This window comes from Panthera leo, chromosome B4 (genome assembly GCF_018350215.1).
Source record: "Panthera leo isolate Ple1 chromosome B4, P.leo_Ple1_pat1.1, whole genome shotgun sequence".
Taxonomy (NCBI): domain Eukaryota; kingdom Metazoa; phylum Chordata; class Mammalia; order Carnivora; family Felidae; genus Panthera; species Panthera leo.
Window position 1 is genome coordinate 5,280,781 of NC_056685.1, and position 141,867 is coordinate 5,422,647.

Consider the following 141,867-nt stretch of genomic DNA (forward strand, 5'->3'; position numbering starts at 1 on the left):
CTGTGACCGTCCACATGCTGTCCTCCTCTGTAGTCGCTAAGTGCCCTGGGCCTGAGGACGCTCTGCACCCCAGAGCAGGACACCATTAGAAACTCATTCCCTAATTCTGGAAGCAGCAAAGGCCTTCTGAGAGCCGAAAAGCTCTTCTCGGGTCCCATCTAGAAACTCCCCAGCAGCAGATGTACAATTTAGCTTTCTTTTTAGTTGTAAACATGTTATTGCAAAAATAACCCACAGTTCAGAAGGTCTGGAAAATCTTTATTATGTTGGATATTTTTTGCTGTCCCAATCAGGGTCTTTCTGGTCAATAAGTAACCTTAGTCAGTGCCTTGGGACAGGAGCCCTGACTTGCTGATATGACATAACTGTTTCTTCAGAGTCTTTTTCTTTTAACTGTGGAAAAGTTTCTATTTAAGCAGAGGAATATGAAGCAAATTAAACCCAAACTTTTGATATTTTGGGGTTAAGTTTAGGTGACCAGTATCTCTTTGGCACCTTGAGAACTTGTAATTTTAAGAGGATGTGGCAAATTTGAGTATCCAATGGACAGGCCTTGTGATCCCAGTTTAAAAAAAAATTTTTTTTTTTTTTTTTTTTGAGAGAAAGAGAGAGAGAGAGCACGAGCGAGCACACGTGTGAGCCAAGGAGGGACAGAGAGACAATCTTAAGCAGGTTCCACACTCAGCACAGAGCCCAACTCGGGGCTCAATCTCACGACTCTGAGGTCATGACCTGAGCTTTAAGCTAAAACGTGCAATGCAATTTTATTAAGATTGTCAGCAGTATGGGAACATTTAATAAAAGAACTGAAGATTCGCCATATTTAGTTGGTTATTTGGCAAGGCTTGTGAGCAAACCAAAGTGTTCTGAAGTATAAAGTATTTCATAAATGCAGGTTTTAATTGATAAGGCAGTTTAAGTAGCTGGATTTCTACATGGGACCAGTCATCAAATTCCCCTGAACAATGACTGTTAAGTTTTACTATATTTTATATGATAAGGTTATAAGTAGAATAATGCAGCTTTGAGTTAAGTCTAAGAACTTAAGGAAAACCTAAAATTTTGAATTTGGATAAAATGTACATTGAAAAATAGAAATATCTCGAAGCAGTCTTTCGTATAATGTAGAAAAGCCACCCTCAAGTGCAGTAAAAATATATGTTCCTCCAACATTAGAAATTCTGCGTTTTCGGGGCGCCTGGGTGGCTCAATCAGTTAATCTTCTGACTTAGGCCCCGGTCACGATCTTGCAGTTTGTGGGTTCGAGCCCTGCACCCAGTTTTTTGCTGTCAGCGTAGAGCCCACTTTGGATCCTCTGTCTCCCTCTCTCTCTGCCCCTCCCCTGCTTGCAGTGTCTCTCTCTCTCTCTCTCTCTCTCAAAAATAAACATTAAAAAAAAAGAGAGAAATCCTGCTTCTCTTTTAAGCAGTCATTCGGTGCTCACATCGGGCCAACAACTAATATTCTCTGCATTTTACAGATGGGGACACAGAGGCAGAGGAGGGAAGAAATGGCCCGGGGCGTGGAAGGGAGGGCCAGTTCTGGAGCTGGTCACACATCTTCCACCACGTAGCTTCCACGATGCCGTCCAGTTTGCCTCCAAGTTGTTCTGATCACGGGTTAAGTGAGAGCCCCCTTCGAAGACTTGCTTTTTCTCTGGAAGTGACAATGTGACTCATTTGAATCACAAAGACTCTTCATTTTCCTCTTCAGAAGGGCAGCATCATCTTCTAGGACTATAATGGGAGTGGAAAGCCACCGCTTGGCCAGAGCAGTTGTGCCTGACTTCTGGGAAAGAGGCAGTCTGGCTTCTCAGCCGTAAATAGGTTATTAAGACTAAATACACTGAGGTCAGATGGGCCTGGGTTCCCAGCTCAGCCAAGCCCTCTGAGGACTGTGATGCCCCGCCCGGAGGACAACGACTGACTGGAGAGAACACAGCTCCCCGGAGAGAGGGTGTGGCACGGTGAGGACAGTGGCATCGGTTGAGAGGCCCAGCTGGAGGTCTCTGCTCCGTCTTTGTGGCCAGGCGCCCAGGGCAGGCCACTTCCCTTAGCCGCAGCTTTGTCAGTAGCGAGTGGGGGGAATGCTCGCCCCTGCTTGAAGCAGGAGTTTGTCAGAGTGCTGAGAAAAAAGGACACGCTCGTTGCGACGACGACAAAAAGCCTGGTCATCTGCTGGCACAGGAGCGAGCTTCACAAGAGCAGCTTGGTGACATTCTGGAGTCCTTTAGGGCTCTGATGTTTTCAGTGATTCCATCCTCAATGCAAGCCCGGCCCTGGGCTCGGTGGGCTTCAAAGGCCCAACTTAAACCCCGTTCGCTGCAGCCACTCTTTCCTTGTGAAGAAAGGGACAACTGTCCCCGACTGGCAGGGAACCGGGCAGCCCCAGGGCGTGCACTCCCAGCTGCTGGTGCCTCCGGAGCTGCTGCTGAGCACTAAACACAATGCTACTCTCCTTCCATCCGGGACAGCGAGGGTGTGGATAGCGTCTGTCCCCTAGAGACTGAATCCTGATTTCTGAAACTCCGCGACTGGAAAGAGAAGAGATGATAATTAATTTCATTCCAACACGGTCAGGGCTGTACTTAGGAACCGGTTGAAACGGGAGGATTAGTAGGAAAGAAGGAGACTCTCTCTGAGCCAGGTCAGACTGATCTGGTGGGCACCGGGGAGCCCACATCCTCAGAGCAGGTAGGCCGTGCCCCCCACCGTCCACAAACCTGTTGCCCGTTTATATCCATTTATTTGGTTTAAGAAACTACCCTGCGGCAGGCAGGACTCCCACGTGGCCCCAGGATTCCTGGCCCTCATGTACACAAACCTTCCCCAGTTACTCAAACACTAACCCAGTATTGCCGTGAATTTGCAGACAAAAGTGGGATCCCAAATCAGCTGGGCTTACGATACGGAAACTATCTGCAAGGGCCTGTGTCCTTCCTTAAGGCAGGGAGTTTCCTCGGCTGGTCCCAGAGGAAGGGGTCAGAGTTCAAAGCCCGAGAAGCCATCCACCTGCCTCCGCTGACCTGAAGACAGGAGGCGGCCACGTGGCAAGGATGCGGGCAGCCCCTGGGAACAGAGTGCTGGCGGCTGGCAGCTGGCGGCCGGCAGGAAGTGAGGACTTTACTCCTGAACTACAGGAACTGAATTCTGCCCTGGGAATGAGCTTGCAAGGCGGTTTTTCTCCAGTCTCCGGTTGGGAACTCCCCCGCTCACAGTGATTTCGGCCTCCCGAGACCCTGAGCAGAGACCCCAGTCTTGCCGTGTGACTTCTGACCTACAGAATCGGGAGAGAATACATGGGTGGTATTTTAAGCCACTAAGTTTGTGGTAAAAGCTCCTCCTCACGGTGCTGCCTGGAAATTAGGCAGTTCCCATCATTAATGGTAATTAGTAGCTGATTACACAGCCAGATCAGTTTGGGAGTTGTCTCATTTAGCGAGTTCTGCAGTCTCTATGATTACCCTTTACTTTTTTTTTAACTTTTTATTCTGAATTTTTAAACTTACAAACATTTTGCAAACAGTCTAAAGAAGTCTCAAACACCCCTCCCCCCATTCTCCAGATGTTGCATAAACACAGTACAGTTACCCAAATCCGGAAATTAATATTGGTACAGTACTATTCCTGTTTCACCAGCTGTCCTACTAATGTCCCTTCCGTGGTTCAGGAAGCCATCCAGGATCCCGTGTTCCATTTAGTCTTCATGGCTCATTAGCTGCCTGTAAAGCAAGAACACTTCCTCAGTCTATCTTTGTCTTTCACGATTTCGACATTTTTGAAGAACTGTTTGCTAGTTATTTTTGTAATGTCCTTTATTTTAGGTGTCTCATGTCTCCTCACGATCAGATTCAGGTTATGCATTTTTGCGCAAGAATACTGCCCATGTGATGTGTCCTTCTCAGTGCATTGTATCAAGAGGCACCTGATGCTGATTTGGTCCATTACTGGTGACGTTGACTTTGATTAGGTGGTGGAGGTGGCTTCCAGTTTTTTCTACCGCAAAGCCACCACCTTCCCCTTTGCAACTAATGCTTGCCTTGTAGGAGGTACTTTGAGACTGTTAATATCCTGAGTCTCACTGCATTATTGCTGCTTGCTAATTTTAGCCTCCCCGGAGGGTTCTTCTGTGAAACAATTATTTCTGTGCTATTTGCCAAATGGTGACTTTTCTAGCGCCATGATTCCTTCTCCATCTATGAGCTAGGATTCTAGTCATTTCTGTGAGGTCTAGGATTTGTGAGGAAGAGCTCTCCCTCCTCCCCTATGTATCTATTCACTTTCCTATTTATTTATGCCAGTGTGGACTCATGGCTTCTCACTTTGTTCTCTGGGTCACAATCCATTGCTGCCATGACTGTTTTGGAGGAGCCCTTTCACGTTGGACCCTGTGTGTTTTGGACGCGTCCCCGTCGTTTGTCGGCAGGTCTGCAAAATGATTACTTATTTTTCTGGCACAACAAGATGTTCCAGGCTCATCCTGTGCTTAGCCGCTCAAACCCTCCGGGGGCTCTTGGCTCCTTCAGTCGGAGACTGGTGTTGAGGAACCAACAGCCGTGAGTTAGATGTGTCCTTATAGCTACCCTTAGTATTTATAGTTTTCTCTGATACTGTGAATCATTGATTCTTTCATAGTTCCATAATTAGGTGTGCACAGGTGAACACGTGCATGCGTGCACGCACACACACACGCACATGCGCACACACACACATTTTGGTAATGGATAGTTGCTCATCCCCCAGCAGCTGGATTTCCCTCGGCCCCCTCGACCCCAAGGAAGCTCAGCCCCAACATTCCTGGGCCAGCCCACGTGCTCCTGCCCCACGCCCTCCCCTCCCCCATGCTCCCCATCGCTTCTCTCTTCTTCTGGGACCCTTCCCTCTCACTACCCCAGGGCCCCTGCTTCCAGCTCTACTACTGCTAATGTTACTCATAATGGCAGCTGCCTTTCACTGAGCACATGTGCTCCAGGCAAATACGATTTCACGCGATCCTTACAGCAACCTGTAAAGAATGCATTATGCCCATTTTATAGGCAAAATACTGAAGCTCGAAGAGGGTCTATCATACAGCCTTGGGAAGCCATGGCAGAGATTCTCAGCCAGTGTCTTCTCCTCACCCCTTGCTTGCGTCTTGCACGCACCCACGCCAGGGCTGGCTGGCCGGAGGTCTGCCTTTTGGCAGGACCCAGGGGCCCAGAAGCTTGAGGCGGCAGCAGCTTTAAACCACCCGGACCGTATCAATGGGGGGTGGCCCGCAGTGGGGACAGCCGCTGGACTCTCTACTCTGGGGAGTCTGGTGGAGGTGGGGGTGGGGCCCTCAAGTACTTTATGGGCCCTGCTGGTCCCTGTCCCCAGGCACGCCCCTTCCTCCCTCCCTTCCTTCCTTCCTTCCTTCCTTCCTTCCTTCAACACACTCTTCTTTACCAGTGTTCCCTGACCCCGATCAAATATTCCCTCTTCCTATGACCTCAGTTCCTTCACTGGAGACCAAACCTCACATCCTACAGCTAGAGAGGAAAGGCTTGTGGGTAGAGATGAATTTCCGGGGTGGAACGTGTTAGATCTCTGAGTGTTACCCTCACTTTGGAGAGAGCATGAAAGCCTTCAGTTTGGCCTACAAACTGGAAAAGAAATCTGGGAAGGGGGGCCCTTTTCTTCTTGCAGTAAGAAAACCAGAGGCCATGGCTCTGGCACTTTCTGCCCCAAGAGCCTGGGCCGGGAGGCGCCCCGCGGAGCACCGCACCGGGACCAGAGGAGAAGGGGGGCTGGTGCCCTGGGTGGGAGGAGCCCTGATTCTGCTCCAGATCCTGCAGGACCCCTCCTAGCCCGGTCCCACTCCCCCTCTTGGGTGTCTGAGCACAGCCCTACACAAGGAGGGCCGGCTGCACCCTTACCACCTGGGAAGCTTCAGGCCCCGCCCCAGGCTTACTAAATCAGAAACCACCCCTGGGGCCCAGCCAGCTGTCACAAATCCAGTCCTGCAGCTTGCTCCCTGCCCTTGGGCTGGAGCAGCTCTGTCCTCAGGCCCCCCGATGACCGGCTGGTGCTAGTGATGGTGGCCATTCTAGCACGATGACAGCTGGGGCCCTGGAGGAAGACCGGAACCCGCCTGACAACTCTTGCAATTTCCGCAAGGTTCCAGCCACTAGGCTCCACTCTAGACGGCAGTGTGCTGTGCTCAGAGCTCCTCAGAAGAGTACTGTTCCGTCCATAGGTCATCAGACCCAGAAGAGAAACGTCGGCGGACACAACGGGGAGTTTGGGGAATAATGATGCGATTCCTTCACTCTGCGACTCACACTATATTGTGGGAAGTGCCTCGGAATATACTCTCCACTTAAGATCTCTTCAAATCCTGCCTCCACGCCGAAAACCAGAGGGCTGTGAACCACTACCCCAGCCCATACTGGGTACTGGCCACAGTGAGGTAGTAGTTCTTGAGCAAATCCAATTTTTCAGGCCACTCGTTTCTCTCCTGTGTGAACTTGCCTAGGCTGTTGCCTCCCTTGTGCCAAGGACAAGCAGAGACACTCGTGCGGTTATGAAATGTCCACGGCAACCCTTGTTGGCAGGTTCTGATCGAAAGAACAGACGTCCCCAGGGATGATGAACAACAAGACCCAACATCAGAGAGGGCTGCTCTCGGAAATGATGGGAATAAGACAGCCACGAGCCCCCTGTTGTTCCTATAGGGGATTATGCTCAAGAGTGGAGAGATGGGGTTCCGGTTCCCCCGTGGGGAACCGGTTTTCCTGCATCACTTCTGATTCCGCATGGGGGGACTTTCCACACCTATGAGCCCTTCTCCCAAGTGTCCTGCAATTGGATCCAGTCCCACACTAACTCCCTGCGCTTGGCATGGACCCCACAGGGCAACAAGGGGCTCAGCCCCACAACACTGCCCCCCACTTCAGATGCCAGTGCAACTACTGGGTGCCCAGGAACCCGCTCTTCTGTCTGACGTGGCCACAAAGTCTGGGGTCTCCGCGACTTTCGCTTTCAGGTTTGATAATTTGCTAGCGCTGCTCACGGAACCCAGAGAAGTGCTTTACTTGGTGTTATCAGTTTATTGCCATGTATCAGTTTATACAACTCAGGAACAGCCAAACGGGAGAGGAGCGTAGGACGAGGTGAGCGGGTAGAGGTGCGTGGAGCCTCCCGGTCCTATCGGAACCTGCCACCTTCAGCCTGGAAACTCTCCGAACCCGTCATTTAGGGGTTTTTATCCAGGCTTCACTACGTGCGCATGACTGACCACTGGTGATCCGACCCAATTGCCAGCCCCTCTCCCCTCCCTGGGTAGGGGTGGGGGGATAGAGCTGAGAGTTCCAACCCTCTAAGCATGATGTGGTCTTTCTGGCCACCAGCCCTTATCCTGAAGCTACCTAAGTGTCCCAGGCACCAGTCATTTCATGAACACGCAAAAACCCTCTTTTCGCCCTGGAGATTCCGAGGTTTTTAAGCGCCAGGTGCCAGGAACTGGGAACAAAGACCAAATACGCATGTCTTACTGTATCACAATCAGCCGCCTGAGTCCACAAGGCAGTAAAGGCACCAGCTACAAGGAAGAGGTCCCCCCCCCCCCCCCCCCAGCGTGCAGGTCCTCTGGCTTCACGGTGATTCGTCGCCGCACAAATCCGAGATGTGCAGGCTTGCATTTATCTGGCCTTAGATAAAATTTGCCTTCCGGCAAGTGAGTCCATGGAGTAAAGTGCAGGTCCGCTGGGTGTTATGGTTGTGGCAGCCGAAAGGGCAGAGGGCGTTGGCGATCTCTCTCAGTGTCAGATCTCCCCCCCCCCCCCACTTCCTGTTCCTCTTACACAGACTGACACCCACACTCAGGAGCTGAAGTCGGAGAGCTCAGGAACCCAAATGACAATACCTTGTCTGAACCAACGCTGGCTGCCTTCTCCCAGACATGGGCTCCCTTGGAATGTGGGGGTGGAGTCTGGACCACCACCCATAAAGGGTAGCAGCCCAAGGAACTGCACCCCCCCCCTCCCATCACGAAATGATTAAAAACCCACGAACACCCCACTGGCTCTGACTTTTCAGTTCACCTGGATTTTTTTTTTTTTTCCACTACGTAGAAAGTGGGGAATCGCATAGATACCTTAAATATTAGATCTGGAGACTGTTCCCAACACCATTTCTTCAAACTGTAACAGAAAATAGCACTTTTTCACAGGAACTAACTCTCACCTGGACGGACAGATGACCTCTGCCTTTGAGAAATTTGATCCCACCAAGTAGTTAAGCATTTTTCGGGTGCTGGCCTTCACACAAAATGTTTAGTGATGTGAGGAATGGTCTCCCTTCTCCATTTCTCGAGGTTATGGTTCCTGAAAGTCCCATTATTATTATCATTTTAAAATTATTTTTGACATATGTATTGATCAGGATGTGAGGTGCTGTTCTAGGTCCCCGGGGAAACAGCGATGCGCAAGGGAGGGAGAGACGCACAGTTTGCCGGAGGCGATCACTGCCGGGGTGGGGTAGGGGTGGGGGGTGGAAGAGCGCGGGGCGGGAGCCCAGGAGCTGGAAGGATTTTCAACGAGGGCGGCCAGAGATGCGCTTTGCGGGGATTACTCCCTCCGGCCTTCATTTAATTTCCGTCCACGCCGGCCAGCCGTTGGAGCCGCCCCCCCCCCGTGCCGGTGCCGGTGCCGGTGCCGGTACCGAGCGCCCGAGGGCAGAAGATCAGCGCGGGAGGCGGTCCTCCGAGGCCCCGCCCGGAAGGTGTGCCCGCGGCGTGGGGAGGGGCGCGCAGCGGCGCCGGGCGCGCAGGGGTTAAGCGCTTTCCGCCGGGCCCGCCCCGGAGGCCGCGCCGCCCGCCTCGCCGCGGTCCCACCCTCCGGCGGTGACGCGCCCCGCTCTGTCCAAATATGTCCCTTTTCCCCCTCCCTCGCCCGGCGCCCGCAGGCGCCCCCGAGCCGCGAGGCTGGCACTCGGACGTCGCCCGGCTTCGGTATCCCGGGCCGGCCCCGCGGGGCGCACCCCTCCGCGATGCCCTTCAGGAAAGGTAGGCGCCCTCCCCGCGCGCGGCCGCCGGGGACGCAGCCCCGAGAGCCCAGCCCGCGTGGTCTCCCCCTCCCCCCCCCCCCCCCCCGGGCGCGCGCCGCTCCCCGCGCGACCCCCCGTCGTCCCCGCGCGGCCCCCCCCGCCCGGCCCTGCCGTGCCCGCCACCCCCACCCACCCCGGGCCCCGCGCCGCCCGCCACCCCCCGCGCTGCCGGGCACTGCCCGGCCCTCCGCACCGCCCCCCGCGCCGGCTCTGCCCTCGGCCCTGCCCGCCCCCGGTCCCGCGCGGCCCTCGGACCCCGCGCTGCCGCGGCCGCCCCCGCCCCCGCCGCACGTGTCCCGGCCGGTGCGCCGCGCGGGCTGCCCAGGGCCTGCGCCACTCGCGCGACTTTGAACGAACCCCCCCGTCGCGCCTCATTAAGTTGGAGGTCGCGCGCGACCGGCGGGCTGGGGGCCCTCGGTGGCGGGGGCTTGGCCGCGTGGGATTCCCCGCTGCGCACTCGGTGGCAGGCTGAGTCCGGGGGGAGGGACCGCCGGGACACGCGGGTGGGAGAGGCAGGTCTGTGTGCGAGTCCTGCCGCCGCCCTTCTCTACCCTCCGACTCCTGGGACGTCATGTAAACCACCCGGAACCTCAGTTCTTCGGCAAAATGGGGGACTGGGGACGGCTGTGTGGGACCGGTGGGACAACGCACCGAAAGGCAGATACCGACCGGAGGTGAGGTCGGCCTGGCCTAGGAAGGTGCCCTCGGGCAAGACCTCCTCCCCCCCCCCTCCCCGCCCCCTCCGCCCCGCGCCTGGCACGGAGACACCCACCTGGCCCACCTGCAGGCCTGGCATTTAAGCTTGTTCACTGGGCCCTCCCCCTCTGCAGCGGGTGTGTGTGTGTGGGGGGGGGGGCGGTGCACAAGCCCTGTCCGCGAGCCTCAGATCCTCCTGTGGCCCCCTGCCCCGGAAGGGGGATCCCACTGTATTTGGCCTCAGTTGGCTAGCCGGGTGATGGAGGCCGTGTCACTGCAGAGCTCCGCTCGGATCCGGATCCTGGGGGCTGCCGGTCAGCTCGGAGCCCAGGATAGAGAGGGAGATTCAGTTTTACTTCCCAGTCGGAGCTGTCTGACTCCTTCCCCTTTTCTCTTCGTGTGGGGAGGGGCTTGGGCTCTGGTGACCCACCCCTACCTGGGTACCCTGGCCGGGTGAGGAGTAACTAAGAGGAAGCCTCCAACCCGCCCCCCCGGGGGGGGGGGGGGCGGGGTGCGGCTGGGACTGAGCCTGGTGGCCCTCTGCCTGTCTTCTTGCCGGCTCTTCCTTCCCTTATAACTCAGATTCTAGGCCAATGCTCTGGTTGCACTTGAAGCCCTGTTGGCCTTTGTCCTTTTTACAAAGGTTGCCGGATAGAGCTCCTGGTTGTGAACGGGACTGGTGAGAAGGAAGGCGGCTGCTTCTAAGAGCAGGCGGGGTGTGTGGGGGGGTGGTGAGAAGGAAGGCCTCTGCTTCTAGGAGCAGGGAGAAAGCTGTCTTCGGTCCTCTGTCAGCTCACGACGTCCCGCCCCTCAGTCACTGTCCTCAGTGTCTCCATTACTCCACTTACAACATGGCGGCCTTGCCTGGACGGTCCCTCAGGCTCTCACCTGACCTCATTTAACTGCAGCGTGAACAGTCGCAGGTCTGCTGACTTTACCACTTCTCCGCTCGCTCATTTCCTTGTGGTCTCTGCGGGGGAGCTCCCAGAAGGCCTGTCCCAGCACTTGTTGGTGGGGGCCGGGGAGGGGGTGGCGAGCATCCACATCAAGGATGAAATACCTGCGCAGCTAAATGATCTTGCACGTGTGACGATTTCCCTTGATGACAGTATTAATAGCTCACACAGGACAAAACGTTTGCAAACTGCTAAAGGTTAAGGCTTTGTCATTGCTGCACGAAGGGGACACTACCATTCGTCTGTTCTGTGGATGCTAATTCGTGAAGGTCCTAGGATGGGAGGAACAGTAGTTGCTGGGTTTTGGAAGCTTTGGTGGTGAGCCAGCCAGGGCTGGGACTCTGGAGGGCTTGGAGCCCGAGCCAGAACTCCCCCACTTGATTGAGTCGTGATCTCCTACCTAGAAGTAAGCCCAAGTGGAAATTGCAGGGGGACCTGGTTTGTTCGGTATCGTGATAGGATGTCATTTGGGGCTGCGCAAGGCAGAAAGGTCGGCCGTGGGGTGGGGCTCAGCACCGTGTCCCTGGAACTGTCCAGATGGGGGACACTTAAGTGCATATGTTTTACTTATCTATATATTTGGATTTTGAGCCATCTGACTATATTAACAATTCAAAAAAATAATTTAAAAATTAGGAAATGAAAAGCCTTTCCTGCTCCCCCCCCCCACCCCCAAGATGAAAAGAAGCCCGATGGAGAAGGACTTCCTCCTAGCTAACCTCTTGAAAGTTGCTTGACTACTAATTCCCTTCCCATGCTGTGTTTTTGGGGCTTGACAGGTAGGACTTTGGGATCAGCTCGGTCAGAGGCCCAGTGAGAACACCAGGTGTGCTCGCTCATAGGGGGCAAGCTGAGCAAAGTTCAATAAGGGGACTGTTAGAGCATCTGGGTGGGGTGTGCGAAAAGCGCAAAAGAGAGGCCCAAAGGGCTGAGGAGCCTGATCGGGGCTGAGCCAGCTTACGATCCAGGCAGCTCGTAGTCCCAAGGAGAGCGGAGAGCAGACTGGGAGAGTCAGCAGCAAGGTCACGCTCCTCCCTCCCTCTGACCTCAAGGCCCGGGCAGCCTGCCGGCCGGAGCCCCTCGATTCCACGCAGGCTGGCCCGCTGGGACGCAGAGCTGGGTGGGCTCACCTTTGGTGGAGGGCGGATCTGCTGAGACAAACAGGTGACCTGCCCAGGATCTTAGGTCCTGTGCCTTGAGTGTGGGATGAACAAGCTGATTGATGTCTCCCGAATGCAGAGTTCCGTGACTGCATGCTACGTCATTCTTTGTTTTGTTCACTCGTTCATTCATTCATTCATTCATTCTCTGGATCGAGTGCGTGCTATGCACCAGGGTCACGCACCGTGCTGGCCCAGTGAGGTTTGGCAGCTCCCTCCCTGGACTGACACCTCCAGTCCGGCCCATGGTGCTCCCGTATGGCCAGGCAGAAACCACCGAGCGTGGACGGATGAACGAAGCTGGCCGAGATCGGCCCGGGCAGCAGCTGCCGGCGACCTTCCCCACGGGCAGGTGGGGATGACGGTGGCCACGGTGGGGAACAGAGCTGGGTCCTCTGCCATGTGGCTGGAAGAAGTAGGCTTCGAGATTGGTCTGGGTCAGGAGGAGGCAGCACTCTCCGAAGCGGGCAGGAAGAGCTTGGGCCAACACCAGGAGAAGGCGGTGGTGGGCGGGGGAGGCCGTGGTGGGGGGTGAAGGCTGGAGCCCCGCTGTGAAGGGAGGGGGTGGCTCTTCTCAGAGGGCTTTACAGATAGGAGACGGGGTGACTGTTCCTGAGATTTAGGTGCGGCTCTGTCCGAGCCTGGGGTCTCCACTACCTTCTCGAGGTCCCCTTCTGGTTGAGAAGTAAAACTGTCTTAGGGAACGAGGTCGCAAGGATTCTGGCACAGTCCCACCTTTCAGGGGGGACAAGGGGAACAGTGAATGACAGTAAGAAACCCAACTAGCTTCACAGAGCATCCTCCACACGCCTTCTCCAAGTGCCTTCTGTGTGCTCACCGGTTCTCCCCACCTGCTGATGTGAGTGGCATCATTTCCCTGTAAAGATAAAGGACACGCGGCTTACAGGGACAATGCAGCTTGTCTGAATTCCCTCGCTAAGTTGTGTGCTCCGCAGGGCTGGGACTTAGGCCTCTGCATTCTTCCTTTCCGGCACGGCCGGTGATGGCCCAGGTTAGGAGATGACGTAGGATATGATCGCCATCAGGCAGAGAAACCGTACAGTATGAGAAGTCTGCCGTGTGAACCAGCAATTTCTTTCACATCAGAAAGGCGCAGAGGGACAGACGGGGTTGCCTGACGCGTCTGGGTCTTTGAGAGACGGATGCAGGCGGACGCGGGTGGGCCCGCACAGGACAATACCGGCCTTCTGCCTCTCTTCAGGTGGCCCCAGGACACTGCCGTCATAAGTGCCGATCCCCGTGTCGCGGAGCTGATGACAGGCCGCAGCTGCTTGGGGAGCTGACCGGTGCCTGCTGGGCACAGGGTTTCCGGGGATGCTGAGGGAACTAAGGGAAAAACAAATACCATGACAAGGGATGCGACACAGTTGGAATTCCTGCAACTCAGCCACTTGCAACAGGAAATCAGTTACATTTGTTTCAATTTTGCTGACTGGGGTCAGCATTTTGGGACTGTAAACCCAGGACCTGTCCTTCCTTTCTCTCCCCAGGGGAAGTGCGAAGATCAGATCCTGAAAAGACCTTCTCCAGGAGGGGCTGGGCTCTCCTTCCTTCCTGTCCCGGGGGCCTCCCTGCACTCTGGGTGTCTGTGATGGTGGGCTGTGTTCTGGGGTGCGCTCTCCTCCCCCAGGGCCTAGCAGCTTCCTGGATGAGGCCGGGGCTCCCTGGCCATTTCAGAGCCGTATCCCAGATGTGCCTGCGGCGTGCTCCCCAAGGAAGGAGACCCAGCGGTGCTGTGTACGGACAGGTCCTGGTGTCGGGGGGAACAGTCTGGCGGGGGAGCTCGGAGACCAGGTAGTGACAGGGCGACTGGGGTCAGTTACTGGCTGGATTATCTCAAGTCACTTAAGAGCACTTGGCCTCAGTTTACCAGTCTGGGAAAGGAGCGTGAGCTAAGATTCCCTCCAGATCTGACTCCGTGCCCTCTAATCATTTGTCTCACACACACGGAGTCTCCCACGCGTCTTGGGCAAGCTGTCTGCAGGAGGTGGAAGGGATCGTCTCTGTGCCTTTGTCCCCAAAGACTGTCCTGGGCATGCTAGACTGCTGTCTCCTGGTGTCTTCAGGAGAGAAACTAAGTTTCAGGCAAGTGGCACATGACAAAGTCATGGCCCTGCGTTCTCTGGTCTCCGTGATCCTTCAGCTTTGACCTCAGGACTGAAATTTATGCCCAAGGAAGTTGGTATCGGAGTCCAATTTCTTTCTTTCTTTCTTTTTAATGTTTATTTATTTATTTTTGAGGAGAGCGAGCACAAGCGGGGGAGGGGCAGAGAGAGGGAGGGAGACACGGAATCCGAAGCCGGCTCCAGGCTCCGAGCTGTCAGCACAGAGCCCGACGCGGGGCTCGAACCCACGAACCGTGAGGTCGTGACCTGAGCCGAAGCTGGACGCGTCATCAGCTGAGCCACCCACACGCCCCTCAGAGTCCAGTCTCCTGAATGTGCGTTATACCTTCCTGTCCTATGGAGTCTGGAAGTCTGTGTGTCCGATGTCAGGCCATCATATTCATGGGTCTGGCAGTTCCATCAGGTAGCTCCAGGGCTGAGAACGTTTTGCTCATCTTCCCAGAGTCTAAAGTAATCATAAGTAGCAGGCCCTCCCGTGTGGAACTTTATAGGTAAGAGTGACTGTGCCCACACCATGCTGACAGTCAATTTGTCAGAAAGAGAGCCTCCCTCTTCCCCGCGTCTGTGGCCCGATGAAAACAAGCGGGTGTTCCAGAAGTGTGGGCCCTTCACCTGGCTTTCCTCTCTTGATGTGCAGGGAGCTGAGCTGGGCTGATGCTTTTTGAGGAAACTACTGTGTTCTTCCTTAGGGCCAAACTGCTTTGGTGTTTTTACCTTTTCCTTGACGTATTGAACCCCAGCAATGGATTGGATTCAGAAAGCCCTCCCCTCGAGGCTGTGGAAGTCATCAGGAGGCTTGGGGACCTGGCTTGGTCCAGTCACGGGCAGAGCAAAGTTTCATCGGTCAGTGGGGGCAGACAGGAGCTCAGAGAGGTACCCCAGAGAAGTGTGGGCTTCGGGGCAGGAAGAAAGAAAGAGAACGAACCTGTCAGGAGAGAGATGCGTTTTGACGCAGACAGACCCTGGAAAGCCTGGCCCCCAGCACCATGGCCGCATGACTGTTCGTGTGGCCAGATGCTGCCTGGGAAGAGTGGGTGCAGAAAGTCCCCTTCTGTAGGGAAATGTCCAGACCCTGTGGGCCTTATTCCTGGCCACACATTTGGATTAACCGGAGAGCTTTTAAAAAAGTCTGATGCACTAGAAATTCTGATGGGATAGTTTTGGGCCGATGCTCGGGCAGAAAGTTTCGTGAGCCAGTACCGATCCCAGAGTGTATGGCACGCTGTGATATTTTGCAGTCTCTTCTGTCTCATTGAAAAGGATTCTGGCGTGCTTCCAGCAAATCGATTTCAAGGCCACTAGTGGGGAGGAGCCCACAATCTTGAAAACACTGTTCTGGCGTGATAGCTCGTGCTGCAGAGGCTGGGGGCTGAAAACTGCATTTCCCAGCTCTCCCCTGCAGCTGGGGTGCCGAGCGTGACTTAGGGTTTTCACCAAGGTCCGAGTGGTCCTGCTTCAAGGATTCTGGCAGGTACAGCTGTGGAGGCGTCCAGCCTCTCAGCGGGGGGCTTTCTGAACCAGGCAGCCTCGGCAAGAAGCGGGGAACATGGATAAAAGGTTAGAGTCCCCCCCGTTCGGTCAGCCATCCGCAAAGGCCCCATTTCTCTGGGGACATGCACAAAATAACCATTTGGGGAACACTGAGAAAGGGAGGGTCGTAGACTCACTCAGTAGTTGAGGACATTGACATAGAACGGGCAAGAGGGGCGCCTGGGTGGCTCAGTCGGTTAAGGGTTCGACTCTCGGTGTCGGCTCAAGTCATGATCTCACGGTTTGTGGGATCGAGCCCCGTGTCAGCCTCTGCACTGAGTGTGGAGCCTGCTTAAGATTCTCTCTCTCTTTCTCTCCGCCCCTCCCCCCGCTCCTGCTCCCACTTGCACTCTCTCTCTCTCTCCCTTAAAATAAATAAATAAACCTAAAAAAAAGAAAAGCAAGAAACACAACTGGATGCCAGCTGGCTGCCTCTGCCCACAGTACCTACCTGTGCTGTTACTTCAGTCATTTCCATACGCTCTTCAATCATCTGGCAAAGATCTATCTGTTCGGCACCAAACAAACCCCACAGCACCTGCTTTACCTGCGGGGTAAAGAGCTGAGGATACAGCAGTGACCAGTGTAGACAAAACTGCCTGCCTTCATGGGACTGACTTTCTAATGGGGGTAGACAGGCAATAAACAGATAGGTAAATATAGAGAGTGCCCAATGGACCTAATGGCTATGGAGAGGAGGAAGGAGAGTAGGGATGGGGGGCAGGCCTCTGTTTTAAGTAGGATGGTCACCCCAGGGTGACATTTGGGTAGAGACTGAAGGGAGTGAGGAGTGGACGGTGCAGTATGTTAGGAGAGTGTTCTCACAGGGGGAAGTGCAAGTGCAAAGGTCCTGTGGCCACAGTGGGCTGAGTTTGGGAGGAAATATGCAAGCCAGTGAGGCCACCTTTAGAAAGGTAGCAGGGCAGGTGCTATAGATCAAGGCTACTCTAGGGCCTGGGCCTCTGACTCCGAGTGGGATGGGAAGCCCTTGGAGGGTTTCAGCCGAGGCGTGGCAGAAATGAACTTGGCTGTTATAAGCCATGAGTGCAGGATGTGGCTGCCTTCCTGAGAACAGGCTGTAGGGTGACGAGGGTGAATCAGGGAGACCAGGTGGGAGCCTGTTGGTGAGCAGTGACATTGGCTTAGGTCAGGCTGGGGGAGGGGCAGGTGGTCCAAAGTGGTTGGATTCTGAGTATATTTAGGAGACGAAGACTGCAGGGTTTGTGACGGATTGGATGTAGGGGAAGAGGAAGGGTGAGTCACGGGTGACTCCCTAGCTGCCTTGTGGGAGGGATGCCGAGGGCCCTGGTGGTTATGGTCGCGGCCGCGCCACCAGCCGAGGCGCCACCAATCCCGGGGAGTTCGTTGGCGCTCTGTAACTGTGCTGTTGACCTCCAAGAGGAGCGGGCCTCCCCAAGCAGCGGTTCGGCTTGTATCCGTGGTTCGGGAGGGTTGGGACTCAGCAAGGAGCCTTCCAGAAAGACCGATTATGCTCTGAGCCAAGTGTCAGACAGACACCTCCTTTAAGAAAAACCTGGCTTTCAAAACCAGGATTGATTATTATTGCCACACATGAGGGATTCTTAAAGTTCGGGTGTGTTTTACATAATGGACACATGGCCGAGCGTGGGTAGTTTCCCAGCCGGGAGAGAAGCGTGTGCTGGGGTTTTCACGTTGCCAGTGTTTCTGTGTCCGTAGTACCCGATTGCCAGACAATTTCTGTCCATCCTTCAGTTTCCTTAGACCACGAAGGCCTCCATTGTCGGAGAGGGGAAAGCTCCAGGCCAGAGAGCCGTCCCGAACAAACTCAGCCCAGCCACCAGCTGACCATGTTGGCCTCCAAACAGGGTGACCGGCTCGACCAGGATTGCCCGGGATGTCCCCCTCCTTAGTGCGGGAAACCAGGAGACAAGGCCACCTCCTGAGTGCCGGGCACACCAGGACGCTGGGTCACCCCACTTGCCTCCAGCCAGCCCTGGCCCCCCGGCTTGATGGCCTCATTTAGAGGAATAGGTTTTAAAACCTCATTAACATTTGAATAACAAAAGGAAAGGATCCAAGCTAACCTCACTGTCCCGCAGACTTGAAGACTCAGGAAGATGTGTTTCCTTGCGGTTCTGCCAAGGGGCGTGGAAGGAAATCAAAGCAAGAATTGTCGGCCACTCGCTGCCTCCTGCTCACAGTAAAGGAATCCGAATCTGCAGATTGGCTGGTGTCTGTGTGAAAACTCTGCAACTTGAATGTCATGCTTTTAGGATAAAGTGAGTCGGTTGGCATCCACTTCACCATGAATCATGTCTGCTGCAGATACATCATTTCCCAGATATACGTGGAGAACAAAAAGTGGAGCCCACTTCAAGCCAAATCATGTTTTGGGCAAATCCTGGATTATGTAAAAGCTTTTCATTTGAAGTCATTTGAATGAAGCAAAAGGTCCTGTTGTCACTGCTGCTGCTTTAAGGAAATTTATTATTTCTTAAGCGTATAAGACTTCGAAAAATTCATTTTGTAATGCACGCCAGTAAGTAACAGACGGCATGACGGTAAAATCACGATCCGTGCTACCGAGCAGTGAGACGGGCCTTTTTCCTCTGTGGCTACGTTCCTTCCCCTGGCTTCGGTGAGAAAGAACCCAACGGTTCGTAACACCTGTCCGTCACCAGGTATGTCGGTCGTGGGCATGTCACGGAGAGAAGCTTCTGCACCGGTGATGTTCAGTCTAAAAGGAACAGCTTTCAGCGGCTAGATGCACACGTACAGGAGACGAATAAATGACCTTTCGGGGTAGTCGTGCCATGCAATGTTACACTGCGGTCTGGGTGAGCCACGCGCTCTGATAGACGGTTGTATTCGATATTGTCATGACTTTAAAAAATTGCAAAACGTTAGGTGCAGTGAAATACTTAAAAAAATTTTTTTTTAACGTTTAATTTTTGAGAGAGAGCGAGAGCAAGCTGGGAAGAAGGGGCAGAGAGAGAGGGAGAGAGAACCCAACGCAGGGCTCTATCCCACGAACCGTGAGATCATGACCTGAACTCAAGTCAAGAGTCTTAACCAACTGAGCCACTCAGGGGCTCTGTAAAATATTTTTTTATAAAACACCTGAAACTAAACAATATTGCTTTTAAGCAATACTTACATAACAAAACAATATTTCTTTTTATTGTTATTTTTTTTTAATGTTTATTTATGGAGAGAGAGAGTACGCAAGCAGGGGAGGGGCAGAGAGAGAGAGGGAGACAAATCCGAAGCAGGCTCCAGGCTCCGAGCTGTCAGCACAGAGCCCGATGCGGGACTCGAACTCATGAACCGCGTGATCATGACCTAAGCTGAAGTCGGACGCTTAATCAACTGAGCCACCCAGGTGCCCCAAAAACAATATTTCTTTTGTAAAATTCAGTATAATGGCTACTTCCGTCTGGAGGGAGACAGGAGCAGGGATGGGGGAACATGTATAGAGAGTGAAAAGCTCAGCTATCAATTGGCTGATGGGTTTCTGCTGGTCTGTTATGTCACTTCAATAGTATAAAAGGGGGCCGTTCAAAGATCAATGAGGAGTGCATGAGATGAACCAAGGATTATGAACCCAAACCTCTGTGCCTGGGGCCCCCAAATCAAGAAAGAATGAAGAATTTTTCCTCCTACTTGTTAAGGAGATCAGCAGTTTCCAAAGCTGTGTTTTCATGGTTCATGAAATAATTGTCAGGCAAGTTGAGTGCCCTTTGTGTCTACAGTCATGATTGTTTTCTAGACAAATGGACAAGAAAGAAGAGTGTGTAAGAAGAGTGTGGTAAATCGATGGGGCGCCTGGGTGGCTCAGTCGGTTGAGCGTCCGACTTCGGCTCAGGTCATGATCTCTTGGTCCGTGAGTTCGAGCCCCGCGTCGGGCTCTGTGCTGACAGCTCAGAGCCTGCAGCCTGCTTCGGATTCTGTGTCTCCCCTCTCTCAGCCCTTCCCCTGCGCACACTCTCTGTCTCAAAAATAAATAAACATTAAAAAAAATTAAAAAGAAGAGTGTGGTAAATCTAAACACTGAGTGTGGTACTTCTTCAAAACAGGACATAAAATTGTATTTTTAAATTTTAATTGTTCGTTTCTATTACTACCAATTATATTTAAGTTTTTTTTAAAGTCTATTTGTTTATTTTGGGAGAGACAGAGATAGAGAAAGTGGAGGAGGGGCAGAGAGAGAGAGAGAGAGAGAGAGAGAGAGAGAATTCCAAGCAGGTTCTGCACTGTCAATGCAGAGCCTGACATGGGGCTCAAACCCATGAAGCCATGAGATGACCTGAGCCAAAACCAAGAGTCAGACGCTTTACCCACTGAGGCATCCAGGTGCCCCTATGTTTAAGTTTTAACAGGGAAACGGAATTATTTAGAGAGTCCATTTCAAGTAGTAGGTACTTGTAAGTATTAGGTCCTTAAAGATAGGGACCCAGATATGTGTATGTGTGTGTGTGTGTGTGTGAGAGAGGGAGAGGGAGAGGGAGAGGGAGAGGGAGAGGGAGAGAAAGAATGATACAATAAATACAGTACATGAGCCTGGACTAGGGCCTGGGCATTATCATGGCATTTGGCCAGATGCATTTGGAGTCCTTATTGTATTCGAGTTAATCTGCTTTTAATGGTTATATTGTAGTTATACGTGTAGGAAAGCATCTCTGCCTTTAGGTAATACACTCTGAAGTATTAAGAAGAAATGGGGCATGTTTTGTCTTCATGGTTCAGAAAAAAATATGCATGAATTTTTTAATTTAAAAAATATTGCGTATGTGCTATTTTGTCTATATAAAATATATATTTAAAAAATGTAATTACATAGAGGATGATAAAGCAGATGTGGCAAAGTATTAACAATTGGTGAGTCTGGGTGAAGGATGCGTGGAAATTCTCTGTGCTACTTGACATTTTTCTGTAAGGCCGAAATTATGTCAAAAGGAGAAGTTAAAACGGGAATGAGAAATGCTCGGTCACTTCTCCAGCCACATTGCCTAATCCCGTACCTTTTGCCCCATCCTTCCGTCCTTCGGTGTGGCCTGGGGCCATGTTCACCCTGCCTGGAATATTCCTCCCTCAGAGCTTGGCGTGAACCCTGCAAAGCATCAACTGATTCTCGTCTCCTCATGGAGGCCTTCCCTGACCACCCCTCTAAGAGCCCCCCGCCCTTCCCATCACTCATTTCTTGGCTTTTCATTTCTGAGGGTACAGGCAAGGGCACTTTTTATACAGATTCACCGACTGTATGACCCAGCAATCCCGTTCCTAGGTGTAAACCCAAGAGAAATGAAAACAGTTGCCCACAGAAAGGTATACATGAACTGTCAGAGCAGAGTTAGTCATAATACCCCCGAAGTACCAGCAACCCAGTGTCCACCAACTGATTGATGAACACACGAGGTATACCTACCCATACACTGGAATCCAGCACTAAAAAGGAATTGCGTATCTACAGAGCAGAGGGGTCTTGAAAAACATGCTAAGTGAAAAAGCTATTCACAGAAGATTGTGTGATTTCATTCATATTTAATGTCCAAAAAGGCCCATCTGTAGACATAAAAAGTGGATCATGGCTGCCTGCAGGTTAAAGGAGGAGAAAATGGGGGTGTGACAGCTCATGGGTTTTTTCGGGGTAATAGAATGGTCCCAAAATTGCGATGTTCACACAAGTTTGTGAATATAGAAAATGCACTGGATTGTGTAGCTTTATTTATTTTTAATATTTATTTTCAAGAGAGATTGAGAGTGTGAGTTGGGGAGGGGGCAGAGAGAGACAGGGAGACACAGAATCCGAAGATCCAAACCAGGCTCCAGGCTCTGAGCTGTCAGCACAGAGCCTGACGTGGGGCTCAAACTCAGACTGTGAGATCATGACCTGAGCTGAAGTTGGACGCTCAACCAACTGAGCCACCCAAGCGCCCATGGATTGCACAGTTTTAAATGGGCAACTTCTATCTCAGTAAAGCTGTTCCAAAAAGCAAACCAACAAACAGATTTCATCATCCTCCACGGAAGCTGGTTTCTCACCCTTCGAGAAGCAACTCTTATCCCCATTTCTGGATAAGCAGAAAGGTACCAAGATTTTTCAAACTTTGTCAAGGTGAATGGAGGACCAGGAGGAGTGGCTGAGGCTGGGTCCTGGGTTCCAGGCTCCCTCATCTTCTGCCTGGACCATCATGTCCTTGTTCTTCCCGGGGGGCCTAGCCTTGGGGCAGTGAGGACAGTGGTTCCTGACCTGAGCTCTGCCCTATAGCAGCATGGAGACCTCAGAGAACATAGAGAGGTACTGGGCAGAGACCTGTTTTCTTGTCCTGTGATGGCTCTATTTGTCATGTGGCTTCTGATTGGCCACCTCACCCCTCTGGACCTTCCTTCTCGCGTCTATAAAGTCAAAGGGTTACCCGGATTATCTCTTCCGGCTCTTATATGCTACGATTCTGGAGATTCTCTTTCATCTGTCATAGTGTAATTATTGGTTTTTACAACCTACATTTGGTTTTTAGCCCCAAGATGGGTATAGTAATGGTATTTAACTTGTGACGCATGTCCTATTTTAATCTCAATGTGTATCAGGAAGGTCTTAAAAAATGAAGTTTAATTAGTAGCCTTCTTCATCCCCTGCACAAAACGTGTGTCAGACTGGACTCTGGAAGAACATACATAGCCACCTTGAACACATCAGGACGAGCCAGTCCCCTACCATAAAATGGCATATCCCTGTCATACTCTGGGGTCAGTAAATCTTTTGTCCTTCGCACGTCCAGAAAAATGGTTCACAGCATGCCCTACGTCACTTTTTTGTTGTTGCTATTCGCTTACATTTTACCTCTCTTTAAAGCTGAGGTATAACATGTATACGGTAAGTGTGCAAATGTACATACGTGTACATCCGTGCAACCAACACCTGATCAAGCTGTAGAACATTTCCAGTAACCCCCAGAAGGCTCCTTCCCATCCTTGCCATTGAGAAAGCTTCTCAGCAGAAACCACTCACTGTTCTTTTGACTTCTCTCATTATGTATGTTTGCTTGTTCTTGAAATTCACATAGAAGGAATTCTACCTTATATATCTTTTGAATGTGGCTTTTTTCCCCCAACATCCTAACTGGATTTTTCTGTGTTGTTGTGTGTAGAAATCCTTAGTTCATCTTCATTGCTATATAGTATTGTATAGACTACGGTTTGCCCCTTCCATTGTATTCATTCATTCATTCATTCATTCATTCATTTGTATTTAATTAAAAAAATTCTCTTAATGTTTATTTTTGAGAGAGACAGGAACAGAGTGTGAGTGGGGAAGAAGCAGAGAGAAAGGGGGACACAGAACCTGAAGCAGGCTCCAGGCTCCAGCTGTCAGCACAGAGCCCAACGTGGGGCTCGAACCCACAAACTTCAGATCATGACTCGAGCCAAAGTCAGATGTTTAACCGACTGAGCCACCCAGCACCCCCCGTTTTTTTTTTTATTAAAAAATTTTTAATTCCGGTATAGTTAACATACGGCATTATATTATTTTCAGGTGTATGAGATAGTGATTCAACAAATTCATACATGACTCATCGTGTCCCTTCAGTTGTTGTTGTTGGACCTTTGGGTTGTTTCTGGTTTGGGGTCGTTATGTTCAGAGCCACCATGAACACTCTGTTGTACCTGTCTTTTGGTTGATAAAAGCATCCACTTCGTGGTCTTCCTGGGTCAGAGTGGAGGTGTAAGTTTAGCTCCTAAATCCCTTGGTCTGGATGATTTTCTCCTCTGTAAATTCGAGACTGGGTTATCTATCTGATCTAGAGGAAAGGTACTATCTTCCTCAGGAAAAGTTTACCTTCTCAAGATTTTATTCCCCTTACATCTTCCTTACTGTGTCTTTGCCCCTGAAAACATTGTTTTCCCATTCTTTTTTTAATGTTTATTTATTTATTTTAAGAGAGAGAGAGAGAGAGAGAGAAAGAGAGGGAGTGAATGAGCAGGAGGGAGGGGCAGAGGGAGAGAGAGAGAGAATCCCAAGCAGGGTCCGTGCTGTGAGCTCGAACCCACAGACCGTGAGATCATGACCTCAGCCAAAACCAAGACTCGGATGCTTAACCGACTGGGCCGTCCAGGCGCTCCTCCTGTTCTTCGCGTTAACAGCCTCAGGGCCTGCCTTTCCTTGGGCACACCCCCCTCTCTCCCAGCTCTGCCTTTTCTCAATAGCTCCCTCCTTTGGTGTGTTTGCTCCCCATTTGCAAGGCCTCACTCTTGAAGCCACCCTCTGCCTTACAGTCTCACAGTCTCACAGCTGGAGGTAATCATGGTTCTTGTGCTATCATTTGTGTTCATTCCGTCTCCCCAACTTGACTGTAAACTCCCTGGGCAGTGCTCCTCCTGTCCAGCCGAGGGCCTGGCAGATGATCGAAAACTGTGTTGGGGGAATTCATTTATGGGAACGCTAATACTCCGGTACCCGTAAGATTCCTCAAAGAATGTCATTCTCTGACTCGAGATTCTTTAATTCTCCATTCATGATTAAAATTTCAAAGTGCATCAGAATCTTGTTGTGCTTCCTTACAAGGATCGCGTGAAGGGGGTGGTCAGGGGAGGCTGATGTGCTGAGTGAGGGAGGAATAGAAGGAATAGAAGCCCGGAAGGCCTGCAGCTTTCCCGAAGTCCTTTGCGGCTGACTGGTTCATGGAACTCCCAGCCTTTACGTCTTTATGTGTAGTTGAACCTGTAAAATCGTTCAGGTGACTTATTTTGGGGTGTTTCACTTCATCGTCTTCTCCGTCGCACCTTTCCCTCATCCCCCCACCCCCCGGGCCCGCCCCCAACAAGCCACATACTTATTTTTCAGAGGGAGACCGCGTTGGGTTCCACGCTGCTTGCTGTACGTTGCTTCGATCGTGTCCTGTTATCCTAGCTGGGAATACCCTCCTCCGTCCCAATGACCTAGAGCGTCAGGTGGACATTAAAAAGGGAATGGAGCCTCGGGAGAGGGTGGCCCTGCGCTATGCAAGGCGACAAAGATGAGCGGTAGCGGGTCTCCCCTAGAAGGCGTGAGGACCACACAGGCTTTGCCGGCCTCCCGTAACAGAGGAGACGCTGGCTGCTTAAGCGACAGCCAGAGAGGCATCAGGGCAGAACTGGCCAAAAGGAGGCTGAGATGTCAGGAGACCTCTCTGACCCACTTGGCCTCCTAATAACCCATGTCCGTGGTGTTCTTTGTTTTGAAACAGAAATTGCAGAATCCGCCCCCTCCCTGAGTCACTTGACTCTCCCCGACACTCAGTGTGTGTTTGTACACTGGCCTCCGGAAGAGGGAAGGGCCGCCCTGCTCGGGAGAGATGGCTCGTAAGCAGACGGGAAGGATTCCTCTGTGTCAAACACTGCATAAAACACCTGGGACTTAGTGACTCACTTGCCAGAGACTTGTCCCGTTAATTTCATACGTATTGTATTTGTGTTTCTACACAAACATACCAACTTCGACTTGTAGGTGTTTGATGACTCAGAAATACAGTTTCCTGGCCCGCCGAGCCTTGATTGCGTGTTAGGAAAGTCAAGGCGTGTGAAGGCAAGGGACTGTTGGCCTGGGGAAATTTTCATTTCTGTCTCTTTCTGCTCTAAAAAATGTCCAGCCTTCCGCAAAGTTTCAAGAATGGCATAGAGAATGACCTGTATCACCGAGATTCACCCGCTGTTGCATTTTACCCTGTTAGTTCCTCAGTTGATTTTGTTGATGTCAAATAACCAGCTGCAGACATCATGACACCATCCCCAAATGCGTCAGCACGTTCTTCCCAAGAACGAGAACATTCTCTTAAATTATCACGATATACTCATCAGCCTAGTTGGAAACTGCACACGGACACCAGACTGCTACTAGCGGCTGGTCCATATTTGGATCATCTCGGTAGTGTCTCTTATAGATTTTTTTCTTTTTGTATCTAGGATCCCATCACGTGCCACACATTTATCTAGAAGTCTCTTTTTATCTAGAAGAGTTCTGCATCTTATTTATAGTTATTTTAATGATACTGATATTTGTGAAGACCCTGGCCACTTCTTTTGCAGGAGGCCCCTCGATCTGGAATTGCCTGATTGTTTCCTTCTTAGATTGAAGTTTAACATTTTTGGCAAGAACACAGCATGCGTGATATACATCCTTCTTACTGGTGTTACATCAACAGACTAAGATATCCGCTTGTCCCTTTAGCAGTGATGTTAAATAACTTCGGTCATTTGGTTCACTTACAAAGATTAACTTTTCCCCTTTGCAATTAAAAATGCATCTTTGTGGGGGCCCCTTGGGTGGCCCAGTTGGTTAAGTGTCTAACTTCTGATTTTGGCTTAGGTCACGGTCTCACGGTGCGTGGGATCAAGCCCCAAGTTGAGCTCCTTGTTCATAGGGTGGAGCCTGCTTGAGATTCTCTCTCTGCCCCTCCCTCCCTCAAAAAATTAAACATTTAAAAAATGTATCTGTGCGGATCCTTTGGGATCATTCACAAAATGTGAATAAAAGTACTCTTGTCCCCAGTCATCTTGAATGCAGTGGTTTTAGCATGGATTGATGATTCTTGACTGGAACACTTATGGTGGCTAAAAAATTTAGCCACCATAGCCAACATTTATTGGTTGGCATTCTATTATAAAGAAGAGCTTTCCTGCCTACCCTTCCCTTTAAAATAGTTTTCATTTCATTATTATTAATAGTAGTAATGGTATCGGTATAGATTCAGGAACTTTAAAAATTATCATCACATGTATTATAAGCAATCCATCCCTGACTTACTCATTTTGATGCTCGGATTATCCCAAATTGGGATGAGAGCCCTCTCAAGCTGGTTGCTGTGTCCTTTCGACACCATCTGAGTTCTTCCTTATATTCTGGCACAACCAGAGGTCCCAAGCTCAGCCAAGGAGCCCTGGTTACGTTTAGGGGAGAATGAGAGTTGGTAACCAAGGTCTGGGCTCTGCTGTGTTCCTTGTTAGAGGGTGTCATCGTTTCTAGGGCCTTTCCCATGGACAGAGCTAGGAAACAGGATTTTCAAGATCACAAATTCATATTGCTCTTATCCCAGTCCAATACCAGAAAGTCCTCCCTCTCTTCTCCCCATTCTGGGTTTTGCATCTTTCATTCACTTTTTATATTTTCCCTAGGAATTTAAAAAAAGGCTTGAATCTCCTTTACTCCTGGTCTTATTATGAAAATAAAATTCCTCGTGATTGATGTCTGTTTCCCCGTAAGTGAGGACATTCAGTAGATCATAAATTCAGGGCAGAGGTGAAGGCTCGTGCCCCATCTCCTGGGGCTCTAAAAAATATCTGCACAGATAGGAGAGTCTGGAGGGAAACACAAGCACGAATGTGTTATGTTTTTTCCATATTTTCTAGTCATTTCACAATGAATGTATGCTACTCTTAAAATAACAAAATAGTATTTTAAGGCAAAAGAACCTAGATAGGCTGGATGTCAATACTTTGGTCCTACATATTGTAGGAAAGGAAAGATCATTTTCCCTTTACCCTTTAGATTCTTAGCGGAGACTCTCCCCGCCCCCATAAAAAATAAACAGGAGGAACCCCCCCCCCCCACCAATTTTTAATTATGTATGTGCATCCATTCATGAGCCCCACAAAGATAAGAGACTCAAAAGCCCTCCAGGCAGTTGAGGCTCATGGACCATTCTGAGCTAAGGAAAGGGATAAGGGTCAGGGGTTTCAAAGGCAAGGAAGAATACTCACAGGAAGGTCAGAAGAGAAATTCATGGTAAACAAGGCTGCCCTGCCATGCATAGGAGTCAGGTGAAGTGATGTGTGGGCATAGCTGCATTCCTGGCATAACCCCCCTTTCCATGTAAATTCCCCCTATAGGGGCGCCTGGGTGGCGCAGTCGGTTAAGCGTCCGACTTCAGCCAGGTCACGATCTCGCGGTCTGTGAGTTCGAGCCCCGCGTCAGGCTCTGGGCTGATGGCTCGGAGCCTGGAGCCTGTTTCAGATTCTGTGTCTCCCTCTCTCTCTGCCCCTCCCCCGTTCATGCTCTGTCTCTCTCTGTCCCAAAAATAAATAAAAAACGTTGAAAAAAAAAAATTAAATTCCCCCTATAAAAGCGTCACTTATGCTGTTTGCAGGCTCCTCCTGTGTCTGCAGTTTCTCAAAAACAATCAGCACAAAAATCCTTATGCCAGAGGCATACTTGGGGTGGCATGTTCTGGTCCCCTGCCATAGAGCCAGACACCGTGGGCACAGAGATGGTCAAGGACCGAGTGATAAGAGGATGGCAGGCAGAGGGCAGCGCTCCAGGGGCCTCTCTCCAGCAGGAAGGTCGAGGAGGAGCCCGGGCTCTGCACGCTCCCGCCCCGGGCAGCCCGGTTTCTAGGGCGATGCCCCCACCCGTGCCGTTTCTCGGGTCTCCGGTTGGGACGGCTCTGTGGGGCAGGAGCCGCCTGGCAGACCGGGGGCGCCACAGAGCCGGGCGACACGCCCCATCCCTTGCCACCGCCGGTGCCCGGCGCTGAGGTCAGCGGAGCCCGGCTGGCGGGGGGCGAGGTCAGCCCGGGACACCCGGCGCGGGGCGGGGCGGGGCGGGGCGGGGCCAGCGGGCGCGCGCGCGCCGATTGGCTGCAGGCGCGGCGCACGGGCCGGTCAGCGCGCGCCCCGCCCCCGCTCCCCCGCGCCGCACGCCGCGTTCACGTGGCGCCGCCCCAGCCTGCCCCGCGCCGCTTGCTCCGGCACGTGGGCGCGGCGTGCAGCCGGCGCAGCTGCGCGCCTCGTGGACGCTCTGTCCCCTTTCCCCCTCTCCGCCCCGTGGCCTGTTTTCCTTCTGCTGGCCGGGATTCCCCCCCCCACCCCCCCATTAGGTCTGGGAGCGGCGGCGCGCTGCCAGCGCGCCAGAGGAAATAGGTCGGCAGGTGGTTGACCGATCCGGTCGGACGGGGCTGGGACGCCGGTGCACGCAGCGGAGGGGGAAGGGCACACGGGGACACGTTAAAAGAAGGAACGCGGGAGGTTGCTAAAGAGCACGCAGTGTTTTTATCTTTGGGCAGTACATAATTCTAAGTGCCCGACGCTGCTTTTCCCCTCTCTCAGCATCGTGGACGTGATGTTCTGTGCAACCTCAGTAAACAGCCGGCACAGGTGCTGCGGGATGACGCCTTACTGAGGGCCACAGTGGTCCTGGGACACAGCAGCCACCTCCTGGGTGCAAGCTGTCTCAGCCCCTGGTTTGGGGCCCAGGCTCTGACCACAAGCTGGCGGCACGCTCCCCTCCCCACTGGTCCCGGCCCCACGGCCTAGAATGAATTGGGACCTTGGCTGTAACGGACTCTTCCTTAGGAGGGCTTGGAGTTAACTTGCAGAGTGACTCAGCTGGTGAAGGGTCAGGAAACCCAAGTCCTAGGAGAGGTGCTTGAAGAACTGGGGATGTTTAGCTCAGACCAGACGGGCCCCGAGGGCCTGTGAGCCTGTCTGCAAGTATTTGAGAGACTCATGTGATCAGATTTGACTGGTCTCGTGCTGCCCTAGGGGACAGAACAGAGCTGTTTATAGGAGGTGAATTTCAGGTCAATTACAGAGACTGGGCAGGAACGAATGTTGGGTTCTCCCCGGGAACTAGGTACAGCTAGGTGTTTGCATGTATCAGTAAGAAAATAGCAGAGCCACGATTGGAATTTCGATCTGCTAGGACTGCAAAGCTGCTCTTTGCCTTTCGTGATGCATTTGTTTTAATGGAACGGGTTACTTTGGGCGTAGTGCCAAGGAGTTTCTGCATCGCTGGAACCCATTGGACTGGAGGATTCGTTCAGCTGTGTTTAGCCGTGTCACTGATTCTCTACTTGGGTTGAAGAGGGAAGTTGCCCCGGGCCAGACGAGGATGCCAGAGGGAGGAGGCCACCTATCTCCCAGCAAGTGAAAATTTCCAGCAGGGTACATCTCTTACCCATTGTGCCTGTGAGTGCTCTCCGCCTGGTTAAAGCAATAATCTTGACTTTAACAAATGTGATCACAGTATCCAGCTGTCATCCAACGTCTTTACTGCCTCCTAGCCCTTCCTTTTTTCAAATCTGATACCCCTTTCCCTTATCCAGCTCTTCTGCCTAGGCCAGACTAAAAGTGGGACCAGTGCAGTAAGCGCCGAGGAGTAGATGAGTAGATGCGCGAGCAACCTGGGCTCATTTCGGCCCTCTAGGCAGTGCCAAGGTATGGTGTCCGGAAAGGTTAGGAGGGAAGGACCTGGGCTGCTTGGATTCGAGCTGTGGCCCTCGGGGTCTGATACTGCTGACCTCGAGCATGTAGGGCAGATGCATCCAGGAGGGAACTTTCTCTGAAGTTCGGGAGTCATTTTGTGAATTAATAGCTTCACAAGAGCTCTTTAGGAATCTCCTTTTGCCTCATGTGCATGTATTGAATTGTCCAAAACAAAACCCGTAATAGCATACCTGGAAGGAAGGTAGGAGTATGGAATGGGTATAAAGAGGCAATATCTGGTTTTTCTTGGCTCTCCAGCAGACCAGGTTACAGTTTCTTATCAAAACCCAGCCAGAAAATACCAAACTGAGCCTTCTTCTCCTGGAGGAATTTGCTGGAAGCAGAGTGGTCTCCTCTCTGCCCTGGACATAATTTTCAGAGATCTAGAAGGTGTGTACCTTCCTTTCAGTAAGTCTCTGGTTATTCCTCCCTAATCCCCTGGGTCTTACGTGTGTCCTCTGCTTCCGGGGTATTAAGGTCGCGGAGATCTCCCAGGTAGCCAGTCCAGCCCAGCTAAGCAGTGCCTACATGTAAGATTAAGATCTAAGCGGTGATGCAGAGAAGGTGAAATATTTGTGTCTGCCTGCAAGTACTCTCCTGCGTTTCCTCTCCTCTCTCAGATCCTTCCTTAACGATGATTCTTTAAGGGATCGTGGCTCAGTTTTCGTTTTAACTGATCTCAAAGATCTTTAACTCAAGGGATGGCATCCTAATGGTGGGCTTTACGGCTTAAACTTAGGGAGAGGGTAGGAGCAAAAGTTCAGATGCATTGTTCTTTCCCTGGCCTTTCGCTGTCCCCACCCCAACATCCCACCCCCCCGGCATAGCTCCCTGGTCACCACCACCCTGACCCTGCCATCTTTGTATTAATGAATAAGGGGCAGACATGGAACCCCTCAGGCTCTTGCTGAAGCAGGGAGGGATAGCAAGAATGAGAAGTTGTCCCTGGGCTCTGCAAGTCAGACTTCCCGGGCTCAGACGCCAGCTCCGCCAGGTAGGAGCTGTGTGACCTTGGAGAAGTTCCTTCACCTCTCTGTGCCTCAGTGTCCTCACCTGTCAACGGCGCAGGGTGGTTGTGAGGATTAGGCCCCAACCATGCCTAATGCTGGCATATGCTTGGTGCTCCAGGCGCCGCGGCTGTTGGTTCCTGACCGGAAGGAGCCCTCAGTCTTGCACTGACCGCCCCGTGGTTGCTGTCAGCACTGCTTCCGTGTGAGCTTAAATGGGCCGGAGGACTCCAGGATGGGTGGTGGGCACAGCAGGTGCCCCTGCCCCAAGTGCTAACTGGTCCTCAAACCAGGCAGTGTGCATGGCCTTGACTCCCACCCAGGACAGCCCCTCCCAAAGTGGTCCTTAGCAGGACACCTCTCCTTCCTGCCCCCACACTTCTCTACCAGGCTGGTCGCCCTCTCATACTCTTGCCACGAGGTAGCTGGTTGGGTGGCCACGTGCCTGGGGAGCAGAACTTTTTCCATCCTTTCTCATTCTTCTACCCGTGGGATTGTGATGGGGTCTCTGGTGGCGACAAGCAGAGCTGGGTCTCAATTTTAGAGAACGGAGGAAGAAGGCGGCTCCAAGGTGGGCGGAGTCAGTGCTGTTGGTTAGAAGGGGTAGGAGGCGGGGCGTCAGCCGACCCTGAGCCGAACCGTCTTCCCTCTTCCCCTGCGGCTTTTGATGTTGTCGCTCTTGGGCCTTCGTATCTGTGCCTTAGGCCGTCTTGGAGGTGAACTTGCCCCTGCTGTCTGCTGGTGTGGGGACGCCCGAGGGGCCGGGAGAAACGGGATAGTTTGCTGTAGTCCAGACAAAAGCTTGCTAGTGTGCAGAGCCTTTGAAAATACTCTGGAACAATTTGGTACCCTCTGCGTGTTACGCTGCGGGGTGATATCTCAGCTGCTGAGCTCTTGCCTACGAAATTGGTCACAAGGCTCAGGGAGGTTCAGGGGAGGGTTGGTTATAGTTATTTCATGGATGTGCATTTCCTCAAGCCTCTCCCAGCGTCTTGGGGAAAGGACGTTGAACTATCGATCGGTAGTATGTGTGGCTTGGGCTCTGGAAAGACTTTTCCTATTCCCTATTTGTAGGAACCTTAAATTAGTCACATTTGGGGAATTTTTTTTTGGCGTCGATTTTCCTGTACTTGTGGTGGTTTTGAAGGGTGGGGTTGGGGGGGGTGTGCCCTGGGGGCCCATCCTCTGGTTCTCTAATGAGGAGGCCATGGTTTTGGTTTCCAGCAGAAGAGTCGCATTTACCAGAGCTCCAGAAATAGATGCTTATCCCAGGACAGTGGTGGTGGCATGCCTAGAAGCAATTTCAAAACCACTGTAGCTCTTGACTATCACCTTATCTTGAGCGACTTCTTGGTGGTTTGGTGATCTAGAAATGAGAAAGAACACTAAGTATTTTAACATCAAAAAAGAAACCCCAGAATCTTCCAGATTCTGCCCTGCTCCCCTCGGCCCCTCCTTTATGTTTTCTTAGTCTTCCCGCAAGTGAAGTGCAGGAGATCTCCATTTAAATGGGACTAGAAACTCACAGCCACAGAAACTCCTGGGACTGTTGATGATGCCACATGGGAAGATTAGAACAAAAGTGGGGTGTGGGGGGCATCACGAGATAGAAGGAGTGTAAGGAGGTGGTGGCCTTGAAGCTGGGTGGGTGCGGGGACCGAGGAGTAAGAACTTTCTGAAAAGAGGTTACTGGTACCAGTTCCATTAATCCAGGAGTCGGGACAGACAGGGCATACCCCATGTCCTTCTGTGGCCCCCAAAAGAGTACTTTTACAGCTCCCTTTTCTGTTTATTTTAGCACATCCTTTTACACATATAATTTTGGCTTCACTTTTATGATCTATACAGTATAACAGCACAGCAGCACGTGTATATAATTTACAACTAAAAACTGCCTTTTTGAGAGCTAATAGTTTGTGGTCAAAGAAAACCGGGCGGGAAAACAGCCTGTGCTTCTCAAACATGGACGCGCAGGATGGTTGACGATGTTGCTAACATGCACACTTGGATTCCCTGGTTCTGGGCTGGAGTCCTGCATTATGTGGTTGGAACGGACCCAGGAGGCATGAGATCGATGCTTTTCCTCTTTTTGCCGCAGTTTCGTGCTTGGCGTCTTAGACGCGCAGGGAAACCCGGAGGCCCCCAGGGGGTCGGGAGCAGATGCTCTGGCTTTTCCTTTCCTGGAGCGCCAGGGCCTTGCTCTTGACGCTGCGAGGAAGTCCCGTGCACCGCGGAGCAACTTGCCCGCATCCGTTCCCGTAAGGGACGTGTCATTGTCACCTGTCACGTGGTGTCAGTTTGCTTCTTCCAGACACCACCTGGACCCCACTTCACAGAAAGGGAAGGTGCTGGGTGCAGCAGAGAAAAGCTGATGTCTGTGAAGTGTGGAGAACAGGTGCGCTCACCACACAGGCGGCTGTTCCCTCTCGCTGTTCCGTACCTGGCGGACGTCAGTGCCTTCCTTGGCTTTCCTTGCCCTCATTCGTGGCACTGGTGACACGGGTAATACGGCACCTGCTGCTTCTGATGTTAGCCAACATCTGGCGAGCACATTTCAACACTGCTGCTTTAACGTGGCCGTTCTGCGGGGCCGCTCTTCTGTCACCAGCTTGCAGGTGAGGAAACGGAGGCCCTGGGTGGCCGAGTCACGAATCTGAGATCACAGGGCTTGTAAGTAGTAGGACAGGGCACCCTCCTCCGACTGCGTGCCCAGTGTTCTCTCTGCTTGAACCAAATCTGCCCATGTCCTGGGAGCCAGTGAGAGTCCAGAGGCCTGGGTGTTTGAGGACCTAAGTTCTCATTCGCGTGTTCATCGCGCAAGGCCATGTGTCTGGTACTCAGCGTTCAGGATTCGGAGATGAACAAAACAGTCGGTGGCCTGAAGGAGGGGGATGGAGAAGCAAAGATGCATTTACCAGACTGCTGGGTGCCGTCCCGGGGTCAGGTCACTGCGCCGTGGGAGGGTCCGCTGGCCCACGGAAGGGGCGGCAGGGAAGGTTGACTGGCCGAAGGGTCTCTGAGGGGTGACCAAGAGTAGCAAGAGAAAGACGGGGAGGAAGCTGCCAGCAGGGAAATCAGTAAGCTGACAGCAGGAAGTTTTGCTAGATCCGACCCAAATAGAGATGATGGTAATTAATACGTTTGAGACTCAATAAAGATAATCCTCACGACGTGCTCATTAGTTGCCATGTCTTCTTGCCAGACCAGCTGGTGTCATCACGGTCAAGTGTCCCTCTTGAACCCCACAAATATTGTTTCTTTTGAAATTGACTTTGCTTACTCCCTTTTCGGTTGATCAGTGTTTGTGTGGTGGGTTTTACTGTTAACTGGCTACATCTTTATGTTTCAAGTGGATTTCTTAGAGTTGGACTTGCCTTTTCTTTTCACCCAACGTGATTGTGGCTTTGCATTAGCGTTTAGACCATTTACCCTCTGAGCCAAGAGCCAAAAGGAAGCAGATGGGAGGTGAGAAGGGTGGTTCTCCCAGCCTGTTCTGAGCCAGAGGCTGGATGTGGGTTTGGCCTGCTTGCTCTAAAGGTTTCCCCAGTGGGACACCCCAGAGTCAGCGGCCTTCTGGGTGTGAGAGCTCAGGTTTGGGGGCGCTAGTTTGAGAAAGGAGGGGCCGGTAGATACAGCCAGTTTAGAAACCACGCTCCCTACCCTCATGCCCACATCCTGCCTTGGAAAGCATCCAGCTTTTCCCCTCGAATCCCCTTCTGGCCTGAAAAAGCTCAGTGGCCTCATGATGACATCTTACAATGGCGAAGAGCTGATCGGTTTGCAAAAGGGGGTTACTTATGTAGGGCACACGAACTCTGTGTAAATCTGACGGTGCTCTGGGCTGTGGCACGCAGCCCAGACACGGCCTGGGGAGAGTCCCTTTGAAAACAGGTTTTCTGACTCCTTACCTCAAGCCTACAATGTGACAGCCAGGGCGATGTGACACGTCCTGGAGCAAAAGGGATTGGCCCTGGGTGTGGGAAAGGACCTCCGCCTCCGTGTCTACACCATGCAAAGGAAAGGTCATCCTCCAGGTAAACATCCAGACGCCCCGTGGATGCACCCTGTCAGGGCTCAGTCATCTTGCAGTCCAGCCGCTAAGTTCTCAGGTCTCTAAAGAGACCCAGTGGTCAGTGGGCACGGGCTTCTGGGTTAGGAGGGAGCCACAAGAGGTGTGATTTCCAGCACCTTTAGTTGGAGCTCACGACCGGGGGTCTGTGGACCAGGGACACTGGGAGGGTGATGGGTCCCCTCGCTAGGGGTGGTTTTCCAAGGGCACGGTCGGAGTCTTCAGGGTCACCCTGGTGGACGTGGGGAAAAGGATAGACATGTCCATCGAGGCCCTGAGGACTGGAGCGATGTGCAGGTTGGCCCGAGGCCAGACAACTCGACAGAGAAGGAGGAGCAGAAGTAGGGCCTGCACCTCTGCCTGGCATGTGGGGGCCCCTGTGCCCTGTCCCTCCTGACACAGGGCCTCTCCCACGATTCTGTGTCTTCACCTGGTAAGCCTCGTTCGGGCTGTTATCCATCGGCCGTCATGTGCCACCGCCATTCGGGTCTTCCCAGAGCCCCTCACTCACGGCCTGGACGCTCCCGGGTTGCCCCCCCCCCCCCCCCCCGGACGCCCCCTTCTCTCTCGCCCCCTATCCGCACCGCAGCCCTCCCCTCGCCCGCTTCAGAGCTCACGAACCCCTCCCCCGTCTTGTGGCAGGATCGAGCCTTGTCTGGGCGCGTCCACCTGGCCCTGCCGCACCTGAGAACAGAAGCCGTGCCATCGCTGTCCTCGCTTGGGTCCGTGTCCCTGCGGGCCTGCGGCCCTGGAGAGGCAGAGGTGGCGGTCTTGCCATCCTCGGGGGCCGGGCCGGGTGGACGGAGAGCTCGCTGAGAAGGCCGCCGGTGTTGCTGGTTGTGTGTGTGTTTCCACCCGAACTGCAGATGGCTGGACACGGGGAAGGGTGTTCAAGCTTGCGGGTGAGAACACACACGGCAGATGCGTGTGCGCCCCAGGAGCCAACAAGACGCCAGCGTTTGCCGCAGCGTGGAGATGGCAGCTGGTGGCCGCGGCCGGGAGGGATGCTAAGGGACGTGCGGGACGGGTAGGAATTAGGAGGAGAAGGGGTTTCTGGAGGAATGCTCGAGAACGGCAGAAACGTACGGGAGGAGGGATTTTGCGGGAAGAAGCAGGTCAGGTGAACAGAGCTGAGTGGAGGTAGGGGTGAGGGGAGAGAGGTTGCTCAGGAACTCCTCCCCCCTCCCTGGGGGGAGCCCTGGAGGAAGCCAGGAGCCGGTTTTGGTTTCTGAGCGGGGGAAGCACAGACGAAGCATTGTTGCAGGAACCCAGGGTGTCCCAGGTGTGGGCGCTGGCTAGGGGTGGGAAGGGCGCGGCCTGTGGTCTGGGCGAGGCTCTGTGGTTTCATCCGGGTGGAGAAGGCAGCGGGACAAACGCTGATGACCAGTGGGAGCACCACACGGAAGATGGGATCGGGGACTTCTTGGCTGTGGTGACTGGCAATGCTTGAACCCGTAGGTCGAACGAAAGGAGGAATCGGTGGTACCAGGTGGGCCTTTACGCCAAAGCCCGTCCTTTGCCTGCAAACCTCCCGGAGCCTCAGTCTCCCTGTGTGCAAGATAAGAGGATTCCGTCCCTGTGACTCATTCCGGTCTCGCGGTGGACCTGGTCTCAGAGCACATTTCACTGACCCGGGCCTGTTTCCCAGAAAAGCTGAGACTTCCCTGACCTCTTCCTGTCTGGCCATACAGCCTACTGTGTCAGTACAGCGAAGGGGCCCTGGGGACGGCCGCAGTGCCTGGGGCAGCCATCTGGCCTGAGGTCTTAGGCCCAGTCGTCAGGTCCGTTTGGTCCCTGGAGCCAGGCTTTGCTGACACCGGACCACAGTGCAAGGACTGAGGCCCGGGCAGGCCTGGGTGAGCCACCGAGCACTTTCCCTTTGTTTCGGGGCCCCCCGGGCTGTGAGTGTCCCCTGAGGCCAGAGGGCTGGCGGGGGTGGGGGCGGGCCTGGGGGAGCCAGGGGGTGTCCGTGGCTGCGTGGACACGGCATTCCTCTTCCGCAGCCTTTGCGGGTGGTGCCTGGGCACGCGGTCCTTGTGTCCTCGCGGACCGCTTCCGTTTTGTTTCTTTTCAGTGGAGATGAATTGGCCCCAGCCTCCCTACCCAACGCCAGAGCCACCTCTTCTTTGGTTTCCACACACGAGGCGAAGGTCTCTTCTTAGCAGGGAGAAGTATGAAGCCGCTATTCAGGTGGTGATACGTGACTGACAAATTGTGAAATTTCGTCTCAGTCTTGCGATGTGCCCTCCTCTTTCTTGGCGGTTTTGGGCACTTTTGGGGACAGAATGCTAGGTGTAGTGGTAAAAATCCCAACGTGTTGAGCACTTCTGATGTGCCCAGATTGTCCTGGGTGCTGGCATGCATTCATTCAGTGACGCATTCTGAGGTCCTGTTCCCCTCATCCGATCTTACAGACGGTGCCGTGGGGGTCTGGAGAGGACTCGGCCAGCCCAGAATGACAGCCAGTTACCGCTAGAGCTGGAAAGTGACCCAGGTAGTCTGGCTCCAGAGCCCTTACTCAGGAAAGGGTTTTGTTCCCACATGTATAGATCCACAGAAGTCACCGGGGAGAAAGGAAAAACACAAACCAAGCAGACCAAAAACAGCTTATCATGGAAGCAGTTAACATTTTTTTTTTAAGTTTTTTTTAACGTTTTATTTATTTTTGAGACAGGGAGAGACAGAGCATGAACAGGGGAGGGTCAGAGAGAGGGAGACACAGAATCTGAAACAGGCTCCAGGCTCCGAGCTGTCAGCACAGAGCCCGACGCGGGGCTCGAACTCACGGACCGCGAGATCATGACCTGAGCCAAAGTTGGACGCTTTAACCGACTGAGCCACCCAGGCGCCCCACAGTTAACATTTTATGATGTTCATAAAAGAAGATACTCCAGTAGCCAGGAAGCAATGAAAAGCCACTCGACCTCCTTAATCATCTAGGAATACGAATCAAAGCGATAGTCAGATCTTACTCTAAACCTGTTTTACACTACTCCATACCAGAACGGAGGAAAAGGAACTCTCATGTGGAGTGAAAATTGATATAATCACTTTGGAAAACCATTTGGCAGTATTTACGGAATGGATGCACGTACTGTGGTCTAGCAACTCCATTTATTGGTAGAAACCCTACAAAAGTACCTTCACGTGTGCACTAAGACATGTACGAGAATGTTCCCAGCAGCATTACTTAACAGAGCAACCCGAATAGAAACAAGTCAGGGTACCATCAACGTGCATAAATAAGCTGAAGTGTGTTTATGCAATGCAATAGTGTAGACCGACGGTAATGAAGGAATCTGAGCTGCAAGACACAACACGGAAGATCCTTCTGGGCAAAATATTGAGTGAATAAAGCCAGGCCCAACAGAATGCATAGTGTGCTGTTCCACGGATGCAAAGTCCAAACCATGCAAATTAATCTGTGTTGTTAGAAGTTAAGATTCTGGTTACCCTGGGGGTGTGCACTGGCAAGGGGCATGGGAGGCTTCTGAGGTTCTGGTAAATGACCTAGTTCTTGAGCTGAGCAGTGGTTGCTGAGGTGTGTTTGTTTTGAGCATTTATCAAACTGCCTTTTTTTATTACATTTTTTTAATGTTTATTTTTGAGAGAGAGTGAGCACAGGGGGAGGGGCAGAGAGAGAGAGGGAGACACAGAATCTGAAGCAGGCTCCAGGCTCTGAGGTGTCAACACAGAGCCCCATGCGGGGCTCGAACCCATGAGCCATGAGATCATGATCTGAGCCGAAGTTGGACGCTTAACCAACTGAGCCACCCAGGCGGCCCGTGACTGTATTTTTTCTTTTTTAAATATCATCCGTCCTCTGTACTTTTATTTTTTACTTTTTTTTACATTTACTTATTTTTGAGAGACAGAGACAGAGCGTGAGCAGGGGAAGGGCAGAGAGAGAGGGAGACACAGAATCCGAAACAGGCTCCAGGCTCTGAGCTGTCAGCACAGAGCCCGATGCAGGGCTCAAACTCACAAACCGCGAGATCATGACCTGAGCCGAAGTTGGACGCTTTAACCGACTGAGCCACCCAGGCGCCCCCAAACTGTGCATTTTTACATGTAACACTTATGTTTAACAGATGACTTGGGTGACAGGAAGCCTGGGTTCTGGTCCTAGTTCCTACTACCTGTGAGTATGTCCAGCAAATAACCTCAGTCTGGATCCACTTTCCTTAAAATCGACCGCTTGGAGCAGATCGTGGTTTGCAAATCTATCAGAGCTGCAGAACCTGGAATCTAAACATAGGAAGCAGATCGCACGGGTTGGGATGAGGTCGGGAATGAAGGCAGCCCAGGAGCTGTGGCTGCCGTCTGGCTAGGGCTCCAGGAGGCAGGCGGGAGCGCCCGGACCGCATGCTCTCGAGGGGCTGTGTTTCCTGCACTTGGGAGGCGACTCGGGGGGCTCTGGTACTCAGCCTACACGGAGGTACTTCAACCCTCCGTTGTTCTGTGATGGCTCCCCTTGTGACCGATTTCCTAGCTCTTCAGTGAACTCTGACAGGGTTGATGGACTCGTTTGGTTTTCCTCCCAGAGGATAGAGAAATTCAGAAGCTACTTGGCTACTGAAATGTAGCCATTCACATCTTAGTATGAATTTCCCTGATCAGATGTTTTTTTTCCCCTCCTACACATAATAGAGTTCAATAAGTTGGAATTCATGGAAGTTTCTGATGCAGGAACAGAGTGTGATTGGTGAGAGGGAGGCTGGGTAGTGCGTGCGTGTGTCAGGAACAAGAGGGGGGGAGGAGGAAGGAGAAGTAACTGTGCAGGAGTGCGGCGTGCGAGGGGGCAGCTTTGAATCCTAATGCCACTTCCGGGAGAAGCAGGGGCTCCTGAATCACAGGCGCGGCCCCTTCCCCACCTTCGCCCCGGGCCAGCTCTCCACACCACCACCCTGTACCTCCCTCGAGGGTGCAGCGGAATTGGCAGGGCAGGAGGCTTCTGTCCAGTAAGCTGGAAATGGCAGGGCAGAAGCCCCCTGCTCGGCACCCCCAGGCCTTGGTCCTCTGCTTGGCCTCCGCCGTAGCAGACTGGGAATAGGGAACCTTGACCGTGCAGCCAGCGGAGGAGGGAGAGGGAGGGGAGACCCCTGGACTGTGCCCAGATGTGGGTGAGGTTCGACGTCCGGTCTGGGTCCAGGGCCAGGAGGGCAGAGGGCTGGGTCTCTGCCAGACAGTGCAATACCTCACCGGTGCCCCTGGGGCCCTGCTTGCTGCACAGCGGGGTCAGCCAGAGTGGTTGTCTGTCCCCATGAGCCCGTCCCGTTCACCTGAGGCCTAGGAAGCGGAGCCGGCCGAGTGCGGATGTGTGCCCACACGGGCACACACACCCCTTCCCATCCCAGTGGACTCAGCCCTTTCCGGCCACACCTGCCGCGCCCGCCGGGACTTCCAGTGTTCTCTTTGTCTGTTGGCTGAAGTCCTGGGTGGGATAAGTGACCTCTCAGGGGACTTTTTTATCCCCATGATAGCAGGCGGGAAGGAATTTTCTCTGGAAACTACCTAGTAGTTTAGAACCCTAAGAGTTTATGCAGCCTTCTTTGAGAAGGCCAACCCCGTTCTCCATGCTCAGAAACAAAACAAACAAAAAGGTTTCAAGGTAGCTAAATGGCTTGTCCTAAGCCACGAAAAAATCAGCGGCAGACGGAGCAGGAGCATCAACTCCAAAGGGTTCACTTGTTCTAGACCCTCGAGTTTTTGCTCCGAAATCTCTCCAGGATACCTCCGGACCCCACTATGCTTTTGTTCGGTAAGTTCTTCCCATGCATCTATCCCTCAACAAGGTAGCAGGTGTTTGCAGTCAGGTGTCCTGTGCGGCTTCCCTATTCCTGTACTGCCAGCCTGAAGCTCAGCGCGTGGCTGGCGCCGTGGCTAGGTGTGGTGACCATGGGAATCGTGGGCTAGCCTCAGGACTCACTCGAGAAGCTTTTAGGAAATTGCAAAGCCCGAAACCCACCCACCCGTTCTGATCTAATAGGTCTAGCGTGGGTTTACAGACTAGGTATTTATTTATTAGTCTTTTTTTGAGGGGGGGAGGGGCAGAGAAAGAGAGGATCCCAAGCAGGCTTCCAGTTGGCAGCTCAGAGCCCGATGTGGGGCTCCACCCCACGAACCGTGAGATCGTGACCTGAGCCGAAGCCAAGAGTCGGTCGCTTAACCGACTGAGTCACCCAGGCGCCTCACAGACTCGGTATTTTAAAAAATTTCCGTGGAGGATTCTTACACAGCACAGATGTGGAAAGCCAGCAGTCTATATTGTGGTTCAGACTAAACGATCGGCTTTGCGTTGTTCACTCCCCCAGCCCCCCAGGTTACCCGGCATAGCAGCCTGGCATCTCAGTTTCCTGAAACCCGAGATAGACAAGCTGATGTAAAGAGCCAGGAGGCCAAGTCTGGCTTTCCTGTGGACTCGAGTGGAAGGAATACTTCGGTGACCAGAGGGCCCTAGAGGGCTTCCCTGTGAAGTGTCACACTTCCTGTCTGCCCCTAACGCCTTCCAGCTCCTTCCGTACTTCCTCATTTGATGTTCTCATTGCTTTGGGGAGGACTGCAGAAACAGCATCCTTAATCCATTTACGAAGCATCCCAGGATGGGCTCAACTCATCCACTTTACACGGATGCCACAGCGTCCAGAGCTGATGTCTCTGACCTCGGCTCCGTTTCCGGGGGTGCAGTCACTGTCGGGAGCCTCTGGCCCCTCTTTCCTGCATAAGACACGGGTGATGCCCAGTTTGAACTACGAATCACTTGAGAGGCTCATCGTTTTAGGCAGAGCCATCCAAGTTGTACAGTGTCTCCAGCGTCCCAGAGGTCACAACGTGACCTGGGACCAAGCGGTCCACTCTTCTGTTTCACATGGAAAGGGCTGAGCTGGCCCACGGGCTCTTCAAATGAGTGCACGCAGCGTCTCAGAGAGACACGCAGAGATCTCTCAGTTGTGGGACCTGGTGGAAGGAACCCTCATTTATACATGTCACCTGCTATTCGGTTAGTTGAGGGGGGGGGTGCTCCCAGGCAGCGCCTCCTCTGGAGTGACGTGGGGCTCCCGGTGGCCCCTCCTGCCTGAGGTTTCCGGCAGACCTTCTCCATTGCAGACCTGTGCCCTTCTTCCTTTCTTGCCTCCTTTGCCACATTTATATATATATTCTTTAAAAAAAAAGAAAAAAGACTTCGTTTCTGGAGGCCAGCAGGGCACAGATCTAATCTGTATTGGAATCCCTGTTGTGTGACCCTGGTATAAGAGTTTTACCTCTCTAATCCTGGATTTCCTTCTCTGAAAGTAGTGACACTATTACTTTCCAATGAGTTGTTGGGACTTTTTTTTTTTTTTTTCTTTTAAGTTTATGTATTTATTTTGAGAGAGAGGGAAAGGGAGAATCCCAAGCAGACTCCACACTGACAGTGCAGAGCCTGATGTGGAGCTCGAACTCATGAACCATGAGATCATGACCTGAGCTGAAATCTAGAGGTGGAGGTTTAACCCACGGAGCCACCCAGGTGCTCCTAGCATCTGACTCTTGATATTGGCTCCGGTCATGATCTCATCATGGGTGTGAGATCAAGCCCCGAGTCGGGCTCTGTGCTGACAGCATGGAGCCTGCTTGGGATTCTCTCTCTCTCTCCCTCTCTCTCTCTCTCTGCCCCTCCTTCTCCCTCTCTCTCTCTCTCTGCCCCTCCTCTGCTTGCGTGCGTTCTCTCTCTCTCTCTCTCTCTCTGTCTCTCAAAATAAACAAACATTTAAAAAAGGAAAATTACCTATTATCCAGCCACCAAGATGTATCATTTCTGATGTGTACAAATACCTAATAAGTTTTAGAAAATTAAGATCCCGTTAGCACTACTTTTGTGTATAATTTCCTTGTCACCACACTTGGCTGTTAGGAGCGCATCTTACATATGGCGCATTGCGGTTCTCAAAGAACTCACTTACATTGACAATGACACCGCCCGTGTCCTCTGACATCCACGTGCTCTGGCTTTTATCTTTCTCTTTCTTCCTCCCTGGTGACGAGTTTCTGACGACTCGCTGTGGCAGCGTGTCACCGAAAGGGTCCTCTCCCTCTCTCTGTGAGGGGGCTTGGTTTCTGCAGAGCGAAGGATGCCCTTGCGAAGGGCTCTGCCTCTCCATGCCCGGAGAGTTCCCTCTTGCTTGGCGTGAGCGTGGCTTTCCCCACACGTCTTTGCCATTGCCAGCCCGGCCTCGTGCCCCCTGCCATCTTTGGGGTGTCTTTCCATCTCCTCAGGCAGTGATCTGGGGCATCCCCGGGCCAGGACGCTGAGCGACACTGCCCACTTTCCTCAAGTCCGCAGGGAAGGGGGAACCCCTCCGGAAGAGACCAGTCCCTTGAAACAGACCTAAGCCATGAGAGGCCATTCCCAAGTCCACCCAGAGGCAAGTGCCCACCGCCTCGTACAGTGGTGCCTGACCTGTTCTTTCCTCCTTCAACCTCCTCCTTGTGCGTAAGGCCTGGATAAAAACTACAGGTGGGGCACCACAGCAGAGGGTATGCTCTGAGCCATTTAGCAGTCAGAGACAATTGGACGGGGAGGGGGTGCAGATTCTTTTCTGAAAGCAAGTTTGTTAAGGGTGGAGAGGGCAGCCCGTACAAACCGGCCACTGAAGGGGTGGGGAGGGCCTTGGAGGAAGACTGAAGCCTCCACGCTGTCCCTTCTGGGCTCATGTGTCTTCCCTCTGGTGTGGCTGGACTCGTATGCAGTCTGAGGGCCCAGCCAAGCCACTCCGTGGGGCCAGACCTCGCCTGGATGCCCTGCAGCGACAGCTTCTCCCTCCGGAACCCCTTTCACGGTGACGTCGTCTTGCTGACTATCCTTCAAGAGCAGGACCTCCGGCTGCATGTTCTGGGGTGGCCCCAGTAAGGCTGTTGCCGGCCTACTTTGCGTTCAGGGATGCCGTGAGGCCGACATCCAAAGCTTTTGGTGATGTGCAGTACAGAAGTGATTTTTAGGTAACACTACTCTTGATAATATGATTAACATTTTCACTACAAAGTTCGCATTAGTAAAATTTTGATGACACCCACAATGTGTTCGCTGGTTTGGAATGCTTTCGGCTGCAGCTAACAGAAAGCCTGACCGAGAGCAGCTTTCCCAGAGGGATGTCAGGTATTGTCTGTTATAAAGAGCTGGTCATACGGTCCCATCCACACTGTCATCTGCGAGGGGGAGCGGATGAGCTTATCCTCGTGGAGAAGGTGGCATGGAAAGCAGCTTTCCGTGAAATCCTGGATCTCTATCCCCCCCCCCCCATCTGCCAAATCAAGGGTCAGTCAGCCGGGAAGAAGTGGGGTTGGCTGTAGGCACATAATGAGCGGTGTCTCTATGCAAATTGAACTAAAGCTTTAGCTTCCTATATTTTACAATTAACGCACGCTATTCGATTTCCTTCAGTAGGTCAAGGGCAACGTGAATTTTCAACAGATAGATTCCAGAATGGCCTTGTCCGTGTTAGGGTTGGGGAGTGAATGTACAGAAACATCACTGATCTTGACCCAGTGCAACGTGTAATATCTTTCTCACTTGGTTAATATATAATAACGTATAACACATGACTGTATATCTCTTGACAGATGTGTGTTGGAAAATGGTGTTCTCAGAACAGGATACTGTGGTAGAGACTGCTAGCGTTTCCCTAGCGCCCGTCCCCTCCTCTTCCTGAGTGGCAGCGCCCTGGGCAGTCAGTCCCGCTAAAAGACTGCCCTTCCCTACGTTCTCTTTCAACATGAGGTTTTGAAATATTAGCGATGTCTTGGTTTGTTGTAGAAGAACGTGGATCCCACGTATACAGCTTCTGAATCCGGGGAAGATCCTTGGGAAGTGAACATCCGAAAGAATCGTTATCATTTTGTGCACCTCGTGAACTTAAACATCTTTTGGGTTGTAAGTTTTCATTTTGAAATAATTTCAGACTTGCAGGAAATTTGCAAAAATAGTGCAAAGCATTCCGGGATAGGCTTCACCCAGATTTTGCAATTCTTAACATTTTACCCTATTTGCTTGATCCTTTCTCTCTCTCTTTTTCCTTCCCTCTTTCCCTCGTTTCTTCTCTGCCCATCCATCCATCCACCCACCCACCCGTCCGTCTTTCCATCTCTCTATCGATCTAAGCCATCCACCCACCCATCTGTCCATCTGTCTATCTCTCTATCAATCCAACCCACCGACCCACCTGCCCTAAGTACCTCCGAGAAGTAGAATCGGCCCGTATTTGTCCTACTGTGACTGGCACATTTCACTCAGCATCATGTCCTCCAGGTTCATCCATGCTTCAGCACATGGCAGGATTTCCTTCCTTATTAAGGCTGAATAATATTAATACTCCCTTGCACGTGTAGACCCCGTCTTGTTTATCCATTCATCTGTGGATGGACATTTGCGTTGTCTCCACCTCTTGGCTGCTGTGGTCAACACCATTGTGAACACGGGCCTGCCGTATCTCCTCAGGATCCAGGCCCTTTATGTTTTTAAGAATATCACTCAGGGTGGGCTTGTTGCTTCTTTATGATTAGATCCAGGTTCTGTATTTTACCTGAGAAGTTGTGGTGTCTTCAGCTTATCAAATCGGGAGACACACGATACTGCTCTGTCCCGTTTCTGGTGATATTAACCTTGATGTCCTTGCATAGGATGATGTCTGCCAGGTTTGTCTGCTGCACGTGACTATTCCTTCTTTGTAACAGATGCGTGTTTCGTGGAGAGAGATTTTGAGACTCTGCATATATCCTGTTTCTTCTCAGATTTTCAGTCACTTGGTGATTCTTGTCTGGAATGATAATTACTGTGGTGATTCCCAAGTGATGAGTCACAAATTCTGTCTTCCCTTCTCTCTTGGTTAGTTGGCATTCTGCCAAAAGGAAAAGGGCTCTCATCTCCTGAATTCCCTCGTTTATTCCTTCCTTCCTTCATTCATTCCATAAATAGTTGAATGGATTTCGGGGGTTCTCATTTTTCTCGGGATTATAATCTATTACTGTTATCACTCATTTCGTTGCTCAGATTGTTCCACATTTGGCCAGTAGAACACCCCTTAAAGTGGGTTCTTATGCCTTTTTGGACGGAAGCTTATCATGTTCTCATTAACTCATTATTTCAACTGAAGTTAAATCCATTTAAAGCTGTATGATGACCAAACCCATCCCAGTGGCCAGAGATGTTCCATCTATGAGAAGCCAGCTGAATGTCGGGAGTACACTCATCTTGTACGCTAAGCGCTGCGCCTGCTGTTCATGCTCGGATGCTTTGAAAAAGCATCACCGAGAACTGAACATGGAGCCACAGTGTGTTCTTACCACCGGCGACGACAGACCGTCCTGTGCTCTCATTTGAACACGGTGCCCGAGTATAGCCCAGCTGTGGGGGGTTTCCAACACTTAGCCGGCATTATTTTCCAAAAGCTGCATTAAAAATTGTTGGCCTTGATTTAGCTCTATTTTTAGAATGCTTTCCACTGGGAGAAGGAAGAAGTGTAAGGGGAAGAGAGAAAGGCCAGGATGCCAGCCCTGATGTGGCAATCCCAGAGTTGCACGTGCCGTGCCATGTGAGCTCGCCTTGCAACATAGGACCCATTCCCCGACTTTCTCCCCGTAGGCTCCCTCCATGCATCACCATGACGAGCTTCCATTCTGAGCAGAAGATGGTCTGCGTGTCCGTTTCCATTCTCACCAGAGTCCTGGGTCAGGAGCCTCAGTTGTTCCAACTAGGGCTCTTGCCTCCATTTTGTGTGGGTGCTGGGTTGGGGGCGGGAGAGATGTAGTCTATCTGCTGGGGAAACTGAGGGATGGAGACCGGATTCCAGAGCAGTCAAGATTAGAGGAAGTCTATTCAGACATCTTAATCATCCACCTTGGGGTGGGCCAGGACAACTCAGAAACTCTGTCTTTGGATGGCTGTGGAGGACTGCGGTCTTTCCAAGAGCGTTTTTATTCATATCTGATTCGATCCTCATTAGCACCTCTCAAGGTAGTCAGGCAGGTGTTACCCTCATTTTACAGATGAAGCAACGGATTGCCACATCGTGTGGCCGTCGCCCACGTCCGGGCCCTGTGGTTCCTGGAGTGGACCGCTTCCAGTCCATGATGTGAGCCACACTGGGTCATTGTAGTCAGACCACCCTTCAACAAGCACACAGATACCGAACACCTCGTAAGTGCCCGATGCTTTGGTAGGTTCTGCTGATACAGGGATGAACCACTGTCCCTGCTTTGAGCTGTTTCTAGTCTAGTAATTACTGTCAAGTTTCTATTTCATCGAGAACAGTTGGGATCATTGGAGAATGAGAGACTGAGCGACCATGTAGATGGCCCATCAGATGAAGGCACTGAGGTGCAGAGAGGGAGGTCCTGCAGCCCGGTATAGATGGGGTTGGCAGCAGTTAAAGTCACATAATATAGAACCAACCGTTTTACGGCTCATGGTTGAGTGGCATTTAGCACATTCGCAGTGTGGTGCAACCATCGCCTGTGTCTGGCTCCAGAATATTTCCATCACTCCTCAAGGAAGCCCCGTCCCCATTAAGCAGTCCCTCCCCCTTCTCCCCTCCACCCTGCCCCGACAGTCACAAATCTGCCTTCTGTGCTTATGGATTTGCCAATTCTGGAGATTCTATGTCAGTGGAGTCATATGGTACATGACTTTTTGTGTCTGGTTTCCTTCCCTTTAGCGTAATTGTGTTAGTTTGCCCTGGTGGCCGTAACAAAATACTCTTAACCGGCAGAAATTAATTTTCCCACGGTTCTGGAAGCTGGAAGTCCAGGCTGAGGTTTGGTTTTTCCTGAGGCCTCTCTCCTTGGCTTGTCGATGGCCGCTGCCTTGCTGTGTCCCCGTATGGTCTTTTCTCTGGAGTCCCCGTGCGTGTCCAAACTGCCTCTTCTCACAGAGGACTTAGTCAGGTCGGCTTGGGGCCCACCTTAACCTCATTTAACTTCTTTGAAGATCCTGTGTCCAAATCCAGTCACGTGGTGAGGTACTGGGGGCTTGGGGCTCAGCATACGAGTTTTGGGAGAACACAGTTCCGATCCGTGACGGTGATGTTTCAAGGCTCATCCGTGTCGCAGCGTGCTTCAGCACTCTGCTCCTTTTCATGGCCGAGTAATATTCCACCCTGTGGATAGACTGCGCTTTGTTTATCCAGTCGTCTGCAGACAGACACTTGGACTTCTGGCTATTGCCAATACTGCCGGTACGCCCGCTGTCTTTTTACGTAAAGAGGTGACTGGCATTGGGGGATGGATGGGAGACGGGGGCCAGGTAGGCCGTGTATACTGTCCCAGACACGGGTGACGGGCGGCTGGGTGCACGTCCAGCCTTCTGTATCAGGGGGGTGCCGGCACCGCCGTGCCCCTGGAAGCTGTAAAGCACACGGGCATCTGGCGAACAGCCGTGTTGTCGTGAGCTTGCCACGGGCCGGTGAAAGCTGCCAGGCCGAGTGCCTCCTTCGCAGGCTTTGTCACCGTCCAGCCGGTTGCACGCTATTCTTGGCATCCCTGCCCCCTTTACCCACCATGACTGATGGCTGAGTAATGGTTTTCTCACCGATGAAGAAACAGCCTGAACTGTCAAAAACAACCTCAGTGCCAGGAGATGTGTAACATGTCCTCCTCAAACAGACCTGTGTTCATTTATCCAGTGATACACTGTCAACATCTCTCACCTTCGGGAAGTCACATGGTCTTTTTCTTAGCAGAGGGGAGTTTTCACCTGCGACGTGGGAGAAAGTGTCATGAGGGTCGTAGAAGACCCTTGGACAGGAGACATCAGGGGTTCATAGCAGCCATGGTTTCTCCCTGCCCCACAATGGGTCTACCCAGAGATGTCGCATCAGTTTATCTGGGTCTCACTACCCTTCTGGATGTTTTCTTCAACCTCTCTTTGTTTTGTGTCTATAAAATGCTGTCATTGGGAAACTATTCTGGCAAGGAACAAAGCCACGAGTGTCCTAGGGCATATGTCCATGCTTATAATGAAAAGAAGCCAGATGGAGGTGTGAGGGCGAGAACGGGCCGGCCCCTCAGCCGTGCCCTCTCGGGTGGCTGGCTTTGCCTGCGTGGGCCTGTGTGGCCGAGTGTCGGGTCCTCAGATGCTTCTCTGTAGAATTGAGTTTTAGCAGCACATCCAGAGAGAGTCCAGCTTTGGGAGACCGAGTCACAAACCGAGCTGGCAAGACAGTGGTATATAAATATAGATTGCCCGCTTGGTACGTTTCCAAGAGGATTAGATGACAACTGCTGCTTGGGGTAGAACGTTCAAGGCAGCTCGCCAGGAAATGCTCTGTGAGAGAAGGTAAGTGGTGGTTCTCTCTGCGAGAGAAGGCGAGTGATAATTAGAAGGCTAGTGTGCACGGTGGAACAGAGGAAGGAGAAAGTGGGGGTGACTGGTATGGCCACTTATAGAGCCTCAACAGCCCGGGACATCAGTTCCTCAGTGAATTATCCATGAAGTTATTCTCACTGCAGACGATAGCTTTCTTCGTGATATGAGTGCCCCTTCCCGCCTCATATAGCTCAGTTACGGGTTCCAACATCCAGCTCTTTTTCTGCCCCCCGCCTCTTGTTTTCAAGCCTTTGAGAGGAATTTTCCAGAATAAAGCTTTCTGGTCTGCCCTCCTCTTTCAGTTTTGCAAGGATAAACACTATCTGGGGGAGGGAGGGAAGAGGAATTGTGAGCCAAGTTGTTTGAAACATAACTCCATGCAGGGGCCTGTCTCTTAAGCTCTCATTCACCCCCTCTTCCTTATAAATCCAGACCAGGGATTTTGAAACTTATGATTATTCCAATGATCCCAAGATCATTGCCTGCCTGCTATAACCTGTTCTTAGCACAGCAACCAGAGGCCAGTCTTCAAACACATTTCCATTTGGTCAACCCGTGTTTGCTGAGAGCTCACCGTGGACGTGTCTCTGGTCCAGACACCCAGGATGGCTACATCCGTGAACACGAATGTGTTCATGGATATGGCCTCCCTGCCCTAGCGGGTCGTATCCTGCCGCCTGGTTCTGCACCCCCCCCCCCCACCTCCGCCCCACTCGCCCCGGCACTACCCCAGATCAAGCTCCCTATTCCTAGAGCCTTTGTTCCTCTTTCCTCTCCTGGGATGGTTCTTACTCTAGGTATCTGGAAGGGTGGTCGCAGATGTAGGCTAAAACACGGAATGTAAAACACCTCAATTTGTTACAACATGGTGGAATGGCAATGTTTGGGATCTATGATTTTAGTTAACTAAAACATGTAACTGAAGTAGTGTCACCTGTTTCTTTTTACCTCTAGAAAGTTGTAAGCTACGATTGTAGGCCGTAGGGGAGCGCTGCCCTCATAGAGATGTCATGCTATTGACAACCTGGATGAAGCAGACATTCTGTAAAAATATGCTACTAATGGGGTGCCTGGGGGGGCTCAGTTGGCTGAGTGTCTGACTTCGGCTCAGGTCATGATCTCACGGTTCGTGAGTTCGAGCCCCGCATCGGGCTCTGTGCTGACAATGCAGAGCCTGCTTGGGATTCTCTCTTTCCCTCTCTCTCTGCCCCTCCTCTGCTTGTGCTGTCTCTCTCTCTCTCTCTCTCTCTCTCTCTCTCTGTCTCTCTCAAAAATAAATAAACATTTAAAAAATGTACTATTGGGGCGCCTGCGTGGCTCTGTCGGTTAAGTGTCCAACTTCGCTTCAGGTCATGATCCTCATGGTCTGTGGGTTCGAGCCCAGCATCAGGCTCTGCACTAACAGCTCGGAGCCTGGAACCTGCTTCGGATTCTGTGTCTCCCTCTCTCTCTGTCCCTCCCCCACTCCCACTCTGTCTCTCTCCCTCTCTCAAAAATAAATAAGCATTAAAAAAATGTATTATTAACAATAGAAATTTGGGATTTCTCTAATAATTTGAATAATGTAGATGTAGGAGTATTTCTTCTTTCCCTTTACTAAATGAGGACCTCTTAAAACCTTGGAGAAGTACACAAGCACCCCAAGGTCTCCTCTGCCTCTTTTTTATTTTTTTTAAGGCCGATGCAGTTTTATTTCACAAAACTGTCATTTCTTTCTAAATGTACTCTCCTGTGCTGGCGGCCACGAGCCTATCCTACATGGAAAGGTGGGGTGCCTGCGGAAATACAAAGGTGTGTGACTCTTGGCCAGGGTGGGGGGGCGGGCTGGCATTGTTTGATGATTCTTCGTCTTATTTCCACATCATAGCCAAATACTAAGTAATTTTGAGACCGTCGTCAAAGCCACTCAGATTCAAGATTTCACCGTGGGCATCGTTACTGGGAAGGAAATCTCACTTGGAAGGTGATTGAGTTGGGAGAAAGTTGAAAGAGTACCAGGCTAGTCGATGATCATGTTTTTTTATTCCTCGGCTCATTAGCCGTGTGATCACAGGCGAGTAATTTAATACTTCTGAACCTCAGGTTCAGTAACTGTAAGGAAAAAAAGGTAGGAATGAGTGAGCGTGTGTGTGCGTGTGCGCACGCTGTGGGGGCCCTGCGACGTTCATAAGTGAAATCGTAGTTCTGACAAGGACCGTGTCTTACTTGTCCTTAGACTCCGTGGGGCAGTGGCTGTCCGTGAATACTTGTTGCGTGTAGGAAGAAATGAGAGCTGTCGATTTTGGTTCGTGTGTCCTCTTGAACTCGGAGAAAAACTGAAGAACCCTGAGATGAACATGAAATTGCCAGTTAACGTGTCCCCATTAGGTGCAGACTTTTCTCACTGTCGCAGATGGACCTCCCCATGGCCGGCTCTTACCTACCACCTCTCTCTTAGCTCCCTGCTTTTATTCTACTACATGTATATTCCCCGCTCTGGTCTTAAGTTACAAGCTCTTGGGCGTGGGAGCTTTTTCTCTGCAATACTCATTGTGACGCTGGGCACAGAACACCATGATGACAGCTATGTGCCCACCCACTTCTCTTGCCTGGCTGGACCCAACATCATTGAGATCCCAGTGCAGCCTGCTCTTGGAGCATCTGACACACTGTCACTGCTGTGAGTGTCTAATAAATGCTGGGCACCCCAAGACGGGCAGTGACCTTCTCAAGTACTCGCCTATTTTTGTGCTACTTTTCCCCCAGGGAAAGCCAGGGTCAGGGTGGACCTCTTGGAGCCCTCAACTGACCTCTGCGTGACTGTCCTTCCCTTCTTTTGTTTTAAGAAAGACAAAGACTACAAACCCGTGGATATTCTCCTAAGGATCTCTCCAAAGCCCAGAAATAGAATCATTTCCCCCTAAATTAAAACACAGCTTGAGCCTGATTCCATTTTTTCCACGGGTACAGGATTCATGCAGATTTCTGTGTGTACATGTGTGTCATTTGCAAGAAGCAAAGATGTTAGGACCCCGTGCAAACTGCCACAGAGTTCTTGACTCCCTTTCTGCCAGTTCTCTTCTCCCTCGATGCCTGGAGCTACACAATTTGGGCATTTTTTGCTTTTTTCAGAATTTGAGGGAACTGAACTATCACTGATTTTACATTTTTTTTAACTTTTTATTTTGAAATATGAGGAATTACAAAATAGTTCACAGAGTCCCACAAACCTTTCACCCAGCTTCCTTTATTGGTGACATCTTCTATGACCTAGTGAAATACCCAAACCAGGAAATTAACGTTGGTACAATACTGTTAACTAGATTGCAGAATATCTGGCTTTTAAAAAGCACAACTATTTTGAAGTCATAAAGTAAGACTTAAAAAATTTTTTTGAGTGTTTTCTTTTTATTTTTGAGTGAGAGAGAGAGAGAGAGAGAGAGAGAGCACGTGAGCATGAGTGGGGGAGGGGCAGAGAGAGAGGGAGACACAGAATCTGAAGCAGGCTCTAGGCTCTGAGCTGTCAGCACAGAGCCCGACATGGGGCTTGAACCCACAAACTGTGGCATCATGACCTGAGCTGAAGTCGGATGTTCAACCGACTGAGCCACCCAGGCGCCCCTGAATTGGGTTTTCACCCCACCGATGCGGCATCGTGTGGGCATTGGTGTCTCCGTTCCCGTTCATGTATGTTCACGTATGAGTGACAAACATGAAAAAAAAAATCACCCTCTCTCTTGTTATTGGATGGATGGTGAGGTAAGGGTTTATTCCAATGTTTTATTTGGTGTCTCACTTCACTCTCTCAGACATGGGATTGTTAAAGGAGCAAATGACGACACTTTGTGTCTAATTAACAACTTCTGATGGCTCCCAGCCTGCCACAGCTTGTTCTCTCATTCTCTCACTGGGGAGGGGGTGGATACGTATAGCACGGTTTAAAGGTTTCAATCTGGCTAGCTGGCACAAGATCTTCGAAGTGGGGTTGCTTCTGGCTGTTTAGCAGCATCGGGGAATGGGGGATCAGGGTAGATGACATTGGCCAACAGAGGGAAGAGAATGTCATGGAGAAAATCATCACAAGTGCCCATCACAAGCCCTCCGGGGAACTGTCCCATGCCTGCGTCAAGTGAGGGGGAGAAGAGTTCCCAACTGGTGGTTCGGACCTTTGAGCGAGTTCCTTAAGCCCTCTAATCTCTAAACTTCCCTTTACTCAAAACAAGGGGCTGACTAGTCTGGAAGGTGCCGTCTTGCCTTAATTGTGTCTAGGACCATGGAATCTCCCCTAGTACCTGGAGCTGTCCTGTTTGTAACACACAGAGAAATTTTTATATCCTCAACAGCCTTTTCTGAAGGAGTGTGTGCATGATCACCAGACTGGTGACAGGGAAAGCTGGTTGAGGCTGGAGCCATTAGCAGAACTAGGGGAAAAGTTAGGAGGATGTCTCAACTCTGAACTAGTACCTTCTTGGAATTCGGGTGCGGTGGGGTTGTTTATAAACGGTTTTGCAGTGAAGCATTTTTGTCCTCAAGTACATTAGGGTAACACATAAGGATACCACCCTAATGCACTTGAGCAACGCTGCAAATGCTCTTACCAGTTCCAGCTGAACCCTAGCCCTTGCTTTATTTTCAAGTGTGAATTCCTCCTTGAACCCCAGGTTTTCCCACTTTGTGTGCACTTAGATGTCAGAAGCCTAGCCGGGTTAAGTGAACTTCCCTTTGCCTGCCCCCTCATCAGGTGCAGCAGGTGATGAGGAAGAATTTAAGTCTTTGGTTTGCACCACGGGACACACAAGCCCGAGGAATTCTGGACACACAGGCAGGGAGAGTGAGCAGTCTGGTGGCCAGTGATCCCCAGGGAACTTCATCTGCCTGGTGCCCTCAGAACCGGACTCTGCCAGACACATTATCTAGGTCAGGTCATTAGGGATGTGCCTCCGCTATCGAGGACCCCACTCTCCCTGAGCTGAAACCCACAGCTGTTTGCCAGCTTAGAGGTTGACAGAATGCCACCTTGTCCCCTGGCCTGCCTGTGTGTGCAAAACCTCCCATGGGAAAGTAGCAGGCACGTAAGGACACTCATTCTTCCCGGAGAGGCAAGCGTGCAAGTGTGCAAGCCACTCTCACACGCACACACGGCAGGCTCCCCTCCCTGACCCCAGCGAGCCCCCCCCCCCCCCCCCCAGCAACTTTCCTGAGGGCCCCGGGCGCTAGCCTGCAGCTGTTTTTCTCTTTGGATCAGCCCACTCTTGTTTCAGGAGTGGAGTGGGACTCTCCCTGGGGCGTTATAGGGTGTCATCTCTGGCATTTGCTCCCACTGCAGAAAAACAAGTCCAATGCAATGCACTCGGGTTTCTGAACAGCTGCCCAAGCGCCGAAACCAGACAGTCAGCAAAGCTGTCGGAGGGAGGGAGAGCAGGGACTCCGGAGAGGGTTGGGGCAGCGGCGGGGGGGCGGGGGGGTGGAGGGGGTGTGGGGGGGTGTTGCCCGCAACACAGTCGGGACGCGGGGGAAGGGGGTGTGCACGCGCGGCGCGCTGCGTCTGGCACTCGCGGCCCCTGGACGGGCTGGGGTGCGGAGAAGGTGGGAGGCCCTGGCTTGGCGGGGTGCCCGGAGTGGGGGTCTGGGACACCCGCGCGGTGGGCGACGCTCGGCGCTCCCGGCCCCTGCGCGGGCTGGGGTGCTGGGAAGGGAGGGGTGGAGGCCCGGGAGGGGCGGGGCGGGCTGGCGGGCGGGGCGGGAGCAACTGTGCCTGCCGCCAGGGAGCGGGCGCGGTCCAGCCGAGCCATGCGGGACGTGAGCGACGTGTGGCAGCCTCTGCGCAGACTGTTCTGTTGCAGTGTGGATTTCAGGGAGCGCCGCCTTCCTCCTTCCAATCACAGCACGATCTCACAGTGAGGTATGCACTCTGCAAGGCAGGCAGCGCTTCTGTGCTGATGTGTCGTGCACTAAACTCACATGCATGTGATGCCACCATGTGGGTGGCGTAAGTCCCCCCTAAAGCACCCCGGATCTTCACAGGGTGGCCACTGGCCTGACTGCACGACTGTCCCGCGTCACGAGCTGATGCAAAACTCCGAAGACCGTGGAAGCAGAAAACACACATAGACAAATAAAAAAAAAAAAAAAAAAATGGCGAGGAAGAGTTGCAAGCTGGGCCAGAGAAATGTCGTGAATTTTAGGGGTTTGCACAAAGTGCCACCTCCCGATAGTTATTCCGGGGCTTATGGTCGGGTAATGAATTCAGGTCGGAATAGGCTCTAGCTTGACTTTTCTGCTCAGAGATTAGAGTATATTGAAAATGTTATAAATGGTGACGGTGGAAACCAAGGTGCCTCCGTCCTGCTCCGTCTGGTCCTCTGGGGCTTTCGTGTCCCTTCCTGATGCCCAGCCCCCTCGGGCCTCTCAGCAGCGAGGGCGGGGGGCGGGGGGGACCCGGGGTTCCAGGTCCCAGGGCGGGGTGTTGGGGGAGCAATGTTCAGCACAAGCCAGGGTTTCTAAGGGATTTAAGAAAGTGGACGGGGTGAGGACGAAGGACCAGGGGAAGTCCCCTCCCCGCGGGTGGCAGGGGTCGTAGGTGGGTGAGACAGGTACCCGGGAGCAGTTTTGGCAAGGCGTGACTCAGAGACCTATGCCCCATAGGGCATCCTTCCGCCCGCCCCCCCCCCCCCCCCCCGAGGTAGCAGAGATTCCCCCACCCCCGACGCCCCTAACCTGTCTCCAGCCTGTGGCCCTAAGCCTGGGTCATCATCTTGACTACGCCTAACCTGCAGTGCGTGTTAAGAATGTAGTGTATTGGGGTCCCACTCCCAGAGAGGCCGGGCCAGTAGAACGCATTTTTACCAGCATCCAAAGGGATTCGGCTACGGGGGTCCACGGACCACACTGGACGGCGCCGCTCCTTTCCTCCCATCACAGCTGAGGTGGTTATTCTGGGAAGCTGTGCTCCTGGTTTTTAGGGGACGTAGGAGGAGGCTTAGGGAGTGCGACTTTTTAGCCGCCGCTGAGTTCAGGGCGTCATCAGAGGGATTGTAGGAGCAGGGCGCGCTGCTGGTGCCTACCTGCAGGGGGCGCCAGCAGGCCGCCTCCGGGCTTGCCCACCCCGCCCCGCGTCGCCCCCCCCCACCCCCCCCGACGTGAAAGAGGGCTGGAACCCGGAGAATGCGTCTCCGCCCCGAGGCTGACGTGTGGCTCACTGTGGGCTCGACTTAAAAGCCCCGGCGCTGCGCGAGGCATCCTAGCAGAGCTGGAGACGAGGCGAGCGGGTGGGGAGGGCGTCCGACTCGAGCTGGCGCAGGGGGACCGCGGCTGTCACTGCGCTCCGAGCATCCCGAGGGCTTCCCGAGTAGACGAACCCGGCCCTGCGGCGGCTGCGGGTGCAGCCCTAGCCGCCTGCCTCCCTCGCCGCGCTCGTGGAGCCTCACGCCCCGAGCGATCGTTCGTGATTTAGCACAAAGCACGTTTCCAAAAAGCAGCGCACGGGAGAGCTCCCGCGCCGCGCTCCCGCGCACGCACCCCCTCTTCCCCTTTGTTTCGGGGGTCGACCGGCTGCTCTCCTCCCCAAGTCTGAATTCTTCGCGGGGGTGGGGGGCGGACGGCCGCCGAGTCTAGGCTGTGAAGATGCCCTTGGAGCTGACTCAGAGCCGAGTGCAGAAGATCTGGATCCCCGTCGACCACCGCCCCTCGCTGCCCAGATGTGAGTGCAGATTCGCGCGGGGGCCGGGCTGCAGGGGAGCGGCGCGCCGCGCGGAGAGCCGGGCCATTGTGTGGCGGGCGCCGGCGGGGCCCGCCGTGGTGCCGGCTCCGCTGCTCCCGCGCGCTGGTGCCGGGCCGGGCGCCGCCCTCCACGGCGGGCCCCGCGGGCCGGGGCCGGGCGCTCCCCGCTCCTCCCCGCGGGCGGGCGGGTCCCCTTGCCTTCGCCGCGGGGCGGGGACGGCGCGGGCCGGGGCGCGGGCGCTGCGCCTCCCCCCGGCCGGCGTCGGGGGCGCTGTGGCCCGGGCCGCCCGCCCCGCGGTGTCCCGCTCGGCCGGCGCCCGGAGCGCAGAGGCAACTCGGCAACCCCGAGCGCGCCCCGGCCTCCGCTCCCTCCGCCGGGGGCGGGACGCGCGGGACACGGCGGGAAGCCTCGGCCTCGGGGACGCTTGGCGACGGACGGCCGCGCGTCCCGCGGCCGGAACCGCTCTCCCGGGCGTCTGCCGGGCCGAGTCCGGCCGAGAGACGCGGCGGTCGCTCCCCACCCCCTCTGCCGGTCGCTCCCTCCCCTGCTCTCTGCCTTCCTCCCTCCTCTCCACCTCGATCTCCGTCGCCTCTCTCTCCCGCTTTCCATGTTTCTTTCTCTTCTCTGTACTTAAATCTCCTGCTTCTGTCTTCGGCCTATTTTTAATACTCACTCTCTTTATATTTCTATCTGCTCCCTCTTTCCCCTCTGTCTCCTCGCTCTCTCCTTTTCCTTCAGTATATTTTCTCTCTCCTTCCCCCCCCCCCCCCCCCCCCCCCCCCCCCGCCCCCCGGCCCGCGGCCCCCCCCCCCCCCCCCCAGCTCCCGCGCCAGGGGCGACAAGAGAGCTGCCTGGCACCAAGCCTGCGCTCCTGGGTTTGGGGAGGGTCCGGGGATCAGTGACCACACACTTGGCAGCGTTTCCTACCCGCGCGCACACTCGCACTCACACAATCCACCGTGCTTGGAATTTGCTGGCAGTCCACCTTCCTGCTCTGTCATCGGCCATAAATGCTTTGGAAAGGTTTGCCTTCTACCTTGGGCCCCGTCCCTAGCCACGGAGAGAGCCACCTAGTGAAAGGGTGGTCCCTGCGGTTAGAAGGTGACACCCACTCTCCAGGTAACCCCCCACCCGTCCCCGCCAGGCGCCTGCCAGGTGGACAGGGGCAGTGGAGTGGCGGGCGTTTTGCTTCAGGCAGGGTCCGGTTGCCTGATTGGTAAACATGGGATCCCGTGAACACGTCCTCGAGGTGGCTTCCAGGCAGCGGTGGCTCCTGAGTGCCAGGCAGCTTGTTGGCCCTCGCTGCTGCCACGTTTTCCGGGGGATGGTCACCAAGGCCATGGTGACAGCTTGCCACCTCAGGCTTTGCCCAGGTCTGAATCACCAACCCTCCCCCCACCCCCAGGCAGGACCCGGGGAGAGCGGGCTCTGGGGTGCTCCTAGGTCATCCTGTGTCAGAGACCAAGCAAGGTGCTCCCGACACTGGGGGCCGCTCGCTCCTCCACCACCTTGCCCCCTCTCTGCCGGACCTGAGGGTTCTGGGGGCCACAGTAGCCTGAAGGAGACCTGGTTTCTTTGCAAGGTGGCCCCGGGCGGGGGGCTTTGCAGTCTGTTTCTTGCTCCCAGCCCTCTCTGATACACTCTTAAACAGCTTGCTGCACATGGCCTGACCACGGCGACCCCCTGTTGGTGCTGGGGAACGCAGTGCCGTAAATCATGAGGGAGATGCGGCCACGGCAAGACACAGAGACGACCCCGCCCTTTTTGACTTTGAATACGACCAGTATTTATGAAGCACTTTGTAAACTGTAGTTGGTCGTACAAATCTAGTTTGGTTCTCTCTAGCTAAGTACAGGTGTTTGTAGTTATGGGTGCTCACATGTGCACACATTTATTTGTCTGTCCCCCGAGGTTCAGGGTGGGGGCTTGAGGTTGGGTGTGGACGGCACTGAGGTTGGCTGGCGTTCGATCTGTCGTGTCAGTTGCAGAGATGAGAGTGTGCGATGATGCCTCCTTCTTCCAGGCTCCCGAGACCCATCCATTAGCCTCCATCAGTCTGCACGTCTCACACGCACATAAGAGATTTGCCTAATATCCCTGGTGTGTGCAAGGGGGGTGGGTGCTAAAGCTGATGGATTAAGTCTTTTAGTCCCTTGTCCCCGCCCACTGCTGGAATCCCCGTGTGTGGTTCTGGGGTGTAGTCTCAGACACATTCTTCCTTACAAGGGTGCCTGCACCCTGGGTATTTATTACATGACCTTATTTCCAGTTGTGCTGTCTTTCTCAGGTTATATAGTCACATTTGTGTCTCATCAGAATGGGGAAGAGAGGGTATCTCTTCTTGTTGAGTCTTTCCTGATACCCTCCCCCTCCCCCCATCAGCCTCCTCCCCTTCTGTAATGGTATTTGGAAACTTGGGTGGATTTTCTTCCTTCTGAACCTGTTACCGTCTTTCTGAGTGGTGTCTTAGATGAGAGCCGACAGCAGGTTCCTCTGAGGTTTGTCCATGAAAAGATGGCGTGGTGAACATTACCATTCATGTACAGAGGACAGGAGAGCGACAATGGAAGGCTCTGGGTTGGTTAGTTTGACTGTCTTTCTGGCGCTAAAGCACATCAGTTGGGTGCCCTGTTGCAACGTGCACATGGTGGCAAATGCTTCTTACAAAACCTGCCGTTTCCTTCAAATGCAAACCGGTAACAGGACTTACTGACAAGGAAGTCATCGACAAGGAGGTAGATTATTGACTGGCTAGCTATGCTGTTTGTTTACCATCACTAAAAGCGGGGGGGCCCCTGGGTGGAAGTCCTTACTTATTTGGGCCAGTTACTTATCCGCCGGGAACCTGTTGTTACAGTCTGATATGTTACATACTGTCTACGGATAGACTTTATCTCAATAGGGGCTTAAAGCCACTGATGGTATCCAACTTAAGGTAAGGGGGATGTTCCCCAGAAACCCCTACCTTATCCTTGGCTGGCCACTACAGCTTACAGCAGTGATTCCCAGCCCTGGCTGCACTTGACAGTCATTTGGTGGGGGGGTATTTGGGGGGAAAAAAAGAAAAGGAAAATCCCTACTGGTAGCCCAAGCCAGGTTAGAAGTCCTGTAGGCGGGGTCCGGGGATCCTGCATCGTTTAAAAGCTTTTTCGGTTCCGCCGCTGGTTGAGAACCATCAGTTTAGTTTGGGAAAGGGCACGTGAAGAATTTCAGGTGAGAGAGACCCAGGTGAGCCCCAGTTCCGTGCCTCACGACTTGTGCAGCGGGACCTGTCTTCGCTTGTGGCTCTTAGCTTCCTCACATCTGGTATGGAAACCGTCACGGCTGATACCGATGGAGGCTGCTCTAGGAAGCAGTTCACGCGCGTCGCCCGGTCGTGAATCCTCCCAAGAACCTTTATGAAGCATCCCTCCGTTTTACAGGCAAGGAAACTGAGACGCTGAGAGATCAAGTAACTTCGCCAAGGTCCGAGGAAGGGGTGGGGCCCTGGCACTTCCAACACTATTTATTTGACTCCCGGCTCCGCTCTCTCAGCCGCTAGGCTATCTGTGCTATCTCCTGCCGCTCAAGGCTGTCAAATGTTTCTCTAAAATGCCCAGCCCCTCCCTGTTGCCGGCAGAGACCGCGTCAGGTTAGGAGGGCTGTTCGTTGGACACAGGTCAGTTAGGCAGGAGTTGAAGTGTGCATGGGAGGTAGTGAATGAGCATGGTGTGGGACAGAACTTTCTGGGCCTGCATTCTGTTATCCCGGGGCCAAGTCCATGAAGTCTGTTTCCCAGAGAGCCCTTCTGAGGTGGCCCGGGGTGATGGCGGGGTCACAACAGGTCTTTCTGTGCAGCATTGGGTTTGCCTTGCAAACGGGGAACCGACCCTGTCTGCACCTGCAGCTGGCCATCCGTCTGTCCTAAACAGCCCTTTCATTTGTTTCCCTGGAACTTAGCATTGAAGCGTGATCACCTGCTTGCCGAAAAAGAATGCCAGTGACGTGGCATCTTTTGAAGTTGTCATTTTCGAGTGCCTTTGGATAGAAGAAAGCTTGCAGGAGGTGTGAGAGAGCCAGCAGCGTCTTCTAACAGTTTATTTCCTGAGCATGGGTTGTGGGTGTCAGTGTGGTGGGCGAGCTGTGGCGTTCCTGCCTGTGTCCGTGCGTTACACGTTGTCAGGGAGGTCAGTCATTTCGTCTGGGGAGTGGGGCTGGCATAGGAACCCTAGAATGCAGCCTGCTCTGTCCAGGACGACAGACCCTGGCCTGTCGCCGGAGGCTGTGGCTCACTCCCCTTACCAGCCGGCCTCCTGGTCATCATCTGCTTTCCTGTATCCACTTAACACATGGGGAACACACACGTGGCCAGTGCGCGTTATGTACTGGTAAGTCGGTGGGGCTGGCTGTGGACGATCAGGCCTTAGCTCAGGTGCTGCTCAAGGACACGGACTCTGGCTCCCCGATTCAAACAGACCCCCGTGGACCCCTAGCCCCAGCGTCAGCCCTCTGCTTTCATCACAGCGTTTATCCCGCTCCGAAATGACTTTGTGCGTCTGTTAGCTCGTACGTTGTCTCTTCCCCACCGCAGGCCAGATGCTTCCCAGCACAGGGCGGTGTCCACATAATGCTCTGTGCTCAGGGGGCGCCTAGCACCTGTGTCTGTTGAGTGAATGAGTAAACGGAATGACAGAGTTGAGGGTGGCGTCCCAGAACGTGGTGGTTTTCCGCGATCTCTTACTCAAGTGACAGCCTTAACTCTGGATGACACTTTTAGCTTGAGCTCCGTCCCTCCCGTGCCCCACCCCAAACTGCAGCCAAGATGTTTATGGTCTGTTAAACCCCGCGGTCTTTAAACAATTGCTTCTTTAGCCCTTCAACATAGTGAGCATACGTGTATCCCCTTAAACATGCTTAGGTTGACATCCAGGTTTCACGTCTAAACACATCTGAGGGTAAAAACTCTTTGCCGGGGGCGGGAGGGAGGTCCGAAAAAGGCTAAAATACTAAATGTTTGTATGCGATGAAATGAAGCACACAAGAACTTTTTGGAAGATTTTGTGTTAAACTCCACGCTTATCTTCCCTAGTCCCTGTGCTTGTTGGGGGGCAAAGAGGAAAAAGCAGAGCTCCGGGGAAGACGGTGTGGGAGGTGGAAGGAGGCGCTCTTCTGTGGGTTAACAGGATCCGCAGAGAAGAAGAGACTGAGGGTCTGGGGGGAACTGAAGCAGGCGCAGGTGGTTGTAAGATGAAGACACCTGAGATGGCCTGTGAGTTTGAAAGAAGAACATGTTAGGATTCAGGGGGCTTAGTCAGGAGGTTTCCCTGCTCTGTTTGAGACCCAGGAGCGCCTGGTTGGAATGACAGCCACAGCCCGCGTGTAGCTCCTCCACATCTTGTGCAAGGAGCCAAAGGAATAGGGAGAATGGCCTCTGCTTTGCCAAATAAAAGAGTGCTGACTTATTCGGGTTTGAGATTCAAGTTGAATGTTTGGCTTACGATATTTACTCTGCCATGTCTTTATGGGATTTTCCTCTCAAAGCGTCTCCTGCCAGAGATTTGCGCATGTGGTGCCTTGATAGTAGGACTAATCCCCGATTTGATAAATCAGTCATCCTCTGTCTCCGCTCACTTGGCGTGCGTCCATCAAAAGTATTCCGTGCACGTGCCCAGCTGAGGGGAGGGAGGGAGAGGGAGCGCGCGTCCGTCCGTCCCTGCATGTTTGGACGCTCTTGGGAGCAGGGGCACGGTGGGGACATCAGATAAGACCAGGAGCCGGCGGCGGCTTGAGGGAAGGATTGGTAGAGTCGGTGCTTCCAGGCGACTAAGTGAGACGACTTCTCACGTGTCACCTGCGGCTGCCCCGATGCACACGGGAGCGCGTTGTCTTCTGTCCCCGCCGGTTTTCGAGAAGCCCATCACTTTTCTTGGGACTCAAGAAAGTCCACTGGCGGTTTTGTGCTCCACTTGTGCGCTCATACTGGGCACGGAAATGCCCGTCTTCTAGGAACGTGTTTGTTCCCAGCTCCTGGGAGCTGGAGAATCCCAGCCAAGTGCTTCTGTGGCTCCTACGTGTCTCCTGGCCTCCTGATGGCCTTTCTTCTTCCTCCTCGCTCTGCATGGTCTAGAACATGAAGCAACAGCCCCCTCTGTGTTCCATTTGCTTCCTCTCTGCCCCCAGCCCACAGGCACGGGGGGGGCAGATCCCGGAATAACGTGGTGGGTGTTTGGGCATGCGATCTCAGTTTGGTCATAGGCTGAGTATGGGACCGTGTTGGGGCGTCCAGCTTAGGGAAGGTGTCCTCTTTGAAGCCTGTGCCTGGCAGTGGCCTGGTGGCTCTCCTATCCCCATCTGGCACTCGCTGGCTTAGAGACAGAGCCCCTGTCTATGTCTGACATCCGCCTAGATCTGCGGTGCGGTCCCAGGAGCTTTGCCTCATCGGGGTGACCAGTGCCCGGAAGCGATGGCACGTAGCTGGCCAGGAGAGCGAGGTTGCCTGTGGCGCCCAGCGAGCACCGGGCAGTGTTGCTGGCCCGGGAGGGAGCAGGCGGCCAGTCTCGTGCTCTCAATGGGCAGCCCCTGCCACTCTTGTCACCAGATGCTGGAGTCTCCTTAGAGTCTCAAGCATAAGACACCAGCCAAGGAAACACTGCACCTTAAGTCTCCAGAACAGGGTTCTTTGGGCTGCTTTCTTAAAATCCAGCGAAAACCTCTCTCCCTGGTGTTTTGTCTTATTATTGGAACATTTCTCCTACCGTTAACCTCACCCCCACTGGTGTTGGGGAATCCCTTCCTTATAACGCTTTCTGCTTTGGGGTTAGTAGCGGGATTCCTGGCTGGGTTTAGGGCCCTCAGGAATCAGGTTGGGGATCTGGGGCTGGGGCAGTCCCCCTGCCACGCGTGACCTGAAAGCAAGATGGAGATTTGTGACTGGGCTGGGGCGGGGCTCTGGCCAGTAGAGGTCCGAGGCGTTGCTGGACTGTAAAACGCCCAGGGCTTTGAGGTGGGAGCAAAAAAGGCATTTCTGCGGAATTCTTGAAGGTTCGTCGTGGGGCACACACTGCTTCGTGGCTGACACCTCGCTCTGTCCTCTCCCCAGCCTGTGGGCCGAAGCTGACCAACTCCCCCACCGTGATCGTCATGGTGGGGCTCCCAGCCCGGGGTAAGACGTACATCTCAAAGAAGCTGACTCGATACCTCAACTGGATCGGCGTCCCCACGAAAGGTGAGGCCGTGTGTCAAGGCCAAGGTGGTTACCTGGAGCCTTTCACTCTTGCTCACCAACCCCTGCGACCAAAACCACGTCCCTGCCGCCTCCGTCTGCTGGGACCTGCCGTGCAGGGCCAGTCTTGGGCTGGCCTGTGCCCACAAGCATGGGGCACCCTTTTGGGCCTTGTCACTTGGTACACTCTATACGTATCCTCGCTTGGCGTTGGGATCTTTTCTTTTCCTGCTCTGTCGTTCCTGCTGCCCCACAACCTGCTCAGCCCTCGCCACCTTCAAAAAGCCTTCTCTGGCCGCATGGTCTGTGGAGATCTGGGCCCTCCCCTTTTTTATAAAATTTATTTTTGATAGAGTGTTTGCGGGGGAGGTACAGAGAGACGGAGGGAGACCCGAGGATCTGATGCAGGCTCTGTGCCGACGGCAGTGAGCCTGATGTGGGGCTTGAACTCATGAACCGCAAGGTCATGACCTGAGCTGAAGTCGGATGCTCAACCGACCGAGCCACCCGGGTGCCCCTGTGCCCTTTTAAGTACTCTAGCACTCAGTTGTGACATTCTTCTACTGACTGTCGTCAAATGCTCCACACCATCGGCTACCTTTGTATGACTCTTGGCCTGGTCTTCCCGACTACACCGGAAAGGTGGTGAGGTGGGGGACTAGGTTTTGCATCCGCTGTCCCCCACGGTGCCCGGCGCGTTGTGTCGTCCGGTGAACGCCCCGTAAATGCTCCACGCTTCCCTGGGGCGCAGGCTGCTGGCTCAGTAGGTGAATGGCAGATCTGGGCCCCGCGGCACGCGTGAGACCCTGCGCTGTCCTGGGGGATCGTGCGCAGGAATCACTGCCCCTGTTTCCGCGGGACCCGTGGCAGCCGCCCCTCCGTGCAGCCTTAGGACGCTGCACCTGCAGACGGGGCAGTGGAAGCCAGTCCCTGGGAAGGTAGAGCGGCCCCAAGCAGCGTCGGGTCTGGGGGAAGCTGGGCTGCCTTCTGGGCTCGCAGCCCTGGGCGCGGAGGTCCGCTCTCCCGCCTCCGTGTCTCCGCAGAACCTCATTCAGGTTGGTGTTGCTGTGTAGGCTCGGTTTCCTTTTTTAGAGAGAGCTCCCGGATGTTGGTGGCTCCTTCTTCCTGGGGGGTCAGCTAAGGTTCCCGCCTTTGTCCCCACAGTGTTCAACGTCGGGGAGTACCGCCGGGAGGCCGTCAAACAGTACAGCTCCTACAGCTTCTTTCGCCCCGACAACGAGGAGGCCATGAAAGTCCGCAAGTAAGGCCCGAGCTGCCGTGGGGACCTGGGCTTGGGTTTGCTCGGCTTCCCGAAGCCGGGTTCTGTCGGAGAAAGAAGAAGCTGGTCTGCGGCGTGGCTCCGCTGTGGCCATGACATGTGACCCCACCTCGGGGTGTGTTAGGATGAGGCGCCGCCTCCGTGAAACTCACTGCCTCCTCTGCTCCCGGAGGGTCTAACTCGGCCGCTGGTTGATACAAATCAACAGCAGTGTCTCGTTGGGAGTGAACAAGGCCATTTTTGCGGAAAACGTTCCGCTTCCATTTGGAGAGGATTTTTCTTGTAAGCCCAGGGTGGTCGTGAAACCCAAGTGCCGTGGCGCTCAACCCTGACAAGTGTCGTAGGGTCGCCTGGGAGCCTGGGGAGATCCGGATGTGGGCCGTGCCCTGGACAGAGCCGTGAGAATCCATGGGCCGGACCTGGGCGTCAGCTCTGTAAAAGCTCCCAGTGAGATCTCAGGGCGCAGCCCGGGCATGAGCCCCATTTCCCACGGGCAGCCGCAGCCGCCTGTCTGCGGGGCTGGACTGGGAGCCTGTGGGCCCGAGTGGACTGGGCCCCGCAGCCCCGGCCGGCCTGGCGGTTTCGTCACTCTGCTCGCTGGGATGAGCGGCGGGTTGCTGGGCCTTCCCCCGCCGGACGGGCTGGCGTGACGCGTGCTTTCTCTTCCTGCCTGTTGCAGGCAGTGCGCTCTGGCTGCCCTGAGAGACGTCAAAAGTTACCTGACGAAGGAAGGGGGCCAAATTGCAGTAAGTCCGGGGGCGGGGTGCCAGCTCTGTGTCCGAGGCCATAGCACACGGTGCCCTGGGGAGACAGAAGTGTAGACACTGCCCCGGGCAGTGCCGAGAGCCGCCGCAGGGACTCCTCGAAAAGGGACGAGTGCCTGTGGCCTGAGAGTTGAGGGGAGCGACGGTCTAGAGCAGCGCTGGGGGGGCCAGGAGAGTGGTCAGCTGGGGGCGGACCTGGGGCACGGCTGGCGCTGTGCTCTGTGCCCACCCGTCCCCTGTGTGCTGGGGGGGGTAAGGGGTGGACCTGGGGTGGGGGCTGCCGCCGCGGTAGCCAGGGGTCCCTTCCACGTGCACCCTCCCCTGTGTGTAGCTGATGTTTGTTGGCTCTAAGTACCCTACTGTTCATCTCGAACGTGGCCTCTCTTCACGGCCCTACTGTCTCCCCATCAGGTGTTCGATGCCACCAATACCACCAGAGAGAGGAGACACATGATCCTTCATTTTGCCAAAGAAAATGATTTCAAGGTGAGCGAAACTTGCTCTGGAGCATGCGGGAGCAGGGAAGGCAGCTCGGGGACGGGCTGAGGCCTGTGTCTCTGCTCCGGGCCTGGTTCTCTACCTCCCGCTGCTCTTGTTCTGCTGCGGACACATTGGGCCTTTCCTGTGGGGGCTCTGGGGGGGGGGGGACGGTTACCCAGACTAGGGTGTGGGATGGGCAAAGGACGCAGGGTTGAGCAGGTAGTTCTTTGTATGTGTTTGGGTGTTCGTAAATGGGGTCCTTCCTCCTCAAATGAGGTTGGTGACATCACAGGGACACCAGCATCCGCGCTTTGTGTGTGTGTCACATTTGTGGTTGTCTAACTTTCCTCTTTGCTTTCTTCCAGGTGTTTTTCATTGAGTCTGTGTGCGATGACCCCATGGTTGTGGCCTCCAACATCATGGTAAGACAACGTAGGACGCCACTGTAGGGTGACAGTCTGAGAAAAGTGGGGAACCAGCTCGGGCCCAGAGCAGTAACTAGACGCTGAGAACGAGCCGGCTGTCCCAGCCTGTTGGTTTTGTCTGAGTCATGGGACCGGGAAGGTGGGAGGTGTGGAGTGGTGTTTAATTTAGAAGCATGTTCTGTGACCTGCCCTGGCTTTATCTGGGGTCCTTGCAGGCGGTTGGCAGAAAGCAGCCTTTGCGGGACCTAAGAGATAAAAAGCAGGGGTCTGGGAACAGTTTCTGCGAGTGGCAGTAGCTTGGCAGCTGGGTGGGGACAGGGCTGCTTGGGACAAAGGGCAGCTCATCCTTCCAGAAGGGAAGGAAGGCAGCAGGCTGGACTCTCTTTAGCTGTGAAGGTCCCCAGTAGAAAAGAATGACTGTGTGTTGATAAAACTTCATAGGACACAACAGACTGAAAGGCAGAATCCCCAAGTGTGGGAAAAACGGGGGCAGTAAAACTATCTTCCTGCTGATGTGTCCGTAGCATACCCTTCTCCTCGCCCTGTGCCAAGGGGAGGTTGCCCAGATAAACTGAGGGTAATTGGCAGCTTAATTTGATTAATTCTTAAGTTTTGCCGCTTGAAAGCAATATACCATAAATGGAAGCCGTTACCATGAAGACTTTACCACAGGTCATCTCCTCATGTAGCTAATTTTCTATGCAGCTTAAATACATGAGAATAAGCCGCGTCTGTAATGAAAAGCAGGTCTGATGCTTCTACAGGGAATGCTGGGGTTTGCTGCGTTACAAGCGCGCATCTTTGGAGGGTTGCTGAGGATTCATTGGCTTCCGATGTTGGAACTTTTCTCCAAGGCAGTGGGAATGTGTACAAGCATTTCTAAGAACGGAGTTCATAGCTCAGAAAGGGCTGTTCACATTGCGGAAAACCCAGATGCGTTTCATCGGGTCCAGAGGAAGAGGCCCAAAGGACGGGGAGGTAGAACAGAAGTTGCTGTAATCTGGACAAAGGGTTTTGCTATGTTCCTTTAGTTTCGTTCTACTAGCTTCGTCTTGGTAGCAAAGCATAGCGTGGACGCAGAGTGCATTTTCCGCAGTGAGCAGTTAGCCCATGCATGGCTAGGAGCTCACCACCGATCTTGTCCGTGTTAACACATCCAGTCGTTCGCCCCGACCCTCTGGGTTCAGGAATCTTGTGTCTCCGATTAAGCCCCAGAGCAGCTTTGCAGGGTAGGCCTTCCCAGCATGGTCTCTGGCGGCGGCTGTGCTAGGGAGAAAGGGATTTGGGAACTTAGATTGTTTTTCATCGTGGTAAAATATACAATTTACTGTCTTCACCACGCAAGTGTTCAATCCCGTGGCTCTCAGCACACTCAGGTCTCTGCACCGTGGTCACCACCACGGATGCGCAGAACCTTTTTATCTTCCCAGACCGAGACTCTGCACCCGTGAAGCGCTGACTCCCCACCGAACTCAGGTTTTGTTTTGTAGTGTTTGTGTATTTATTGTGAGAGAGCGATCACGTGAGCTGGGAAGGGGCAGAGAGAGAATCTCAAGCAGGCACTGCAGTCAGTGCAGAGCCTGATGCAGGGCTCGGTCTCACGAACCGTGAGATCATGACCTGAGCTGAAATCAAGAGTCAGACACTTAATCGACTCAGCCACCTCGGTGCCCCTGAACTCGGTTTTTTGTTTTTAAGAATATATATATTTTTGATGTCTATTTATTTTTGTGAGAGAGAGACAGTGTATGTGAGCAGGAGAGGGTCAGAGAGTGAGAGAGACAGAATGTCTCCGAGCTGTCAGCACAGAGCCCGACACGGGGCTCAAACTCACCAACTGTGAGATCGTGACCTGAACAAAGTCAGACACTTAACCGACTGAGCCACCCAGGCGCCCCTGAACTCGGGTGTTTGAAGAGTGTCTGCCTCTCTCCTGGCAGTGGTGGTGGTTGTAGAGGAAAAGAGCACGTGCAGTAACAAATTTCGCTAAAATTTCGCTAAAAACCCTGCCAGGTTTCTCAGACCTACTGTTCACTTACAGGGGATGGGTGAGTCCGAGGGCTGTTTCTTCTGCTTTCTCTTCCCATAAGAGCAAACCTTAGAAAGGACTGGGCCCGGTGGAGAAGCACTAGTTGGGGAGCAGTTACAAGCATGTGGTGCCCCATCCGTGGGTGGTGGCAGGAAGAATCCTGCCTGGCGCACAGGGCAGGGCATCACCCGCAACTCAGGAGCGCGCCTTCGCTGACCAACAGCCTGCACTTGGTGTGGGGAGTGCTGCAGGTGTGCATCCAGACCTCGAATTGAGGCTTGGCGGTCCGGGGATGACCTGGCTACCGGGTTGACCCCGAATCGTGGCCCCATTCGGATGTGTTCAGTAGAAGCCTGTGGCTTTCCTGTGTACGTCCTTCCAGGGAGCGATCCCCTGTCCACTGTGGGTGCTCTGCCTGTGTCATCACTGGGTTAGAACTCGAGCCCCGGTGTATTTCTTTTTTTCTTTTCAACGCTGGGTGGGATCATCGTCACTCTGAGCTGGTCTGTACTTTCCCTGTTTGCGAGCCCCAAATCCCGCTTCGTCTAAGCAGAAAGCCTTCCAGCGTGATTCATCAGCTGCCTCTTTGTGGTGTTACAGGAAGTTAAAATCTCTAGCCCGGATTACAAAGATTGCAACTCAGCAGAAGCTATGGACGACTTCATGAAGAGAATTAGTTGCTACGAAGCCAGCTATCAGCCCCTCGACCCTGATAAATGTGACAGGTAATAACGAAGAGGTGACTGTCTCTGACTCTTCTGCTTTGGTAGAGTTTGTTTGTTTTTTAGTGTTTTCGTGCTGTCCGTACGAAGCACTTGCTCCTGGATCCTTTTATAAACTGTCTTTTAAAACATCTTTAAAAAAATCCTTGATTGTGTGTTCCATGGTGACTGTTTCCGGCACTAACTGTAGCAGCACGGGAAGTGCACATGTGAGCCCCGTCTTGCTCCTGTCCCCTTGACATGCGTGTCCTTTCTCTCTGCTCTGGTCTCCCGCCTCCCTCTCCCCTCTTCTGACCACACGCTGCTGCGGATAGCGCCCACGTGTCTGTCTCCGAGAACACAGATTCAGTCTGCGCCCTCCCCTCGTGGGTCTGTGGGGGCTGAGTCTCCGCCATCGGCCGGGGCCATGGGGGTTTACACCCGGGCCGGCTGGGCTGGGCTGTGTTATCAGCGGAGTTCCGATCGGCTGGTCGCCTTCCCCGGCAGGGACCTGTCCTTGATCAAGGTGATCGACGTGGGCCGGAGGTTCTTGGTGAACAGAGTTCAGGACCACATTCAGAGCCGCATCGTGTACTACCTGATGAACATCCACGTGCAGCCCCGCACCATCTACCTGTGTCGGCACGGCGAGAGCGAGCACAACCTCCAGGGCAAGATCGGAGGGGACTCGGGTCTGTCCAGCAGGGGCAGGAAGGTAGGGGGAGCCGGGGGCAAGGCGGGCTGCCGAGGGGCTGGGTGCATCCCGTGTGCGCAACGTGCGTGTGTGTGTGTGTGTGTGTGTGTGATAGTGTAGTCACGCCCCTGACGCGGAATGAGACAGGTCTTGCTCTGCTTCTCCAGGAGGGGCAGGAGCCTGAGTCAGGCCGTGTCCCTCTGTCCCACGCCCTCGCAGTTTGCCAATGCCCTGAGCAAGTTTGTGGAGGAGCAGAACCTGAAGGACCTCAAGGTGTGGACCAGCCAGCTGAAAAGCACCATCCAGACGGCGGAAGCCCTGCGTCTCCCCTACGAACAGTGGAAGGCGCTCAACGAGATCGACGCTGTGAGTGCCGGGGCCTGGCCTTGGCCGTGGGGAGCGGGAGGGCACGGAGGTCTCTCCCCTGGGAAACGAGAGCCCTCGCAGACCCGCACGTGCCATGTTGAGCGACTTCAGGTGACGTCTGGGTGTTCCCGCCAGGGTGTCTGTGAGGAGATGACCTACGAGGAGATCAGGGACACCTACCCTGAGGAGTACACTCTGCGCGAGCAGGACAAATACTACTACCGCTACCCCACCGGGGAGGTACGTGTGCCCGCTCTCGCCCGCGTCACTCGGTGCAGCCGGCGTGTGCTGTGCGCACGGGAGCTGGTGACAGGCCAGGCTGAGAGAGGGCCGCGGGGGGCCCGGGTGGCCCCATTCGGGTAACTGTGCTCAGCAGCCACGTGCTCCGGGAGGAAGGGGCAGGAAGGGCTCTTGCATCCCGCCTGCCCCTTACGCCTTCTGATGCCTGTTCCCGGCACTCTCCCTTCCGAATCCAGTTTTCCTAAACTGAACCTTGTAAACGGCTCCAGGAGAGGCACAGGTGTATTTTCCTTTGAGCACCAGCGAGAGATGTGTCTCTCAGATGAGCCCATGGTGACGTGGGAGGCAACAGCAGTCAGGGGTGATGGCTCACCCTGTGCGCGGGTTCCCCTTTGACTGCAGACGCGATGGCAACTGTGTCATCTCAGGTCCCGCGCATCACTGATTCGCTGAGGGAGCCCTGGACGCAGCCTCTGGGCGATGCTCTGGTGTCGGCTGCAGGCAGCCTGGTGACACCTGGCAGGTCCTTGCTGTCTGCGGGCCGTCTTGGTTGTCTGTCACGTTTCAGTTTCCTCCTGCTCAGGGCGCTCACCTCCTCCGTGGCCCTTGTTCCCGGAACCTGATTAGTGAGAGAACAAGGGAGACCACAGAGGGATGGGCGTGAGCAGGAACCTTGGTAGCCTTAAAAGTCACATACATGCCCACCCATTTTTTTCAATTTTTTTTTTAATTGAGCGAAAATTCACACAATATAAAACTCACTAAAGTATACGATTCAGTGGTTTTTAGGTGTATTCATAGTACCGGGCAACCATTACCACAAATTCTAGAACATTCCATCATTCCCAAAAGAAACCCTAGCCTGTTCCCCCCTCCCCCAAGCCTTGGAAACCAGGGGTCTACTTCCCATCTCTGTGGCATTGCTTACTGTGTACGTTTGACAGAAAGGGGTCATACAACATGTGGTCACACTGTGTATGACTTCTCTCAGGGGACGTTTTCAGGGTCCCCCACGTTGTCAGCGTGTGTCCGGTCGTCAGTCCCTCATCCCCCTGCGTGGAGAATTAGGAGGCAGCCGTTAGAGGGAGGACGGCGGGTTTATGTTCTGGCAGGGGATGTGTCACATCCTCACCAACACGGGGACGGCCTCCCTTTTCTAAGAAGCCAGTCGATGTGGGTCCCCAGGGGCCCTGAGGGGTGCAGCCCTGAAACACCGCCGGCTGTGGATCGATTATCGATCGATGGCGTGTTCTCTGGTTTCTAACGGGGGAAGGGGCGTGGCTGAGGCGGCAGAGCCCCGCCCCCGCCCGCGTGCGCCTCTGCAGCAGCACCGACCCGTCCCTCTGTCTTGCAGTCGTACCAGGACCTGGTGCAGCGCCTGGAGCCGGTGATCATGGAGCTGGAGCGGCAGGAGAACGTGCTGGTCATCTGCCATCAGGCCGTCCTGCGTTGCCTCCTCGCCTACTTCCTGGATAAGAGCGCAGGTGCCGCCGACCCCCCCACGAAGCCTGCTCTGGGTGGTGGGGGCGACGGGGAGCCCGTGGAGTTCCGAGAAAGGGCGGAGGGAAGCCAGCCTTCGAGTTGGGGGACGCCGTGGACCAGCACCTTCCCCACGGGACCACGCGGGGTCTCTCTCCCCGCGCCGGTTCACTGCTGCTGAGCGTTAGGAAAGGCCTCGGCCGCGCCTCCTGCTGGAGCCTTCAGAGCACAGCCTCCCGCAGGCCCCCAGCCGCTCACCTCTGGGGGGGGGGGGGGGGGCAGCCCACCTCTAAAGAACAAAGAGCCCAGAAAACTCTAATGAGACTCTTAAAATTAAGCCTATGTCTACCCAAGGCTCACTTGAATCCTGACACACCTAAATTGTTCAGGGAATGATTTTTTTTTTTTTTTAAGTTTATGTATTTATTTTGAGAGAGAGAGCAGGAGATAGAGAATGCTAAGCTGGCTCCGAGCTGTCAGCACAGAGATCATGACCTGAGCCGAAACCAACAGTCGGACGCTTAGCCGACTGAGCCAGCCAGGCACCCCTGATTTTTTTTTTTTTAACTCTAGTGCACCGTGCAAGGGTGGGCTTGGGGTTTGTTTTGATTCTCGTCTTTTGGCTAGTGGTTTTTCTAGGCTGCCTGCCTGGAGCAGGGGGCCTGTGTGTAGCGGGGAGGAGGAGACACCCCTGTCTCCTGCTCGGCCTGGACTCCAGGGGCACATACAACAGGCAGAAGCTCTCACTGAGGACTTGTGTGTATCTGTCCTCAAGGCTCCTAGCTGATCGCGAGGCCTTTTCTTTTCAGAGGAGATGCCTTACCTGAAATGCCCCCTTCACACCGTCCTGAAACTGACACCTGTCGCTTACGGTGAGTATGGGGACACAGCCCCGGCCAAGATGTCCCCTGGCACGCTGGCTCCTGGTGGCTCTGGGGCTGTCAGCGGCCTGTCCCCTCTAACCGGAAGCCAACCCCTGTCCCCACCCCACCCAGGTTGCCGCGTAGAGTCCATCTATCTGAATGTGGAATCTGTGAGCACACACCGGGAGAGGTCAGAGGTGAGTCTAAACACCCCCTGCCTCCTGCTCCCCAGCATCCCCGTCCTGGCCTCCATCCCTAGAGGGTCCCTGTCGAGTGACAGGGCCAGGGGGTGTGAGCACTCGAGAGGTCCCCGTGTTGAGTTGCCTGCAATTGAACCTGTGTCTTTTAGCGGGTTCTCTCTGGAGTAGTAGTTGGTTTGAGATTGGCCGGCCTTTGTGACCTCTTCCCCTGCTCTTCCTCAGCTACCGTGTGTTCCTATCTCGTGTTTATATGTGGCTGCTTGGCATTTTCTCTTTCTCACTTTGCACGCTTTTCCCCCCCATTTCGACTTATCCCATGACGTGAGTATTAAAGAGGGAGACGCATCCTGCGCTTTCAAGAGTAGTCGTAGCTCAGTTACCGTCGTCTTTTCCTTTGGGGCGGCTGAGATGCCTTCCAGGTTCTAGAGTCACTGGTTCACACGGGATTAGCAAACCACTCAGTCGTCTGTGTACACTTCGGTGCAGAATTACCAAGAAGATGGAAATCGTGGAAAGGAGGTGGGAGGGCAGAGACCAGGTGGTTTGGGCAGGAGGGACTCGGGGCACGGCGGGTGGAGGCTTTCTGCAGGAGGCCCCGGCGGTAGAGCAGATTGCTGCCCCGGACGTGGTCGGGAAGGAATGTTGGGTTGACTTTGTACCGAGGGTCAAACTACAGCGTTTGGCCAGCTGACCGTTTCCCTCACACAGAGTGTGGTGTTCCCGTCCGAGCAGGACACCTCTCTGTTTCCCAAGGAGCTCGGTCCGAAGGTCTTGGCCTTAAAATCCCAGCTTCCGCCAGCTTGTCCGGCCGGGTGGCCACAGGGGAAGCGAGTGGGCCAGCCTTGGCCCTGTAACGGCCCCCACTTCTGAACATGGGTGGTGGGGTCCCACCTTTCTTCCCGGCCTGACTCCGCCGGCGGGGCTGGGCCGGAACGGGGCTCCGATGGCCCCTGCATACACTTGCCTGTGCCTAACTGGGGCAGTGTCGAGGGAGACAGAGCTCTGTGCAGGCCCCTGGGCTAGAGGCTGCAGAGCCACAGGCCTGGGGACACAGGTCCTCGCTCCACTGTGTCGTCCCTTGGCGGGAAGGCTCGTGTTTGGGCCTGGCTTGCCTTGCTGCCCACCTCGGGGTTTCTGCACCTCTAGTCCCCTGGCAGGGGTTGAAGCCGGCACTCCTCGTCCCAAGCCGGGGGGGGCAGTGATGGGGAGCGGGCGCTGTTCCTTGTCTGCTGTGCAGATCCTGGCTCACGGTCAGCGCAGGGAGTCTGGCACCGACACCTTCTCCTCCCTGCCCTCAGTGGTTGACCTGAGCCTCCCACTCAGGCCTCCTTCCCCCTTCCTTGGCTCTCTTGGAGGCTGGCGGCCGGGTTCTTTTCTCCGACTCATCATCTGCCGCCTTTGAATGACTGTCTGCAGAGCTGGTCTTGTGTTCTCCCTTCGCCTGCCTTGAATGTTGCGCTTGTCCGAGTGGGTGTCTTGGAATGTTCCGGCACAGGGGCTCAGGAGGTCATCCCTTGTTCTTGCAGACTGGGGACGCAGGACAGCTTGGCACCCCTGCTGGTCCCCGGGGCCAGTCGCCGCGGTCAGTCTCGTATCTGGGAAATCCAGAAGCAGAGAAACGTTTTTGGTTTGGTTTGGGGTTTTTTTGGCTTATATACTTCCCCACTCCTTGTAACTGTCGCCTTCTCTCTTTTGTCTTTGTCTCGCTTAGGATGCAAAGAAGGGACCTAACCCGCTCATGAGACGCAATAGTGTCACCCCACTAGCCAGCCCCGAGCCCACCAAAAAGCCTCGCATCAACAGCTTTGAGGAGCATGTGGCTTCTCCCTCCGCTGCCCTGCCCAACTGCCTGCCCCCGGAGGTGCCCACGCAGCTGCCTGGACAAGTGCGTTCTCCCCTCTCCTTCCTCACAGTCAGTCTGGGTCGGGAGGAGAGCAGCCGTGGGCAGCGCGTGTGGGCGGTGGACGGGGAGAACGTGGGCACGCCCTCCCACGAGGTCCGTGACACCCTGGGGTCCTTCCTCGCCGACCTGAGCGCACACACCTCTTTCCTGAGGAACAGAAAACTGGGCAGAGCAGAAGAAATGGCCGAGTCTGCGTCCCGCTCACATTCCCGAACCCTTTGTTTTCTCAAACAAGATTGAAGACAAAACCCTAGAAGTTTCCATTCAGCTCTGGGCCCTTGGCCACGTGTGGCCTGAGGACGTCTTTTCTGTCCCAGGCCAGTGGCTGAGGACCTTCCTTGCGTGCTCCCTTGCATCCGGTCCCCAGTTAGAGAAAAGTGTGTCCCCCTCCAGAGCCGGGTTAGAACCTGGACAGCCAGACTCGCAGGATGGCCTGGGAACAGCCACTTTCTTTCATCACGTAGTTACTTTAGCAGGTAGTAAAAACACCAGTAAGCAAAAATCTATTAGATTTTACTTGTGTCATGTGCTACGGAGATTAAAAGCTGAAGGCTCTTGGCTGTTGGACATGAAGATTTATTTTCAGAAGAGCAGTCTTTTCCTCGGTGACAGCCAAGAATCTTTGCCAACACGTGAGACATAGAAACTCCTGGGCACATATTTGGGGGCCACCTTGAGGCCTCCCCCCCACCTCCACCCCCACCCACCACGTCTGGGCTCTTAACAGATAACTCACGGGCTGAATTTTGAGTCAGACTTACGAGCTCCGTGCTGAGGCCCACAGACTTAACCTGCATTTCTCCTCAAGCTCATTTGAATTCTGTGGTGTCTGGAATCGGGATGGGGGGGAGAGGGCCGTGCAGCCTCGGGGAGGCCACCGAACCTCTTCAGGCCTCAGTTTTCCCGTCTGTGGAATGGGGGCGTGGCACCTACTGCAAGAGGCAGGGCCAGCGAGGTAGTTCGTGCTGAGCGGCCGACACGTGGTGTCCCCACTGGCAGTAGCTGTAGGATTTTACTGCGTTTTTCTGTGAAGGCTGAGATCCGAAGCGGTCTGCCTGTGACGCCCAGTTGTGGTGGAGACCGTGGGGTCATAGTTGGAAGTTCAGCGGCTGCTGTCGCAGACACGTGGGGGGCACTGGCCTGGGCCGGGGTCGGATGGTATGTGGGGCCGACCCGGAGGAGGGTCATAGAGGACGCGTGGCTGGGGCTCTCCCGACTTGGACGGGACCGTCCTTTGAGGTGGCCAGGCCAAATCCCCGGGACGTCTGGAAGCCGTTGGGTGGGCCAGGCCGGGAGGCCGGACAGGGCTTCGTGTCCCCACAGAGGATGCCTTGGTTTCGAATGACTCGGGGCCTGTACCCTGTCCTCTACTGACTTCTCTCTCTCCGCTTTTTCTCTCTGCAGCCTTTGCTAGGGAAAGCCTGTTTGTAAGTATTTTTCTCTGAATCGTTTTGCCACTCGCCCCTCTTTCTCCTTGCTTGCGGGTTTGGCCTTTTGCCTGTGAAAATGCTGCGGGTGGTGACGGGTTTTGTCAAATCTGATAGAGAAGGATGGGCATGGGGGCGGAGGGAGGGAGGATTCATGAACTTCTAGAAAAGGAGACAAGAAGCCACATGGCCCAGCTGCCTTCAGCGCGTCTGGCTGCCAGCACTTGCTGCACACGGCTGGCTTCTCGCACGCCCCTCGGGGTCCCAGTTACCAGTGCTCGCGGTGGCCCGAGCTTGACAGAAGTCTGCTTTTTCCTTCAGAGTCAGATTTCCATGCCAGGCTGGGTCTTCTGCCCCTTGCATTGTCTTTTAAGTTCTGTGCCTCCCCTTGGAGAGGCCTTGCGCGTTAGAAGGGAAAATCTGCAAAACAAACGGAGGACGGACTCTTGGTGGGAGTGTGGTGGGGGCTGCAGCCCTGAAGCCCCCCCCCCCCCTTCTGTCCTCACAGAGGCTCCCGGACCCTGACACCCTGGGAAACCGTAGTTCTGGGTCCGGTTGTCCTGTACCAGCACGTGCTTAGCCTTAACGGTCACGTTCAGGGTCAGGCGCAGTGTTCCGGTCAGACCCTTCCGGTCAGACCCTTGGTTTCCCCTCTCCTTCGGCCGGAGCTCTCCCTGCAGGAAGTTTCTGGTTAAGGGTCTGCCAGAGCGCCTGCTGGATAATTCAGTGTCTCCGCTGTTCCAGTGCACCTCACCCTAGCCCCTCAGGTCACACCTGCCCGTCCTCCCTTTTGCTGATTAAGTTCTTTTCGCCACTTGATGCAAAAACTGAGCTGGCTTGAGGAGTCCAGCCTGTCAGCTTCAAAGCGGGGCTTGTTCTTGGAAAATAGTAGCGGAGCATGGTGCTTCGATTCCGTGGCACCGCCTGCGGGGAAATCTATTTTGGGATACTGGACAGCTCACGGCGAAAGTGCTTGCTCACGTGTGTTCCGTGCCTTTGGGCCTTAAAATAAGCCCAGGAGGTCTGCAGGGCAGTTCTGTCCCTTTTACCAGATGACCGAGGGGGAGGCACCTGCCTACGGCCGGCCGGCCGGCCAGTAGCAGAACCAGGACTTGAACGGGTCTCCTGGTCCTGAAGGCTGACTGCTTTCTCTCTGCTGGTTTCTGGGAACGGTCAAGGGACTGCTCACCTACCCCTGTCCTGGGCAGCTGTGAGGCACCGGGCCGAGCTGTTGGGTTTCCTTTCTAGCCCTTGCAGGGTCCCCATGCAGCCGCCCTCCACGGCTGGGTGTGTAACTGTCCGTTAAACTCAGTCTTTTTTTTTTTTTTTTTTTTTTTTTTTTTTTTTTTTAATTTTTTTTTTTCAACGTTTTTTATTTATTTTTGGGACAGAGAGAGACAGAGCATGAACGGGGGAGGGGCAGAGAGAGAGGGAGACACACAGAATCGGAAACAGGCTCCAGGCTCCGAGCCATCAGCCCAGAGCCTGACGCGGGGCTCGAACTCACGGACCGCGAGATCGTGACCTGGCTGAAGTCGGACGCTTAACCGACTGCGCCACCCAGGCGCCCCTAAACTCAGTCTTAAAGACGAACCGCCCCATGTCCGGTACCTCCTTGAAGCCAGGCGTAGAACACGGAGTGTGTCTAGATCAAGAGTTCCCCTTGGTGAAAACGGGCCTTTGGATTTGGAGCCTTCCGCTTTTGCCTCTGTGCATATTCTGTTCTTTTTGGGCCGTGGCCTGATGTTGCCAGGAAAGAGCTCTTCCTGCTGGGAGGGTCCTCTCAGGCACATCCCCCCACCTTCCGAGGTTGACCTTGCCCGTCTCTGTGGCTAATAGTGCTTCCGGCTAGAATGCCTCCAGTTCAGCAGAAATGTCTCCTCTGGACCCGCCACGCCACTCTGGGGTCCCAGCATCCAGCCCAGCCTGGGAGCGTGGGCCCGTGTCTGGGATTGCAGGCCCCACACCTTACCGCTAAAATCGAACTGAGCCGGGCTTGGGTCTCGGTTTTACTACCCTCCCTCTTTAGAATTCTGGGCGAGGTGACGCAATTCTGGCACATCTGCTTCCTTGTCCGTAAGGTGGAGGCGGTGACACTTTGAGGTGTTTTTGATCAGGAGAGGATACACGTAGCACTTAGCAGAGTGCCCAGTGCGTACTCAGGGTCTGGCGGAGTGTAGTCGTTATCGTGGGGGAGGTAGTGCCCTGAACTTTGGGGGGATGCCCGAGGCCCCTGGGCTTGCACTTGCTCTGTATTTTGATGCCCCCCCCTCCCCCCGCCGTCCCTTCCACACAGGCCAGTAGGATTTCTTCTCCTGAGTAGCAGGAGCACCGGGAGCCTGGGGAGTGTGGGGCACCCCTGGGGGCTTACGGGTCGTGGCCTGAGGACACCAGCGATCGTGGCTTCATGGTGAAACTGTCACGGTTGGTGACGACAGCCTGGATGGATGCAGCGCCCTGGGGGGCCACACTAGTGCTCCCGGCCACCAGACCATCCGGCCATCCTTGATTTTTAAGTTTCAAATGCACACTGAAAAGAAGATAGTACTAAAAATGTTTTGTTTTGTTTTTCTTTTCCGACATGTTTCTTCCCTTCCCCCCACTATGCTTGAAAGACGAACTGTTTGTCACATTTTCTCAAAGTTTTCTCCCTACTAACCTTGGAAAGGTAAATGGCTCGGTGCATGCCCCTCTCTGTCCCCTCTGCATCTCCCCGAGTCATGGCATCTCAGCCTGTCAGGGCATCTTGGTCTGTGTGACGACGGGCTATCGTGCAGTATGTGACTCATACACCCGTGCCGGACGACTTGTGTCTTTCAAGAGCAGCACCATTGTCTCGAGGTCCTCTCTCTCTCTCTCTCTCGTTCCCTCCTTCCCCTCCGTGTGGCCTGAGCCAGGGCACCATGAGTGAGTGACGTGACGTCCCCAGTGTCATTGTTGCATCTATCATCTGTGGGTGCTCGGAGCCTTGGGCGCGAGATGTCTGAGGGTGGGTTGAAGCCGGCAGGTGCAGCGGGACCTGGCAGCATCCCGGGCTCTGACCCCATCGGGGGAGACTGGGTGCAAGGCCACAGGGTCCTCCTGGGAGACCCCCACTCACAGACACTGTCTGATGTGCTCGTGACTGGAGGGTCGGGTGGCCTGGGCGGAGTCGGGCTGAGAGCGGGCTCAGGTCTGAGTGCGGGTTCTGCGAGTCCCTAGAGATTTCCCCACGGTGGGCCCTTGGTTCTGCCCGGAGGGGAATGGGCTGCCATGATCCTGCATATGTGTGTGCCCGGCGTCCACGCTCCCCTCACCCTGTCCCTTTAAGACAGTCTCGGTGGACACAGGGAGGGAAAGAACACTTATAAAAGTGGTGTTTCCTTTCTTTGCGGCGGATTCAAGTCAGGCAGAGAGCCCGCTGCTGTGCAGTGGCAGCTGTCATCTGTTCCCAGCCGATTGAAAAACTATTTTTTTTAACGTTGAGAGAGAGAGAGTGTGAGCAGGGGAGGGGCAGGGAGACAGGGAGAGAGAGAATCCCAGGCACAGAGCCCGACGTGGGGCTCAAATTCAGGAACCATGAGATCGTGACCTAAGCCAAAATCAAGAGTCAGCCACCACCCCAAAGAACATTTTTAAGGGGTTTTTGATTCTGGCAGCTTCTCAGGGGTGGGACTTGTGGCCAAGATTGCTTTTGTTGGAACAGGAAGAGAGCTTTAGTGAGTGACACCTGCCTTCTCTGCCTGGGTCCTCCCCTGTGACGTCCACTCAGCCCAGGGCACCTGTGTTCTAGCTGCTGAGCCCATGTTCCTAGAATGTGGGTTCTGGGGGCTGGAGCTTACGGTCTACCTGAACCCCGTTGGGAGGAGAGTCCCGGCTCGTCCCCTGCCCGGCCGCGGGCAGCAGGAGGGCCCTGGGTGTGGGCGGGGGCGATCTCGAGACGCGAAAGGGCCAGGCCCTGGAGGCTTCCTTAGGTGCTGGTGCTCAGTGCTCCCCAGAGCTCTGACCCGCCAGGGCCACCCCACCCTCCTTCCCCATCTAGAGGCAGATGCCTGGCCTCCCCCGGCCTTGCCAGGCCCTTCCCCCCGGGCAGCTCTGGGCTTAACCCCCGCCACATTCCCGGAGCCTCCCTGGGCTTTCTTCTGCCCAGTTGGTGAGGACGCCCATCCAGGGTTGTGTTTTTCTGTCTGGGGGAGGTGGGCGGTCTCACATGCATGGCTTTGGTCATGAGAAGCCTAGTCGACAGGAAATGCTAACTCCCCTTCCTCGCCCCTCTCTTCTGGAAACAGAACATGAAGAGCACCCAGAGTGGCATCGACACCAGGATGCACTGAGGCAGGCCCGTCGGCTCCGTGCCAGTTCTGTTCCTGCAGCTTTTCCTTAGTGCTTTTCCACCCGCCCGAGGCCAGCCATCCCCAGGACGTCTTCCGAACAGGGTGGGTGGTGTAGAAGAGGGGCCCGCCGCTCAGACAGAACCGTGCCCCCGACGGCGGCTGAGACCCCAGGAGGCCCCTCCCGTGTGCGCACCCCGCGCTGCCCCCCCCCCCCCCGCCCCCAGCCTCGCTGACCCCCCACGAGGCTCGGAAAGGACAATGAGCGGTGGAAGAGGTGAGAGAGGGCCCTGAGGAGGGGACGGTGGCCTCCAGGCTCTTCTGTTTTGTTTCGTTTCTGTGATCCTGATCTGGTATGTTCCCAGCCTGGGGAGAGGACACGGGCCCCAGAATCCTAAAATCGAAGGGGGTCTAGTTGCTGAAGAAGAAGGGATGTTGAAAACTGTCACAAGGCTCTTCTGTGAGTCGTGGCCCCGGACGTTGCCTCGTGAGGGCAGGACTCGGGCGCGTGCTGGGTTGGGGCCGGTCCCGGAGGAGGAGGGTGAAGGCTCTGAGCCACCGTGCAATGCGTCCACAGCTTGCCGGGTCTGCGTCCTGCCTCGGAAGAGGGTGACTCACGCACAGTGTGGCCGTGCAGGCAAAAGGAAAGGTTCTGCCGGAACAGTCCCGGGGCCTCACCCCCCCCAGGGAGCTCTGCCGTCTCTGCCCTCCCGCCTGGGCCCCAGGCCCCCCCCTGGAGCTGCTTGCTTTTGCACTTTTTCAACGGCAGAAGGCGGGACCTGAAGGTTGTACCTTCTCTCCACAAACTTACATGTTTGGGGTTTGTGCCCTTGGGGGCTGGAGCTCGGAAAGAACGTGGGGAGTCGGGTGCGCCCGTGCCATGGGGAGCTCGGAGGGACCCAGGAAACCAGCCGGTGAGCAAGTCATGTGGATCATTGCCAGGCTGACCCGGATGGTGGCACAGAGATGATCAAGGGTCACCTCCTTCCTCCAGGATGTTCGTCACCTCCCTGTGCTTCCCAGGTGGGGACGGTGGCCCAGCCGAGACCTCACTTGCGGCCACTTCCTCCAGGAGGCTGCCTGTGGTCTCCTGGCAGGACTGAGGACTGAGCTCAGTCCTGCTTGTTTTTGTGGAGCACCTGCCCTACGCCCAGCGGGTGCCCGGTGGCTGCGAAGTCCGAAGAAGACGGTGTCCTCGCTGGTGTTCGTGGCACCTGTGGCATCTTTTTGGGGTGGCTCACAGCAGGGAGACGTGTGGTTCTAGATACCTGTAGTTTTTGCCTCCTGGTTTCTCCTCGTTGCCTCCACGTCCTGGGGAAAAGGAGGCGTCTTGAGGCCCAGACAGAACGATTTGGAGACTCCGGCGTAGGATTTGTCCAAGCGACCCTTTGAAGGACCTCTCAAAGCTGGAGGCAAAGGTCGCTTCCCTTGCTTGCCCTCTGCTTTCGAGCCTGACGGTCTCGCCCCCTCTTGTCTTATGGGACAGGCTCTGGGAGCGCGGCTGTGGGGGCTTGGACATCCGGAGAGGGCACCGGACAACGCGTGTTTCTCTGGTTGGGGTTCAGTGGGAAACTGGGATGTGCTGTAGATGCCCTGTGGTCAAGTTCGTGGGTTTCACACCAAAACCCGCCCCCTCCCCCCAACCTCCTCCCCAGCCGGGCACCGTGCCCGAGGATATGTAACATCTCTGTTCCTATGTAACCGAAGAAGGGCTATTTTCCCTTTCCTGCCAACTGAGTCTCGTCGGGTGGCGAGTGTGCACGGGCACAAGCGTGTGCTTGTGGGTTGGTCTTCTCCCTGGCAGCCCAGCTCTCGCGAAATGGCTTCCACGCGTCCCTCTCTCTGGCCTCCTTTTCCCACCGGTTGTCGGAGCCCACGCTGAGCTTTGACCCTTCCTGCCGATGATGCTCTCGGGGCTGGGTGTGGGTGTGGGTGCCCCGCCCGCCTCCAGCTGCTGAGGTCAGTACCCACCGAAGCGAACATCCTGCACACGCGTTTGTCGGGGCCTAGAGGAGGCGACAGAACGTGCCAGCGGACGAGGAGCGAGACCTCAGAGGTTGCAGAAGGCTGCCCAACTGAAAGTCGTGATCGGACTCGAGGCGCCAGCTGGGGGACGTGTTTGACCTGCACTCACCGGGCTCCTGCCACTCTGACTATGGCCTCTCCCCGCCCCCCCCCCCCCAGCCCCCCGAAAACCACCTGGGACCAATTTTGTTCACTTGGCATAGTTGTTTGTGGGTGGGTTTCCCCTTCTCCTCATTCTGTCCGGAGACCGTGGGCGAAGCTCGTCATTTGCGGGCAGCAGAGGAACGGCCGCACCAATGATGTTTTTCGTTTGTAATACTTGAAATTTATTTTTTTATTATTTTGATAGCAGATGTGCTATTTATTTATTTAATATGTATAAGGGAGCCTGAAAATAGAAAGCTGTATAGATTGGGTGTAGTTCCGTGGTTGGTTTTGGGGGGCCTTTTACGTGTGACTCATGACTTCTCTGTGTTCTGTATAGTTGTCTGAATTAATGACCTGGGATGACGCTGTGCCAGCTTTCAAACAGGGGATGCTTTTCAGAAATTTGTATATTTTGCAGTTGCCAGAACAATAAAATACCTGATTGAAATACGCTGATGAAGTGCGCCCCTGGTCCTTTCTGGGGGGTGGGAGGGGGGAGGCGGGAAGAGAGGTCTTCAGCTGACACTTGTGGTCCACGCACTGGGTGGCTCTCGCTGGGCTCCTGACCGACCCGCCAGCCCTGTCATCTTTAAACAGGACGTGCCAGTACTGATTGCCAGCATCGATGCGTTACGGTTGACTAGAATCCGTGGTGAACACTAGGGCTCCCTCTGGTTCCACGGGTTTTGGCCAGTGCATACCCGTGTGGATGTCCCATTACCGCAGGCAGAGCGCCCCAGCAATTCGCATCCCCTTCACCCCGTGTCCTTTCCCCTCAGCCCTTTGAACGGCAGCAGTGTCTCTTACACAAGCATCGCCCAGTGGGACGGGCCCTGGGCGGATTACAGGAAGCCATTGTGTTTCAGGTTCCGGGTTCCTTCCACCATCCCCCCCCCCCCCCCCCCCCAGCCCCTTTCCCGTTTCTGCTGGGGGAAAACACTCGGTCCACGTCTAGGACCAGTCTGCCACACCTCGAGCAAGTTACTCTCCTTCCGCACCTTCATGCCTACCGATGAGGACGCTCGCAGACCGGGCTGAGGGCTGAACGAGAGCCCGGGGCATTTCCTTCAGGCAGAGGATTGGCGACCGGCAGTGCCCTCACCGGCTCCGAGTTTTCCTCCACGGGCCCCACTGTTAAAGACTCCAGAAATAGCCCTTCTCCCAAATTCGTCTTTGCGCGTCCCTGACGCGTTCTCCGCCCCAGGTGCGAAGAGAGCAGGAGTCGGCAGTTGGGCACCTCCATTTGAAACGACTCCCGAGGTTCTCTGTAACCGGCATGGTGGGCAGAGCATTTGGGTAAAGGGCCTTGTCCGGTGACTGGGGTGCGAACACCCCCGTGCGGGCCGGGCTCTCAAGTTCTGAGCCCACGTTTCAGCGCTCGCTGTGCGTTGGGTGCAGGGCTTGGAGACGTGGCCTTCGCAGATGTGGGTCTTCACCCCTAGGTCGGGCCAGTCTCTCAGGTTATGGCCCCAGGAGATTAGAAGGCCGTCCTGAAGGAGGATGTGTGCACGTTTTCAAAACCCGGGCCTGCTGGGTCACGAGAGTCCGCAGGTGTCGTGACCTTTTGGGCAAACTCTGAGATCCATCTGTGTGTGACCTTGGGCCAGAGCTATAATTACTGGATAAATATTGACGAAAGGGTGACCAGGTGGGTGAGTCACGGGGAGGAGAGGGGCAGGAAGCCGCAGGACGGTGGATGCCAGAAGGAAATGGATTCGTTCACTGGGTCCCCAACGTGAGCCAGACACCCTGTGTCTCTTTGTACCTTGAAAGCCAGAGCAGGAGTTCCCCTGTAGCAGATAAAGTCATTGTGCTAAGTACTAACAGCTACAAGACTAAATAAATATCGAGTTAATGATCTTCAGTGATCCTTCGGGGCGCCCTGGGAGTTAACCTGCTGTTGCCAGGCCCGTTTTGCAGATAAAGAACATGAGACTCCCTGAAGGAAAGCAACTTAGCCCTGAGCATGGCAGGCCGGTTTTAGTGGTTCCGATCCAGGTCTCTGGGACTCTCAAGCTTGTGGCTTTAACCGCTGTAAAATGTCACCTCCACGTGGCCGGGGTCTTTCCACGGTAACGGGAGTTAGCAGTGCAACAGGTGAGGCGTCCGGTGGGCTTTAAAAGCTGCTTGCCCGTCGGGCCCGGAGGATGGGCTGGCCCTCCCCACGTGCTCCCTGCGGTGCTCGGCTGCTGCTCAGGTGGTCAGGGTCTCCAGAGGAGTCAGCAGCAACAGCAGCACGTCAGGCCCAGGATTTCCGAAATCCCCAGGTCATGCCCCAAATCTGTCTTGGCAGAAGTTCCTCCAAGAATTTTACTGGCACTTCCAAGAGGCAGCAGATAGATAGCACTGGGCCAGAAAGGTGGGCGGCCAGCGAGGGGTGGGGAGCGAGCATGAGGGCGTTTGGAGGGGCTCACGGCGAGAAAGCAGCTGGTGGCTTTGCTCTCAGCAAGGCAGGGCGGTACCTGCGTTCTTTAAAAAAAATTCTTTTTAACGTTTTATTTATTTTTGAGAGAGTGCAAGCCCGAGAAGGCCAGAGAGAGAGGGAGACACAGAATCCAAAGCAGGCTCCGGGCCCTGAGCCGTCAGCACAGAGCCTGATGTGGGCCTCGAACTCACAAACCGTGAGATCGTGACCTGAGCCGAAGTCGGATCTTAACCGACTGAGCCTCCCAAGTGCCCTGGCACCTGCACTCTTTATGCTGGAGGCTCCCACCTGCAGTCCAGACCCGCCGGTGGGAGCCTCCAGGCAGCCCGACTCGCCTCTCCCTCTGCCCTTGGCTCATTTAACATTTTTCTCGCCAGCATCGTTGGGGATATTTTTTATAAACGGGATATTTTAATAAACAGAACTGGGAACATTAGTCCGCTATTTGAGAAGAAGCTAATTAGATCATAGCATTGCACTATCCATTTTGACCTCAGTGTTCAAAAAGGATCAAACTGTTGAAAAGGAGAAGAAAATATTGGGTGGACAAAAGTCCAGCTTAAAAGCAGTAAAATAAACCACAAATGAAATACTGAGATTCCACAATGTAACTATTTTAACTTCAAAGTCATTAACAACCGTTGTGAGCAGAAGGGAAGCAACACGCTGAGAAATTTTGCAACAAATCTGTTATCCTAATTATCCTAAAATACAAATTGGAGACCCATCCAGAGTGATCAGAAAAATGTGCAGACTCTCCTAGATTCCCAAAGGCTTTTATTTAATCTTTGCCCCACACCTTTGCAATCTTATTTTCTTTTTATGTTTATTTATTTTAAGAGAGCGTGCAGGGGAGGGTCAGAGAGAGCGAGAATCCCAAGCAGGCTCTGCAAGGTCAGCACAGAGCCCAAATGCAGGTCTTGAACTCACGTACTGTGAGCTCGTGACCTGGGCGGATACCAAGAGTCAGAGATGTTTAACCGACTGAGCCGTCCAGGTGCCCCTGCGATCTTTTAGACTAAAGACAGGGCAACTGAACTCTGGTGGAGTTAACGCTATGAAGGTTGTTTTAAACACTTCATTTTGAGCTCACATTTTTTCAACACAGCATGAGTGGGTTTAAATCAAGATTTTCTCGGCATGTGAGCAGGCTTTGCAGTCAATGCATCGATGGCCCAGGTAATCTTTATAAAGGCACTGGTTTCTCAGCCTGCAGGTTCGGACATACTCCTAAGACCGTACTAAAAGAGAACCCCCATAGAGACAACAGAGGCAGCTCAAAACATGGTACTTTTGCCACTTCGGACTAAAGAGGATCGTTTGCACATTCCCGGGGAGACGTCTTTGGAGATATTCAGTTGCCTGGCTGCCAATGGCAGAAGCCTCATCTCTTTCACGCACAGGGATCGTTGGCCGCGTAAGATTCAATGCACGGGGTGAAGTGCAGATTGGGGCCGGCTGGGTTGGGGGAGATACGGGATGGTAGTAGGGATCAGGGTGGGCTCAGCGGGGAAGTGTCCCCCATGTATAACGTGCTCCCCAAAAAGGGAGGTGCCTAGGTGGCTCAGCCGGCTGAGAGTTGGCTCTTAGTTTTGGTTCAGCTCGTGATCTCACGGTTCGTGAGACGGAGCCCCATCTCCACCTTGACAGTGTGGAGCCTGCTTGGGATTCTCTGTCTCCCTCTCTCCGCCCCTCCCCTGCACACGCCTGCTCTCTCTGTCTCAAAACAAATGTTAAAAAAAAAACAGACTCCATGACATGGCATCGTCGACGAATCCTCGATGCTGGGGGTGGGTGGGTGGGTGGGTGGGGGGTGCAGGTAAGCTGTCCGTTTTCGGTTCCCTGAGGCCTTAACTAAGCCGCAAGCATCAGAGACATACTACTTCGGACATGTCGGTTGAACTGGTCTAAAGACATCTCACCTGTTTGTTCTGGCAACTATATCTGGTGAGGAAAGGGGCAGAGGCGGCTCTTAAGGCCTGGGGTGGGGGACTCAGCTCATTTCCAAGTCCTGGCTGTGTGGTAGAATCCAGGGGTTGGGGCCAGGGGAGGCAGCCAGCCACGAATTGATGGGGCACCCCCAGGCTTTGGAGACGGATGGTCCCAGGTCCGTCCGACTGTCCCACCACGTTCTAGATGCGTGGCCTTGGACAAGTTACTTGTCATGTTTTTTAACTTGCTTCCTGTTCGTAAAGCGGGGATGTTCATACCACTTTTTTTTTATTATAAGATTCACCACTGATTTGTTAAGTTTTCACACAAAATAGAACAAACCATACGTACATCCGATGCGAGACACAGTTCAACTTCTGGATGTGTTAAATGAAGACAAAAATTCTCCTTAGAAGTGAAGAAATACCATAATTACTTTTCAGGCTTTTTGTGAGGATTCAATCTTAGAAGTGAAGAGACCTTGACAGTTCCTGGCACAGAGTAAGTACCGAAATGGTAGCTATTCGTCTAATAGCACCGGGTGCTTTAAATGCAACGTGGATATTGTTATACCCACTTCGCAGATGTGGAACTGAGGCCAGGAGAACTTAACGATCCTGCTTGGTTTTGCCCAGCCACAGCTGGGGGTAAGCCTACGTTGGTCAGACTGCCAAATCACGCAGCCTAAGAACCACACAGCTGAGCCAGGCCCGGCTGGATGAATCACCAACCACAAGACGGGGACTGAGTCGCGTGTTAATTTTAGCAAGCAGGCTTTTGTATCCTGGGCCTATGGAGAGGTCTGTGGGCATTTAAATGAATAGATTTTCTTCAAAGGGCTGTGATTCAGGATGATTGCAGAGCCCTGAAGACCAGATATCCAGTGTCTAAGGTTCTGTGTTTTCCCCTGCCCCCCCCCCCCCCCGTCTTCCAAGCCAGCATCTTTTGGGGTACCCTATTCCTGGGGTACACAGAATTTCCCAGGGGTACACACGCATAGTTTTAGGGGAGTAGGTTTCCAGATCCTCAACCTCCATATTCACTCTTCCTAAAACAGCCGGAGAAGTTTGTTTACTCGGCAATTGCAATGGTGTTTCTTTGCTCTGCAAACAAAAGGGGAACCCCTCACCTACCTCAGAGGCAGTGACTACAGTGCACTGCCCCAAGGTGGGGACACCTCCAGGGCCCCCAACAGAGGGAAGCCTCCTTTAATGGTTAACCCCTGAAACGGCACACAACCAGGGGTTTCCTTCCTACCCGGGCTCTGTGAAAGGGGCAACTCCACAGCTTTTGGAAGGTTTCGAATTGAGAACAGGTGAAGCGCTCTAACTTCCTGCAGCAGCTCCCAGCTTTCTGGTCTCAAGACTCCCTCTCGCTCTTAAAAATTATTAAAGGCTCCAAAGAGCCCTTGTTACGTGGGTTACTTCTACTCATGCTTAGTGTGCTTGAAACGAAAACTACAAACTTTTTAAAAAGTACACGTACGTAATAATTTATTTTACTTTATTTTTTAAATGATTATTTTGAGAGAAAGAGGGAGAGAGAGTGGGGAGGGGCAGAGAGAAAGAGAGAGAGAGAAAGAGAATCCCAAGCAGGCTCCACACTGTCAGCACAGAGCCCGATATGGGGCTTGATCTCGCAAAGTGTGAGATCATGACCTGAGCCAAAATCAAGAGTTGGACACTCAGCTGACTGAGCCACCCAGGCACCCCAGAAAATTCTTTTTTATTATTTTCGTATTATTTTTTTAATGTTTATTTATTTTCAGAAAAGACAGCACGTGTGTGGGGGAGGGGCAGAGAGGGAGGGAGACACAGAATCGGAAGCAGGCTCCAGGCTCTGAGCTGTCAGCCCAGAGCCCGATGTGGGACTCGAATCCACGAACTGCGAGATCGTGACCTGAGCTGAAGTCGGACACTCAGCTGACTGAGACACCTAGGTGCCCGTCCCCACCCCGAAGAAAATTCTTAAAGTATTGAAAAACTATGGGTCTGATAATGTTAGCTATAAGTTTTCTACGGTTTTAATTTTTATTTGAAAACTTGAAATTTCCAACAAATACTGTTAGTTGTTTTCCATAGTGATAGCTCACTGCGTTTTTGAGAAACTGTAGGTATTGTTTTTATAAGTTAAACCCCCCCCACCCCCCTTTTTTTTTTGTAAAGTGGAAATCTGATAATACCCATGCATAAATCCTTTCAAGGACCACCCATTCATTTCCCACAGAAAAAGGACAGGATGTTATCATGGCAACAAAGTTCCCTCGTAATCCCTCACTAAAGACCTCCAGTCCTTACAATCCCAGCTGCCACCATCCTGAGCCATGCACTTCATTCTTGAACCCTTTCATTTTCTCCTCTATCTGCCTGGATCAGAAATCATTCCCTCCAATTCCACCAAATCCCACTAGTCCTTTAAGATTTAATTTTAGGGGCACCTGGGTGGCTCAGCCAGCTGCGTGTCCAACTTTGGCTCAGGTCAAGATCTCACGGTTCATGGTTCGAGCCCTGCGCCGGGCTCTGTGCTGACAGCTCGGAGCCTAGAACCTGCTTTGGATTCTGTGCCTCCCTCTCTCTCTGCCCCTCCCCTGCTCATGCTCTATCTGTCTCTCTCTCTCAAAAATAAACATTAAAAAATTATTTAATAAAAAAAGATTGAATTTTAGATCTCAGTCTTTGGGTCTGTCTCCCTTCACTTGTGTATCGACTTGACTGGGACACAGGATGCCCAGATATTAAGTCAAACATTTTACTGTGGGTGTTTCTGCAAGGGTGTTTCTGGATGAGAGTCACATCTAAATGGGTAGATTTCGCAAAGCAGGTTGCCCTCCGTTATGTAGGTGGGTTTCACCCAATCCGTTGAAGGCCTGAATGAAACAAAAGGCTGACCTTCCCTGGGTAAGAGAGAATTCCTCCTGCCCGACAGCCTTTGGGATATTGGTCCTCTTCTGCCTTTGCACTCAGACTGAAACACTGGCTTCTCCTGGGTGTCACGTCTGCTGGCCTTCATATAGGAATTACGTCATCAGCTCTTTTGGGTCTCCAGCGTGCTGACTCGTCCTGCAGATCTTGGGATTTATAGCCTCCCCTCTCTCTTTAAATGTACACACATAAAGTGTACAGGCTTATAAGTAGACCATTACATAGTCGTATGACAACACGAAGCTAAGTGTGGGGTGCTCTGGGAGTCCAGAATGTTGAAGGGTCAGGATTATTCTCCAGAGGACCAGAACAAGTGAGACGTCTATATATACATGGTGAGTACTCAATAACCAACCTCACAGTGAATGAGATGATGGCAAATGAGTGAAGGAAGGGCTACCGTTTGGGAGCCCTCATCCTGTGGTTCAGATTCCTTCATACCTTTCTGCCTTTGCCAACCAAATTGGTTTTCACCTGATTGGTCACATATCATATTCTCGGCTGCCATCCTGATCATATAGTATTTGTTAGATGCTATGGTGGCTACCAATGGACGAAATGGAACTCATGCAACTCTGCATTGCCCTGTGATCCCATGAGTCAGATGGGGGCGGGCCATCTCCCTAATTGCTTTTCCAAGAATCTGGGTCCAGGTGATCTTACCCAGTTGAGCCCTCTCTTTGCTCAGACCACCACGATTCATTTAGCACAGTGGTCTTTAAACCGGTACGTGGTTTCCCCTGGGGCTTTCGGGCAGACTTTCTAAGACGCAAGGGGAACAGCAATGGTTTCTGGCCAGCTCAGATCTTCAGTCCCACGTGTATTCTTTTGCAAAGTCGATCTGTCTGAGAATGTGCCTCTTACCCATCTCAGATCTCACCTGGCTGCATTGCCCAGCATGTAAAAAAATTCTAGGGTACAACACAAAAAGTAAGACCTCCTCAGTTATTTAATCAAGGTAGCATAAGCCCTGGGACTTTCAGCCTTTCCCTGCCTTGTGTGTATATTTCTTTATAGGGAGAATCACTTTGTTCCATTATTCTGAATGATATATGGTAGAATGAAATGGTAGAAATAGTAATCATGGTGTTTCAGTGTTTTGTCCTCTTCCAGTTGTCTGCTAGTATGAAAGGACATTACCCTCTTGATGAAGAGTTGCCTTGAGAGCAAAGCAGAGAACATCCGTAAGAAATACCGAGCGCTGAAAATTAAAACCATATTTAAACATGAGCAATATTGCCGGTATTCTCCAGCTGGAAAGAAAAATACCTTTAAACGGTTGAAGCAGCAATATAGGTTAGCCATACAGATTTGTTAAAATGTGATGGGAGTGTTTTCTAGGACTTAAAGTATTTTCAGAAAACACTGAAAAAAATCCCCGCAGATAAAACTTCTGTGTTATTTCTTACAGTTTTGAAGTTCCCAGACCATGGTGTCTGCAGACCTACAACTTACTCTAAAATGGTTGAGTGAAAATTCACAGAGAGAGAGAGAGAGAGAGAGAGAGAGGGAATAAAGAGTAAACCAACTGGGACACGGTGTTGACCACAGGTAGGTCTAGGTAAAAGGTATATAGTCTGTTGTTATTCTCTTCTTACTCCTGCAACTTTGCAATGTTCTTAGAATAGTCTTGCAAGCAAAAAAGTGTTTCCTCAAGTTCAAGTCAGAGGGAGTTACTCTCCCAAATGTTAAGTAAAACAATGTATGTCAGTATGAAAAAATGTTCGAGTTTACATTGTCTTTACCACTTTTGATCTTCTGAACAGTTTTACTGAGCAAAATGGGATAAAAAGGCTGCATGTTTGTTTTATCTTCAGGAATGCAAAGGTCTAATTACTCAAACAGTTTTTATTCTAAAACTAAACTCCAAAGGTGTATTCGGAGTTGGCTTTTTTTTTTTCTTTGCTTTAAGTCAGTAGATTACCAAGGACTGGAAAAGACAAAACTCTGTTTGGTGTTTCTGACAAAGTCCAAAGGGTGAAATCGTAAACGTGTAGATCTGTAAAATGTGTAAAATAATTGTTTCTTAAAGAATTCCAAGAATTCTTTAAGAGTCTGTGCCGTTTAATGCGAGATTAAAACCTATTTTATCAAATCATATCATGAAATACTTACTCTGGTTACCATCAGTCCTCATGGTTTATCTTCTAAATGTGTAGTAATGTCTACCTCCTATTAACAAAAATTTAAATTCTGTGCCCACTGCCCAGCAGATTAGATTATAGGCATGCCTGCCTTTTGGTTTCGTGAACTGTATGTAGAGAAAATCTGAACTTGATGGTCAGTGAAAGCATTGAAGCTACTTCTTGTTTTTATTTTATTTCTGTTTTATTTTTAAAAACAAAACTTTAAAAAATTATTATCCTTCCTTTATAGAGTCAGGGTTTGTTTGGACTTGCCCAGGACACCTGGGTTCTGGGGACAATTGCTTACCCCCTAGTCATTAGAATAAAGTCCACGAAATGAAGGAAACATTCATCAAACACTTACCATGTGTTTGCTGCTAGGATGATGAACACTTGCAAGCTGGCATCCCTAGATTTCTTATATATACTTAATTTTATTTAAAAATTTTTTAAAAATGTTTTTATTTATTTTTGAGAGAGGGAGACAGACATAATGCAAGCAGGGGAGGGGCAGAGAGAGAGGGAGACACAGAATCCAAAGCAGGCTCCAGGCTCTGAGCAGTCAGCACAGAGCCCAACACGGGGCTTGAACTCATGAACCACGAGATCACCTGAGCCGAAGTCGGACTGAGCTGCCCAGGCGCCCCATAGATTGCTTATATTTAAAATGAAGAGCTTAGGGGTGCCTGAGTGCCTCAGTCGGTTGGGCGTCTGACTCTAGGTTTCGGCTCAGGTCATGATCTCCCGGTTTGTGAGTTCACACCAGGCTCTGTAACATTAGTTCAACACTATTTTAACAAAACTGCAGACTTTATTTGAAATTTCCTGTGTTTTTCCACCAATGTCCGTTTTCGGTTCCAGGATCCCATTTCAGGAGGGAACATTGCATTTGGTTGTATACCCTTAACCTCTTCGGATCCGTGACAATCCGTCGTTCCTATTCTTTCATGGCCTCGATGTGAAGAGTGCTCATCAGGTGTCTTGGAGACCGCTCCTCGGTTTGGGTTTGTCTCATGGTTTCTCACGGTTGGACTAAGGCTCTGCATGGTGGGGAAGAAGAGCACAGAGGTGAGGTGACTTGTGACAACGACATGACATCACTGGTCACGTTAACGGATCATTTGGCAGGTGGCACCTGCCGGGTTTTGCCACTGCAGAGTTAGTATTTTTCTCTTCCCATTTTTAGTTATTTGGCGATGAGTCACGGAGTCCACTTCCCATGCAGGGGAAGACCATTGGATCCCCCTCCCGAAGGGAGGCGTGTCCAAGAATTTGCAGACCTTTGTTAAAATGCCACTGTAATTAATACATATATCGGGAGAGATACTTTGAGGACATACAAATATCTGTTTCTTAAAGTTCCAGCCTCTGATTTTATTTATTTATTTGTTTAGTTATTTCGCGTTTTATTTATTTTGACAGAGAGGGAGAGCATGTGAATGGGGCGGGCAGAGTGAGGAGAGGCAGAGAGAGGGAGAGAGAGAATCCCAAGGAGGCTGCACACTATCAGTGCAGAGCCCGATGCGGGGCTCGAACTCATGAACCATGAGATCATGACCTGAGCCAAAATCAAGAGTCAGATGCTCAACTGACTGAGCCACGCAGGCGCCCCGCAGCCCCTGATGTTAGCACCCGTGAGTGTATTTTCCTAGCAGCAATTGCTGTGATGTTCTAGTGGTAACTGTCTATTTCCCCTCATTCCTTTTACATTTATTACATGCGATTCTTCCCTAAGGAAAATGTGCCCCTTCTCCCCATTTAAGTGCTTACCCAACCATGTATTTATATTACTGTGGAGTTGTGGATATTCCTTCATAGATGAGCTTCTGTGTTTCTTTCTTTTTCTTAATTTTTTTTTAATGTTTAGTTTATTTTTCAGACAGAGACAGAGCACGAGCAGGGGAGGGGCAGAAAGAGAGGGAGACACAGAATCCGAAGCAGGCTCCAGGCTCCCAGCTGTCAGCACGGAGCCCGACATGGGGCTCGAACTCACGAACTGCGAGATCATGACCTGAGCTGAAGTCGGACGCTCAACCGACTGAATCACCCAGGCGCCCCAGAGTTTGTGTTTCTTAAACGTTGATCGTTTGATTTCCATGAAGACACGCCCTCCACTGCCTGAAATGTCAAGCACCTAATATTCCTGACTGCGTGGGAGGCAGTGGCCTGGCCTGTAAGTCGACATCGTCCTGGCTCACATTTTCGTCTGAGGTCTTAATTATTAGGGAAGATTTCACTCGGCCGTCTGGGCGAAGCCTGCCGGTTGAAAATATCCTCCCTGTAAGGTGCTGAAAACAGTTTTTCCAATATCACCTTCTGTGACTGTCCAGCCTGGAGGGGTTCGGTTTTACTTATTCCAGTGACGCCTTCCAGTGTGACTTGGGAGGGGGGGGGGTCACCCCGCTGCAGGCTGCAGGTGGCTGTTACATGCCTCTTCTGTGGCAGTCTGAGGGATCGTTCTGCACATCAGAGCTGGAGAATGTTTTTGGCCTTGGCCGCTCCTTTCAGACCTAGGAGTCTGATGGGTTCACTAGGGATGCTCAGGTCCTTAAAGTTCCAGAACAGCCAAGGGAGCTGGGTAGAGAAGAGAGCAAGAGCTTCAGAAGGTCTCGTTAAGGAAACAAGGAGAGAGAGAGAGAGAGAGAGAGAGAGACTGACTCCTTTAAAAACCACATTTGGAAATGGAGACACTGAAGGTCCCCAGGACAACGAATTTAGCATCTCTTGTGCAGCCCCAAGATTCAAGGGAAACTTGGTCCAAGACTTCTTTACTTTGTGGTTCAACCCCAGAAGGCTTCGGCGGATGCACTTACTGAGGAATGGCCAACAGAGAGAGAGCAACATGAAGGGAGAAATACACCCACTGTGACCGAGTCAGAGAAGCCCGCCCCTCCCTCTGAAAGGGACCGGAGACACGGTCCCTGTGAGCAGGCTGGCCTTTGGGCCCTGTCATTCTGATCTCCTTTGCATCTGAGCCGTAGAAGCTGAGACATTTTCCTACTGGGGCCTCTTCTCTTTTTCTAATGGTTTTGCGTCTCCTCACACGGAGTGGGGAAGAAGGGGGGACATAAATCGCCATTCGGCATTTGATGACTTCTGGGCCTATGAGTTAAAGTGTTGGCTCTGTTTCCTCAGCTCACGGTGGCAGGGGGCGGGGGCAGTGTGACCTCAGCTCAGCTGTTTGGGCCTTTCTGGGCCTCAGGCACCACACAAAGAGCAAGGCACCAGATCCCTCACCAGGACTAAGAAAGCACCATATCCAAGGAGTGAGGCACATTTGGCGACCCCCAAACTCAGCTCTCCAAGCTAGCCGGACGACCACAGGCCGCAGGAAGACGGGTTCGGTCAAACTGGAAGGGAATTTCTGGAGACACCACGGTCTCCCTGGAGCGATCTGCTTGCTCGCTCTGTTTTAGAAACACACGAACTACATTCCAGTTCAGACCATGCCTGAGAGTGGGCATCGTACCAGGAAAAGCACTCGGCAGGTGCTGTGTTTCGACCCTGAAGTGCACCTTAGCCCAGTCAAGAGTCTGGGCTTGTACGGGAATGAGTAGGTGCTATGGCAAGCAGATTATATGTGGAGAAGCAGTTCTTGGTGTTTTAAATCCACAGCTCACAAAGGATTAGGGTGGCCCGAGAAGCCGCCAAGGGCAGTTGAGGACAAAGGCATATCGTGCTACTGTGTGGGGCCCTCGTCACAGCGGGAGTTCGAAGACCTGGGTTAAATCAGGTTCGTTCATTCATTCCTTCATTCACCCAGAATTCAAGGGGTTCCTCTTATGGTCCAACACTACGTGCTGGGAGGAACTTTTACAAAAGATACATGAGGAAAACATTAGTCCCTATCAAAGGGAAGCGCAAACACATTGTAACATGAGCTTTTTAGTTCTAGAAGCTTAGATTGCTAGGGCTGGGAACTTCGAGGTGCTCTCGTTGACCCCATCACTTAACAGAGGAGGAAACTGAGGCTCACGGAGGGACAGTAATTTCAGGCACGATGGCAGCTGGGACTAAACCAGCTTGACCCCTGATCTGGCTCTCTTTTCCATAACCTCCCGCAAGAGAGGGAGAGAAAACGGTGCCACGGGACGTGGCAGAGCTCTGCGTGGCTCTAGGAGAAGAGCTCCGTGCTGCCAGATACAGCTACTGAAAGCCGGTCCTTCTAGCCCTTCTCAAAGACTCTGCTGCTCGGGATCCCTCAGCCTCCTGCAGGCATCCCTTGGCCCCAGTGTTCTCCTGGATCGCTTTGTGGCGCTGGCCGTCTGCCCCGCCAGACCCAAGCTCCCGAGTCTCCTGTTTGAAGGGTAAACTTGCCATGTGACTCACACCACGAAACTTGGGCACTGTTTCCCAAAGAAAGGGCCGGAGGAGTTTGCCCTCAGATTAAAACCATAGAACACAACCCTTTAATCGGAGAGCAGGCGATCACTTTAGAGTGACCTTGAGACTTTCTCAGGGGCTCTAGGACATCAGAGAAAAATACATCAGTTTCGCCAAGTCGGGTGCCCAAGAAGTCCTCTTGAGATGGCAGGAGCTGGTGCGTGTAATCCATGTGGCTGGTGAGGAGTCTGAAATCCGACAGGTCCCATAGAAAGGAAGAGAGAGGCCTGAGGCTGTTAGTAGACAAACCAAAGGGAATCTTGGCTTGTATTCGTTCATTGGAAGCAGAAACAAGATGTCTGACTAGTTATCTTCATGCTCTGCTGGGCTCACAGGGGTCTCCCCTCCTGGTATATGTCATGGTGAGGCCAGTGTTTCTCTTGGGCAGAATAGTCCAGTCCTTGGTCTCTGAGGGAGAAAACATTGTCAGCTGAATAAGAAAGAGGCAGTATTTCTTTTACTTTGGGGGCCAAACCTTGCTCTAAAATGGAAGACATGTCAGACAGCCTGATTTCGTCGCCGAACAAAGCTCTCTTCTTTGTGGGGAAGAAGGAAGAGGGCTTCAACAATTAGCCCTCTCAAAATGTAGGTCTGTAAAAACAACCGGAGGAAATGGGCAATGACATCCATCCGCCCACTGCTGTGGGCTGGTCCAGGGGAAGGCAAAACAAAGGAAAACACATCTAGTTGGTTCAAGAGTTCAGCTCTCCCTGCATTAAGAGAAAAAGCCAGCTCTCTTCTCCTGGCCAGTCCAGCTCGCGAGTCCCATTCCACTGCTGTGATGTGTTCTCTCCCAGACCCTTCCTACTTGAACCTTCGTAGTTTTGACGTGGGCATCTTGTATCTCTACAGCGCTTAGTTTGGGTGCTCGGGTGGTTCTGGGAATCACTAGAAGCAAGAACTTGGTTTTCTTACTAGAGAATATATGGAAAATGGTCCCAAAGAATAAACAGAAGCAATGTTTGAATGCCTACAATGGGCTAGATGTTTAGTCTTAGAACATTGCACTAAACCTCCTCCATGGCTTTATGACCTGATTCTATGTCCTTTTTCCATTTTATATTGTTAAAAAACAGGACAACAGGTTCCAAATGGAGTCACTTATGCTAAGGCCCCCGTTACCAAACAGAGGCTTAATGACAGTGTGGGTTCTCCCAGAAAAGGAATCCTAAATTAGACCATCAGGTACCTCTTGAGCAGCACTGGCTGGGTCATCTGCCGCACAGACCCCTGCCATCTCCTAAGGAAAGTGACCTTGCAATCATCAACATGCTTTCTTGCCTAGTATAACCTAGTTCTGGCTCCACTCTGCCTATAAAAGACTTTCCTTGTGTAGAGCAACTCACAGTTCCCCTCTATCTTCTAGATTGGATGTTTGTTCTATTTGGATGGATTTTTCCTCGAGCTTTCAGAAATTGTAAGAGGCCTCAGTTTATCTTTTAACAACATATATGAGAACTGTCTGGCTCAAAGGTTAAATAATTTGAGAGGTCGAATAATTTGCCCTAGATCGCACAGATTGCCATTGGTGGTGGTGGTGGGGGGGGGGAGGGGCGGGAAACAAACCAGGTGATCATGGTTACCAGGTGGCCATAAAGCCAATGTCTTTGTTGTTCTGCTGGATTCAACGTGATGAGAGACAAGTCAGTGAGTTTCCAGAAAGAGGAGAAACCCTGTGGGAGAAATCGTTTGAGATGGGAAAAAATGGACCTTTTCTTTCATTTTTGTGATTTCCCTGGAAATGTCGTCACTTCCATTTTCCTGGGCCCGTAGCATAAGGTATGAATTTTTTCTGGCTTGGAAATGCCATTCTCTCTCCTTTATTTGAGGTGTTATATGTGTAAAGAAATGCATTTAATTCCCGATATTGAGTTCTTAAAGATCAACTGTCATGGGAGTGTATTTAATCAATCACCTTGTGAACATTTGTTGAATCCCTACTGCATGTAAAGCAATATGCTTTTATTTATTTATTTACCACTTTAATGATTTTTTAAAACTTGAGTATAATTAGCACACGGTGTTTTATTGGTTTCAGGTGTACAATAGAACGATTCAACAATTCTGTACATTCTGCAGTGCTCCTCAAGTGTTCGTCATTAGTCCCCTGTATCTACTTCACCCCACCGCCCACACCGCCTTCCTTCTGGCAACCACCAGTTGGTTCTAGTTAACAGTCTTGTTTGTTTCTTTTCTTTGCTTGTTTGTTGCTGAAATTCCACATATGAGTCAAATCATATGGTATGTGTCTTTCTCTGACTGACTTATTTCACTTAGCATTATACTTTCTAGCTTCGTCCATGTCATTGCAAATGGCAAGATTCCATTCTTTTCTAGGGATGAATAATAATCCACTGTATAATACATACCATGTCTTCTTTATCCATTCACCTATCAATGGGCATCTAGGTTGCTTCCATATCTGGGCTATTGAAAATCATGCTGCAATACACATAGGGGTACATGTGTCTTTTCAATCTAGTGTTTTCATTTTCTTTGGGTAAATAGCCAGCGGTGGGATTACTGGATCATACGATAATTCTATTTTTAATTTTTTGAGGAACCGCAGTGGCTGCACCCATTTGCATTCCTACCAACGGTGCACAAGGGTTCCTTTTTCTCCACATCCTTGCCAATACTTGTTTTTTCTTGTGTTTTTGATTTTAGCCATTTTGATGGGTGTAAAGTGATACTTCATTGTGGTTTGAATTTGCATTTCCCTGATAATAAGTGATGTTGAGCATCTTTTCATGTGTTTGTTGGCCACGTGTATGTCTTCTTTGGAAAAGTGTCTATTCAGGTCCTCTGCCTATTTTTTATTGGATTATTTGTGGGTGGTTTTTTTTTTTTTTTTTCTGGTGTTGAGTTACATGAGCTCTTTATAAAATGAGTATTAACCCCTTATCTGATATATCACTTGCAAATATATTCTCCCATTCCGTAAGATTTTTTTTTTTTTTTTTTTTTTTTTATGGTTTCCTTCACTGTGCAGAAGCTTTTCATTTTGGTGTCATCCTGATAGTTTAATTTTGCATCTGTTCCCCTTGCCTCAGGAGAACTATCTAGAAAAATGTTTCTATGGCCAATGCCAAAGAAATTACTGCCTATGTTTTCTTCTAGGAATTTTATGGTTTCAGGTCTCAAGTTTAAGCCTTTTAAAAAAAAATTTTTTTTAAACGCTTTTATTTATTTTTGAGACAGAGAGAGACAGAGCATGAACAGGGGAGGGTCAGAGAGAGAGAGAGGGAGGCATAGCATCGGAAACAGGCTCCAGGCTCTGACCTGTCAGCACAGAGCCCAACGCGGGGCTTGAACTCACGAACTGCGAGATCATGACCTGAGCCGAAGTCAGACGCTTAACCAACTGAGCCACCCAGGCGCTCCTCACATTTAAGACTTTAATCCATTTTGGGTTTATTTTTTTGTGGATGGTCTAAGAAGATGGTCCAGTTTCATTCTTTTGCATGTTGCTGTCCAGTTTTCCCAACACCATTTGTTGAAGACACTGTCTTTTTACCATTTGATATTCTTGCCTCTTTTGTCATAGATCAGTTGGCCATATGGCTGTAGGTTTATTTCTTGCTCTCTATTATGTTCCATTGATCTGCGGGTTTGTTTCTGTGCCAGTACCATACTGTTTTGATTACTATAGTTTTGTTGTATATCTTGAAATCTGGGATTCTGATACCTCCAGTTTTGTTTTTCCTTTTCAAGATGGCTTTGGCTATTCAGGTTGTTTTTTTTTTTTAATTTTTTAAAAAATTTTATTCATTTTTGAAAGACAGAGACAGAGCACAAGCAGGGGTGGGCAGGAGAGGGGGGGGGGGGGGGACACAGAATCTGAAGCAGGCTCCAGGCTCTGAGCTGTCAGCACAGAGCCTGACGTGGGGCTCGAACTCACAAACTGTGAGATCATGACCCTCACAAACTGCGAGATCATGACCCGAGCCGAAGTCGGATGCTCAACCAACTGAGCCACCCAGGCGCCCCATTCAGAGTTTTTTTTGTGGTGCCATACAAATTTTAGGATTATTTGTTCTAGTTCTGTGAAAAATGCTGTTGGTATTTTGATTGGGATTGCATTAAATGTGTAGATTGTTTGGGTAGTATAGACATTTTAGCAATATTGTTTCTTCGAATCCATGAGCATGGGATGTCTTTCCATTTGTTTGTGTCTTCCAGTTTCTTTCATCAATGTTTTCTAGTTTTTACAGTCTTTCACCTCCTTGGCTGAGTTTATTCCTAGGTATTTTATTATTTTTGGTGCAATTGTAAATGGGATTGTTTTCTCTATTTTTCTTTCTACTACTTCCTTATTAGTGTATAGAAATGCAACAGATTTCTTTATATATTAAATTTTGTATCCTGTGACTTTCCTGAATTTATTTGTCAGTTTTAGTAGTTTTCTTGGTGGGTTCTTTAGGATTTTTCTTTTTTTCTTTTTTTTAAGATTTATTTTACTTTTTGAGAAAGAGCGTGGGCAGGGAGTGGGCAGAGGGAGAGAGAGAGAATCTTAAGCAGGCTCCACGCTCAGTGTGGAGCCCCACACGGGGCTCAATCCCATAAACCTGGGACCATGACCTAAGCCAAAATCAAGAGTTAGATGCTCAACTGACTAAGCCACCCAGGTGCCCTGAGTATTTAGGGTTTTCTATACATAGTATCATGTCATCTACAAATAGTGACAGTTTTACTTCCTCCTTACCAATTTGGATACCTTTTATTTCTTTTTCAATTTGGATGCTTTTTCTTTCTTTTTCTTATCAGATTTTTGTGGCTGGGACTTTTATTACTGTGTTGAACAACAGTGGTGAGAGTGGGCATCCTTGCCTAGTTGTTAATTTTAGAGGAAAAACTCAGTTTTTCATGATTGGGTATGATGTTACCTGTGAGTTTTTTATTTTTTTTTTATTTGTTTAATGTTTATTTATTTCTGAGAGTGGGGAAAACAAAGAGAGGGAGACACGAAATCCAAACCAGGCTCCAGGCTCTGAGCTGTCAGCACAGCACAGAGCCAGATGTGGGGCTTGAACTCACGAGCCATGAGATCATGACCCGAGCCAAAGTCGGAAGCTAAACTGACTGAGCCACCCAGGTGCCCCACCTGTGAGTTTTTCATATGTGGCCTTTATTATGTTGAAATATGTTCCTTCTAAACCTACTTTATTGAGAGTTTTTATCATGAATGGATGTTGCACTTTCTCAAGTGCTTTTTTTTTTTTTTTGCATCTGTTGAGATGATCATAAGGTTTTTTATCCTTTCTCTTGTGATACATCTGTTGATCGATTTGTGAATATCGAACAACCCTTGCATTCCTGGAATAAATCCACTTGATCGTAGTGAATGATTAAAAAAAATTTTTTTAATGTTTATTTATTGTTGAGAAAGAGAGAGAGAGCACAAGTGGGGCAGGGGCAGAAAGAGAGAGATGAGACACAGAATCTGAAGCAGGCTCCAGCTCTGAGCTGTCAGCATAGAGCCCGACACGGGGCTCGAACCCATGAACCATGAGATCATGACCTGAGCCGAAGTAGGATGCTTAACTGACTGAGCCACCCAGGCACCCTGATAAATGATTTTTTTAAATGTCATGTTGGATTCGGTTTGCTAATATACTGTTGAGGAATTTTGCATTGTGTTCATCAGATATATTGGCCTGCAGTTCTGTTTTTTGTAGTGTCTTTATCTGTTTTTCATAAGTGCGCAATGCAAACCTCCCGGGATGAATTTGGAAGTTTTCCTTCCTCTCTGTTTTTTTGAGAATAGTTTGAGAAGAACAGGTATTAACTCTTCTTTAAATATTTGGTAGAATTCGCCTGTGAAGCCACCTGGTCCTAGACTTTTGGGACTTTTTGATTACTGATCCAATTTCATTGCTAGCCATAGGTCTGTTCAAATTTTTCTATTTCTTTCTGATTCATCTTTGCAAGTTTATATGTTTCTAGGAATTTATCCATTTCTTGCAGGTTGTCCGATTTGTTGGCATATAATTTTTCATAGTATTCTCTTATAATTCCTTGTGTTCCCGTGGTAGTTATTTGCCCTTCGTTTCTGATTTTATTTATTTGAGTCCTCTCTCTTCTTTTTTATAAATGAGTCTGGCTGAAGATTCATGAATTTTGTTGCTCCTTTTCAAAGAACCAGTTCCTGGTTCATTGATTTGTTCTTTGTTTGTTTTTGTTTTTGTTTTTTGTTTTGTTTTGGTTTTTTGCTCTCCATTTCATTTATTTCTGCTCTTTTATTATTTCCTTCCTTCTACTGGCTTTGGGTAAAGCACTCTATGGAATGCTGTGAAAGATACAAAGACGATCTCTCTATGTTGCCTGAGCACTCAGAAGGGTGAAGGAGATAAAACAGTTTGACACGTAAAAATCTAACCTAGACCGTAAGGGATCATACGAGCATGTTGAACTAAGCCTGTGTGTCTTAATTTTGGCAACACACCAGAATCGCCTTGTAAACTCTATGAAGTGCTGAGGTCTAGACCTTACCCACAGAGGTCTTGTTTTAATTGGTCTGATGCCCCGCTGCCCCCTCCCCCCATGGTTGTTCTTTAAAGTTTCTTAGGTGATTCTAACATGCAGCCAAGGTTCAGAACCATTGAACTACAGTAACCCAAACTATCTTCTCCAGCTCTCAGATTGCATAAGTCTAAACTGATGTGAGGAAACCTAGGATGTTCAGAGGGCAGGGTTGGGGCGAGAGGAAACCACTGGATTAGTATTTTATCTCAGTTAATCTTCACGGGGATTATACATCACCTTCCCTCAGTCTATGGCAGCCCCATCCATCCTCCCAACCGTCCCCATCACTGCCTCCAGAATGAACTGCCACCTGCATTCACAGGGGGGAGATACGCTCTCCCTCTAGAATTTAGTTTGTAGACCACTTTGAATCCCAGTAGCTTTTTTAACAAATATGTGCTTGCTAGTTTATCCGGTTTCCTTTTTCTTTTTCCTCTTCTCCAAGGGTTGTGGTGGTGGGTGTGATCGTTTCTTCTGTATTCCAGTCGGATGTGGATCTCTCTTAGGTACTGGGAAGCTCTGCAAAGAGAGGCATGCAAATTGCTGTGCGGGAAGATTTGTCTGGGGGCAAAGGCAGGATGAGTTAAATTTAGGAGAGTCAGGATATGGGCAGGAGGGAGGATGTTGTAAGAATGGAACGGAAGTTGATGAATGAGAGGGATATTATGAGAGAATAGGCTTCAAGTTCTAGGGAAAGACTCAAATTTGTGTCTAACTCCAACGCCTGAACTCTTCCGTATCCTTTGTGTAATTGGCCAGAGGAAGCTTACTGCCCCTGCTGAATGGCTAAGATAGAAATAATACTCTTTGGCTTAAGCTGTTATCCTGCTGTAATTGTAGAATACGGTTTTAGCTCCTGGGACTCCTACATTGAACTTTGTTGTATCTGAGAATGAATGAGATGGCTCAGAAAACTTATGCCAAACTTATTGGGATGAGCACTGGGTGTTGTATGTATGCTACTCCTGAAACCAATATTGTACTGTATGTTAACTAAAAGTCAAGTAAACATAAAAATAAAAAACGAAAGCGTATGCCCAAACTCATGATAAGATTGTTAGCAGGTACCTAGAACATCCCCTATAGAAGTCTCCTCTGTGACTTTTTTTTGGTGTTGTTTGTCATTGACAGTAGTGTAGACTTTCTGATTGGTAATTGGATACGTAAGCATGGAAGGCTTCTGTTTTAAAAAGTTCGTTTCTTCTAATTTAGTGACTCAGCTTCTAGAAATCTGTCCGAAGACATAAATGCAGGCAAAGATTTGTGTAGAAAGTTATTTATAATAAGGATAAATTTAGAAATGATTGAAATTTCTTACATTAAGGGATGATATATATAATATATATCTGCAAAATCATGTATATGTGATTATAAAAATATCTGAAACAACTGAAATGGACATCAATAAGGAATTGTTAAAAAACTATAATCTAGGGGTGCCTGGGTGGCTCAGTTGGTTAAGCGTCTGACTTCAGTGCAGGTCATGATCTTACGGTTTGTGAGTTCAAGCCCCGCGTCGGGCTCTGTTCTGACAGCTCGGAGCCTGGAGCCTGCTTCGGATTCTGTGTCTCCTTCTCTCTCTGCCCTTCCCCCACTCACACTCTGTCTCTCTCTCTCTCTCAAAAGCAAATAAAAAAATTAAAAAGCACTGTAATATAGTCATACGATGGAAAGCAGCAACAATTAAAAGTAATGAGATAAACATACATGTACAGATTTGAAAAGATCTCTAACACATATTATTGTGTAGTATGGTGTCATTTATGTCATATACCTATGCTATTTACAAATACTATATGCTAATTCATAGAAAAAAGTCCTATGTGTTTAGAAGGATAGGTACCAAACTGTTAACAGAGCTAAGTTGGTTTTGGGGGTAAAGTGGGGGGAGATGGTAAAGCAGGACCTTTACGTTTTACTCTATAAACTTCTACATTTGGATCTTTTACAAGGAGAACAATTATATCTATTACCTATGCAATTAAAAATGGTAAAATCTGGAAAATCATGAGAGACTCAAAATCCAGAGAACAACCTGAGGGTTGATGAGGGGGGGTGGGTGGGGGGATGGGCTACCTGGGGGATGGGCATTCAGGAGGGCACTTGTTGGGGTGAGCACTGGGTGTCATTTGCAAGTGATGAATCTCTGAATTCTACTCCTGACACCGTTATTACGCTATATGTTAAGTAACTTGAATTTAAAAAAAACACAGTAAAATCGTAAAAAGTCTCGAGTGTTCGTTTTCTGCCTCTGTACTTTCTCTTGAAGCTTGCCGGCTTACTGCAAGATTTTTTAAAAAAGCTACCTCCTCTTCTAGAAATCTAAAGTGGTTTCATAAAACTCAACCAATCGGGCAATAGCTTCGAGGTGAACCGGCGACCTGGTGAGGTTTGCAGACAAGCTGTGCTGATGCGGGTGTCCGTGGGTGGCAGGATGTGGTCGCCCAATGCAGACAGAGGTGCTCCACGTGAGGGTGACAGCGTGTCGTCACCCAACAGCCAGGGCTGGGGTGTGTTCTGTGACGCGAGCTCAGAAAGAGCACCCCGTCCTTCAGTCCCACGTCCTTCTACCTTGGCCACTGGTGTAGAGAAGGAAAAGACGCCACCGTGGCCTGGTGCTGGGGGAGGGGAGAGCAGTGCACCACCAGGACGAGGGAAAGGGCACTGTCTTCAGGTGGCCTTTAGTAGCAGGTTTCATCTGGGACCAGGAACAGACGGTCTGTTAATTCGTGTACTTTTCCCTGTATCCGCTTCTGATGATCCACTCAAGCCACTCAATCCACAGCGTGCTTCTTCCTATGCAGGAGTGGAAGAATGGAGTTTCTGGAAGGGACCCTGGCTCACCCGGTCCAGCCCTTGGCTGACACCGGGAGAGGGGCCCCGGGCACCAGGACGCCCAGCTGCCCTTCGCCCCAGCAGCCCGGAGCCCAGACCGGCATCGTGCGGCTTTGTCACTCCTCTGGCTCTCTTGACAGCAGCTTCTGGTGACGCCCTGGAAGAAACCACATTAACTGGAGACCAAGACGAGCCCCAGAGAGAGGGTTTCCTCGTTCTGTGGCCACTTGCCACTCTCAGATCAGTGTCACTTGAGTGAAATAGGTTTAGGGTCTTTACTTCTGTGTTTTGCTGGTACGGACCAATTGAAAATGGCTGTTTTCTGTTAACCCGGCTTTTTTTGGCCGTTCATTCTCTTGGGCCCCACTTATAGCCTCATGGGGAGGGGTTTACATCTATTTTTTCTAACCCCCATGAGAATGAAATAAAATTTAAATCAACCTCTTTTTTTTAAATCAATCAAGTTAATGCAAAAATGCAAGATATATTTTGTTTGGGTAAGTTTTTTTTTTTATTTTAAAATTTTTATTTAAATCTAAGTTGGGGCACCTGGGGGGCTCAGTCGGTTAAGCATCCGACTTTGGCTCAGGTCACAATCTCACAGTTGGTGAGTTCTAGCCCCACGTCGGGCTCTGTGCTGACAGCTCGGAGCCTGGAGCTGCTTCGGATTCTGTGTCTCCCTCTCTCTCTCTCTCTCTCTCTCTGCCCCTCGCTCATGTTCTGTCTCCCTTTCTCTCAAAAATAAACAGGAAAAAATAAAATAAAATAAAATAAAATAAATCCAAGTTAATTAACATACAGCATAGTATTGGTTTCCTGAGTAGAACCCAGTGATTCATCCCTTACATAGGACACCCAGTGCTCATCCCAACAGGTGCCCTCCTGAATGCCCATCCCCCATGTAGCCCATCCCCCACCCACCTCCCCTCCAGCAGCCCTCAGTTTGTTCTCTGTATTTAAGAGTCTCTTATGGTTTGTTTCCCTCTTTCCTTTTAATCTTATTTTTCCTTCCCTCCCCCCATGCTCACCTGTTTTGTTTCTTAAATTCCACATATGTGTGAAATCATATGATATTTATGGATAAGATTCTTTCAACAGGTGTCTTCTTTTAAGAGGGTGTAAACAGGAGAGCACTTAAGAGGAATGTTTCCTGTCATTTCCTTTAGTCTGCAGGACTCGGCCAGGTCAGTGGGTCTGACGGCAGGCTTTGCCCTGAGCCAGAGACAGTTTGGATGTGAGGATTTCAGGGGGAAGGTCCCGAGTTTTGAATGACATCACTCTGGCGATGCTCTCGGCTCTATCAGCTCTCTTGGCTCTCGGCTCTTGACCCAGGGGGGCAGCTTGGGCGGGCCTGATGCTAAAGCCATGGGGAAGAAGTTAGCCAAGTGTGGAAAAAAAAAGGTGACAACAGCATTGTATACCAATAACACTACTAATAGTAATAATAATAAACAGAAAGTGCTGGCAGGTGATCCGAGGGGCCTTGACATTCACTCTCCTTTCTCGTGTTCCTTCTGCTTCCAATAACATTAGCAACGTATCTTGGTGGAAAGAGCCGCAGGCCAGGAATTAGGAGAGCAGGCTGCAGTCTCTGATTTGCCACTAATGACCTGGCTTGGGGTAAACCACTTAAACTCTGAAAACTTGTACTCCACATCCCGCTCCTTCACAGTCGGGATCGCGGGGTTCCCTTCTACCTTGAAGTTTCTAGGGTCTGTGGCCTCAGCCCTTGCTTTGTCTTTTGCTGTTAGCATCAGGACTGAGATGACTTTTTGAAGACGTCACTCTCCCCTTCGCGGATGGTTTGGCCCAGCGTCCCGAGAACCCCGGGAAGTGGATTGCCTGGGATTGAAGACTTTTTTTTTTTTCCAGGACAGGAAGGGATGTGTTAATAGGAGATTAAGAGGTGCAGGTAAATCAAACTGTCTTAAATCTGTCATCCCTGATGGAAAAAAAAAAAAAAGGAGAGATCCTGTCCTTGCTGGGATGCGAACGCTAACACACCAGGGGATGCTGTGTCTCCCCAGCTGGTCCCAGGGTTGGGTGATGGGAATGTGTCTGCAGCGTTCTTTCCTGTTCCATCTCTCGGCCAGGCTGTCATGCAAGCGGGAGACGCACCTGCTACATCTCCTTTTCCCCCATGATGGCTGTGCTGTTGTAAGTGGACTGACTTCCTCAATCGCCCTGGAAAGTTTCAAGAATGGGGGCGGGGTGGCTACGGGCAGGTATATTTAGTATGATGGAGATTTGTCATCCTGCAACCCCATTGGAACGATTCAGCGAGTAGAAATCCGTAGTCAGAGATGAGTGGGGCCTTTCAGACATTGATAGATCACATTCACCCACGAGGAGAGAAAAAGGAAGGAACCAAATTACTGCTCCCTGTTAGGTTCTGTGCCAAGAGAGACGGATGTGGAGGAAGTTTCTACTCTGGTGATTCCCTGGAGAGTAAGACAGTTTGGCTTGTTTTTAAAGGTTTCCTAAAACAAGAGTTCCAAGCAGATTTCCACGTCTTAGCTGTTCGTTTCAAAAAGAAATAGTCAACTCACTTGGAGTCTTTTCCTTTCAGAAATCCCCAGAAAATTTCACAGTCGCGTCACTACGTGAAGTCTCTCCATCAGCAAGGGCTCATCTTTTTTTTTTTTAATTTTTTTTAATGTTTATTTATTTTTGAGAGAGAGGGAGACAGAGCGTGAGTGGGGGAGGGGCAGAAAGCGAGGGAGACACAGAATCCGAAGCAGGTTCCAGGCTCTGAGCTGTCAGCACAGAACCCGATGCAGGGCTCAAACCTACAAACTGTGAGATCACGACCTCAGCTGAAGTCGGATGCTTAACCGACTGAGCCACCCAGGTGCCCCAGGGCTCATCTTTTTCTGGGGACCATCCAAGGAGTTGGAAAAAGGTTAGACACTGAGATGTAAGACCCCGTAATTTCTCAAAGGGCTCTTTCTGAGTCATTGATCTGAAAATACGTCTACACCAGCCTCTGGGGAGGGTGTGTGATAATAACCATTGATTACTTAGGAATCTGAGAGGAGGGTGGTTTGAGAAGCTGCGTGGGCCGAGGTCTTTGATCTTAACTTAACTCGGTGGGGGGGAGGAGGGGGATAAACAAGCACACTGACTCATTTATCTTCCTGGTTGCTAATAAAGGTAGTGGGTTGCTTGCAGCGGTGTTTACGTTCTTATTTTTAAGCAGTGACCATAGGGGGCCAGACAGCTGAGTTGACCACCAAAGCACCTGGTCAGAGTTGCCAAGTGGGGGGCCACGGAGGACTCTGTTGTAGGAGCAGGGTGCAAGTGTGTGTGCAGCATGGTCTGGGCTAGAGAAATTCAGAAATAATATGGAAGTCCAGTAACAGGAGATTAATTAGGAAGATGAAGGCACATCCAATACCGTGGAATATTGTACATAATGAGTCATCCCTGAATGCACCCTGCAGTGAGGACTCGTCTGCATGTGATTTGCTATCATTTATTATTACAGGAGTGTTGGTAGGAATGTAGAAAGAAGGAGGCAGGAGCAGGGAAGGGGAAGAAATCAAGTCAGGGAGTGACTTCAGACCACCCCCAGCACCTTTGGGTGATCTCTGGAGAATGAATTGTGCCAACTGGAGGCAAGGAGCTGGCTCTCATAATCCTACAGGTGCTCCCAGTTCTCGGTGTCGACAGGCAAGATGGCTCCGGAAGGTCAAAGGCAGGCCTTAGCAGGTGCGCACAGCTAAAGAGAAGCGCACATAGGCCAGGGGATGGACACACACTGAAATGGTGGAGGGATTGGAGGGTTTGGCTCGACTCTGCTTAACTACTCAACTATTGAAAAGAGTGCAGTGTGAAGTCCTCCCGTTGAAAGTTCTTTGTGATAAACACTGAGTGAAAAGGCAAGTTAACAAGCAACATATTCCAGGGTGTTTCCCAGCACCAAACGACTCTCCATCCCCCGCTGGGTAGCCGGTGATTCAATTCAATTCTGACACCCGCTCCCTGGAGAGTCAGTCCCACAAGACCACCCCCACAGCAGATGACAGCTACAAGTCTCAGGCTGTCACCTACTGCTGGCTGACTGGCTATATACTGGGGTTCCCAGGATCCCCTCCTCAGATTTGAGAATTTGTTAGAGTGGCCCACAGAGCTCAGGAAGACACATGTACTTGGTTTATTTTAAAGGATACAGCTCAGGAGCAGGCAAATGGAAGAGAGGCCCAGGGCGAGGTGCACCGCCCTCACCAACCTGGAAGCTCGTCAAATCTCATGCAAGAGTTTTTCTAGAGCTCGACCTCCAGCCCCTCTCCCCTTCCCCGAGGTTGGTGGATGGAGCTGAAAGTTCCAGTTCTCTAATCACTTGGGTCCAGCCCCATCCTGAAGCTATCTGGGGGCCCTACCTGTGTCACCTCACTGGCAGAAACTTGGGTGTGATCAAGAGGCGTACCTTATGCCTAACAAGGCCTTCCAGTTACTCAGGAAATCCCAAGGGTTTTAGGAGCTCCGTTTCAGGAACTGGGGGCAAAGCCCAAATAGATCGCTTCTTATACTCCATATATATTTTGATGTCATATTTTTATAAAGAGAAATGTGTGTCTGTGTGCATGTAAAGAAAAAAGCCTGGAAGGAAACAGATCCAACAGTTAACTGTGTTACTACGTGAGGGCCTGAGAAGGGGGTGGGGTAGAGTAGGGGGAGATGTTCAGATTTACGGGCAAGCGTATTTATTATGCTTTATAATAGGAAAAAATAAAGCAGCGTCCAAGACCTCTGCCGTGTGACCATGGTACGTGCCTCTGTAACTCTGTGTGCAGCTCTAAGAACCAGACAGGCTTCCTGAGTGAAAGGGACATAGTGATTGCTTGGTGCATATCGTGATGTTTCCCTGCAGTGAACAAAACTTTGAAGTCTACAATTACGTACAATACCGGACTAGAAATTGTGGCTTTAGTGGTCTCCATTCCGGATGCCTGTTTGTCATTTTAGGCCGTCTTAGGAAAACATGCTTTTAGCCCGGTGCCTCCTCGTCATGCTTGAGTCCCTATCCATTGGATGTTCATCAGTTTAGCCTCTGCTCCCTGTGGGGGGTCTGTCTGGGTGGAAAACCTACTCTAATACTCGGCCTTCAGCCTGAATTGGTAGCCCTGCCAGACGCTTAATTTGTAGGTAAAATCAAATTAAGATTTGATGGTAGGTATTATAGATCCAGGTTGATATAATCCCTTCCTCTGGCCAGTAAACAACCAAGAAGGACCATGAGAAGGTCTGCAGAAGTGGTCACCAACATCCCTGTAATCACAAAGGCTGAAATAAGGTCTTGTATATGAGGTTGTGTTAGGCTCTGGGCAAAGAGCAATGCATGGAGAAAGTCTTTTCACTTTGGAGCTGCAAGATTTGCATCACACCAACTCTTGTTTCAATTTATCCACCCATCCTTCAGTCTGTCTGTCCATCCATCCACCCACCCACCAATCTACTCACTTACCCATTCATTCACCTACCCACCTATCTACCCACTCATCCATGCACCCATTTGTCCACCTACTCATCTACCTATCCATCCCTCCATCCATCCATCCATCCATCCATCCATCCATCCATCCATCCATCCATGTTTCTAGTAATTACTGGGAGAGTGTCATGAGGCAGGCAATTTATTCCTGGTCTTTTGGCATTTATCTGTAGCAAACACACTTGAAATTCACCTCCAACTTTTACCTACAGCCTTTAGCGTATATTAGAAACCATTTCCAGGCCCTCTGACTGCTTCTTATTAGGGTTTGTTTTCTCCTAGTCCTGGGTTCATAGTTACTTTTGTCTCTCAGTGTTACTACACCAGATAATAATAACAACCAGCATGTACTGAATGCTTATTGCCTGTCAGGTACTTTGCAAAGCTCTCTATACACTTTATCTCATTAATCCTTACAGTGATCCTAAGAAGTATGTATTGTCTACATTTTAATCCTCTTATTGTGAAATAGAACATATATAAAGACAGGTACACTGCAAATAAGGCCGGAACCAGGTGCTGCCAGGGTGAAGGGCTGTAGCTGGAGAGACGCACACAGGACAGCTCACAGAGCCAGAAGGAGGAAGGATTTTCTCAGTTTCTCCCACCTCTCAGTCTCCCTCTTGCAGCCCCAACCACAGAATCTAGCAGGAAACCAACTGGCAAAGGAGAAATGTAGAAAGTCCCAGCCCGAATCATAAAGCAGAGAACAGAAGAGTGGATTTGGAGCTGAGAGACAAGAACTTAATAACTGGCACAGTAATCTTCTAGAAGTTTTATTATTTGGCCTTTTACATTTACCTGTGATGCTCCTGGAATTGATTTTTGTGGATGGTAAGAGTTAGGAGTCTGGCGTCATTCCCCCCCTGGACCTGCCACCTCTAGTTGACTCAGTACCACTTCCTGGAAGATTGTCTTTTCCTCATTGCTCTCCAGGGCCATCTTGTTATAAATCCAGAGGACCCGTTTCTAGATTCTCTATTATATTCTACCGATTTGTCTAAACCTGCATCAATATCACCTTAATTAATGTAGCTTTAAAATAAAATTTGGTATCTGATAAAGTAGATCATCTCATTCTGTTCTTAAGAATATCTTGGCTAGACTTGGCCCGTTGGATTTCCATTTGATTCTAGGATAAGCTTTTCAATTGCCATAAACATTTGCTGGGATTTTTATTTAGACTGCATTGACTCTATAGATAACTTTGGGAAATTGACATCTTTACAGTATTGGGGTTTTCAATCCATGAATATGGCTTATTCCTTCTCTTATTTAGGTTTCTAATATTTTCTCATCATGATACTTGGTGCTCTTCTGTTCTCATACATATTTCATCACATATAGTTTTAGGTATTTGTTCTTTTAACTTTTTATTTGAAATAATATTAAACTTATAGAAGACCTGCAAGGAGAGTGCAGAGAAATAAATCCCTTAGTCCCTCTATCCAGATTTGACATTGGAAACTTGGCCGCATTCATTTGTTATTCTTTCTTTCTCATTCTGTCTATAGGTATTTTTATTTTTTATTTTCTAAATCATTTGAGAGTAGATTGCATAATCAGTCCCCTTTACCCTTTAATATTAACATGTGCATTTTCTAAGAACAAAGAGAGTCTCCTATAGAACTACAGTGAAGTTCTCAAACAGAAAACTTAGCCTTGATTTAATTCTTTCATCTAAAGCAGTTCACCTTCCAATTTCGTCGGTTGCCCTCATAGCATCCTTCCAGTATAGGACCTAGTTCAGGAGCACAGACTGCATTTCGTGGTCATTCTGTGTTTGTCTACTTTGATGTGGTACAGATCCATGGGCCCTCGTGGGCTTCCATGAGGCCGACCGTGTGGAAGGCTACAGGCCAGTTATCTCATTGGATGTTTCTCAAGTTGGATTGTCTCATGTTGCCTCACGGTCAGATTCAGGTTATGCCCCCTTGGCTGCAATATGTTGGAAGTAACACGTGTCTCTCAGGGTGTTCCATCTGGACTCACGAGGTGCCCACCTGCCTCTTGTTGGTAACGGTTGTGATCACCCACCCAAAGCATTGTTCAGTTTCTCCACTCTACACATATCCTCTTTCCCCTCGAAGTGAACATGCAGGTCTGGGGGAAAACACCGAAGCCCTGCCCAGGAGATATCCTGCTCTCTGTGAAACATCTCCCTTGCTGTGAGCATCTGCTGATGGTTCCTGCCCAAACCCATCTTTGCTGGGATGATTGCAAAGAGGTGATTTTCCAGTTTTGCCACTTCTTCCACATTTATCATTCAGCATTTGACTTGACATCAGCAAGAGCCCTCCTTTCTCCCTCATTTCTTTCTTTGTTTCTCTGCTTTTTGTTGTATGGATGAATGGATTTCTATTATAGTCAATGGATTATAATCCATTAGTGTCTCTTTCTTTCTTTCTTTCTTTCTTTCTTTCTTTCTTTCTTTCTTTCTTTCTTTCTTTCTTTCTTTCTTTCCTCTCTTTTCTTCTCAAATTGTCCCAGATTTGGGAGTGAGAACATCTTCGAGCTGGCTCCTATGTCCTTTGGCATGACTACCCTCTTTGAGCATGTCCTTACTTTCTGGCCCAAGAGCCCATGCTCATCCCTGCCTTCCCTGTTTCAGCGCTGGAACCAGCCATGTCTCCCCTGAACTCTTGTTCCTGGATCTGGATGGAGGGCTGTCGTGCTCTTTCAGTGGCCAGAGCTAGGATAAATATACGTGTGTGTGTGTGTGTGTGTGTGTGTGTGTGTGTGTAAATAAAACTAAGTAGAATTAACATTAAGTAGAATATATCTGAATATATTTATATTAATATATTATTAATATATATTATATTCAATTTATATTAAAATTATATGTATTTATATTATTAGACATATAAGTTCCCACTGGTAGCTTCAGTTACAACCTGGAAAATCACCCAGGACTGTCTCCATAATCTGTGGAGTCCAGTGCAAGATGAAATGTGGGACCTCTGGTTCAAAATTTGTCCAGAATTTCAGCAGCAAAGAGCACTGAACCAAGCCCTCTGTGACTGCCTGCATCTCACGCACACACAGCAGGCTCTGTCTTCATCATTCCATATTTGTGTCGTCTCCCTTTTTCCATAGTGAGAATGCTCACGGGCAGTATTGACACATTTGTTCAAGACTTTCTATAGCATTTGGGAACCATGTGTGAAACGAAGATGCTAAACCCTTTGTTCAAAAAGGGGGAAAATGTCATTAAAGGTACTAAAACATGAAGCATCTTCTTTTTGCTGCCTCTTGATTTGTCATGGTGTTTTTTATTTGCTACTTCCTGTCATTCCAAATAAAGAAAAATTAAATGTAAGTTATCAGCACAAATTCTGTTGTCCATCTTTATATTGCAGAATGGCAACTTAATTTTTTTTTAAATTTATTTATTTTGGGGGGCACCTGGTGGGCTCAGTCGATTAAGTGTCTGACTCTTGGTTGCAGCTCAGGTCATGATCTCATGGTTTCATCAGTTTGAGCCCCACTTGGGATTCATTGTCTCCCTCTCTCTCTTCCCCTCCCCCACTTGCACTGTCTCTCTCTCAAAATAAATACACTTAAAAAAAATAAAGTTTATATATTTTTGAGGGGGGGAGGGGTAGAGAGAGAGGGAGAGAGAATCCCAAGCAGGCTGTATGCTATCAGCATGGAGCAGGATGTGGGACTCTGAAATCATGACCTGAGCTGAAATCAAGAGTCCCACACCCAACCAACTGAGCCAGCCAGGCACCCCTATTTTACTTCTTGATATGCCCACATTCTACCAACACTTGCTCCCTTTGGGTTACTGATGAGGGAAGAAGGACTGAGAAGAAAAGACACTCTGAGCTGTTGGTCTTTCCCCTTCCTTCTATGTCATTATTTTTAGTATATGTGGCAACTGGAGGGAAGAAAGATGATGTTCAAGCTCCTTGGTCGTTGCCCTTTTCTAGGATGCACAGCCTTCTGTGTGCAGTCAAAGTAGTTCAAGGTCAAACACAGCATGGTCTCCTGGGGCTCTTCTCTCACTTACCCAGCTGCAGGCATAACACACTTTCTGTGCACTCGCTGAGCCTCCCTGAACTCCCATGTGCGATGGCATCGGTTGGAAGATAAAATTGTGAGAATTTCAAGATGGCGACAACAGAGCTTTAAACCAAGGGCAGGTCCTTCTGAGCACAGAGCCCTGGGTGACGCACAGTTTATAGGACTCCTATTCTTCAAGGATTTCCTTAAGACTCCCCTCCCCACTCTTTACCCCCAAGGTCTTGAAGCCCCAGCAGAGCTCCAGTGATATCTTTGTTGCCATTAAGTGCGTAATTCTCTCCATAACTTGGAGTTCCTCCAGATTCTGGTAATGCTGAAGGCATGTGTGGTTTATTTTCACTCCTTGATGATCTTGTTTTGGGGAGGTCGTATGGAGAGTTTTAAACTCAAGTGGCTGCTCTTATAGTACAGATTAGGATGTGTGTGTGTTTGATGCTATTGTGAAAATTTTCTCTTTCCACGACAAAGGACTGTTTAATCAAAACCATTATTATTATTATTTTTAGACTGGATGACACATTCAGAAAGATCAAATATAAAAGGTATATTCAAAATTTGATTTTCTAATTATTTACTGTGGTTATGTAGAGATAATAATTGCTTTTTAAAAACCTATCTATGTACCTCCAGACCTTTTTAAATCCACTTACCAGCTCTTAATAACTCATCTGCAATTTTGTTTTGTTTTGGCATTTTACATAAACCAATTACGTACTCAGAGAATGATGACCGTTTTCCTTCTTTCTTTCCAATTTTATCCTTTCTCCATTTTTCTTGATTTACTGCTGTTAGGCCCTCCGGTACAGCATTGACTAGAAGTGATGACAGTGGGAATTTTCATCATTCCTCAGGTCAGAAGGAAAGTGTGTACTTTTTTTTGTTGTTTAACCAATACTGTTTTTTTGTAGTCGCTTTTTAAACATAAAAACAAAGAGTTAGCTTCTATTCTTAGGTTTTTAATTGACGAATGTATGTTGAGTTTCATGCCTTTTCTGTGTTTATTGAGATGTCACATGATTCTGACTGACTGGTTTTTGAATGTTACACACACCCAGCATTCCTGGGATGAGCCTAACTTGGCTATAATGTATTAATTTCTCTCTATATTGTTCGATTTGGTTTACCCTTCTTTTGTTTACACTTTTATGTCTGTGTTCATGAGTAAGAATGGTCTGAAAGTTTCCATTCTTGTAATATTCTTAAGAGGTTTGGGATCATCATCAAAAAACCAAGTTTGAGGGGCACCTGGTGGCTCAGTCGGTTAAGTGTCCGACTCTCGGTTTCGGCTAAGGTCATGATCTCACAGTTTCGTGAGTTCGAGCCCCGTGTTGGGCTGTGCGCTGACAGTGTGGAGCCTGCTTGGGATTCTTTCTCTCTCTCCCTCTCTCTCTGCCCCTCCCCTACTCATGCTGTCTCTGTCTCTAAATAAATAAATAAATAAAAAATTTAAGACCCCACACATTTTAGATTGCTTTTTTTTCCTTCTTGGAAAGAGTTTGTGTAAGAGTTATATTATTTCTGTTTTGAGTGTTTATTGGAATGCTCAGTGAATTCATCCAGACCAGGACTTTCTTTTGGGGGGGGGGGGGTTAAGTTATGGATTCAATTGCTTTCATAGTAACATGACTATATTTTCTACTTTATTGTGACAGTTTGAGTAAGTTTTATTTCTCTGGTAATCTGACCATCCATCTAACCTTTCATAGGGTTGTTTATAATACCTTCATAGGGTATTTTACACTTGATCTTAGCCAAAAGGCCAAGGAGTGATTTGTAGTATATTTTTAATACATGTAGGATTGGCAGTGCTATTGCGTTTTTATTCCTGACTTTGTATATACGTGCTTTCCCTAAGCACTTTAAAGGTACCATTCTGTTGTCTTCTGTTGAGAAGTCTGTGGACATTTTATTTTAGGTCTTTTTAAGATAATACGCCTTTTTTCCTCTTGCTGTGTTCAAGATATCCCTTTTGTCTTTGACTTTCAATAGTTTTATTATGATGTGCCTGGGGGTGGGTTTCTTTTGTTTGTTTGTTTATCCTGCTGGAATTCTTAGGGTTTTCTGACTTTGCGATTTGATCTTCACCATTTTTGGAAATTGCTCAGCCATTATTTCTTTCATATCCCTTTCCCCTCATTCTCTTCTATCCTTCTAGACTTTCATAAGCACATACACTAGACATTCTCAGCCTGTACTCTATTGCTGTTAGCTGCTCTGTTGTGCTTTCCATGTTTTTGCTGCTCGGTGCCTTATTATTATGCTTTATCTTCCCCCTGTATATTTTAGTTTTCTAATTTTCTCTTGAACTTGTCCATAGCACTCTTAATTTTGGATACCGTATTTTCAGTTCTAGAACTTCCATTGGATCTTTTTAATTTGGGGGCCAAGATGGCGGAGCAGCATGGAAATCCTTGGTTTTTCCCGTCCCTGAAATACAGCTAGATCAGCACCAAACCATCTTACACACCTAGGAAACTGATCTGAGGATTGACACAACAATGTGCATAACTTGGGCCACAGAACTTGGCAGGTAAGTGGCGTGGAGAGGTGAACTGGGGGAGAGAGAGGCCATGGAGGTTAAGCAGCTGTTTTTATGGAGAGAGGACAGAGAAAGGGGGGAGAGTGCAGGCAAAGCACTCCCCCAAAAGTAGCTGGAGAGAAAGAGAAAGAGTGGAAACACAAGGGACTGAACAAGAAATCTGTTCCCCAAAACCATTAATGGGGAGAAAGGAGAGGGTTTCAATACCATTAGGATTCTATAAACAGTGGACTGCAGAGTCAGAAATTCCAGAGACCAGTACCTGGTGGTGCTCTGGTGGGGAGGAAGGGCAAATCCCCAGGAACAGGCAGTGAGGTGTGAGGGGTCCGTGGGCCACACGGGGAGAAGCAGTTCCCCTGCTTGGAGGGTATTTGGTAGAGGCTACACGGCGTCTCCACAGGCAAAGGTCCCAGTGGACCCTAAAGAACTGCCACATTTGCTGGTTCTTTTTAAAAGAAATAATTTCCATTTCTCTGCTGAATTGTTCAGTTTTGTATTTTATCTCGAACATATGAAGCATTTAACTGTTCGTGCTTGTTCACTGGAGCCCCTGGGTCTTTCTCTCACTGTTTATTACTCAATGGTCCAGAACGATTTAGACTTGTCTTAGGGAATAACACATGACATTTCCTTTTCGTTTCCAAGACTCCAGGTCTGTTTTATCTGTGGTGACAAGGCCATGCTGGCAGTGCAGGGAACATGGCCTGTGCTAGGAGCGAGGCATTGCATTTAAGAAGTTGGGGGTGACTTAGAGTGGAGAAATAGATCCAGTGTGTGGAGAGAAGAGGAAGTAAAGCTTAACCACTCTTAGAAGTCGACATCAGGTGGCTTGTATTTCTGGCCACTGGCTGAGTCCTTTACACCCACACAACTTCAGAAATCAGCATGTCAGATGCATAAGTTGAGAGGGTCACCGAATGTGACTATTGACAGATTTTTAATCTACTTTATTTTTTATTTGAGAGCAAGAGAGAGAGAGAATAGGGGAGGGGCAGAAGGAGAGAGAGAATCTCAAGCCGGCTGCACCTTCATCGCAGAGCCCAACATGGAGCTCAAGTCCATGATGCTGGAATCAAGACCTAAGCTGAAATCTAGAGTAAGATGCTCAGCCAACTGAGCCACCCAAGTGCTCCTGGCCTACTTTTAAAAAAGAATGGATGTTTAGAGATTTGGGAACATGGGACAAGGGTCCCATGGTTTAGCCCCTCATACGCTATGACCAGGCAAGTTGCTTTCCTTCTCTGTGTGTCAGGACTGTCATCTCCAGAGGAGATAACAATTCCTACTTTTTCCGATTTCATACGAAAAGTACAGTACAGCTGATATTACTTATGATGCCACCACGAAAGTAACATTTTTGAAGTGACGGTTTGATTGTGTCATCCCAGTGATCAAAGTCCTTCCATGGTTCCTGTGGCTCTTGGGCTTGGTGACAACCTTGCTCAGCACAGCTCACTGTTCATCAGGTGGCCTGGCCCTTGGCCACCTCCTTGGCCTCATCTTAGACCACTTACTCCTCCGGTCATACTGACTTTCTGAAGCTCCCTTGACCTGGCCATGATCCTTTCCCTTGGAACTTCCCTTGCACTTGCTGTTTCCATCTGCCTCATAAGTGTCCCTCTTCCCCCTGCTGGCCAACTCCTGATGCATCTGCTGTCATGTCCTCAGGGCCATCTTCCCAGCCTGAGGACCAGCTCAAATCCCTGTGACATGCCCTCATTAGACCGCACCTCTCTCTCCCATGGGGCTCCCAAAGTTGCAGTTCTACATTTATTGGTGTGATTATTTCCTTCATGTCTGCTCTCTTGCTAGAAGTCAGCACCCGGGGCAGGCACGGTGCCTGTGTTTGCTCATCACTCTTAGCCCGCTGCCTGGGGAGAGGAAGCACCCAATAAATATTTGTCACATAAACGAAGGAAGGAGAGAAAGCTTGTTAATTTCATTAATTTCATCCCAACTGTCGGTTTTGCCTGTTTATTAACTTGTTTTCTGAGAAGTGGGTTGGGCAAGAAGCATTAGGAACAGACGATTCAAATTAGGAAAAAAGGGAAAGATTGGTCTTTGAGTGTCCTTGGCTACAAGTAATTAGTATTCAGCCACGTCCACCGTCTGGAACCTGGTTTCCAGTGCGAAGGGAGCACATGTTTAGAATTTAAACAAATTCTCCTGGAAACACCCGTGCGATGCAATTGCTAAGGTAGCCAAGGAGGCTGTGTGGTTGAAAAATCTCTTTTCTGTATTTGTTTTCTTCTTCTTCTTCTTCTTCTTCTTCTTCTTCTTCTTCTTCTTCTTCTTCTTCTTCTTCTTCTTTCTTCTTCTTCTTCTTCTTCTTCTTCTTCTTCTTCTTCTTCTTCTTTTTCTTCTTCTTCTTTTTTTTTAACTGCTGGCATTATAGTGAGGATCTACCCAGGTACAGTAGGGGGCATGGGGATTTTCAGGAAATGGGAGACCTCTCTGGCCACTTGCCAATCAGCCAAGGGAACAGAGGGTCTGGTCGTGATTGCTGCTGCGTCTGGTTTTGGGGCTCTACAGGTCAGCACTGTCTGTGGCACCTAGATAAGACAGGGCTGAAAACTGCAAAAAAAGTGTCATCTTTTCATTGATTTCCTGGTGCCTGTGTGATAGTCTGGGGAAGTCCTCTGGTCACCGAGGGACTCTGAAGGCAGCCTGCTAGGAGCTTGGGAGCCAAGGGGCAAGAAGTCAAATGGAGACATGGCTGTGGGATGGCAGGGTGAAGGGCATGGTCGCGGTGCTTAGAGAGGGGCTGGGAAGCCAATCGGTCTTTGGAAATCACAAAGCCACCTCCACGTAGGGTGCACGCCTCACCGATGAACGCAGTGTTTGAATCAGCCATATCTGAGCTCCAGTCCTGGTTCGATACCGACTGAACGGAACACATCTGACCCCACGTGTGGGCTTTTGTCCCGGCCAACAACCTCTTGTCTCACACCCCCTAGGTGTCTGCTGATTCAGTTAACTTCTGACGCTATATGCCTGGGGTTAGCGCAGACCCCATGGGGTAAGGGCTCAGTCCCACACGACTGTCGCCCTCCTTCAGACACCAGGCGCAGGCTACCAGCTTGTTACCTGTACTTCTGACCCTCTGGCGATACTGTGGGGGGAGTCGGCCTCCCCTGGTTTGGTAATTGGCTGAAGTGGCTCACAGAACTCAGGTGCTGTTACGGGCTCATCATAAAGGATACCAGGTCAGGAAGAGTCAGAGGGAGGAGATGCGCAGGGCCTATGGGACGGGGTGTGGAGCTCCCCTGCTCCCTGGCGGTGCCCCTCTCCCCGCACCTCTTCGCCATCACCAACCCAGAAGGTGGTCTTGTTGTTCTGTAGCCCCCAGTGCCCTATGGAGGGCTCAGGGGGTAGGGCTGGAATCTCCCCACCCTGAAAGCCCCATCCTGAGGCCATCTAGGGGCCCCACCTGTGTGTGGGTTTATGCTAATGTGTCACCTCATTGGCATAAACTCAGGTGAGGTCCAAAGGGGCTCCTTGTGAGAAACAAAGGACATTCCTATTACTCAGGAAATTCCAAGGGTTTTAGGAGTTCTGCCCCGGGAATAGGGGACAGAGACCAAATGTATTTCTTATTATGCCACAAATACCCTCCAGCCGTGTGACCTCACCTAAGATGTTCAACCCTTAGCCTGTGAGTCCTTCAAATAAAGTCACTGTGCAGAATGAATGAGGCAGTCTACATTCGACCCTTGACAGACAGGGAGTGTTCAGTAGAGCAGTCGGGATCCGGTCACCCCACACCACCACAGGGCCCCGTCCAATGGGTGGGTCTGTGAGGCAGGTTGTAGTGGCCTTTTTGCTCCCATACTCTGGGCATATTTTTAAAGCTGAATTTAAATGAACTTGGGTCACCCTGAAGGGCAGAGAGTGCCACAAAAGGGCACAGGCTATCGGAGAGGTGGGTGTGAAAGTGGGAGAGGCATTTGTTTGTCTGCTGAACAAATATTGATCGGTGTTGGCCACGTGTGGGAATCCGTGCTTAGCACCGAGAATATGGCGGTGGGAAAGACGCACAGTGGCCCCTGGCCTCTAGCAGGGAGGACAGGGAGGGACGCGGCTGTTATATGCTTCATTACTGCTGTGTTTGTATTTAGTATGTGATGAAGAAATGCTAAGTGCCAAGTTCATGCAATGTGGGGGCTGTAACCAGCCTGGTACGCTTTGGTAAACGGCTGATGGGGGCATTGTTCAGAGATGGTTAGTGTCCCAGATGTCACTTTAGGACCTGCAGGCAATAAGATCCCCTGTTCCCTGCCTTGACTTCAAGCTGCCAAGTGGAGATGATCGTTCTGAATGCCTCAGTGAGACATGGGTGTGCTGGTTTCTTTCTTTCTTTCTTCCTTTCTTCTTCCTTTCTTCCTTCTTTTCTTTCTTTCATTCATTCATTCTTTCTTTCTTTCTTTTAAAATGTCATTTATTTTTGACAGAGAGAGAGAGAGAGAGAGCATGAGCGAGTGCATGTGCAGGGGAGGAGCAGAGAGAGAGGGAGACACAGAATCTGAAGCAGTCTCCAGAGTCTGAGCTGTCAGCACACAGCCTGACCCGGGACTCAAACCCATGAACCATGAGATCATGACCTGAGCCAAAGTCAGATGCTCAACCAACTGAGCCACCCAGGTGCCCCTGGTGGTTTCTTAAGTAAACCCTGAATGACAATCAGATTTATGGATTCTAGCCGGTGTATTGAAATATGTCTGTGTGGACCCCAGCAGCTCTCTGCTTTGGTTTCCATCGGACTGGTTCCATATCTTGGATTTGTGCATATCCACAGCTAGGTGGAAAGAGTCCATTTCAGCTCTCTTGAGAACAGGGTCAGATGGCGGGGCGGACGGGATTTCAGATTTGGTTACTAGGTCTGAGGTCAAGATTTATCAGAGAGTCTCTTAGAGAGAAATGGCGAAATTTCCCATTTTCCTACAGTGTTCAAATGTCTTCTGTGCAGTAAGTAAGTGCCATCAAGGCTGTAGGCATTTTCTTAGAGACCGCAAGTGGACCCCCTGGGCCCCGTTGCCCACCACTGTATATGCCTGATACAGGCGATCCAACTGCTACAAAAATTAAAGATGAGACTGGAAGCAGCTTCCAGCGGAAAGTAATGAAATTGTATCACCAGCAGCCCCTGTTCCTTCTCTGGGGCCAAAGAGCTGGCTGCCTAGTAGATGAAAAGTTTTGCATTTGGATGGACCTCACATGCTTCTGAGAGTGTCTGCCAGGGAGAGATCGCCGTTGAACCTACAACTGCAGTCCTTTCTGGTTTACAGAGCACTGTAAGTCCTGAACGAGGCACTGGGGAGTCTGTGTTCTGCTGGCAATTTTGTCAGTTTCTCCACTGTTCTGGGCCTGAGGCTCCTCACGAAGAAAGCATGGAGATTGCATGACAGTATGTGTCTCTTAAGGGTTGAATTGTGTCCCCCCAAAAACCATGTGTTGGAGTCCTAATCCCCAGGACCCCAGCATATGACCTTAGTTGGAGACAGGGTCTCTGCAGAGGTGATGAGGTTAAAATGAGGTGATTAGGGTGGGCTCTAATTCAACATGCCTGGTGTCCTGAGAGAGGGGAGAAATTTGGACATAGGGACCCACATAGAAGGAAGGTGATGGGAACAAACGCATTGTCCATAGGCCAAGAAGAGAGGCCTCAGAAGGAACCAACCCAGCCGAAACCTTGATCTTGGACTTTCAGTCTCCAGGTGATGGGACAAAGTTCTGTTGTGTAAGCCACCAGTCTGTGGTCCTTTCCCACAGCAACCCCAGCAAGCTTCTATGATGTCTTTATGCTTTTTCCTCCCATAGACCTCTTCGGTGGTCTAAGGTTAACCCTGGATCCCTTCTCACAATAATGCTTACGTGTAAAAAATAATACATCAAGCTATAAGAATGTTTACTGAAATACAGTTATCAAAATACCAAACATTTGCGAAGAGGAATGTAGGTGCTACTTTAATAATGGATTCAATACCAAGAGAGAACAGCAAGTCTAAAAGAATCATAAATTCTAAGTAGAGATGGAGGGTGAATGCTATTTCAAGATATTTGCAACAACCATAATGGGATGTGACCAGGTTATGGTTTTTATTGGTGGCAGACACAGGTGCTGGTGATGTGGCATGATGCCTACACTCATAGTTAAGATGCTAGATATCCGTTGCTGGTTAGCGGAGCAAGGATTTTATTTTCATCCAAGTGTACATATTCCCGGACTGGCCAATGCCTGGGACCTTTGGAGATCTGTGATTGGGTGACTCTGGATTAATTCCTCTTGGAGGCTGAAGTCTGTGGCTTCTTGCCTGCTCCCACTAACCGTCCAGGTGGGCCTTGGGGACTGGGTGTCAGGGACTGGTGGTCATGCCACACCCTCCTCCTCTCCGTTGTCATGGTGGTAGGGCCCATGTTGTTCGTGGAAGTGGTCCCCTCTCAGTCGTAAGCACCACAGTGCTTACTCCAGAAGACTTCTCTGCATGGCTGGCCTGTGACTCAGCAGAGCTACCCCAGTCATTGTTGTGTGACTCAGCCGAGCCTTCCTGCGGACCCACACAGGCAGGAAGTAGCTGATTATCTATCTCAGGAACTGCATCCTTGCCCTTGTGATGGAGACAGTGGTGGATGAATCATGGGCCTCCAGTCAGCTGGTCTTCACTCACACACGGCTGATCCCAGGCACTGGTGTCGCCGGGCAGTTTCACATGAGCTCATCTCATCCGTGCAAATAACCACACTCTCCCCTTCCCTTACAGGTTCTTATCTTCCAGAAAGGAAGCCTCTATTTGGACCTTGTAGTTTGAACGGAGGGATTACATCACCACAAACAGAAACATTTTCTTTATGGCATAAGGAAGGGTCCTGTTCTTGAAATAAACACAGAGGTCACATGTGGAGATCTACGGATGGAATTTTGGAGGCCTTTGGGTGGACTATTAACAGTGTTCCACTGATGCTAACACACCTTGTTTATGCTTGAATATTTCCAAAATCAGGGTGTCCCTTAAAATTCCTGGCATCTTGTATTTGACAAAATGGGGTGCATAAAAATACAGGCTATTAGGGAACTAGAAGATTTTGATAAAAAAGAGGGCCAAGACTTCTGCCCACCCAAGAAAAGCCTTTGGTCACTCAGAGTAGATAGTCAGCCAAATGCTACCTTAATTTTGTGGGATTTTTGTCCTTTGAATCAGATTCGGGGGGCATGTTTTGTATATAGATAGCAAAGAGGATAATTCTTCAAAAAGAAGGACAGAGGAATAGAGGGACCTGTTACTTATTTGTATGTATGAGTCATAATGTGTTTTAGATCATACTTTAGAAAATGTATAAAAGTCCAAAATGGGGTTGTGGATCTGTTTAACAAACAAACAAACAAACAAACAAACAAAAATCTCTGTCTATGGGATTGCCACGTACCTGCTGGCAGTTTCATTGCATGTTAATGGCTGATTTAACCATTGACTATAATGATCTCAATTTGAATTCTGCCAAGGACCCACAAAATCTTTGCTTTCTTAGGGCAATGGCCTCAAGGCAAGGGCAGAGATGTTGCAGCTACTGCTGGAGTTAAATAGTCTCCAAAAAGGGAGAAATACTTGCACGTTAGTTAAATTTTTAAAAAAATTTTGAAATCATTGTAGATTCAAGGGAGTTGCAGAACAAAATACCCGGGGCGGGGGGGGGGTGGTGAGGGGAGGGTCCTTGTGTTCCTCACCCAGCTTCCCCTAATGGTAGCATCCTACATGACTACAGTACAGTATCACCACCAGGGTGTTGACATAGGTCTGCAGAGCTTATCCAGACTCCCCCTGTTTTATATGCATTCGTGTGTGTGTGAATCGTTCTATGCAATATTATCACGTGTGTGGATTCTTATAACTTACTGATGTCCATCAGTTCCATCAACATAGCCACCTCATGCTGCCCCTCCTCCCCCACCTCCCATTCCTAACCCCAGGCAACTACTAGCCTGTTCTCCAGCTCTGTAATTTTGTTATTTCAATATTGTTACGTAAATGGAATTGCACAGTGTTTAAGCTTTTGGTTGACTTTTTTCTCTTGGCCTCATTCCTTTGAGATCTGTCCATGATGTTGCATGTTATGTATTCTTTTTATTGCTGGATGGTATTCCATGATACGGGTGCACCACGGTTTATTTTATCCATTTGTACACTGAAGGACATTTATTTCCTGGGTTTTTTTTTCCTCTTATGAATAAAGCTGCTTTCTGCATAGTAATGTTCAAGGTAAAAAATTATACTGAGTACTAGACCAACAGTTTGCTGAGGGCAGATGGTGTTTTAGACACATTTTTATCCACTGTGTTTAGCACAGTGTTCATGTATGCATACTTGATAAAGCTTGGTTAGTGACTGAATAGATGTAAAGGAGCCATTTCAAGGAGACAGTAGGGGGGTGGTTAAAATAAAGATTTAAATCCAGACTAGAATTTGGGGCCTGACTTTATCACCTCCTGGTTGATCGAATGCAGACCTCTGTTCCTCATCTGTAAAATGGGATAATAGCACGACTACTGTCGTAGGGCTGTTGTGAAGAAATGCATGAAACTCTAAGCACAGTCTGTTATTCACTAATTGCTTAATCAAGTTCGGTTGTTATTGCTATCATTCGTAAGCTGGTCATGGACCTACATAAGATCATAATAATGCAAAAGCCATATCTTTTTATTGCTTTTATTCTGTAAAGCTTTTCCATTTGACTGAAGATGTGCCATGATATACATGATATTTACACAAATTTAAATTCTGTGTGTAGGTATACATGAACATTCAAAATATCTTGTATCTTCTTTTTTTTTTTAATTTTTTTAATGTTTATTTTTTGAGAGAGAGAGAGATAGAGTGTGAGTGGGGAAGGGGCAGAGAGAGGGAGACACAGACTCCGAAGCAGGCTCCAGTCTCCGAGCTGTCAGCACAGAGCCCGATGCAGGGCTTGAACTCACAAGCTGTGAGATCATGACCTGAGGCGCAGTCAGATGCTTAACTGACTGAGCCACCCAGGTGCCCCTCTTGTGTCTTCTTTTTGAAATGACAACTCTTGCTTAACCCTATCATGTATAGTATTATCTTAGGAACATTAATGGCCAAATACCAAACCGCCTATGCACATTTTTAGACATTTGTAAAGATGGGAATGTTCTTCTCTGTGCAGCTGTGGAGGGGTTTCTAGCCACCTTCGAAAATGGCATCTGCTCATATAAAAGTGGGTGAACAGATTTTATTTTTCCCTTTCCATACATATAAGCAACATGTGTCTTGGTTCCTTCTTTTCTTTTTCAGAAATTTCATTGCTGCCTGAATACTTAGAAGGGAGAGGATCTCTCCTCTTGTCTGCTTGTGCTCACAGCACGTGTGCCCAGGGTCACGTTCAGGGGGAGTGTCTCTCCAGTGACCTCTTGGAATGTCATGCTTAGTAAAGCCCTGAGTCATACGGAACCTCCTGCCAGACAACATGAGGCAGCAATTAGAAACTAACCATTAACTAGCTACAGGGGCAGGAGGAGGTGACTGAAATTTCCAGCTATTTGACAAATAAAGACCAGTGATATTTACCATTACATAAATGGAGCTAGAGTCAATTGGCTTTGACATGTCAAGGCAATGTCGGGTTTATAAAGATTATTTTGTCATTGCGCTTGACCCTGGCAGGATGCAGAGTAGGAAAGGTTGTTAAGAAATGCCTCTTGGAGAAATCTGGGATTTGCAGGTGGGCAGAGTAGCTAGGTATGAGAGACAAAGGATTCCAGAGATTTTCCACACTGTCCACATCACACACTAGCCATACCTGACTACCTTCCTGCCATGCTATCTTTGCTCAAGTGCCCCTTTTCCCTAAACCACCTTTCCCTGGAGAAATTCTACTCATTTCTCAAGACCTGGTTACACTGTCACTTCCTCTATGATGCATTCCTTGACTCTATTGGACAGGATCAGTTGGTTTTTTCCTCTGTGGTGACAGTCCTTTATTATATTTATGTAATTAAGCATAAAAGCTATTTATAATATATATATATATATATATATATATATATAATATCTATATCTATCTATCTATCTATCTATCTATCATCTACCTATCTATAATATCTTTAGCCTATTGATGAGACAGAATATATTAATTGATTTTTGAATGTTGAACCAGCCTTGCATACCTGGAATAAATTTCACTTGGGTTATGTTGTGGTATATAATTCTTTTCACACACTGTTGGATTCGATTTGCTAATATTTTGTTGAAGATTTTTGCATCTATGTTCTTGAGAGATAATGGTCTGTAATTTTCTTGTAATGTTTTTGTCTGGTTTTGGTGTTAGGTGAATCTCATAGAATAGTTAGGAAGTGTTCCTTCTCCTATTTTCTAGAACAGATGGCAGATAGTGAGTATGATTTGCTCCTTGAAAGTGTAGTAAAATTCACCAGTGAAACTATCTGGGCCTGGTGCTTTCTGTTTTGGAAGATTATTAATTATTGAATCATTTTTTAATAGAAGCCTATTCAGATTGTCTATTTCTTCTTGTGTGAGTTGTGGTAGACTGTGTCTTTTAGGGAATTGGTCCATTTCATCTAAGTTATCAAATCTGTGGGTATATGGTAGTGTATCATATTCCTTTATTATCTTTTTAATGTCCATGGGATCTTTGGTGATGATATCCACTCTTTCTTTCATTTCTTATATTAGTAATTTGTGTCTTCTCTCTTTTTTTCTTGATTAGCATGACTAGGAATTTACCAATTTTATTGATCTTTTCAAAGAACTACCTTTTGGTCTGAATGATTTTATCTCTTGTTTTTCTGTTCCCAATTTCACTGATTTCTCCCCTAATTTTTATTATTTCTGTTCCTCTGCTTACTTTTGGATTTGATTTGCTCTACCTTTTCTAGTTTTCTTAAGTAGAAGCTTAGATCACTTATATATATATAAATGTATATATGTATGCATTCATACTAAAAATTTCCTTGTAGGCACTGCTCTCACTGTGCATACAAATTTTGTGGGTTGTATTTTTATTTTCTTCAAAACATTAAAAAATTTTTCTTTTGTCTTCTTCTTTGACTTGTGTTATTCTGGACTGTGTTGTTTAATCTCCACGTATTTTGTGTTTTTCCAGTTATCTTTGTTGATCTCTAGTATAATTCCACTGTGGTCTGAGAGCATATTTTGACATTTTCTTCACCCAGAACATGGTCTCTTGGTGAATGTTCCATGTGAGCTTGAGAAGAATGCATACCCTGCTGTTGTTGGATGAAGTTACTCTATGAATGTCAATTACATAAAGTTGATTGATGGTGATTTTCAGTCAACTGTATCTTTACTGATTTTCTGCCTGTTGGATCTGAACATTTCTTGACAGAGGAGCGTCAAAGTCTCCATCTATAATAGTGGATTTTTCTCTGTCACTTTGTAGTTCTATCAGTTTTTGCTTCATGTATTTTGATGCTTTGCGTTAGGCACATACACATACACATTAAGAACTGTTATGTCTTCTTGGAGAATTGACCCTTTTAGCATTACATAATTCTCCTCTTTATCCCTGATAATTTTTCTTGCTCTCAATTCTGAAAATAAAATAGCTACTCCAGTTTTCTTTTTGATAAGTGGTAGCATGATATGTCTTTGTATTCCTTTTCTTAATTTTTTTTTTACTGTGGTAAAAAATATACAACACAAATTTTGCCATTTTAACCGTTTTTATATGTATAATTCAATGGCATTAAGTACATTCGCATTATTGTGTAACTATCGCTCCTATTCATGTCCAGAACCTGGGAACAGAAACTCTGACCATTTAATGATAACTTCCCCCCCCTGCTGGTAGCCCTCTATCCTACTTTCTGTCTATATGAATTTGCCTATTCTGAGTACCACATGTAAATGGAATTGTACAATGTTTGTCCTTTTGTCTGACTTCTTTTTTTTTACTTATAACGTTTTCAAGTTTTATCCATTTTGTAATGTATCAGAATTTCATTCCACTTTTAAGGATGAATAATATTTCATTGTATGAATATACCACATTTTGTTTATCCATATATCCATTAATGAACATCTGGGTTGTTTCTACCTTTTGGCTCTTGGGAAAAATGCTGCTATGAACATGGATATACAGGTATCTGTTTGGGTCCCTGCTTTCAATTCTTTTGGGTATAAACCTTGAGGTGGGATTGCTGGATCATATGGTAATTTATGCTCAAGTTTTTAGGAACTGGCAACTGTTTTCCATAGCAGCTGCGTTATTTTGTATTTATACCAGAAGTATAGAAGGGTTCCAATTTCTTCTCCATCTATTTACTTTTTATGTATCTGTATTGGTGTATTTCAAGTGGGTTTCTTGTAGACAGCATGTAATTGGGTGGGTCTTTTTTTTTTTTATTCACTCTGTCACTCTCTGTCTTTTCATTGGTATATTTAGACCATTCACACTTAAAGTTATTATTATAGTTGCTTTAGTATTGACCATGTTTTTAACTGTTTTCTATTCAATGCCTCATCACCCTTGGTTCTTTCTTTTTTCTTTTTTCCCCACTTCTGCCCTTTTTCTGTTTTGTCTGTTTTATTTTTTATTTTTTGAATTGAAGTATAGTTGAGATACAATATTATATTATTTCAGGTGTACAAAATAGTGATTCAACATTTATATACATTATGAATTGATCACCACAAGTATAGCTACCACCTGTCACCATACAGCATTATTATAATATTATTGACTATATTCTGTATGCTGCACTTTGTATCCCCCAGTCATATTTTTTATAACTGGAAGTTTTTACCTCTTAATCCCTTTGACCTGTTTCACCTATCCCTCTACCCTTGTCCCCTTTGGCAAGCGCCAATTTGTTTTCTGTATTAATGGTCTGTTTCTGTTTTGTTTTGTTCATTTATTTTGTTTTTTAGATTCTGCATATATGTGCAATCATATGGTATTTGTCTTTCTCTGTCTGCCTTATTTCACTTAGCATAATATCCTCCAGGTCCATCTGTGTTGTCACAAATGGCAAGATTTCATTCCTTTTTATGGGTAAGTAGTATTCCATTACGCACATCACATTTTATTTATACACGCATCTATTGGTAGATACTTAGATTGCTGCCATATCTCGGCTCTCGCAGATAATGGTGCAATGAACATAGGGATGCGTATATCTTTAAAACATTTTTAAGAATATTTATTTATTTTCTGAGAGAGAGACAGAATATGAGCGGAGGAGGGGCAGAGAGGGAGACACAGAATCCGAAGCAGGCTCCAGGCTCTGAGCTGTCAACACAGAGCCCGGCGTAGGGCTTGAGCCAACGAACTGTGAGATCATGACCTGAGCTGAAGTTAGATGCTTAACCAACTGAGTCACTCAGGTGCCCCGGGAGGCATGTATCTTTTTGAATGCCTTCTCTGGTTTTAATTGAACATTTTGTACGATTTTTTTCTCTTCTCTTAACAATCAATTTTTTTTTTAACCTTTTTTAGTGGTTGTCCTAAGGTATGCAGTCTGCATTTACAAAAAATTCAAGTCCGATTTCAAATAACACTGTATCCACGTATATCTGTTTGGTGTTCTTGGAGTTTCTCTGAGGATCTCTGGTTAGAACCCTTAGCATATGAATCATAGTTCTTTTAAATTCTCAGTCTCTCTAGGGGTGCCTGGGTGGCTCAGTCGGTTAAGCATCCGAGTTCGGCTCAGGTCATGATCTCATGGTCTGTGAGTTTGAGCCCCGCGTCGGGCTCTGTGCTGACAGCTTGGAGCCTGGAGCCTGTTTCAGATTCTGTGTCTCCCTCTCTCTCTGCCCCTCCCCAACTCATGCTCGGTCTCCCTCTGTCTCAAAAATAAATAAACATTAAAAAAAAAATTCTCAGTCTCATAATCCCCAAATTGCTACCATATCTGAGTCTGGTTATGATACTTGCTTGGTCTCTTCCGATTGTGTTTTTTTGCCTTACATCATGCCTTGTAATTTTTTATTGGAAGTCAGATATGATGTATCAGGTGAGAGGAGCTGAGGCAGGTAGGCCTTTGATGTGAGTTTTAGGTCTAGTTGGCTGTGTTTACTCTTTACTATAGCTGTGGTGTCAGGGGCTAAAATTTCCTCTAAGATTCCTGTTTTAATGTCCCCCGCTGTCTTGGATTTTCCTAAAGACATTTAAATAGGACATGAAGTTTGCTTTTCTTTTTTTTTTTTAAGCTGTACTCTCCTGTTATTATACAAGAACCCTACTGACGTGGTGGCGAGGTATGAGGGATAGCAAGCATCCTGTAGTCCTTTGTTGAGGCCTCAGTCTTTCCGTGAGCCTGGGTTGGATGTTTCTCTCCCTCTGGGCTTTGGTAAAGCCTCAACTGGTAAGACTTTGGTAAATAATTGCTCTTGAAGGGCAGGCCTCATTAATGAGAATAGAATGTTTTCCCTTCCTCCTTTTGGAAGCAATAGGAGATTTTGCTCTGAACTCTACAGTGAGAACCTGGCAGGACTCTTGGAGGTAAAACTCACAAAAGTGTGAGCAAACTCCTAAGACTGGGTCCCATTAGAGTTGTGTCTGATTCTCAAGCCTGTCTACACTGAGCCTCTAGCAACTAGTCAATTACAGCTTAAAGTGTTCCTACAAATATTGGCTGCAGCCCCAGGCTTCTGCTTTTGGGCCTCTGCTCTGCATGAGCTGTGAGTTTTTGTATTTGCCTGTCTGTCCCTCCGGTTCTGGGGACAGCTGTTTGCTTTGTGACCTCAATTTTCTGATGGATCTAACAAGACGTGTTGATCTTTAGTTCGCTCAGCTTTTGTTTTCTTGTTGTGAGCATGGTAGCGATGATTTCTAACCTCTTTACATGTTAGACCGGAAACAAGAAGTTAGCCTTTTTCAGTACATCTTAGTTTGAGGACTGAGATTTGCACCCACTGTAGACTGACGGCTGCAAGTATTGTCTGAAACTCCCTGGCAACTATTCAATTCATGAGAGGGACTCCCCAGACCTAGTTTATAGGAACCTGAGGCAAAGGGATGATGGACTGGACCTTACATCTACATGGCAAAGGTGTAGGGAACCAGCAACACAATCTTGAGATGGAACTTGGGTCTCCTCTCCCTGACCAGGCTTCCCTGGCTATAACTGGGAATTTTGGGGGGGGTGTGTCTGAGGACATCCTTTTGTGTTCCGCTAGAGCATACGCTGAGAGTAGAAGTTAGGCTGAGTGCTAAAATAGCGGCCCAGTGTCCCCCTGCCTGCTATGCGTTTGCAATGCTTGACATGCATGAAGGAAGAGCCTTTCATGGGAAACACTATTTTGTGCAGATTTCTGGGGAGAAAATGGTATATACCACTTGTTCCCAAGATAGGATACGGGGATGATGTCTGAACCCTAAAGAGAGTAGGTAAAAGATATAAAGGCTGCCTTTGTGTGAATCGAGGACAGGAGCAGGGCTGCTCTAGGGCCCAGGTGGCAAAGTACAACTCAGAATCAGGAATAGAGTTGTCAGCGAGGGGTCATCCATGTTGTTTGAAGATGTGTGGATGCGGTGCCCTTGGGTGGGGTGTGGTGGGACCACTGGAGGCAGCAAAATATTTTCTGCTGTAGGAACTCTGGCAAGATGCCACCATGAGGGGTGCGTGGAGGGTGGAGTCCGAGCAGACCTGTTTCTGCGCATGGGGACTTGCTCAGGGCCTTCACATTTGAGCAGGAGGCTTGTTATGTGGATGGGGACTCCCTTGATGATCGTGTAGGGTCCTCTTTCACGTGTGTGGGTATTTCTGACTCTAACTCCTGTACCTTCATTTTTGTTGAGCACCTGAGTCACAGGTGTCCTGAAAGACCAGGCTTTCTTCCCTCTGCTGACAAATTTCTAGGGGCCTCAGTCCGTTCATCTGTCAAGAATGTGGATGAACGAACATATAAATTGCATTTTCAAACTGAAGTGGCTCTTAATAATTGGGCTGGTACCATAAGTCCCTATGTTCTATTTAGTTAAGGAACTTATCAAAACAAAAAGAAGAAAAGAAAGAGCCTTCTTGGCTAGCAGTCTATTTATCTTGCAAATCAGCCCGAGTAAAAGCCAAAAGAAAAGGTGGGGCGCATGCTGTGACCCAGCCTGGGGACTCACCAAACCCAGATCTATGTGTCTATATTTTGGCTCCATGGGATCCGCGCTGCGCCTTCCAGGGCAACCATTACAGAATGTCCTTGGGTGATCCCCATGGAAGCTGGATGGAGAAAGGAGGGAGAACAGAGAAGTCATAGTCCACTTATTTGTTCAGTCCACCCTTCGTCTTCGGGCATGAGATCGTGACCTGAACTGAAATCAAGAGTCAAACGTCCGACCAACTGAGCCTCCCAGGAACCCCTGAAGATAACTCGAGTGTGCAATCAGGTGATTAGGTTATGTCCTGCCCTGACAGTGGCCAGGGGCCGAAAATGACTTTCCTTATGTTAAGAAAGCTATGTCTGTCTGTCTTCTTCTGGGGGCCCCTCACTCTTGCTGCTTACATTATCACATTGTCTGGTAACTCCGTTTCGTTGGCCTCCTCCTTCACTCTTCGCAGAGCATGTTAAGGCATAGATTTTAACATCTTCGCGCTTGTATTCCCAGAGCCTAGCACAGGGCCTGTTCACAATAGGCTCTCAAGCTTTTCTAGGAAGAGAGAGCGATGTAAAATTTAATTCGAGTCCTCCCAATGCTGCAGTAAGAGCACCGTTAAGATGTCCTCCCTTTCCAGAATTCCTGTTGCAGTTGGGGTTAGTCCTCATGGTTTGGCGATAATGGCTCTCATTCTCTCTCACCTCTTCAGGCAGGATGCTCTAGGGCAGCATCTATCTCTTATGCTTCTTTTGCATCCCTTGATGCCTCCTTTCGTGTGCACAAACTGCATGGTGGATTTTTCCATCTTTGTCCACAAGACTGAACTCCTCAAAGGTGAGACCGTGTCTCATGCACCTTACTTCCTGTATCATTTGACATAGTGCCCGGCACGTAATAGGTATGCAAGGAATATTTGTACTTACGGACCAAGTAGTAGATTCTAGAGATATGGTGAGCTCATTTCAAGATCAGCTTTACCGGCCAAGTGCTGCCCAGGTTTGCCAGGCAGCACTCTTTCTCAATACCTATCAGATGCTTATCAGCATGTGCTAACCTGAAACGTCAGACCTGTCATTTCCCGAAGGCAACTCACCTGTACTCTCCTGGGGCCAGAACAGCTCTGAAATGAAAAGGAAACTAAGTATCACACCCCAAAGCACGCTTTCCTGCTGTTTTATCATTAACTGCTACCCAGAAGCCCATGCTTCAGCAAGGTCAGTCTTGTGATGCAGAGAGGAAGTCAGGAGTTGTGTATAATGGGATGTGATTTCCTCCTGGATTTAAGTTCTGGAAACCTGGCTTCTTGAGGGAGATTATGCCATAGGTAGTACAGAGAAGCTATTGCCCTTAAGAGAAGGGTAGTGCCCAGACTGGGAAGGGGACAGGGATCTGTGGGTCCCATGAATAGGGGGATCCTGTTCTTCTCTCTTTGGCAACGTCAGGAAAGGTGAGAAGACCCTGAAAGGCATGGCCATGTGGTGCACCATGGAGGCTGGGCCCTACGACCGAATCTACAATCTTGCTGCAGATTCGTCTGCCTACACTTGGCGTGGAAGCCACAGGCTTCCAGATCCCAGTGGGCCATGTAGGTGTGAACAGGAAATGAATATTTTGCTCCGTGTTGCTCTTTTTAACTTTGGAGAAGGTGTTGAATGGGAAGAAGCAGCCGCAATTGGACTCCGCACTCTTTCGGTGACTTGGTGTTGACTTTGATTTAAGGACATAAAGTAACGTGATGATTCACGCATATCTAGATTGCAGGACTAAGATTTATTCCTAGCACATATGTAAGACGTCTAGCAGTTCCTGGATGTTTAAGGGACTTGACCAAGATTACTTTCCTTCACCCTTACTGTAGGTAATGGTCAACGTCTAGTCTCCGATCGTTTGAGATACATCCTTAAAAACTATTGAGTGCTGATCAAAAGGTTTTCTCTTGGAATTGCATTGTTCTAAACATCCTAGGGAAGCACGTCATTTCTTAAAGTCAGGAGTTCTTGTTGAAATAGAGTTGTGCTAATTTGGATTTCCGGATACTTGAAGCGATAACAGATTAATGAGAGCTCCCCGTACCCCTTTTTTGAAAAGCACTGGTTGATATAAGCCTGAGTGTCGACTTAGTGGCACACGTTTGCCTTAAATAGCAGCTCAGTTCAAAGGTCTTGTGTCAGAATTGTGCTAATGGCCTCAAGCCACAGTGGAAATGGGGTTCAAATGCACCATCATCACTCTATCCTGACAACGGAGGCCACACTGCATTTCACTCCTTCTGTTATGTAACTTCCAGGAAAGGGGAGCCCACAATATCTCCATGCAGAAATCTGGGTGGAGGGTGGCACCTGCTATCTGCTCTGGTAAATGATTAGTGACTGATTCCTGACAGGTTCCTCCTGGAGACTTTTAGTGACTGGAATGTGACTTTGCTTCTTCCACGTCCTCATGGGACAGGGACGGAGAAATGTGCTGATTTTATTACTTACACAAAGATAACATATTTGTGATTTTTCCACAGCTGTCTTCCTTTTAGGTAGGAGGCCAAAGCAAAAAAAAGAAAAAAAAAATATTGGTTTTAAAGTGATCTTTCTTAGCTTCTGAAGAAGTCATCTGTGGAATTCAGAAAAAAATCCTTGGGCTGTTGGGAGAAATCTTGGCTATCACATCTATCCAGTACCCTCTGTACGGCTAAAAATGAAGCTCCTGGTGATGTGGCATTGTGACATGCCCCAGGTGACAGTGGAACAGGGCAGAGGCGAGGATCAGTCCTCTAATAGCTGGTCTGGCACTCGCTGATGAAACAAGCATATGAAAGGCCTTGTAAAGCACAATAATTTGTCTTTCAACATTATTTACTCCTTCGCCCTTTAAAAATCCAGCTTAAAGTCTTTAAGCATTTGTGGGCCACTGTAATCTTATGAGAGTAATAAGTATGTTATATATTGTGTAGGCAATACAATCATTTACAAAACTAGAAGAAACCTAATACAAAGAAGAAAAAGGAAAATAAAAAGAGACTGGTTTCCCTTCCAGAGAAGTGGAAAGTCTAGTAAAAATATAGGTAAATGGTATAAGATAGCAATATCCCGCCATACAATGAGGGTTCGATGAAAAGAAAGCACTGATGTTTTAATAGAAAAGGTTTTATAAATTTAAATGTCACATAGGTGGGTCTAATACAAACTAAGTTCATGACTTCAATATATACCAAAATAGCATTTATTTACTCTCGATTCCAAGATAAAAACCTGGAAAATGAGAAATAAGTGATTATAGTGAGGTCGAGCCAGTGGAACAGCGACAGAAGTGAAATGCTCACTTCTGGGTGAACCTTGGAAGACACACAGCATCTCGCTCTGCTGCTGGCCGCGTTCGAGGGAGAAGGAGGGTCCAGAGCCCCGTAGAAACACAAGACGAAAGGATCCTGGGTCCCTGAATTGCCCCGTGGAGTAGTTGTGAACAAACAGCACTTGCTTTGATCAGTGTCACAAGCAGAAGTAAACCTGTGTTAAGTCCGGGTCATTACACATTTGGGGCCAAGGTGTTACCGTAGTTAGCTCGCCTCTGCGCTGAGTCCCTGTCACTTCTTCAGGCCTCTGTTCCGGGACACTCACCCTCTTCACACACTGCAACAGTCAGATTCTGATGGTATCTAAGGTGCTCCCTCACTGCTCAGAAATGTTAGCGTTCAGTATTACACGTTCTTACATTCATTGATGGAATCTGCGTCCACTCAAATATGCGTGGCCATTCCCTACTGTCTCTTGTTCCTTGATTTTCCTTTCAAGCTTCCGTCGGTTTATGTAAGGATCGCAAACATAATTGCAAAAAGTATTCCGTGTCAGTTAATTGTCGTATCTCGGACATACTGGCCCGTCTGATTCTGCTGCTTGTCGTTTTTGCTTCCTTCTACGTGCCGCTTTGCTTTTTTTGTGTGTTCCATCATCCTTTTATTGAGAGCGGCTGATTCTCCTGGCTTACTTTAGCTGTGGGAGTTTTTTGAGGCCTGGGTTGAAGTGCGTTTCTCTAGAGACCATCTGCTCCTGCTGGTTGTCTGGGAGTGCTGTCAACCTTGACCACTTTAAATATAAATATCAAAATGAACCATTTCAAGTCATAGGTCACTTGCGATTCCGATGCAACCCGTGACTGAAGTCTGGTTTCTGGTAACAATTTCTAAAGGCAGATTCTGCTCCCCCCTGCCCCCCTCCACACGGGGCCAAGGTCAAGATAAGCAAGTTCTGTTGCCTTATTTTATATGTATTGTGCTCCTCTCTCCTTCCTCTTACTCTGGAGATCTGCCCTTGGTTGGAGAGCCCTGAGCTGGGGAGGGGGAGGGGCCAGTTCTTGTGATAGACTCTACCTGAGCATGTCCCGAGCCTGTCCCCAAGCCCTGTGCACCTGTCACACCAGAAACCCGGCACACAAGTGTGATCTTGCCAGACCTCTCAGACATGCATTTGGAAACACCTGTTGAATGTTCAACCTGGCCTTTTGGTGATTTTCATTGGGAGCGTGTTTGGGGGTGTTCAGTCCTCCAGAGGGCTATGAATGGACTGTTCATGCAGCTTCCCTATGGGTTTGTGGGCCAGGCCAGGAGCAGTGATGTGTGTGTGTGTGGGGCGGGGGGGGGGGGGGGTGCCCATAAGCTCAGATCAACAGGTGGCTGATGTCAAGCTTGCTCTTCTAAAATGTAACAAATTTCTCTACATATTATGCCAAAAAACAAAGAAGTAACATGCAAAACTCCCAGGAAGATGAACTGAGATTGAGTGAGTAGAGGGAGGAGGAAATGCCTTCAGGCCTGCCACAGAGCCTCTGTTTATGGAATAATTATTTTTCAGGGCTTTGCACCGGGAAGGCCCTGTTCCAGGCCCGTAGAGCAGAGCGGTCTCAGGACTGGCCAGAGATGAGTCTGTGCTCACGTTTCTTCCATGGGGCTCTTCCAATAGGGTGTGGGATAATGAGGCTATAGGGCTATAAAAGCAGTAATCAGGGCAACTTTCTCAGCTCTTTGGAGTGTTGGCTAAATTTATGTCAACTTGACTGGGCTACCAGGTGCCCAGATATTTCATCAAACGTTATGCTGGGTGTATCTGTGAGGTGTTCGCGGAAGTGATTAACATTTAAGTGGGTGGACTCTGAGTAAAGCAGATTTCTCTCTATGATGTGGGTGGGCCTCATCCAATCAGTTGAAAGCTTGAATAGAACAAAAGGACTGACCTTCCCCAAGCAAGAGGGAATTTTCCAGCAGACTATCTCTGTACGATCAACTTTTCCTGTGTCTACAGCAGACAGCCTTTGGACTTAAACTGGCATATTGGCTCTCCTAGGTCCTGCCCACCCTGCAGATTTGGACCTGCCAGCCTCCATAATTATGTGAGCCAATTCCTTATAATAAATCTCTTTATATTTATGCATCCTATTGGTTCTATTCTCTGGAGAACACTGATTAATACATCCGGGATGTAGGTGGCTACCAAGGGTATCCCTAGGGAAAGGACAATTTCAACACCCTGAGAATAGATCAGTTTAAAATGCCTTCCTTCCTTCCTTCCTTCCTTCCTTCCTTCCTTCCTTCCTTCCTTCCTTCTATCCTTCCTTCCTCCCTTCCTTCCTTCCTTCCTTCTTTCCTTCCTTCCTTCCTTCCTTCCTCCCTCCCTCCCTCTCCCTTCTCCCCTATTCCCCCTCTCCCTCCCCTCCCCCCTCCCCCACTCCTCCTCCCCTCCTCCCTCCCTTCCTTCCTTCCTTCCTCCCTTCTTTCCTTCCTTCCTTCCTTCCTTCCTTCCTTCCTTTCTTCCTCCCTCCCTCCCTCCCTCTCCCCCTCTCCCTTCTCCCCCATTCCCCCTCTCCCTCCCCTCCCCCTCTCCCCCACTCCTCCTCCCCTCTTCCCTCCCTTCCTTCCTTCCTTCCTTCCTTCCTTCCTTCCCTCTTTCCTTCCAGTCCTAGACAGTTCAAGCTGCTATAACAAAATACCATATACTGGGTGGCTTATAAACAAGAGAAATTTATTTCTCATAGTTCTGGAGATCAGGAAGTCCAAAATCAAGGTGCAGGCAAATATGATGTCTGGTGAAACTTCCATTCTTGTTCATAGACCACCATCTTCCTGCTGTGTCTTCACATGGTAGATGGGGCAAGGAAGCTCTCTGAGGCCTCTTTTAAAGGCTGCTAATCCATTCATGAAGGCTTTGCCTCATGGTACCATCAGGCCAAAGCCCATCTTCTCACATCATCACCTTCAGGAGTGAGGTTTCAGTATATGAATTTTGGGGAGATACCAACATTCAGATTATTCCCTCTCTCCCTCCCTCCTTCCCTGCCTTCTTTTCTTCCTTCCTTCTGCCACAGTTACATCTTGTCCCACCTTGGCCATGAAGAAATTTGATAATCCAGACTGGGAATCTGAGGGTTCATGGTCTGGTGCCAGAGCCCAACAGATCATGAAAATTCTTGCAATAGCTTTTCAGTGGAAAAGCTACTGAGGCGATAGCATCACTATTTGTTTTGGATGCGATTGACTTCACATACAGCCTTCTTACCCTTCTTGACACACATCTCCCTAAAACTTTTAAGAAACAACTTTGTGAATATACCTTAGTATAATTAAGATCGGCAAGTAAACTTATACTTCTTTAATTTATTTAGGAAATAGACATTGCTCTTAAAGGTATGATTGCCTTTTAAAAAATGTGCTGTCTACAGTTAGACGTAGTTCTAAACTTCTTGTCTACTGTTATCAGTTCGTCTGTTAACATGTACCCATGAGAGTAAGTTGTATTACTTAGTCATCACTGTACATCCAACCAGGACTATGTCTATATCTTTCTGATCTGTATAAATCTTTTCTGTTTCTGGAACTCACTAAAAAAATCATTTCATAAACATCATTTAAAAAATGCTGGTCAGCCACTCCTACAAAGTAGTCCTGCCAAAATTAAACCACCAATTTACAAAATATACAAACAAAAGAGGAATAAGTTAAAAACATATGAGAATGTATCTGCAAAATACAGATTGTGGGAAACTCTACAGGACAAACCATCTAATTTCCCCAACAAAATACTGCAAGTGAAAATAAAAGATGTGGGTGAGAATGGGTGTATAGAATCTACAGAGAGACTTAGGAGAAAATCCTCAGTCGCAATGAGGGAAACTTAT

At 50.2% G+C, this 141,867-nt stretch overlaps 1 protein-coding gene and 1 long non-coding RNA gene across 7 annotated transcripts; one reads left to right on the top strand and one right to left on the bottom strand.

Moving 5' to 3' along the window:
* Window positions 1–1,604: 1,604 nt before the first annotated feature.
* On the bottom strand, window positions 1,605–10,913 carry LOC122223835. 2 transcript variants are annotated; one of them, XR_006204509.1, is made up of 5 exons: window positions 9,838–10,913; window positions 8,205–8,344; window positions 3,622–3,721; window positions 3,026–3,276; window positions 1,605–2,533 (listed from the first exon to the last, which is right to left on the bottom strand). It is a non-coding gene; the product is annotated as an uncharacterized LOC122223835 (long non-coding RNA). The 2 variants fall into 2 exon arrangements; XR_006204510.1 differs by having other exon boundaries at window positions 2,849–3,276.
* PFKFB3 (6-phosphofructo-2-kinase/fructose-2,6-biphosphatase 3) lies at window positions 8,899–83,870 on the top strand. 5 transcript variants are annotated; one of them, XM_042944798.1, is made up of 16 exons: window positions 8,904–9,024; window positions 17,289–18,217; window positions 63,963–64,088; window positions 65,250–65,346; window positions 66,044–66,110; window positions 66,540–66,614; window positions 66,974–67,030; window positions 69,663–69,787; window positions 70,271–70,478; window positions 70,677–70,823; window positions 70,959–71,063; window positions 72,418–72,547; window positions 73,352–73,414; window positions 73,538–73,602; window positions 75,317–75,490; window positions 81,204–83,870. In XM_042944798.1, exons 3-16 carry the CDS (start codon window positions 64,004–64,006, stop codon window positions 81,246–81,248), a joined length of 1,443 nt encoding a protein of 480 aa, XP_042800732.1. In that variant the 5' UTR covers window positions 8,904–9,024; window positions 17,289–18,217; window positions 63,963–64,003; the 3' UTR covers window positions 81,249–83,870. The 5 variants fall into 5 exon arrangements, with proteins under 5 accessions (XP_042800731.1, XP_042800732.1, XP_042800733.1 ...); XM_042944799.1 differs by having other exon boundaries at window positions 17,636–18,217; XM_042944796.1 differs by lacking the exons at window positions 8,904–9,024; window positions 17,289–18,217 and adding exons at window positions 56,382–56,863; window positions 76,913–76,935.
* The last annotated feature ends 57,997 nt before the right edge of the window (window positions 83,871–141,867 follow it).

What these genes read in the sequence shown, in the direction of transcription:
- PFKFB3 (XM_042944795.1), top strand. Translation starts at nt 56,788, where the DNA reads ATGCCCTTGGAGCTGACTCAGAGCCGAGTGCAGAAGATCTGGATCCCC. An exon ending in GATCGGCGTCCCCACGAAAG is followed by an intron (nt 64,089 to 65,249) that starts GTGAGGCCGTGT and finishes TTGTCCCCACAG; the next exon opens with TGTTCAACGTCGGGGAGTAC. An exon ending in TTGTGGCCTCCAACATCATG is followed by an intron (nt 67,031 to 69,662) that starts GTAAGACAACGT and finishes GTGGTGTTACAG; the next exon opens with GAAGTTAAAATCTCTAGCCC.